The sequence below is a fragment of the Eleutherodactylus coqui genome, chromosome 10 (genome assembly GCF_035609145.1).
Source record: "Eleutherodactylus coqui strain aEleCoq1 chromosome 10, aEleCoq1.hap1, whole genome shotgun sequence".
Lineage (NCBI taxonomy): Eukaryota > Metazoa > Chordata > Amphibia > Anura > Eleutherodactylidae > Eleutherodactylus > Eleutherodactylus coqui.
Genome location: NC_089846.1, coordinates 133859275 through 134003453, shown reverse-complemented (window position 1 = coordinate 134003453; position 144179 = coordinate 133859275). Strand labels below are relative to the sequence as shown.

General features: G+C 46.7%; 1 protein-coding gene across 1 annotated transcript; it reads left to right on the top strand.

Annotated features, from left to right (window-relative positions):
* The first annotated feature begins 36919 nt into the window (after positions 1 to 36919).
* PLS3 (plastin 3) lies at positions 36920 to 124797 on the top strand. The gene is made up of 17 exons (XM_066581879.1): positions 36920 to 37041; positions 75885 to 75935; positions 80037 to 80122; positions 89655 to 89818; positions 101453 to 101582; positions 102501 to 102633; positions 105292 to 105373; positions 105732 to 105897; positions 106943 to 107085; positions 107776 to 107871; positions 108240 to 108435; positions 113264 to 113342; positions 118839 to 118953; positions 119043 to 119176; positions 120715 to 120838; positions 121991 to 122115; positions 123633 to 124797. Exons 3-17 carry the CDS (start codon positions 80056 to 80058, stop codon positions 123763 to 123765), a joined length of 1887 nt encoding a protein of 628 aa, XP_066437976.1. The 5' UTR covers positions 36920 to 37041; positions 75885 to 75935; positions 80037 to 80055; the 3' UTR covers positions 123766 to 124797.
* The last annotated feature ends 19382 nt before the right edge of the window (positions 124798 to 144179 follow it).

Here is a 144179-nt window from a genome sequence, read left to right as displayed (position 1 = left end):
GGCCATGTAGTTTGTTTGAGCAACATGTTCGGAGGGACTGTTTAAAGGAAATCTGTCACTAGGTTCGTGGTGCCCGGACAATGGGCAACATGAACACAGGACAGGTATGCTCAGCTAGTAACAATGTGGGTGGCTGAATCCCGCATTGGAGATAGTGACAGCTAATGGATACCAAATTATCGCTTTTGAGACAGTGATTGTTATTCTCTTTCCTCTAAATCTGTATACCCGGGTAGCTGAGTAAGGCTACTCCTCCTCCCTGGTTATTGTGAGCATGAAATGGAAATGCTGAGGATGTATTTTCAACATGTGTTATTTCTCTTGCCTATTGTGGAGCTTGGCACTTAGATTAGGTTCTTCATCCCAATCCCTACCCTAACCTAATAGTCACCGTAGTGCACCTTCTATAGGTATCGGCAGTGCCCGCGTCGACCATCTTTTTTCTTCTTCCTCTCTTCTGTTTAACTGGTAGAACTCCGCATTTGGCCCAACTCAGCCTTTTTTCCTCCACACTGCATGACTCTCCCTGCTGTGCGTCTTGCTCCTCGAGCCACTCTCCGCTCTTTTTCCTTCCCCAGAGTTGCAGACTACCGGGACTCTGCTCTGAACACACCTACTGCTCTTAATGTATACCATGCAATATAGGCTTTTTTGGCATACGGTTCTATTGAAAAGTGTAGCTGATTATGCTAACCCTCACTGATCTGAATGCTATGGACTGCCTCGACAAACACAGTCTTTTAAATGGAATTATCAGAGTCAAGTTCCTAATGACTAGTGTGGTATTATGGACACTGAACTGAGAAGCAAGCTGGGTAAAAGAAGGCGTAGGAGGGCGTGAACGCCTTTCCTCTCACTGTCATATACCAAAAATGGTGCAAGAAATAAAACACATCCAGTTAATAACATTCCTGTGGTTGAAAACCTCATTGATGCACAACCTTGAGCAGAAAGACAAGGAAGGACAAGTGAGCCAACTGAGTCAAGCAGGAATTACACAGCAAAAATGTTTTAGTGCTGCAATGATTCTGGTTCAAATAGATGTTTTTTCATTGCATTGCACTTTTCACCCATGCAATTCTCTTTATCTTAGACTTTGGTTATGGCCAGCAGTACTCTGACGGCCCATATCTTAGGTGCAAAACAATTTTATAAGAGCTTACCCCCAAATAACTTGGTCTGGATGTTAGCCTGCTACCCTTGTTTGCTGCCCTCTTGCTGTTCTGGGCAGACTCGGCAGTCACTCTGCTCCTTCTGTATAAATGCACTTGTTTGTTCTACTTTCTACCAGCACTGAAGGAGTTAACCAGTTACCTTGTTTTCAGCCCAGCTGCAGGGTTAATTGGCATTAGTCTACTATTTAGGCTGGGCTGATGCACTTCCCCTTTGACTTAGTATTGATGTGTGTTTGTCTCAGACTCTCAGCATATCTAGGTCGCCTGTCTCAGGCCTGTTTTGTCTGTTTGATCCTGTTCCTGTATCTGTTTATTCTGTTCTTTGCCTTGTGCTTTTGCCTGTGTGAGTTTGTCCATTTCCTTCCAGCCTGTGCATCATTCCCATCTCTGTCGTAAGTCAGTCCTGTTCTGTGTGCCCTATTTTCAGTACTTCATCCCTGTGTCCTTTCAGGGATAGTTAGCCCTGAGCTTTCAGCGTGGGGACATTCTTATCAGGACACCATCCCTGCTTTCAGGCAGGGGTCTTCCCATCTTCCTGATTTGCTAAGGGCAAGATTCTCCATCTGACTTTGCCTTGCAGCTGGGTCAGCTGCCTGCCACATCAGGTCTGGTCCAAAAGCCAGGCTACGTTGGTTAGCACAATGGGTCCACACTCAGAGTCCCTAACACCAGAGACCAAAGTGAAAATTCCACTTACATGAGTAAGTGGCTGCCCAAAGCTAAAGGTACTATCAACTGGTCACCAACAAAATAGACTTGCTGTGTCCTCGAATACGGCATTAATACCAGATCGTTGGGGGTCTGACTTTCAGCACTCCCACCAATCAGCTGGTTAAAGATGCAACACACCAGCAAACATCACATCTCCTTCATTGTTTAACAGGGACAACTACATACCTTTGAAACAGCTGTGTCTGGCAATTCCTCTCAGTCCCATTCACTCCCACACAGACTGCCGATATAAATTGCGCCACACAGTGACCACATCAATGTTACTATCATGGGCTGGCTGGAAAATTTTAGCATAAATACAATGTAAGACCCAAGCACATAATGTACATACAGCACCACAACCAAGGTCACAGCATAAATACAGTATCAGAACTAAGCTCATAACATTAATACAGCACCAGAACCAAGCTCATAAAGTAAATATAGCACCGGAACCAGGAACTGTTTCTTCTCTATATGGGCAGTTTCACACAAGCATAATAAATCTACACATAGATAGTGATTACAGTGCAGTTACCACCAGTGATCATAGGTGACGCTGTCTCTGTTTGGAGCTCTCAATATTCAGTTTTCTTCTCTCTGAATCCAGATCAACATTGAGAATCTTCCAGGCATGACTTGCTTACACACTTTTCCCATCCTGCTTCTGTAAAGTCTCAGTTCCACCTTATAATAATAGTGGTCCCACTATGTAATAGTGCCCCCTGTGTTGTCCCACTAGTAGTGCCCCCACTGTTGTCCCAAAAGTAATAGTGCCTCTGTTGTGGTCCCACTAAGTAATAGAACCTCTTTGTGGCCCCAATCAGTAAAAGGGCCCCCACTGTGGCCCCAATTGGTAACAGTGACCCCCTCTGTAGCCCCAATCCATACTAATATTATAAATGTGGAAGTAACTCTGTCTGTCTGTTTGATACCTTTTCATGGCTAAACTGTTGAAGTGATTGTGATTAAATTTGACGGGGAGATAGCTTGCATCTTGAGGAAGGACATAGGTTATGTTTTATCACGAAAATTTATAGAGTTCTCTAGGGAGCGCAACAAGACGGATTTATTTGGTGATGCACAGGCGCGCCTCTGCCTTGCATCATCAGGGGGTGCACATCATAAGCTATGCCTACACAAACAGGCAGACACATGAGGGCAGACGTTGTTGCCACATGTAAGTGATTATTAAGCTATCAGGGATACCCGGCGTTGCCCTGGATTAAAACTTGAACAAAAGACACATTAACATGGATTGAGATTTTAAAGAAAAACTGTGTTGCCCATAGCAACCAATCACAGCGCAGCCTTAAAGGGGTTGTCCCGCGAAAGCAAGTGGGTCTATACACTTCTGTATGGCCATAATAATGCACTTTGTAATGTACATTGTGCATTAATTATGAGCCATACAGAAGTTATCAGAAGTTATTCACTTACCTGTTCCGTTGCTGGCGTCCTCGTCTCCATGGTGCCGTCTAATTTTCAGCGTCTAATCGCCAGATTAGACGCGCTTGCGCAGTCCGGGTCTTCTTCTTTTCTGAATGGGGCCGCTCGTGCAGGAGAGCGGCTCCGTGTAGCTCCGCCCCGTCACGTGCCGATTCCAGCCAATCAGGAGGCTGGAATCGGCAATGGACCGCACAGAAGACCTGCGGTCCACCGAGGGAGAAGATCCCGGCGGCCATCTTCAACCGGTAAGTAAGAAGTCACCGGAGCGCGGGGATTCAGGTAAGCGCTGTGCGGATTTTTTTTTAGGTCCCTGCATCGGGTTTGTCTCGCGCCGAACAGGGGGGCTGTTGAAAAAAAAAAAACCTGTTTCGGCGCGGGACAACCCCTTTAATTTTACCTTAGCAGTATAACAAATGAAAGCTTGGCTGTGTCATGGATGGGACAGGGGGGACCCCGACCGATCCTGCCCTTATCACCGATTTATTGCAGATCAACTGTTCTAAGTGCCTTGCTGCTTTAACCGCTTGTCACGGCAGAGCCTCAATTGATCACTCTAGCAGCATTGCAAGTGTGCAGTGGTTAGAATACAGTTGGATCTGAACCCAGCTTTTGGTAAGGGAAGCTGGGACCCAGACTATTAATTATGAACACAATCTTCGGAGTTTATGGTTCGCTTTAAAATGGACAAGGCTGACTAATAAATTGCAGATTTATTCTAAAAAAAACTAGCAGTGCAGATATATATATATATATATATATATACAAAGGATATACAAAAAAGGTTGTTACATGGGAGTATGTTTATACAGGTATACACAACAAGACATTATTTTAAACTACAACATGGGAAAAAATAAACATAAGATATGAGATTTGGGATGTCTGTCTCAAGCTTCTGATTGGTGGAGTTACTGGAAACAAAACTGGGCAGTCCATATGCTGCAGCATACCTCTGTGGTCTGGCAACCGGGGTCTGTGGAGCCCCGAATTATAAAGAATCCCTCAGGACACTCCTTTTCCTGCCCCCTCTGATGTCATTCATGAGGGTTTGGGTTGAGCCATGCATCCCTTGTGGAAAAATCATAATTCCCCATTTTCCCCATATCGTAGCGGGAGGCCCTCTGATCGGGAATACAGGCCCTGCATAGTCCTTTCATGATTTTATCTATTCAGCAACGTCAAGCATGACACGTAAATTATAACCAGGTACGCGGATACACCGTATGGGGTGTTCTGGGCTTCAGACCTCAAGGTGTCTAGATGCGTTTCATTCAGCTGGCCCGCCCGATTCTAAAAATATAACTCATATTGGGATAGGACCTTTGCACGACTAAAAACCTTTATTGAATGATTCTCCATTAATCTGGCTTTCGGTGACATGAAGTCTGCGGGAATTACCCAAGCTGTTAAGCCTCACTGGCAGGGGGTCAATTAACATCTACCTGTCACTGGCTAAACTTATTGCCATTATGATCAAAAGACTTTCTGCATATCAGAGGCATCTCAGATGTGAGGGTGAAAGAGGAGATTACAACATTGAATTCATCTTTCCCAGTATCCTGAGCGGCAAGCTGCTATGGATAGTTGAGGGACACTTTATCAATACCTCTATGTCACATGCTGTACAAAACAAAAAAAATATTTTGCCTTTACAACTTGAAAGAAAGACACATTAACATGGATTTAGATTTTAAAGAAAATCTGTTTTGCCCATAGCAACCAAATACAGAACAGCTTCAATTTTACTTTAGCGGTATAAGGAATAACAACCAATCACAGCACAGCTCTGATAAGCAAGGTTTATTCTCAACTGCAACCTAATATGGGGAAAAAAGAACGGTTGTGTCAAGGGGCAATTTTGGCACCAACTTATAGGACAGATGAATGGAAAAATTATTTCACAATTCGAAGGAGAAATTATGGTGTATCTGTCAGTGGATAATGTTATGGACACCGAACAAGTCACCTCATACCCTGTAGAGTTCCCTAACTCTTTGGAATTGTCTGGAGTGCCTTCCCATAGGCTGAGGTTAAAAGTTGGTGTTCCAGTCCTATTTATGCGTAATCTTGATGCGCCAAAACTGCCCAATGGCACACGATTACAAATTACACACCTGGGTCAAAATATTGTAAGAGCCATTATTAGGCCTTAGTCAGACGGGCGTTTTTTCGCGCGATTTGCGGATCGCATGACGGATGCGCATCCGTAAATCGCGTGACCGGTGCGCGCAAGTCGCCCGCAAATCGCCCGAAAATCTGCTCCTAGCCGCGTTTCATTAGAAACGGGCCGGAGCTGTCCAGCGCATTGCATTCAATGGAGACGGCAATACAGCCGTCTCCATTGAAAGCAATGCGCTGCGGGCGAGCCCGGGATGAATTGTCGGTAAGGGCTTAAATATATAAGCCCTTACCTGCAATTCATCCTAAAATGTGTAAAAATAAAAAAAAATTGTATACTCACCTTCTGCCGGCAGCCGGAGCTCCGCGCGGCCGTCCTGCAGTGGGTGTGAAGGGGGTGTGAGTCAGACCTGCCCCCTGATTGGCTCAGCGCTAAGCCAATCAGAGGCATGCCTCACTCACACCTATTCATGAATTCATGAATGGATGTGAGTCAGACCTGCCCCTGATTGGCTCAGCGCTGAGAGGCAGCAGTCACTCACCCATTCATGAATTCATGAATGGGTGTGTGAGTGTTTTCAGCCTCTGATTGGTCAGGGCTGTGACCAATCAGAGGCAGATCATTCAACAGGCGGGGATTTTAAAGCCCCGCCGGCTGAATAGTGCCAAGAAGCAGTTCAGGAGAACTGACAGCGGCCGCGGCTGGACTCCGGCTGCAGCGGAAAGGTGAGTATACAATTTTTTTTTATTTTAACACATTTTAGGATGAATTGCAGGGAAGGGCTTATATATTTAACCCCTTCCCAACAATTCACCCCGCGCACGCCGGCAGCCCATTGCTTTCAATGGAGCGGCTGTATTGCCGGCTCCATTGAATTCAATGGGCAAACATCGTTCTTCTCTGCTACAGCTGTTACAGCTGTGGCAGAGAAGAATGATTTGTCTTCTATATGTTCTCAATGGGGTCGGCGCTGCTGCCGCCGGCCCCATTGAGCGCATATACAGAAGAGAACAGGAATCGCAGATCGCAGATAGGTGCGATCTGCGATTTTTTGTTCTATAATTTATCGGACGAGCGCATAAACAGCGCTCATGTGTCCGATACCATTGCAAAGCAATGGTTTTAAAAAATCGCCGGACGCATGCGCATGCGCAAATCGCGGCTAAAAACGCCCGTCTGACTAAGGCCTTATGACTGGAATAGCAAAAGGAGAAAGTGTTTTAATTCCACGCATTCTAATAATACAGACATATTTGCCTTTTCAATTCAAAAGGCTGCAATTACCTCTAAAAATAGCATTTGTGATGACGATCAATAAAGCTTAACGATAGAGATGAGCGAGTATACTCTCTAAGGCACATTACTTGAGCGAGTAGTGCCTTAGCCGAGTATCTCCCCGCTCGTCTCTAAAGATTCAAGGGCGGCAGTGGGCGGGGAGCGGCGGGGAGAGCGGGTAGGAACGGAGGGGAGATCTCTCTCTCCCTCTCTCCCCCCACTCCCCGCCGCAACTCACCTGTCACCCGCGCCGGCCCCCGAATCTTTGGAGACGAGCGGGGAGATACTCGGCTAAGGCACTACTCGCTCGAGTAATGTGCCTTAGTGAGTACACTCACTCATCTCTACTTAAGGGCAAACACTGGATGTAGCAGGTGTACATTTAGAAAAAAACATGGTTTTCTCAATTGTATACAGCCCCCAAAACCTTAATATCCTAGCAAAAGATGACAAGACCAAAAACATAGTGTACAGAATGGTGCTGACAGCCGATTGCAGTTACATTCCTTTCACTATTTCAACTTTTTACATTTCAATATACAGAAAAACACAGATTAGATTAAAAAAATACAAATTCCACACAGACGAAGTCACGGGAAACAAGCTATTTAGTAATAAGACCCATCTGTGGCCTGAATTAGTGGTAGCAATTAGCACTTCTCACCTGTCATGGATGACCGAGATGCTGGCAAACCCAAGCAGGGTCCTAAACATGACTATGCCAGCTGTATATTACTTCCTCACTTGCATTTTAACTTTTCAAGAAAAGTTTCACTGAAAAAAAAACTTTCCGCTTTTATCTGTCTAGTACACGTTAGATCAGTGACAAAAGTACTATTAGCGTGGGAAATTTAATTTTATGCTACATTTGCCCTAATTTTTTGCCTCTGTGAAGCACTTTGGTGAAGCTCTGGTTCTTTTATAATATGATTAAAATGGGTGCGAATATAGTAAATCCTGAAGATTATATAGAATGTACAGGATTAAAGTACTATTACTCAAAAGATGAAACTTCCAGAAAAGTTTTTACTTCATAAATTCTTCAGTGTTAACCTACGATTTTACTCATTCTCTTAAAAAATGTTACCTTCTCACTTCAAACAGCTAAAGCTCAATCTGGCCAAAAAGCTGAAAAAGCTGTAATTTGTGTTCTTATGACATTATTAATCCTGCTTCTGAAAAGTGAGTTAAGTAAGCTGCAACAAAAATTCTTCAAGACAAGTCTGCAACCTCCATGTTGATTTAGAGTGCTACCCCCTCCCTATTACCACATGCTGAGGAGTGCAAAAAGACCATCACTGATGTGTTTGGTAAAAGTTTCGTCTGAGATAAAGTTGATCCCTTACCTCCCAAAATGTTACTAAGAGCTAATGCACATCTTTGATATGTAAAATTAAGGCCTTGGTCAGACGAGCGTGTTTTGTACGCACCTATAGACGTGTAAAAGAATTGCGCCATTCGCATGTGCTGCAAATGGAGAGACTTTGCAGGGCGAAGGGTTACTCCCCCATTGCTCTGCTCTTGGTCCCTTGCTCTGGGGAAATCCCTGGAGGTGCGCTCACACTCCCAGCTCTGGGGAGATCCCCCATAGCTCTGCTAAATCTTTCTGCTATGGGAAAATCCAGAGGGATATCCCCATAGTGTAGAATGAGTGGGCGGGGCTATGTGGATTCTCACAGAGAATCCCTATAGCAAACCATAGGAGGCGGGACTAGAGGGCATTAGCAGGATTAGCGTCCGCATGCGGATTTGCCGCGGTGAAATTCCGCACGGAAACTCCGCTGCAAATCCGCCCCGTGTGAACCCAGCCTTAGAGTGACAATGCGTATGGAAACAATGTATTGTGTATGGGCAGCGTATCATACAAGTGTACGGGGCTCACGTTGCGTGGTACGCAGATAAAGAGAGCATGCTGGGATTTATTTCTTTTGCATATCTACACGCAGTCCATTGGCTTTCACTGACTCCATTCACTGCACACCACGTGTGTGCGCACAACGCACGCATAATACGTGGTGAAAACCTGGTCGTGGACATAAGCCCTAACATGTTATAAAAGTTAGCTTATGCTGTCTCTATTGTATATATTGATATTATGCTGTCTCCAATGAATGTGTGTGTGCCTGTATATATATATATATATATATATATATATATATATATATATATATAATATAAATTACTGTTTTCTTTCTTGGGGAAGCAAAGCATACCTTGAGGCTTGTGTTCTGGATGTTTTAAAAATCTGCTAAAACCCCTGATTACTAATGATCCATTGATGGGTCATTAAAAAAAACCCAGTAATATAGCTAAAAAGCTAAAAGTGATATACAAGGAGTAGCGGTGAAAAGGAGTGGCAGTTGGACGGGTCTGAAAGGGGGCCCCAAGCTAAACTTTTGCACCCGGGCCCATGAGCCTCTAGCTACGCCCCTGATCAGTGGCAAAAGAAGACCTGGCCACCAAAGAACACGATGGCTGATACTGTCAAAGCTGATGCTGGCATGGATATCACACAACTGAAAGAAGCAGTGCAAAACCAAAAACCATGGAGGAACATGATGAACGACTATCAATGGATCCATAATATGGCTATCTTCGAAGTCTATAAAGACTTCGGCCACAATCAGGAAGTGGAGCCATGGTGATGTCACGGCGGTTAATGTGCTCGGTCAAGCTGGGTGTCTATTAGTGCCTCTTCTTTAGATATATTGCAGGTTATTTATCCTCTTTTCCAACCTATGCTTTGGAGTGAATGCAATAAACAGTGGCATACATATCACTAGTCGATGTACTGCACTTCACTGTAGGGAAGACTCACATGAACTTACAGATGAGAGACATTTGTACTGCCATTAAAGAATATTATCCTAAATTATACAAGGTAGATGGCTACCTATTATTCATTGGGGTCGACAAGCTATAAGTTATGTCTCAGTGAATAAAAGGGTCAACTGATCTCTGCAATCTTGTAACAATACTGGCTGGACACTAAATGTCAAAACTCGGCTTTACCTTTAGCAGTCACCTTTTCTGGGTACTAACTGTATATCCCAGTATTCAGCTACCCCCAGCAGAGCTGAACAGTGTAACAACCGGATGTCACAAGAAACATAAATATGAAGCATGTATCAACAAGTAAAAACACAAAGGAAACTTGGTACTCACCGCTGGATGACAAGGGCAGAAGGTGATTGTAACTGGATGATGAGGATAACAATGATGAATGTGATGAAACAGGCAGTGCAGACTACAACAGATGGTATAGAACTGAAATAATGACCAGAGAAAAGTTGTCCCTACATTACTTCTCCTGACATCATTACCTAATCTCTTTCTAACACTGTCCCTCACTACCAGACACCACTGTCCCTAAATAACTCTCAGTTGTCTCTACTGGTGGCCCTGCCTGAAACACTATTCCTGAGAACAAGAGGGCACTAGGGCTCAGACAAGAAACCTAACAGGATGGCACTGTAGAACTTCAAGCAGGAACTGAGCACCAGATACTGGAGGAGATCCCTTCACCCTTTCATGTAAAAATGACTGGACTTGCTGGCTTACTTTGGGGACCCCTGACTGGGTTCCAAGGAATCCTTGTTGGGAAGCAATGCTCTAATCTCTCAAATAAGGCATTGGAAAGGCGTATAGCTAAAATCTATCAACCAAAACTTCTCTGCCAACTGAAGTTCTATGAACATGTTATCTACTGTATATTCCTGCAATAGCATACATGGCAGGATGTGATTGTAAAGCTGTTTTTACATTTGGCTATAATGCACATTATTATCATACAAAAAAATATATACCCATTTATACCTACATGTTAGGTGCCCTGTAGAGGGAAACTGATTTTCTAAAGTCTTATGCACTGTAAAGGGAAGCTGTCACTGGATTTAACACATTCTAAACACTCTGTGTCACTATATTGATAATTAATAAAGCTTTAATCCAACTCTGATAACCTGTGCCAGTCACTACACTGATACCTCCACCCTGTGCCAGTCACTACACTGATACCTCCACCCTGTGCCAGCCACTACACTGATACCTCCACCCTGTGCCAGTCACTACACCGATACTTCCACCCTGTGCCAGTCATTACACTGATATCTCCACCCTGTGCCAGTCACTACACTGATACCTCCACCCTGTGCCAGTCACTACACTGATACCTCACCCTGTGCCAGTCACTACACCGATACCTCCACCCTGTGCCAGTCACTACACCGATACCTCCACCCTGTGCCAGTCACTACACTGATACCTCCACCCTGTGCCAGTCACTACACTGATACTTCCACCCTGTGCCAGTCACTACACCGATACCTCCACCCTGTGCCAGTCACTACACCGATAGCTCTACCCTGTGCCAGTCACTACACTTATAGCTCCACCCTGTGCCAGTCACTACACTGATACCTCCACCCTGTGCCAGTCACTACACTTATAGCTCCACCCTGTGCCAGTCACTACACTGATACCTTCACCCTGTGCCAGTCACTACACTTATACCTCCACCCTGTGCCAGTCACTACACTGATACCTCCACCCTGTGCCAGTCACTACACTGATACCTCCACCCTGTGCCAGTCACTACACCGATACCTCCACCCTGTGCCAGTCACTACACCGATACCTCCACCCTGTGCCAGTCACTACACCGATACTTCCACCCCTTGCTAGTCACTACACTGATACCTCCACCCTGTGCCAGTCACTACACCGATACCTCCACCCTCTGCCAGTCACTACGCCGATACTTCCACCCTGTGCCAGTCACTACACCGATACCTCCACCCTGTGCCAGTCACTACACCGATACCTCCACCCTGTGCCAGTCACTACACTGATACCTCCACCCTGTGCCAGTCACTACACTGATACCTTCACCCTGTGCCAGTCACTACACTGATACCTCCACCCAGTGCCAGTCACTACACTGATAGCTCCACCCTGTGCCAGTCACTACACTGATACTTCCACCCTGTGCCAGTCACTACACTGATACTTCCACCCTGTGCCAGTCACTACACTGATACTTCCACCCCTTGCCAGTCACTACACTGATACCTCCACCCTGTGCCAGTCACTACACCGATACCTCCACCCTGTGCCAGTCACTACACGATACCTCCACCCTGTGCCAGTCACTACACCGATACTTCCACCCCTTGCTAGTCACTACACTGATACCTCCACCCTGTGCCAGTCACTACACCGATACCTCCACCCTCTGCCAGTCACTACGCCGATACTTCCACCCTGTGCCAGTCACTACACTGATACCTCCACCCTGTGCCAGTCACTACACTTATACCTCCACCCTGTGCCAGTCACTACACTGATACCTCCACCCTGTGCCAGTCACTACACTGATACTTCCACCCTGTGCCAGTCACTACACCGATACCTCCACCCTGTGCCAGTCACTACACCGATAGCTCCACCCTGTGCCAGTCACTACACTGATACCTCCACCCTTTGCCAGTCACTACACTGATACCTCCACCCTGTGCCAGTCACTACACTTATAGCTCCACCCTGTGCCAGTCACTACACTGATACCTTCACCCTGTGCCAGTCACTACACTTATACCTCCACCCTGTGCCAGTCACTACACTGATACCTCCACCCTGTGCCAGTCACTACACTGATACCTCCACCCTGTGCCAGTCACTACACCGATACCTCCACCCTGTGCCAGTCACTACACCGATACCTCCACCCTGTGCCAGTCACTACACCGATACTTCCACCCCTTGCTAGTCACTACACTGATACCTCCACCCTGTGCCAGTCACTACACCGATACCTCCACCCTCTGCCAGTCACTACGCCGATACTTCCACCCTGTGCCAGTCACTACACCGATACCTCCACCCTGTGCCAGTCACTACACCGATACCTCCACCCTGTGCCAGTCACTACACTGATACCTCCACCCTGTGCCAGTCACTACACTGATACCTTCACCCTGTGCCAGTCACTACACTGATACCTCCACCCAGTGCCAGTCACTACACTGATAGCTCCACCCTGTGCCAGTCACTACACTGATACCTCCACCCTTTGCCAGTCACTACACTGATACCTCCACCCTGTGCCAGTCACTACACTTATAGCTCCACCCTGTGCCAGTCACTACACTGATACCTCCACCCTGTGCCAGTCACTACACTTATACCTCCACCCTGTGCCAGTCACTACACTGATACCTCCACCCTGTGCCAGTCACTACACCGATACCTCCACCCTGTGCCAGTCACTACACCGATACTTCCACCCCTTGCTAGTCACTACACTGATACCTCCACCCTGTGCCAGTCACTACACCGATACCTCCACCCTCTGCCAGTCACTACGCCGATACTTCCACCCTGTGCCAGTCACTACACCGATACCTCCACCCTGTGCCAGTCACTACACCGATACCTCCACCCTGTGCCAGTCACTACACTGATACCTCCACCCTGTGCCAGTCACTACACTGATACCTTCACCCTGTGCCAGTCACTACACTGATACCTCCACCCAGTGCCAGTCACTACACTGATAGCTCCACCCTGTGCCAGTCACTACACTGATACCTCCACCCTTTGCCAGTCACTACACTGATACCTCCACCCTGTGCCAGTCACTACACTTATAGCTCCACCCTGTGCCAGTCACTACACTGATACCTCCACCCTGTGCCAGTCACTACACTTATACCTCCACCCTGTGCCAGTCACTACACTGATACCTCCACCCTGTGCCAGTCACTACACTTATACCTCCACCCTGTGCTAGTCACTACACTGGCTGCCTGTCTGCTATAGATAACAATTCAAACTCATCCCACTTGTCCGTAATGTTCTCCACAGTGCTGCACCATCCTCCTATATCTCCTCCCTCATCTCTGTCTACCATCCTACCCTTGTTCTCCTTTCTGCTAATGACCTTACACTAAGTTCTTCTTTAATCTGAACCTTCCACTCCCGTTTCCAGGATTTTCCCCAAGCTCTAGCAGTTCTCTAAAATGTGCTACTTCGAACAATCAGGTTAATCACCGATATGCACAGTTTAAGCATATTCTAAGATCTCTTTAATGAGGCCTATCACATTCTAAGAGCCCATGACCGTATTGTTACGGACATGATACTGACAGCGTACAGCAGCTTTGATTTGCATTAGTGAATTCAGATGTGCGTTTTTTACGTGACGGGCTATTTTATTCCGGGCCGAAATCACTGGGTAAATAAAGTCTATGGGATTGTGTGAAGATGTAACAAATGCGCAGTTGCACGCATATTCACTGCATTTTTAATGCCTGTTTTCAGGAGACAATGGGGGAAAAAGTTACATCAATCGGGCCTTACTGCATTTTTTTTTCTGCTTGTGAGAAATGCAGTGAATAAAAAAAACAGGCGTACACATAAAGAAACGCACCAAATATGGACCTAGCATGCACATATACATGCAGTGCAAACGGCGCGCTTTCATGGATCAAAATTCCATATGCCTGTGGGAACGAGGCCTAACGTTACTATGTTTACCCCTCTTCTACTATCCCTATAAGAATCCGATCCCTTCATACTACTGTATCCCTCACACCCCTAATGGCCGCTTTCACACAGATGAGAAAATCTTGCGAGATTTGTGCGCTGCGAGATGCACGAATCCCATTCTTTCGCGTGTCCTTTATTTTGGGTGTTTCAGCACATACAAGACCCTTTCTCTTGCATAAAAATGCAAGTAATAAAGACATTTATACTGCAGTGTAACTTACATTAAGGTAAGTCCTCTACTTTTTACACCTTTTACACCTATGCGCATACTTTATTCCGAGGCATTAGGTTACTACAAGGCGCTGTCCAGGTTTTATAGGACTAGAGTGTGACAGCTGAAGGGTAAGTTCATGGAGATAAATGGCAAGTAGGATAAAGGGGTCAGCAGCACCTGCCCTCGGCTGGAGACGGAAGAATGATGACATCTGGGTTATATGATCACCACCCTCCTACAGCTGTTGTATGTCACTAGATATGCTGGAGATTCTGGAAGTGATAGCATTGCATTGACAGAGGCTACTCTATGCCCGTCTTCCAGTATGGTTATTACATGGAGATATACATATAGAAATGAATGTCTGTTTTCTGTTCTCTATGCCGGACCAACCGATTAGACCAATCTGCACCAAATTTGCTACATAAGTAAATAAGACGCTTCGGAACGTTTCAACTCTCTAGGACCTGCTGTTTTCGACTTATTATTGAAAAATCGGATTACCAACGCAATGGCCAAATGACTGGACCAATCTACACCAAATTTGCCACATAGGTAAATCATAAGCTTTGGAAGGTTTTAGACCAGTTTCAGCTCTCTAGGTCTTATCATTCTAGTTATATTCTCAAACAAAATCAGAATATAAACGCAAGTATTAAAGAGGTTGTCTGATAAGTGAATAACCCCATTTCAATAGGATCCCCTGTATTAAAAAAACAAAGTGAACTATACTTAGCCCTCTGTAGCTGATGGGATCAAGCACTGCAGCACTGTGATCCCGGTGATTGCTGTGACTAATGATGTCACTTGAAATCAGATAACCGTTGCAGCCAATGAGAGGCTGCAGGTCACATTCCTGAACTCCTGACAACATAGGGCTCAGGATGTGAGCACCGCTGCTAGGTGAACGAGTGGTTACACTGCAGACTCTCATAGGCTACAGCGGTCCCCTGATTTCCTGTGACATCATCTGTCACAACAATCACCGGGACCACAGCGGGGCTGCAGCACTGGATAACTGCAGACACAGAGGGGTAATTATAGTTCACTATTTTTTTAATACAGGAGGTCCTATTGAAGTATTTGACAAAGTATCTCATATCATACTTATTGAAAAAAATGACCAAATATGGGATTGACAAGGCAACTGTTAGTGGATTCAAAACTGGCTGAGTGATCATACTCAAAGAGTGGTCATAAATGGCTGCACATCCAAGTGGAAGAATGTATCAAGTGGGGAACCACAAGGCTCTGTCCTGGGCCCGGTGTTGGTCAACATTGTTATAAATGGAATTGATGGGAAACTGATCAAATTTGCTGATGACACAAAGCTAGGAGGGATAGCTAACACTAGAGAACAGAGAGTATTCAAAAAGATCTAGAAAAGTTTGAACAGTGGGCAGCGACCAGCAGAATGGTATTTAACAAGGAGAAATGCAAAGTCCTACATCTGGGAAAGAAAAATGAAAAAAAGCACACACAGAATGGGAGGAATTGGGCTAAGCAGCAGCACTTGTGAAAAAGACTTGGATGTACTAATAGATCATAGACTGAACATGAGTCAACAATGTGATGCGGCAGCCAAAAAGGCAAACACAATTCTGGGATGTATTAAGAGAAGCATAGAGCCTAGATCATGTGAGGTCATTATCCTCCTCTACTCCTCCTTAGTCAGACCTCATCTGGAGTACTGTGTCCAGTTCTGGGCATCCCACTTTAAAAAAGACATAGACAAACTGGAGCAAGTTCAGAGAAGAGTTACCAAGATGGTGAGCGGTCTGCAAATCATGTCCTATGAGGAACGGGTAAAGGATCTGGGAATGTTTAGCCTGCAAAAAAGAAGGCTGAGAGGAGACTTAATAGCTGTCTACAAATATCTGAAGGGCTGTCACAGTGCAGAGGGATCAGCCCTATTCTCATCTGCACAAGGAAAGACTAGAAGCAATGGGATGAAACTGGAAGGGAGGAGACACAGATTAGATATTAGACAGTGAGGGGGATCAATGAGTGGAACAGGTTACCAGAGGAGGTGGGGAGTTCTCCCTCAATGGAAGTCTTCAAACAAAGGCTGGACAGACATCTGTCTGGGATGATTTAGTGAATCCGGCATTGAGCAGGGGTTTGGACCCGATGACCCTGGAGGTCCCTTCTAACTCTACCATTCTATGTTTCTATGAAGTGTGGTTGTCCAGAAATCGGACAACTCCTTTAATTAAATCTCTTCAGGATGCCACTGACAAGACGACAATTTTCTGCACATAACAACCCGACCATTTTTCTTTAAGGCTCATTTACACAACCGTATCCGTAAAACGCTACAGCAGTCCCGCAGCAATTTACTGGTCTATTCAGGGCACACTCTAAGGCTGAATGCACACAGGTATGCACAGATTCCGCATGGGGAATCCCACACAGAACCCAACCGTGCCCGCGGCCGTGCCTTCTTTCATCTGTACTGCAGATATGCCGGTCGCCGTGTCGGCGGATGTGCGCAGTACAGATTTCACCATGCCATAGCTAGGCGATGACTTGGAATCTGCAACCTTTCAGGTATTGTCATTCCAGATAGGCCGTGGATCAAATGGCTTCCATTGACTTCAATGAAAGTCATCCATGCAGAAAACACACCGAAATAGAGCATGCTGCGATTTCTCCTCCGCTAGCGAGAATCGCAGTTGATTTCCCTTTGTGTGCGCGGAACAATCACTTTTGCAATGCATCTTATAGACGTACATTGGTGCGGAACCAGCGGACAGGCGTTCACGGTGGATCCGCCCTTGTGCATTGGGCCTAATGTGGTTCGTTTCAGGGGTGGAACGCATAGTCCTTCCAGTGTACTGTAGCTGACTTGTTTGCAATAGAAATGATAATGGGGGGGATGTACATTCTAACGGTGGAGCGCATGCTACACTTCGGCACAATCTTTGCTCGGCTAGGTGCTAAAACTGGCTCCCGGTGATGATGCTGGAGCACTACAGAGAGGAACGATTACGGATTTGGTCTTCTATAGGTGAGAAATGCTTATAACAGTTCAACCTGTTTTGTCTGCCCATACTCCTGAGCAGTGTTGAGCAAACTGAAGCAGTAGAACTCTGTTTTGGGTCGAACTTTGCTAAAAGTTTGGTTTGGCATGAACCGGAACCGAGCTTTTAGCAAAGTTATACCCAAAACAGGGCTCTACTGATTTAGTTTGTGCAACACTAATCCTGAACACTATATACACAGGGCTTTTACAGCTCCTAGGGCTTAAACACATGGGGGTATATGCAAATACGTTTACCGCAATGAAGCGTATTTGTGCATGAACCAGTGAATAGTCTTTTTTTTTAACTTTTCAAACTCTGCGTTATTGTACGTGAAAAAAAAAAGCTGCCGGATAGGGCAAGTCCTGGCTTTTCTCATGCGTAGTAGTTTTGAGAAATGAAATCAATGGGTTTTCTTTAACGCTGTTTGCAGCAGTGATTTTCACGGCTGCACAAAACGCTGCAAACACAGTAAACCCTTAGGCAGTGTTGGACAGCAATTTTAGGGGGGTTTGCTGAACTTCCTTTTTAGTTTAAACTCATTGAGTTCAATGCCAACTTTTTGGTAAAGTTTGGCCAACCAGCCAAATAGAGCATTTCAGTGGTTCGCTCATCACTTATGCTAAGGAAGGGGATATAACCCCCAAAATGCATTGAGGTCTGTGTGTCAATTCTACTACCTGTCTTTCCTTGGCATTAAGCAGCCTTCTTTCCCCTCCTCATGTAAGTGATAATATCTACCATGTTTTATTATTCGATGACCCTCGATGCCTGATCCATGAGCACCGGTTTCCCCCTTTTTTTTCTCCTTACTATTGGACTTTTGTTTGATCTGGCAGTTTGGATAAGGCGGCTCACCAGTGCAGGAAGGAATAATGGTCACTAACAAAGGGATCACCTACCTGAGTTCATTTGCCATGCTAGATTCTTGTGCAGCACCATTGTTGCCACATACCCGGGGGGTGGGGGGGGGGGGTGGCCTATATTCCCCCTCCTCTTTAAGAAATTACAGGTCGTTTATGTTTGGCACCTTAGACAATTTCCTCTAACTGTGGTTGACAACATTATGGCACTGTACAATCCGGTATGTTAAACGTATCTAACTATAGGACTTCTTGATGGTTATTTATCCCCATACTGTGTATGTAAAGCCACAAGTTTCCAATAGTTGTATCCCCTTTTCATCTTACTATATGGTAAACAAGGTTTTCCCTAAGGTATCAGCATTGATTCATTCCTGCTATAGTCAACTGGAAAAACTTGTGATAAGTGTCACTTACAGAGGGCCGTGGATACTTACCTAATCATATGGAATAGTACATTGCTGCCGCAGTCTTCCAATGTTTTTCTGAAGGGGTTTTAATGCAATAGGAATATGAATGGGATGTTAAATTACGATCTGTTTCTAATTACTGCAGCTATTTCCAATGAAGCGATAGCTGCTCCCTCTCCTCAAGACACAAAAGTTTTCTGAAAAATGTCCAAGTGATTCTTTGTGTAAGACTTTCCATATGTGCTGAGCCTTATTCCCAGGATCTTTGATGTGCAATAGCTCTTATAATGCCATCAACTATTGGCTGGTCACTCTCAGGGTTAGCGGGATACTAACCGGCATCAGCAGTGCGTTACATTGCAGAGGTTGCTGAGCTAGCAATGACCACCAGATATGGCCAGGGCTGCCAATGTACCTCTCCTCATGGTTGTGGCACATGTCCCGGTCCTTCCTTGCTCTGGTGTCTGCCCAATCTTTGATGGAGGGTGCCTAAATTTATGGTCATTTGGTCCAGCTTAAGGTAGTATCTTCTAATTCTCTACTTCCTGACTTCAGCTATTCCTGACTTTGTTGCTTTCTCCACTCTGACCCCCGACTTGTTATACTGACCATGCTATTGTTTGCCGCCTGCCCGACTTCTGGTCTGTAGTACCATCCTAAACCCATCCTGCGTGGCATGAATTAAAGGATAATAGCCTGGGGACCCAGGAGTAAAACCCACAGTCCAATTGGTAGGGTTAAAGGATGAAGACTGGGGTTCCTCAGGTGTCACTTCTGGTTTGTCCCTAAGCCAAACCAGTGCAGTACAGTGGATCTGACAACGCTAAACCTGACAACGAGGAAAGAGCTACCTCAATGACCGAATGAATAGATCTTATGTAATGTGATATCACTATATATGACACTAGTCATAGGCAGCTATAGATTTTGTTACAGAGCCTTCTATCAGGGGGCTTTACTTCCTTTTTATATATTCATGGCAATCCATACACTTTGCTTGTATGCAATCCCTTGAACCGGCCACAAATTCATGCTTTCCCGGCATTCTAATGACTGCTGCTTTGTCTGTCTGCACCGACCACTTACTACAACCTAAGCAGCTGTACAAACAGCACATGTAGTAGTATATGGTTTCAATAGAAACATAGTAAGTCAACCTATTAAGGTTAAGAAGGTTATTCGAGGGACCAGTAATGTATAAAACAGTAGAAGATCCGATATTGCTCAGGTTTTCACACTACTCAAAATACCTAATTTCTCAGTTACCCTGCTCCTGTTTTCAATTTACTGGTGCAGTCCTCTTAGTTCTTTCCAAGATCTAATGTTAATTGGTGATCAGGGGTCGCTTCATTGTACCCACAATCCCCAACAGAGCGGCACTCTCCATCATACAGTTGTGTATAGTATATGCTTTTAAGGTTCTAGTTTGAAAATGTAAAGTGTGGATGTTGATATGAAAATCTTAATGTTATGGGTGTAAGGCTCATGCTATATTGGGCATATCAGCTCCAGAGATGTGAAGCTGATAGATGAAATTAAAATTCTGTATCGGTCAAGGTGCTCTCATCACCATAGACATTGCCAAACTTCATTCCTGAAACACAAAACCTGTCCTTTGTAGGACAAAATAGCGAAGTGACCCTAGTACCAGGTCCCCGGTTGCTTGTTAACTGCACTTAATGCCAAATGTCATGGGACAGGAACTAATATCATGTAGGACTCCCTCTATTCTGGCAAAGTGCAGCAACTCCACGTAGCATCGATTCTACAAGTAAGTGGATTGAAGATGTCGGGAGGGATGTTGAGTCATTGCCATCTGTAAAGCCACCCACAGTTTTGTGATATTTGTAGGTTCGGGATCTCAAATGCAAATGGACCTCTCCACCACATCTCATAAATCCTCAATATGGCTCATGTTGGGTGAAGCTGCAGGACGCAGATTTCATATGAACGTCTGAAAATGCTCCTCAGACCATTTCTGGGTAACTTGGGCCTGATGGCATGGAGCATTATCCTGCTGAAATATTCCATTATTGTGGGAGAAGATGAAGTCTATGAAGGGTTGCAAATAGTTAGCAGGCAGTGAAACATTTCAGGCACCGGTCAATGACGTTTTTAGGTGGACCAGTGAACCCAGCCCATGCCATGAAAACATCATTTAACATGAATAGGCAGAGTGATGGATGTAGAATACGTCAGGCAGCATGTGTGCCATGGGGAAGCAGATCGAAATGAGCAGTCAAGGTTGATTGATATTATAATCAGTAACAAACTTTCTACTGTATCTAGATGCAGACAGCTGTGTTCATTACAGTCACGGGATAGAAGTGCAATATGAAGGGATCCTTATACAATCTTACAAGTTATATTCCATCTTGTAACGTTTCAATCCGGATTTCATGGGTAATGAAAACCACTCAGATGGCACGTCAGCATCAAAGAGTGCTGGGACGTTCATCTCATGACCATGGCAGGAACATGTGTTCTGCGGCTCTCACTAAGCGGCTGCTCTACTACAGCTGAGAAGGGAAGTCAAACACAACGGCTCCGGTCTGACGTTATCCAGCCTGTAATAGCTAAATAAATTATGTGGATCAACCTGAGCTGAGAGCCATGAAATGGGGAGGAACAGGATATATTGAGTAAGCAGGACAGTCATTCATCTGGCACACTGGAAAGGTGTATCCTTCTGACCATCTTAGGCCCAATGTCCACGTGCGAATTTTCTTTATGAAATCCGCGTGTCTTCTGCGTGGGTGATCCGCAGCTCTAGAAGCTCATAGGGATGCATTGGCATCTGCAGGGCAATTGAAAGCATGCAGATGTGATTTTTTTTCCCCGGCGTGCGGATTGCACATGCGGGAGGAAATCGCAGCATGCTCCATTTTGTCTGCGGATCCCGCCGGACGGCTTTCATTGAAGGCAACGGAAGCCGTCATATCCGCGGCACAGCCACAGCTGTCAATGTCATGCCCAGCACCGAAATTTAGGGATTATAAAAATCTTTATGTAAAATAGAGTATGGCCAGATTCACATGGGCATAACAGCGATCAGTGCCCGGGGACTGGTCACTGCGGTCCCCGGTGACATCTCCAGCCTCATGGCTACCTTCAGTAGCCGGGAGCCAAGAGATTTCAAATTTCGACCTTCTGCGCGTGACGCATTACGTCTAGTGCGCATATGTGTACAAGGTGGCGTCAGGTCTTGAAAGGGCCAGAACGCCACGGGACATTGTGGAGGACGGAGGTGAGTAGTTAAAGCTCCCCTTATGGATCCGATCTATGAGTGGAGCTGAAACTTCACCTTTTTTTCATGCGATTGCCGTTATTCATTGGATAATGTCGATCCCATGATCGGGGGGTCGGATGTCCCGGCCCCCTGTCACTGCTCGAAATTGTCGTCTACCTCCAGCAGCCGACAGTAGGGAGTTGTCACGTCCACAGTCCACATGGCTTTAATCCCCAAAGCATGTTTTTACGGCCCTGGGAATTAAAGCCCACTTAGGCAGGACGTAAAACCACTATGGGGTGGTCACTAAGGGGTTAAAATACTTTTATTGCTAACTCATGAAAATCTCTGACCCCAAAAGGTAATAAATGATTAAATCAACCAATAGATAGTTGAGCCACATAGATCACTTCCCAAAAGACACCTGCTCCATCGAGCTATGTAGTTATGTGAACCTGGATGGCACGTTGCGTTCCACGTGATGATCCCGTGAGTAACGCTCCACATAGCGGTAAACTCCTCCCCATAGATGATGTCAAGGCAGACAGCCCGGCTTCTAACGCGGACCCTCTGAAGTAAGTCTACTTGTACATATATATATATATTTGTTAAATGTACTTGTGTTTTATGCTTGAAAAAGGCGCCTGCCAACGGCGAAACGCGTTGCAGAGATTTGCATACATTATGGTTCTGATAACCATCTGAATATTGGGGCATTCTCTACTATAACCCCGACCCGGGGAGCGCAAAGGTTCTCTTGTATATGGCTTTGTGGATTGCCTAGAGCCCCTGGGATCCAGTGAGGTTCTTCCTCCGAGACATCTCTCCAGGTTTCCTGGATTATGGATGGGGATCTTTCTGACGAGAACTTGGACACAGGGTGCTGGTAGGTTTTCCCTAACTCGGGTTCTCACACAATGCACCAGGTGAATGCAGAATTATCTACACTTTGTACTTAATACAACTACCTTACTCAAGGCGCTGTTCATATGTTTATTTGTTCTAGTGAAGAAACGTCACAAACTTTTGTGGAAGTCCTGTTTGTAAAAAACATTTTATGACTTTTCGTGTTTCTGAGCTGGTCTCATCACTTTTCTGAAAAGTGGGCGGAGCTTTGGTAGAGGGCATGGCCACCCATGACCAACAGAATTATTTAGAATTTAGGCCAGGAGCTGGCATAAATGATGCCAGAAATTCACTTCAGGAGGGACCGGTGTACATTTGCATATAGGCGCATGGAGATGTCGAAGTAAGCCTAATACATGAAGAGGCACAGACCTTGTAATCCTGGTACAACCCCTTTAAATACAGTAGCACTGACAATCACAGCAGTGGTGTCTCCTGATCGCATAATGATCCTCTATGGTGGGCAGAGCATGTAGGTACTGTTGTATCTTGTCACCACCGGAAGCTAGGGGCTGACCTGACTTTGCAGGAGTTAAAGCCCCCTGTCAAGCCCCTAGCTTCCGATTGGCTCTTTGCTTCCGATAGGCTGTTTGTGTCTCTGTTGTCCCGTCACCCCATCAGGGGCAGTACTTTTAGCACACTTGCCTAGTGTGTGTAGATGTAGTATATTTTTTACTTGACAGCAGGAAGGCTAGTTGCAAATGGTGACAAGACTGAAAAATTTTGTTGCCATTTGAAAATTCTTTGCCATATTGACAACCATTTTGGCCGCTACCTTGAACCATGCCTCTATGATATCTATATGTCTTAATAATGGACAAGGGGATAGGTGATAAAAGTCTGATTGGTGGGATCTCACGACTGAGACCCCCTTCAATGTGAAGAACAAAAGTCCAACGTCCCTCTCTCCTCCTCACTGCAGGCTCAGGGCATCACACCAGTGAGGAGGAGACTGAATAGACCAGGGACGGCACATGCGCGATTCTGTACCATTCATTCTATATGGGACTGCTGAATGGGTGATAAAAGCCAAATGTGATAAACTACTTTAAATATTTTTCTGGAGTATCTTTCAATGCAGCCTGTTTGTAGCAACACCCTCCAGGCTGAAATGTCAGTGAGGGCAAGGAAGAAACAATGTGGATTCAGATAAAGAAAAAAGCCGGCACTAATGGGCATAAAAATCTTATTTTTTCCTTGTTACATAAATCAATAAAGACCACATATAATGTAGTATACAGCACAGCCGCAGATTAATGGCGTCCACGCTGCAGAGATGCTTCTCTACCCATAGCCAAGAGCAAGGAGGCCCGGGACGGCTCCTGTCATGTTCAGTCTTGTAGGTAATTAAACTAAGGTTTTCGTAAAGATAAAGTTAAAGCATGGACAAGTGTTCATAAACAGGCTCTAAGCATAGGAAGGCAGGCGCGGCAGAGGATGGTGCTCTCTGTGCTAACAAGACAAGTATCAGAGAGAGCATGAAGTGGAATGCTCACCCGAAGGAGCGTGCCAACTCCTCAGTAGGCATACTGGGTGCAGCAAATTTCCTTCCTACACATTGCTATTTCTTATGAGGACAAGGTTACACCCAACCAAAATGAGCAAAAATAGTCAAGTCTAACAAGGATCATTTATCGGAAGTCTGTATTGTACATCCCTCTGTTATTCCTCCTGGAAACGTATGAATAAATCGGCAATTGGGTATAAATATCCCCTATTTGAGTGAGACATATTATCCTACATATTCTGACACTGGCCAGCCAATGCTGATAATATTGTACTGTGTAGAGACATACTCTGATAACAAAGAAAATGATTGTCTACACTATTCTACCAAAAGTAATTGGACACCTGAGCAAGAATCAAAAGTAGTATTTATTTCTATATGTTAATGTGGCCCTCTTTGGCCCTAGTGACATCAGATACTCTATGTGACATACACTCCACTAAGGTTCTATAGACTTCCCTCGATTCATCCTGCAAATGTCTGGCAGGTTCTCTCAAAGAAGATGGACGTGGTCAAGTTTCCTGCCTGTTTGTCCTAAAGATGCTCAGTAGGGTTCAAGTTGGGACTCTGTGCAGCCAGTTCAATCGTGGAACATCCACATCATCAAACCAATGTAAAACAGAGTTAGATTTGTGACAAGGCTCATTGTCTTGTTGGAAGTATGGCTGACTATTTCCAGAGTATTGCCACATGGTCAGCAAGACATTATTGTCTAAAATGTCAAGGGTTCAAGGGAACTAAGTGACATGATAGACAGACCGCTATTTCTTAGATTTAGGGGCTCTACTGGGACCGGGGTTGTACCACTGGATTGGTGCATTTGCCAATGTGGTTCCAATATACAAAAAGGGGTCAAGAAGGAAGATTATACAAAATTATACAAGATAATTAATACAACAGAGGACAATGTGCGGCTACAAACGGACCGAGATAAGCTGGGGGCTTGGGCAGAAAAATGGCAAATGAAGTTCAACATCGATAAATATAAGGTTCTGCACATGGGCAGGAGAAATGGATGTCACCAATATACACTAAATGGGGTACAGCTAGGGAAAAGTGACCTGGGGGTACTGGTGGATTGTAGACTTAACTGGAGCAACCAATGCCAGCCAGCTGCTACAAAAGCAAATAAAGTCTTGGGGTGCATTAAAAGAGGTATAGGGGCGAGGGACGAGAACATTATCCTTCCATTATATAAGGCACTTGTCAGGCCTCACATGGAATACTGCGCACAGTTCTGGTCACCGGTGCTCAGGAGGGATGTTACAGTGCTGGAGAGGGTTCAAAGAAGGGAAACTAAACTAATACATGGAATGACGGGACTGGAATACCCAGAGAGGCACCAAAACTGGGATTATTCACCCTGGAAAAAAGATGGCTAAGGGCCGATCAAATAACCATGTATAAATACATTAAGGGATAATACAAGGATCTCTCCTATGATCTGCTTATACCCAGGACTGCGACGGTAACAAGAGGGCATCCGCTACGTCTAGAAGAAAGCAGGTTTCAACACCAACACAGAAGGGGGTTCTTTACTGTAAGAGCAGTGAGAATGTGGAACTCTCTGCCTGAGGAAGTGGTGATGGCAAAATCCATAGAGGAGTTTAAGATGGACTAGATGTCTTTCTAGAGTGCTATGATATTAAAGGATATAGACATTAATAACCAGTTGAGTTGGTAATCCTGGTCTTGGAGTCAGGTAAGAACTTTCAAAACGTTGATCCTGGGATTATTCTGACTGCCATTAGGGAGTCAGGAATGAATTTTTTTCTATATTAAACAAATCAATAGAACAATCTTTGGCCCAAACATGTCAGCTGCACCTCAAGAACATTGCAAGAATCCGCTTTTTTCTCACCGCCGACACGCTCACTGATCTCTCTGTGTCTCCCCCTCCCCCCCCCCCCCCGCCGCCCCCGCTTTTGCTCGGACGAGAATGCAGTTACTCGAGAAGAGCGATGCTCACTCGAGTAACTGCCTTATCCAAACATGCTCGCTCATCTCTAGTCACCATCATGTGATCAGTTACCTGTGTGGGAGGAGTCTGGGGTCACATGACTAGGGGGTGATCAGTGTGTGCAGGACTCTGTTGCTCTGCTTGTTATGCCTGTTGTATTGGATAAAAAATGTATGTCACAGAGCTGTATGTAATGTGCATGTAGCAGAGCTGTGTGTGTGACGTGCATGTATCAGAGCTGTGTGTGAGTGACGTGTGTGTAGTTGAGCTGTGAGTGTGTGTGACGTGCATGTAGCAGAGTTGTGTGTGCATGTGACGTGCATGTAGCAGAGTTGTGTGTGCATGTGACGTGCATGTAGCAGAGCTGTGAGTGTGTGTGACGTGCATGTAGCAGAGTTGTGTGTGCATGTGACGTGCATGTAGCAGAGCTGTGTGGCGCATTGCGGCACCAGAAACATTGGGGCTATAATTTCCTAACACTTACTAGTCATTATAAAAAGCAGAACATCTCATGATAATAAAAACGTACCCTTGAGAACTAGTGATTTTTTTTATTATTTGCAGACATAAACAACTCGGTATTTCCCTATTGAAAAGGGAAGTGGAAAACAATCATTAATTCTTCAAATAACAAACGTAAAAATCACATATTAAAAATTAACCCTCGTTAGTAATATTAGGGAACGGCAGTATCAGCAATCCCCTCTATTACCTGAACCACTCATTGAAGTGAATGGGGCTTGTATTAGTAATCCGGACCGCTGCACAGTTGATGAAGCTGCGGCAGTTCCAGCAGGCAACGACTCCAGGAAACAACTAATCGGCGGTGCAGCTGAGAAGTGATGAGCGATTAGTGGAATATTCGTTTCAGGTTGGGATCGAGACGATTCCACCTAAATCATTGTGAATCAAGGTGGCCAATTCAGACTCCCATTAAAGACAGATAGGCCCTTGGTGGCTGCTGGGGCTTATAAATAAGGGTTCTGAATAAGGGAGCTTCCTCTATAAAATCCCTAAGAAGTATTTGGATGGGATTTTTCCAGCCCAACCAAGCAATTCACTCCTGATTCCATGTAAGTAGTGGCTGAGGTTCCAAAAATGTTGAACTGTTGTAGGCCTCTCCTCGCTAAATCTTGACAACTTTTAGCACCACTTTTCAAAAGCGGAGAGTGCAGAAAAAAGCCAGACATTTTAGCACAGAGAATTCCCGCAGCAGGACCCGACCCGAGCCCCTGCAGAGAGCAGCGCGTACTCACCTGCTCCCGCGGCCCCGGCTGTTTGATGTGCCGGCTGCCGGGGAGTGACATTTCTGTGCCGGGCTCTGTGAGCCCCGCACAGAAATAAGGCAGGCCGCGATTTGTTTGCCACACGGGATTTTGCGCAGACAAATCGCGGCCGTCTGCCTAGGATTGCGTTTGTTAACGCAATCCTATGGCAGCTTCCACTGGCGGAAATCCTGCGGGAAATCCTGCCGCGGAATTTCCGCCCGTCTGCAGGCGGCCATAATGTATCCAAATGCACTGGACTTCTCTGAAGACAAATAAACCTATTTCCAAGTGAAGAGCTGTTGCACAAGCAAAGGTCTTGCCTGGATAATGCATGATGTTTATTGACGAGCCCCCCTCCTGGTATATACCGGAAGTCAGCAATCCAGATAATACGCCAGCTGCGCTCATTGATATTTCCTGGAACAATAAAACATGGCTGCGACATAAATCAATATACAAAGACCCTGATCTTTAGATGTGCTGCAAAATGCAGTGACATGAAATGAGTATATGCACCAAGAAATCCAGGTTTGAGACACAGATGTGTGACCTGGGGGGATATTACTGAATCTAGGGGTACATCATTGCATCACAGTAAAGGGGCATCGGGAGCTACAATACAATGTGCAATAAGATGTGTGTCACGGATTCGGATGACAGAGGGTTTAGTATAGCAGACACAGGTCAGGAGGGGTACAATTTCTCCTTGTGGAGACGGCCTGGTTGATGTGAGGAGACTTAAAAGGCCATTCACTGCTCCTCTGGGACATTTGGTATACAAGTTACCAGTTATGTTACAAGGCTTGTTAAAAGGTCAGACATTGGCTTGTAGGAGAGGCTTGTAATAGGTGGCAGAGGCATCGTGTTATCTGCAATTTGCATACTTTGAAGATACAAAAAGAGCAGTAAATATATATATACTGTGTGTGTAAAAATATATATATATTCGTTTTTGTAGGAGTGACTCTTTCATTGCACTTCTGCACCTCGTTGCTTCTCTTCTTCGCTGGTTGATAATATCCATGAGCATAATTCTCAATCAACTGTGTTATCCCTTCAAGCTGGGAGTCGGGGCTTACTGAATGACTATTAATTAGCTCGACTTAATTAGATGCCATAACCTCCTATTTTGATCCTGTTTAGAATTAGACGTGCAGCGATATAGTAAAGTATAAGCCCCTCATCCTGCTGCCAGCTATCAGAGGATGTCACAATCTGTGAAGTTAAAATATAAAGAAGCCTCTCTAGACCTCGGTGTGGGGATCTCAGACAATGTCATTAAAGATGCACAAAATCTAAGACTTAGGCCGCCTGCAGACGGGCGGGACTTCTGCCGCTGGAAGCCTGCATAGGATTGTGTTAACAAACGCAATCCTATGCAGACGGCCGCGGTTTGGCCACGCAAAATCTTGCGCGGCAAACAACCCGCGCATGTTCTATTTCTGAGCCCCGCACAGAAACGTCACTCACCCGGCTCCGGTCTGCGCATGCGCCGGCACATGAAAGATCCGGAGCCGCTGGGCGCGGGTGAGTACACGCTGCTCTCTGCAGGCGTTCGGGTTGGGTCCCGCGGCGAGAATTCTCGCTGCCGGATCTGACCCGGCCGTCTGCAGGTGGCCTTAGGGCTTTTTTTGACAACTTCAGCACAACGAGGTAGAATTTGCACAAATATTAGGGTATAGTACTCTATGTTTTTCTCACGCAGATCATGGGGTGCGCAAAACACCCCTGCCCTAATAATGAATAAATAAATAAATCTTGTTATTTGTATAGCACCAACTTATTCCGCAGCGCTTTCAGGTAATTATTATTTACTAGAGATGAGCGAGTAGTGCCTTAGCCGAGTATCTGCCCGCTCGTGTCTAAAGATTCGGCTGCCGGCGCGGGTGACAGGTGAGCTGCAGCGGTGAGCAGGGGGGAGCGGGGGGGAGAGAGGGAGAGAGAGATCTCCCCTCCGTTCCTCCCCGCTCTCCCCCACCGCTCCCCGCTGGCACCCGAATCTTTACACACAAGCGGGCAGATACTCGACTAAGGCACTACTCGCTCGAGTAGTTAGCCTTAGCGAGTATACTCGCTCATCTCTATTTATTACCCCCCCACCAAGCTGGGTTCTCATTTTACCGACCTTGGAAGAATGGAAGCCTGAGTCAATCTTGAACCGGCTACCTGAATCATGCGGGAATTGAACTTGCAACCTTCAGGTTGTAGGCTTTTGCGCACCTTCCATAGACTTGTATGGGGGTGCCGTTGCTGCGCAATATGCAGAAAAATACAACAGGTCCTATTTTTTGTGCGCACACACAAAATGCACACGCAGAACACGTTCTAGCGAACAACCCATTGCCATCAAGTATGGTCGTCTCAAGAAGCCCTTAACGCTGCTTTCACACGGGCAACAAGATCACGTGATTGTTCTGACGATGCGACGGCGCTACAAATCGCATGTATGTGACGCCCATGCTTCCCTACGGGTTCCTTCGCATTAGTGATGTTTTGTAGGCTGCTACATTGTGAGGAAAAAAATTGCGGCATGCTGCATATTGCCCTGATTTGTGATGTTTTGTAGCCCATGTTTCCCTATGGAGCCTTCCATTGTGTTGCATCACATCGCACGAAATCACAGTTTTTGTTTGGTGCGATGCAATTTTTTACAGTAGGAAGTCCCACTGTTTGTCCCGTAAACAAGTCCTAGCTACATAAAAAAACAAACAAAAAAAACCCAATACATTACCCAAAAGGTGCTGTCCGCTCCGCCACACTTCTTCAGCAGTTCCGCCACACTTGTTTGCAGACTTCAGCGAGCGCTTACTGGTTAAGGGGTTCAAAATTCCCCAGTCACTGCAGCGCTCGATGAACCAATCACAGCCATTCAATGCGATACTTGGAATTGGCTCATCGAGTGCTGCAGTGATTGGTGGAGCCGCATCACTTGAGAACCAATCAGAGCCAGCACTTCCAGGAGGCATGATTTTTGAACCCCCTGACCAGGAAGAGCTGGCTGAAGACTACAAACAAGTGCCGCGGAGTTTCAAAACGAGAAGTGCGGCGGAGCAGACAGTGCCTGTTAGGTCCTGTATTGCTTTTTTTTATAAATGCAGCAAGGGCTTAATTTCAGGGTAGGGCTTATATTTCAAGGCCAACAAAAGAGCTCTACAAAGTCTCGATATCGCCACAAGAAAATGCAGTAATATTGCACAGAACACAGCTACGATATCGCTGTGATTTTCTCGCAGCGATATTGCTGTTGCCCACGTTGGAGAGGCCTTAAAACTACATTTTGTAGACAGGAAGGCTTCTTTCACAGGTTTTTCACTACTTTATGCTATTTTCAGATGGATCCCAGAGCAGAACTATAGTGCTTCACGAATCATATGGAGATCATTTTGGTCTTTGTTTGACAAGATTTCCATTCTTTTCTGTTTATTTTGGACAGCAGAATAGTCTAGTTGAATACACTAATCCGTCCTTCAAAAATGGGTGGAATCCACTGATTAGTTAGCATGCTGGCAATTTTTACTCAGATATGACTGAGCATAGATTTATATCACTATGCCCTCAAGGTGCTGCAGCTGCTGCTGTCCTTCTCCTGCCTTCACCATGTTTCTTCTTTCTACTTCCCCTCAAATGAAATATATGTCAATATGGGTATTTGGAGGTACAGCACTCATGTGTCCACAAACAGCACACTCTGCCCTCAAGGTGCTGTTGTTGCTGGTGGTGGTGGAACTACTGCTGCTCTTCTCCAGCTTCCACCATGCTTCTCTTCCTTCTCCCAAAAATGAAGATTTTTTTAAGTCCAAGAAGCAGCTGTAATTCTATAGCTTTTCCTTGGAGGAGGTCCGTGCTTGGCTGCTCTGTTCACCTGGTAGAATTTGTCCTTGGCAAATCTTATGACAATACTTCCAAAACACGCAGCCCACCTGCTGCCTTGAGTAGCAATGTTTTTGATCGATCTCCAGCTGTTCCTTGGAGCAGGCCCGTGCTTGAGCTTTGTGTTCATTTGCAAAATCTCTCCTTGTAAAATTTATGACATTGCTTTTAAAATACACAGCACACCTGCTGTCTTCCTTGGTGCAGGCTTTGATCTAGGTAACCCCTTTTTTTTGTTTTCAGTGACACCCCTGTGGTACAATTAACCCCTAGCCCATTGTACACTGTTTTGACCAATTGTTGGGAAGAGTACAGTGTTCCCCAGATGAGTTGCTGTATTTTCATGCAATTTTCATGCTTTGGCTGCATTGGGAACCTTTCTGGAGGACAAATTAGTGAACCTGATTTTTACTCCCATTGACTTGAATGGAAGTCGGAATCCGGCGTTCTGATTCAAGATGATTTTTACAGATATGAACCAATTGTTCCACTTATTGCTCATCACTATTCATAAACAAATGCCTTTATATAGTAATAGTACATTAGACATTGATTAACAATGCATGAATTATGGTTTTCTTGACTCATTTCCTGACTATTGTATTGTTCTCCTCTGTAACATGGAAAAATGTAATCTGTGTGGAAAAGAAAATAATTAAGATGTCTCGTGACTTTACCCTGCCATAGATCAATAAATAAGGGAGATGGAATAATACCACCAGTGCCAACTATTGGAAGGCAGCATTCCTTCAAGTCAAAGTCAGACTCTTTATACAAGCCTTGTAACAATGACTGGGAATTAGAAGCAAAGCCAGACTCCATGTATAGACAGCTGTTTCAGGGTATTTGCCCTTCATCTGTGTGCAATAGTTCCAATAGTTGGCACCGTGGAGGTATTATTCCATCTCCCTTATTTGCATATTACCCAGAGAGTATGAATGGCCTTTTGAGTCTCCTCAAGTTGACCACAGGTTCCTGACCTGAACTTAAGCATCATACATTCAGCGGTGTTCGGGTCAGTAGACACATGATCAGGCTGGGACACTCAGCTGTACTACGGATGTGTAAGTATGGCCAGAAGAAGCTGGTGTGTCATCGGCCTTAAAGGGGTTGTCCAAGGTTTAACATCTTAGGACAAACCTTTCCCCTAACATGACAAATAGTGATATATACACCTCTACCTGCTCCCGTTTCCATGCTTCGGTCTGTGTTTATAGCTGCAGTCCCGCACGGTTTACGGGATGTCACAGGGGCTACAACTTGGACAACCCCATTAATGTGCAGCAACATTCTGAGTCCCCAATGCTGATGACAGTAGAGGGTCACTTAAGGGGTTAAACCCCCCACCACCACTATACTCACCTCATATGAAACTCAATGAAAAGTAAATAAAAGTTAAAGATTTAGCTGAAAGTACTCATCCCCATCCAGTGGCGTTCTGGCCTCCCGGTCCTGATGGCGCCTTCTGCGTATGCATGGCGGAGGTTTTACGTCGGGCGTGTGCACAGGTGGGTGCACGGCCTGGGAAATTTAAAAGCTCCCTGGCTCACAGCTAACATGTGCAGCTCCAGGAGAGAGATATCACAGGAGGCTGCTGTATGCGACTCACGGTCACATGATCGCTGCTATCCAATGGATAACAGCGATCATGTAAAGTAAAAAAAAAGTCGAAAAAAAAGTTTAAGTTTCATCTCCCCTCACGGATTATATCTGTGAGGGCAGATGAAATTATGTACTTAAGGCTCCCGGATTTATCCGCAGACCTCACCTTGGCTTCTGCAAACGCGCCCGCCGCCGAAATGGCGGACACATGTGCAAAAGCTGCGGATTGCCATGGTAATTTTAAATCTCCCTGCTCCTGGCTACGAAGCCAAGAGCCTGGAGATTTCAGGGGGGGGCGTGATACGAGTTCCCAGGTCACGTGAAAAAAGTTAAAGTTTCACCTCCCCTCACAGATCCGATCCGTGGGGGGAGGTGAAGTTATTTACCTAAGGCCTCCAGCAATGTCCCCTGATGGGATCTTTATCCACCGACCTTTCTCCGACTTGGCGGAAGCAAGTGCAGAAGCTGAGGAGGGCTCGGGAAATTTGAAGTCTCCTTGCTCCCAGGTACTACAGGTAGCCGAGAGCCTGGAACACTGACCGAAGGCCGCGGTGAGCCATCCCCAGTCATGTGATCTCTGTTATCCAATAGATAATGGCGAAAACTGTTGAAGTTTAATGCTCCTTTCGGTTAGGGCCCTGTTGCGCATAGAGACATAATTTTAGTGCCACAATGGGTATGTTTCTGAACACGGGACAAACAGGGGCATCCATTTGGGGGTGAAAGTCTTCATTCATATGTACACTGTACAAAAAAACTGTTTTAAAAAATACACAATTGCCAAAAAAATGAAAATCGCAATTTTTTCCTTCTGCTTTGCTCAGATTAATTCAAAAACTGTGGGGTAAAAATATGCAGTACACCCCTGGATGAATTCATTAAGGGGTCTAGTTTCCAAAATGGGGTCATTTGTGGGGGGTTTCTGTCGTTTGGCCGCTCAAGGGCTCTACAAGTGGGCAATGGGGCATAAAACACCTTCCAGCAAAAATTTCTGTTCTAAAAGCCACCGGCTGCTCCTTTCATTTTGGGCCCCGTTATGCCTATAGACATAATATTAGGGCCACAATAGGTATGGTTCTGAACACAGGGCAAACAGGAGTATCCATCTTGGGGTGAAATCCTCATTTTCATGTGCACTACTCAGCTAATTAGGTATGTAAATGAAGCCTTCCCTGAATGCAGTTAATAGCCCCATGGCTCTTATCTGCACTCAGCTCCTTTGTTCTCCAGCGGGAAACAATGTTATCAGCACTCCCCATGGTAAACTCCTGATAAGACCACATGATGATTTTTAAGGCCCATTTACACAGAGTGCTGATCGCTCAAAAATTGCTAAAAAGCGATTGTTTGAGCAATAATCGTTGCATCTAAACGCGTGGCCATCGTGCACTTTTCGCTAGCTGATCGTTAAATTCAGGCCTACCTAAAAATCGTCTTTCAGCCTTATCAGCAGTTCTCCATGGGTAGTGCTGATAGCATTGTTTCCCGTCGGAGAACAAAGGAGCTGAATGCAGATAGGAGCCCTCTGGCTATTAACTGCTTTCAGCTAAGGCTTCATTTGCACCCTAATAAGCTATTAAGTAGCTTAGTAGCTACTTAATATTTTATGCATAATGATCGCTCAAAGCTGTCACTCAGACTGTCGCTTGAGCGATCATCGGCCCGTGTAAATGGGCCTTTATTCTATGTTAAAGTGACACATGTCAGATTTCCCAAATTTGGCTCCGTCACTAAGGCGCACACAGGTTTGGTCACTAAGGGGTTAATATTAGAAACTTTGGCGCAAAACAATCGTGGGCGTCAGCAGCAATGTGCCGCAAGATTTTTCTCAGGAAAAAGCATCGCCAACACTTAAAAATCGCAGGAACAAAGATGCGCGATTTTCTCATGGCAAAATCGCGATTGCCAGTGTGCAGACCCCCTTACGCTACATTCATCTCAGCACGATATCGCGCTCGCCAACGTGCAACACGAAGCGTTTTTATTTCAAAAATCGCATCGCATCTGATCGTACTCACCTGCATACCGCCCGCCATGCGAACACCATGCGGTGACTTTCAGGGTCTGATTGAAAACAATGGGCGGGGTGCCCCAAGAGAGAACATGCTGTGATTTTACCTCCTCAAGGGGCGTCACACGGCCGCGTGTGCATGCGCCAAATCTGTGCATACTAAGCCCAAAAAGTAGAGCCCATTGATTTCAATGGGTTTAATCCTATAGGCCCCCTGCACACGAGCGGAAATTCCGCGGCTGGAAGCCTGCATAGGATTGCGTTAACAAACGCAATCCTATGCAGACAGCCGCGATTTGGCCACGCGAAATATCGCGTGGCAAACAAATCGCGGCATGCTCTATTTCTGTGCGGGGCTGTCACTCACCTGCCGCCGGCTCCGGTCTGCGCATGCGCCGGCCGCCTGGCAAGCTGGCACATCAAACAGCCGGAGCCGGCGGGCACAGGTGAGTACGCACTGGTCCCTTTAGGAGCTCAGGTCGGGTCCCGCGGCGAGAATTCTCGCCGCCGGATCCGACCTGCCCGTCTGCAGGCGGCCATAAGCACATTTTGTGTGCGCCAAAAAATAGGACCTGCTATATTTTCCTACGTGTCGCACAACAAAAGTCCCATTAGAAGTCTATGGGAAGTGCGAAAATACGCAGGCGGCAGGGTGCGACGCTGCGCTAAACACTGGAAGAAGAGGACATCTGACCTAAGTAGGCTTAAATAGCCATTCAATACCGCGGAGAGGGTGCGTCATGCGTGTGCGAAAACCACACTAATATGTGCAGGCATGGGCACAACACGCTGATGATGGTCCTCTTCAAACCTCGCTCATGGACTCACACGCTGCGGCGGGCGTACTTGGGCATACGTCTGTGTGACGCCGCCCTCACGGTGGTGCTGTGAGGAAAAAAATCGCTTGGGTGCTTAAGGCCTAATGCCCACGGACGCATTTCTGTCACGTGAAACGCGGCGTTATCCCGCAACAATCAGGGTCTACTGAACCTAATAGCTCAATGTTTACGCTGCGGAATTCTACCGCGGAACGCCGCAGCATGAAAGCAACCGCGGCATGTTCTAATTGCCACGGTAAAGCGTGCGGCCGGCTTCCATTTTAGTCAATGGAAGACGTCCGTCACACGATACTTCCGCTGTGAGCGCAGCAGTATCTCGTCATTACGCCTCACCGCCCACCGTGTTATTCGCCGTACTGCGCATGTGCTCCGGCTCGCCAGATGGGGTACGCACGGCGAATCCGGAGGTGAGTATGGTCTCTTTGGGGGGCACCGTGGCGGACTCCACAGCGACATTCCACTGGCGGAGTCTGACACGGCCGTGGGCATGAGGCCCGTTCAAAGGTAAGGAGGTCATATTTGTGGCGGTTTTATCGCAGCGCACAAAACGCACGCTATTCCCCGCCGTGTGAACAAGCCCGTACCCCACCATTGCTGTGGACTGACTTCTGTGAGGGGACCCTCAACCCAAACTGGTTCCCCTATCATTTTAATGGGCTACTAGGAGGCCAGAAGATGTGTGAGTGTAGCGCACATGTATGTTCACACGTGTGAGGCGCCGGCTCGCCCCACCTCGGCTCATCATACTACTTGTTACTTCAGACATGTCTCACACAATACGAGAAATATGCCGCTCGCAGCCGCCACCCTAAGCAGCCTGCGGAAACGGTCCAATCAGCGAGCGCAGACAAACTGAAGGACAGCTGAAGCGACCAATGAGAGCGCAGGGATGAGTGGGTCAGCAGCCAATAGTGAGAGTGAGTGGGCGGGCCTGCCAGTGCTGGGATCCTGCTGGAGCTGTGCAGGGCTGTGTGTGCAGTGAGCTGTGGGGAGAGGAGGCAGGCTGCAGGCTGGAGCTCGGCACCGGGGACTGGCTGCACGGGGAGGAGGACCACACTTTCTGTAAGTCACAGCTTCTTTGTATTACTTGCACGTCTGGGAGGGAGCTGCTTCTTCCCCCCACCTCCCCCATCAGAGTGGATCTGCATGGAGTCCTCAGTCATGCAGATCCCTATAGGTGCAATGCATCACAGTAGGTGAGCAGTCATGTGCTTCCCAAAAATGAGCTCAAGTTGTGCTGAGTAAGTAGTCTGCACCGCCCTGCTGTGATTGGCCACTGGATGGACACATAGTAGCGCTATCGTGTCTGTGATCGCCGTGCTTTACGTTATTTATCGTGCGGATGGCGTGCCCAATAATTCTCTGGCTCCTCGATGCCGTGAGCAACGAACAAAGTTATAGAATTGTACAGAAAAAAGTTTTATTTCCGATCCTGGGTTATTCTATATAGCACGGAGGAAGCCGGCGGGTCTACAAACTCTTCATCAGCACCAAACTTGCTTATCCCTCTGATAGTTCTTATTGGCAGGCTGTGGGCTTGGACAGTCCGGCTCCTGTAGTCGTTCATCCGTCGCTCTATTATACTGTATATTGTGTAATAGCTCTTATGTCTGAGATATTAGCAAACTTTTTAAGTGTAAGGAAACTTTTTTTAAGTAGCGCTCCCTTTGTCTGGCTGCGCCCGCTCTGGAGCGCACATGACTCTGCAGTTTATGTCCCCGGCGTCTGTCAAAACTGTGGTTGAAGATTAATAAATCCCAAATGTCCCATTAGCACCAGTAGCTGTGACCCCGCTGGAACACCCACGGCTCGCTTGTGGACAGATCGGCGTTTTTGCAGCTAGTGGCCCTAAATGGAACTCCTCTGTCCATCGGTGCCTGATGAGTATGTACTAGGAGTAAGGGGGGGAGGGGGGGGGGGGGGGGGGAGGTCTGGTAAGGCAGCGCAATATTGGGGTTGTACCGGATGCCTTGATTTATTTTGTGCACCCGTTGCATCACCAAAGAAGCCGATGGGAATTGTTGTCCTCTCTGGAGAGTCTGGTGGCCGTGACGCAACTTTCCTTCTTGGGCGTGACATAAAGGACCCCTTTTTTTGGCATCTCGTTCCAAATTTCTTTTTGAATGCATGTAATGATGACTGACATCCATGTTTAGCGCTGTTTGGTTCCGCTGTTCGGTTCCATCATAAGACCAGGGGATTCCCCTTTCCTGCTCCCGTAACAGTAGGAAAAGGGAATCCCCGCTGCGGATGTCAAAGCAGCCTAATTGGCATGAACGCTTTTGTGCAGCATAATGAGCATGCAAAACTTGTGCAAGTAACATGCAGTGAATAGAACACACGGACGTCAATGGGTTTGTCCACGTGAGCGAATTTTGCGCAAAAAAACGCAGCGTTTCCTATTTTCGTGTGTAGTTCGCACAAATGGAGCATATTAAATTAAACGTAATTCCCATTTAAGTTAATGGGAGCGTGCTTGCATTTGTTCACGCTTGCGAATACGTACAACATGACCTGCAAAATAGAGTAATACATGCACAAGCGTACACAAAAACAACCATTGCGCAAATGTGCCTATGCCAGTGTGAAGCCGACCTAAAAGGTTCCAAACTGGACAGACCTATCTCTGTAGCGTCATTGTGGATGAGGTTCCTCCTGTAACTTGCTCATTGAACACTTTGTAGAGCTTTGTGGCCGTTTCCATTTCATACTATGAAAAGAATACTTAAGCCCCGTTTACACGCAAAGATGATCATTCAAAATTTGTTCAAAAGCTAGGATGATTGACAGTCTGAGTGACCATTTTGCATATGATACTAATGGGCACTAATGCCTGTTAGTAGCTTATTAGCTTAATTTGCATGTAAATGAGGCACCCTTTGCTGTATGCAGATAATAGCAGATGGTCTGTTCTCTGCATACAGCACCATTGTTCTGCTGCGGGACTGCAGCTGATTACAATGTTATCAGCGCCCCCTTGGAGAATCACAGCGTGCGGTCCCTGCCATTAGCTGCCCAGCCGAATGATGGATTTTAAACTTGACATAAAATCATCGTTCGGCCCAAAAGCAAACAATGGTAGCATTTACATGCAACGATTATCGCTCAAAACACATCGTTTGAGCGAATTTTGAGCTATAGTTGTCCCATGTAAATGGGCCTTTACCGGTAGATACCTTTTTAGAGGAGGCAAAAAAAGTGAAAAAAGTAAAGATGCAAGAATTCATCCCCTCTTCTATAAAAGGGTTTTGCGTTTAGTACATAGACCAGTTGCATATCAAGTTTAATGGTGAAGAGGGGTTGTCCAGTTGATGACCCCTTTTACTAGATGGAGTGTTCCTTTAAGAAGTTGACTTGTTGGTGTGACCTTCTTTCGCTTGGCTTTGGTTAGTATTGGTGTTGAGGAGCCCGCTAGTGTAAGGGCGTTATGGTTTGTTTGCATCTTCCCTTTTATATGGACTGGAGACGTACGAGGACCCCGACACTAGAAGATCCATTGAAGTTCTAAGACTATATTTTGCACCTTCTCAACATAATCTCCCTCTTGCCTACACACTTTCACAACGTCAGCACCATGACTGCATGACCGTGCTTCAGGTCTTTAGGGGTCTGTTTGCCAACTGGAAAATCGCTGAAGCAAAAATGGCACGAGTGGAAGATGTGCAACCATGGAGAGCGTCCTTGAAAAATAGCGTCCACGCCTCATCCATTGTGATAATTGATGGAATGAAGACACCATTCATGCCATCATCATGTGTTAAGATCATCTGACACATTGCCGCACACACAGACTTGTGATTGGCAGTCAACATTCGCGGCACCCACCTGAAGGAAACTTTCCGCATCTTCAGGTCTTCACACAGGAGGGTATAGATCTTGCGGTAATGCCGACTTTGCAGACAACCGGTGGTCCTCGTAAGCATTTTCTACACTCGGGTAGTCCTGTTGCTGAACCAACTGGTGCGTGTGTCCGAGGCTCCTTTGGTTTGTTCACACGTTTGGCCTTGTTTGAACGAATGCACGTTTTTTTTTATGTCCATGACACCTTCACCGCATCTTACTGAACTGGTGAAGAATATCAATGGGCAAATGAAGGAAACGCAAATGAAGGAAACGGATTACACGCTCATCTTGGAAGGTGAATGTTGCCATCTTAAGTCTCTAGCTGCTCACATGGGTTCTGCGAGTTGGACCTTGGTGGTTCAGTTAGGACATTGGTAATACCTGAATCCTGTCTGCCATCTTCCTATATACAGTCTTCTCCTCCAATCCAACCATCTGATGTACTTCTACCTTCTGTAAAACATTGGCGTATAAAGGGCAGGCTCACAATTTGCAGGGTTGTTCATAAATCTACTTTTTGCCATTATTACACTTATAGGCAGGAGTAACAAGGAATTCCTATTCTAGTCGGTGACCTATCAGCAGATGTACGCTCTATTGTGGCAGCCTGTATTCTGCCGGAGGCGGAGTACCGGCTGCTGTCAGGTTGAAGGATTGTGAAGACCTTGTTTCCTCTGTTATTGGAGCAAACTGACTTGTACGTAGAGCCACTGTAACACATTTATAGCAGCTTTCTTGATACTTTGTGTCCTCATGGGTAGCCTCGTTGAACATGCACCTTGAAACGTGTGTGTGTGTGTGTGTATAGGAGTCCTCATGGCAGGTATTGCTAGGCTATGCCATCGGGTCTGATGGTTGGCTCTCTGAGAGCGATCACCCTTGTCGATCACTAGGATGAAGGCATCCTATCGGCTCGACTTGTGTTTTCCCCCGACCATATAGTAGCAGCGCTGTATGTATGTCCTATAAATGTCCTCCTCATCAGACATTGCTAACTAGGATGTAGCTTGAGTGTTCCATCATAATGGTGATGAAACGTCGGATGTCACCATGTTAATACAGTAGATGTATCCCTTAATCAGGAGTCTTGTATGAAGAAGCCAGAGTCGGAGGCTTGGTTTACCGACTCCGCAGCCCTGTATAGTAAGTAGGTCATTGACTCTAATGTAACCGATGTTAAAGACGAGCCGAGCCCTCGGGCGAAGCAGGATCCGCTTCTTCTAAGGCTTTTACACGGAGCAAGAAATTGTTCGCATGAGCGCCCGATGACGGCTCGTTCACTTCTACAGGCAGATGCATTGTTTAAATCTTTCTTTCGCGCAATCGTTCAGGGCGCCGTGTGCTGATGAATATGAATGATCGCCGTTTACACATAACGGCTTGCGAATTTTTTTTTTTTTTTTTTTTCTCCATCATTCGATTGTTGGCTAAGCGATTATCCCTCAAATTTGCATGATTCAACTTTTTTTTGACTAATAGTTTGTACAAGGGCCCCCAGTGCCGCTGCCACACTTTTCTAGCTTTTGGCTGGGATCACGTGGATTAGGTCCCCATTGATTGGACACTGATGAACTCTTACGATATACCATCAATGTCATGAGCAATCCTCGATCACTAGACACTGGCAGGGATTGGCGCATGCCGTATCGGACGTGGTGGACACCTTGTTCCCTGTAGAACTTCATTAGCTCTTTTATTACAAGAGGCTTTTGTGAGATTAACGGGACGCTGATCACCGTATATTACACGCATCCTATTCCCTATTCTTCAACCTCGCTTGGGTCACGTTTAATATTGAGCAACCAGAGCTGAGTGTTTATCGTCTAATATCTTTACTCTTGGCGTCTACAATCTATATCCGCCCGTGGAGCGATGGCTTCATGTGAGCGAGAGGTAAGATTGTGTCGGCTCTGCATTCCTGTCTTGTCACTGACAGGTTTAATACCTTATGGTTTAAAATGTTTAGTCCTTTGCCTTGTTTTGTTAATCAGTAACTACAACCATAGGCATCTCTTCATTCACTAACGTAGTACTCGGTGGGTTGCCTCATGGATAACAGTTGTGACTCGTCAGTCAAGTCCATTCAATGGATCTTGCAGCCAACTTGACCACCATCCTCGAAAGAAGCTGGTCCTAATGGTGGTCGTTGTCCATGTACGTTGCCATAAAGAGCTTTTGTGATATTAACCAGCTAGGTAATGGTGGTCACACATATTAGATGTAGATTTGGTCAGGAGTGGCCATTCGCCTATACCGTGCCAGGTGTTAGTGCATTGGCTTCTTCTCCACATTCACAATGCATGTGTAGAAGTGTCCAGTGAGATGGCCAACAACTTAAACACTAGTTCAGACAATGGCTATGTAAGATGTATTGGCAACCTGAGTAGTCATGTGCGTGGTCATAATAGGTACACATGAAGGTACTTTAACCATTTTCCATAATATGGTTCAGATTTACTAATCTTGTCTAATAGTGTAGACTTGGACCGAGCAGTCTGAAGATGTGCTATGATTTATCATGGTGGCTCATGTTTTATGGCCAATTTGGTCCATCTTGCTAGACATGGAGACTTTTTTTTTTTTTTTTTCCCCCCTCCCTTTTACTTTGTCTATTGGTTGGCTTACAGTGTTGCTTCCAAGTGTTGCATTTTGGGCTTCACAACTTTCCTCTAAGCTTGTGCCCCTTGTCTAGTAAGAAGCAAAAAGTGTCTAAAATGTGTAATAAATGTGGTGCAGGCATGGAGATAAAATCCTGTTGCATTTCTCTTCTATCTTCCCCTCTGTTTAACACATGGTAAATGGCATTGAACTCATTCCAACAGTAGGGTTCACTGAACTTGACCAGCATTACACATGAACATTGCTCGGTACGCATAGTGGATTGTGAACGGAGCCTTCACTAATTCCATTCAGTAGTTAGTTTTCGGAAGAATGCTCAAGGGAATCGTCAGCTCGCTCGGCATACTATTCTTCCATCTGGTCCGTGTATATGTATACCTACAGAATGGTCAGTATGGTCGGTCAGGGATTACCCCTGTTGTAGTTCTGCACTGGAGTCTTAGACTTGAATGTGACCATGTTGACCATCAGAATGGAGCTTGTGTTCTCTCTATCCTCTGGTGTTCCTCCTTGTACTCCGGGTTTTCCCACATGCCAAAGAACGTGTTTATACCACTAATTTCATAGCTTTCTCATTGAACTCCAATGAAACACTGCACAGACAGAACAAAGCTGAAAATGGATAAATCCTATGACCACATTCTTGGATGATGCCAACAAAATGACAACTTGTATTAGCCTCCTAATGAAGACACGTTGATACTAGGGAAGAGTCTTTTCTAGACATTCTCTTCTGGCACAAGGTGGAATTGCTGTCAGAACAGAAATGAATGTTTTACGTTGCATCCTCATGGCGAAGGTGCGCATACCTCATCAGTAGGAGGCCATGTGGATGTTGGGTTGGTCTTGGACAGATCTTCGGAGTCACTTCAGTGAGCATAACGTGATGTTTCACTCTTTGGATACTCCAGACAGCTGTCCCTTACCAAGTTTTAAATGGTTTTTCAACAAAGGGGAAACAAAGTAAAATTTGTTAGTCTCTTCCCCCCCCCCCTTTTTTTTCTTTTTTCTTTTTTTTTAATTCGTGGGTGGCTTGCTGGAGAACTTAAGAATGAAGAGTTCCATGGTTGCCCAATTATAAATTCATCTTGCTTCAAATCCCTCCCCGATCCAAAACTTGGATATAATCAAGATCAGATTTGACCTAGAAATAAGTGTTTGCGTGTATCTGTGCAAATACACCATAAATTTAATGTGTCACAAGGACAAATGGTCGGGGCGAATGTAAGCGTGAAGGATTCTTCATGGATAGAGCGCTGTCTGAAGGGATGCATCATCAAATATGAGAATTTCCTGTAATTGATACTTCAAACTGTTTTTCACATAAGTTTTGATGTTACAAATACTTCCAAAAGTTCCCCAAAGGTCCCGTTTCTTTTTTTTTTTCTCCTATTCATATCGTTTACTCTTCAATGGGTTTTCATGGTTTCTCGTGGACAATTGGAGGATGACCGCCTGCTTATTTGTTTAATCAACATTCACATCCGACTCGAAAAAAGGGGAAGAATCCAAACATGAAAAGGCTTTTTTTTTTTTTATGATTTCTGATGGTTTTGCGCACAAATATCCAAGCGGCTGTATGACTCTCATAGCTGCACACGTGGCCCCCAGTAAGGCACCTTGGTAGAGAAGAACTATGAGAGCCTCTCCGGGGGATTTGGCTGGAACTCTTTATCCTCTGATCTTCTTCCTCACCTTCAGTGACTTTACCTTCTCCCAGGCCTCTAGTTAACGGGAATATGTACAATGTGCAGACAGTATCTTCAGTATATATTGTAAATGGGCAATACTGTACGTCTGTTTCCAATGTGGAGGAAATGGAATTCCACGGAAAGTGCTATGCTACATCAGATGCTGTAATGGAGGTATTCTCCACTGAATGCATCATCTACCAGTGGTGGCCCTATAAAGCACTGTATGTACCCATTACATGTGTGGTCAATCCCTACTGCGACATGTAAAATGTCAGCTGGAGGGGGTGCTGAGGGTAGCCCTGGGCCTAATGAAGGTTCACAGGGCTGCCCATGTATTTAAATATATTAAGCCCTGTCTATGGCAGGGTTTAAAGGGGTTTCCCATGACTAAAAATTGCTTCACAACCACTCTGTCCTTCCTGGTTGTTTCTGATTGGGGCCTGTGATTGCTGCAACCAATCAATGACCTTCTATAGCCAGTGATTGGCTGCAGCCGTTGCATGTCCTGATCAGCAGCAACCAGAAGGACAATGTGGCTGTGAAGCAATTTTAAAGGGTTGTACCAGTATAACAAGTTATCCCCTACCCACAGGATGGGGGATACCTTGCTGATCGCTGGGGTCTGGCCTATCACTGTGGTGGCTGCTGCTTCCCCGCAGTGACCTCACTCTAGATGGAGCGCTGACTAAGCATGCACAGTCAGCACTCTGTTCATTTCAATAGGAGAGATGGACATACCCAATCAGGGTGACTCGGCAGTCCCATAGAAAGTGAATAGTGTTAAGGTGCTTGCATGGCTAGCACTTCACTCAGTCTCCTCCTCACTGCGGGGAATGCAGGAACCCCAGAGTGAGCAGGATGGGGAACATGGGACCGAGGATGGGGAACATGGGACCCAGCCTTTCTCAAGCTTGCTTGTCTCACCACCTCTGGATAAGGCCTTCTGTCCACGGGCGATATCATTGCGTTATCCACAGCGATAATCCACATGCAGGTCATCAATGAACGCGTTCCATAGGATAAGTATGGAGAGCGCGGCCCGATGTACGCGAGGGGAAAATCGCCGTGATTTTCTGCTCTTGTATAAAAATTGTGGCATGCTGCGATTTAGCTGCGACTTTCCTATCAATGATGGGTTCATCGTGGAAAATCGCGGTCTCTTTAGCGTTCTGCGGTGGAAATCCGCTGCAGGAAAATGCTACGGCTGTGAACAAGCGGCCTTATGGATATCCTGGAATTCTGGTACAACCCTCCTAATTTGAAGGAAACCCTTCTTTAATATGTCTATGTTAAATACAATATACTGCAATACTGAATTGTTGCAGTATATTCTAGAGGCGATGAAACGATCGCAAGTTCAAGTCCCCCCCCCCCCCCCCCCACTATTAAAATATTTTTAAAAATGTATCACCGTGTACGAAAAAGCCAGAACTAGCAAAGTATATCTTGCATGGTGAATGATGTTAAAAAATATGGAATTCATTTATTTTTTTGTTTACTGCACTGTTAACGCTGCAAAGCCTCATAACAATGTCGTATCTTTTTTTTTCATTGGTCGCATTCAATTTTAAAAATAGTTTTCCAATACATTATATGGTACATTAACTGGTACTATTAAAAATACGGCTCTTCCTGCAAAAAACAACCACCTATACAGCTATGTCGATGGAGAAATGCAAATTATTATAGCTCTTGGAACTTGGGGATGAAAAACAAAAAGCCTGAAAAATGTCTGTTAGTTGAAGGGTTAACGAGCGCTGAGTATCCGGTTGGCTCTTGGTGTCCGCTGCCCTGGTACCGTCACTTATATGTGCTAACAATAATCCATGTCTGCTAATGCCGTTCTGTAAGGGGTGTTACATAATCCCCCTGGAATGTGAGCCGGGCTTCCTGTTTGCTGCTTGAGGAAGGCAGAGCCGTCTGGGACTTGGGCTATGGGGAGAGCCGAGGTGTTGGCTGCACTCTGGAACCACTTAGCTGCCGGGTCTGGACGGGCACAAAAATGGGAGTCAGTTGCCCTCTGGATTTTAATAATCCTCGTTCTCTTACAATGGGGCTGTAGCCTGGCTTGGCATTTACAGTGGAGTACTCCAGATGTGCTGATCCTTGCTGGCAGGTTTGAGTAGTTACACCGCATACAATGTATCCACCCATTCGTGCTGCTGCTACAATGTGTTACATTATGGACGGATCTCTTCATATCCAGGCTTTACGGAGCCCTTACATCAGTTTAAAAGCTAAAGGTTTGTTCATCCGACGGCCATTTCTTCCTACTTCCTGTTTCTCTCCATAAGAGGAAAAAAAGTCCTATAGAAAAGATCCCTTTTTTTTAAATGGCCAACAAAAGTAAATATTACAGCAAGCTTTCAAGGCTATTTAGACTACATCAAGCTGGCATAACGGAGTATATCTGAAGAAACCTACATATACAGAAGAGCAGAGTGTTTCTTCAGATACCTTTTTGTTAGGCCTCTTAGGCCCAATGTCCATGGGCGGATTCGATATGCAGGTGCCCATAGGGAGGCATGGGCGTCCGCACTTCAATTTACACACGTGGATTTGTTTTCCGGATTCCACATGCGGGAAACAAGTTGCTCGATGCTCCATTTTAGTGCAGTTCCCGCACGGCTTCCATTGAAGTCAGTGAAAGCGGTCTGATCTGTGGCCCATCGCAGTTGACTCTGCGGATGGGTGGTGAATTTGCGGGAAGAGCAGGAGAGTAAAAAAAAAATGTGCTGCACACGTGTGCCGGCTGTAGAGAAGAAAAGACACGGACAGCTAGGCAGAGTTAGAATCTGCCACGGGCTCCCGCTCGTAGACATGAGGCCCTAATCGGGCATATATATCGATCGCCTGCTCTTTTGTTAAGATATTTTGGAACAGCAGCCTGATGAAGAAACCTGTGTAGTCTTGAAAGCTTGCTGTTACATCATTTTTCTGTTAGACATGATACCTTTTTAATGACTATGGTTTTCTCTTACTGAAGACCATATAATGTTCTTCCAGTGAACTATACCAAACTTTTTTTTTTTTTTTTCCTTTCTCTTCCTTTGTATCCATGAATGCTTGGTATGGTGGAGCGTTCATGTGTTTTCTAAAAGGAGAGTGGAGAAAACTGAAACCATTCTCCTATGGCGGTGGCTTATCTCCAGTGAGCACAAAAAAGATTGGGTATTGAAATTCAATGTCTTCCCCTGCCCCCTTTCCCACTACATCATATGTAGGAAATGGTTGGGTGACCCCCATGCACATATGATGGCCAATTTTCCACTAATATGTGGGGCCTTTACAGTGTGTGGGCCCATTTAGACACACCGATTATTGCTCAAAAGATGTCGCTCAAGCGACTTTTGAGCAATCGTTGTTGTCATTTGTCCAAGATGATCCCTCAAGATGAGCGATCACCTTGCGCTACCAGCAGAGGATGCAGAAGACAAGTGGGGTGTCCCTGCTTGTCTTCTGCATCCAGCTGTTTTCTGCACGGAGCACCCGGCTGTTATACAGCCGAGCGCTCTGTGACGGCTATGGAAAACAGAGCTGGACCACTCTGTTCTTTATACCCCACCTGTTATCAGGGAGCGGGATACAGCTGAAACAATAGTCAGCTGTATCCTGCTGTGAATCCCTGATGAGGCTCATCGTCAGCACACTGAAAGTCTACTATGAGCAACGGAATAACGAAAACTGCACAATGTCAGTGCAGTAACGCTACAATTATCTCTCAAACGGCTTTTGAGTGAATTTTGAGCGATAATCGTTGTTTAAATAGTACTTAAGTAAAGAAGTTGCATCATAATTTGTGTCCGCTTCCCTTGGCCCATGACTCATGAAAAAAAACTTGTGGTGTAATATGGACCCATGGGAGCCTCCATGCAGTACCATATTCTCACTGAGAATCCTTCTGTAATACGCTGTGTGATGGAATATGCCACAGTAATTGAAAAATCGAACAGAACTCATATGACATACACATGGAGGTATACAGTTGGGGCCTATAGACTTCTGTGGGTTCCATATTAAGGATCCCTATGTAGTTGTATGAGTGAGGGTTTGCACTAGGTCCTATTACACTAGATTGGTTTACTGAAAGTCAAGTAACAGATTCTCTGCAGCCTTGGAGCCGCAGACGGTGTGTACAGACCTTCTCTTGGAGTTCTGTGTAGTACTGGGGTGTGAACTTTTGGCAAGTTTGAAGTTAACAAAATTCTTCTGGCTTTGCATGTGCCTCGGGCTGTTCTCCGCTTCTAACTATGTGCTACCTTTACTGCCTCTACATGATCAGGTTACAACATGGTGTTTGGTTTCTAATGTTGCCGCATTTTTGTAATTCCTGTTTCGGTAAAGACTATTCAGACCTCTCTTCCTCCTGGAATCAAGTCCTTGCCCGTGGCGAAGAATGGTGGAAAATTACTGTCATCTTGCAGGTTTATAACTTGTTCTCTTTCAATGGGAAGGTTAAACATTGACGATCTGTTTACAAACCATGAGATAGTTTTACTGCGCTTCCACACATGGTGCAGGAAGCATGATACGTTTTGGAGATGAGGCTAGATAATGGATATTTGCTCTCCAGAGAACTGGTAGGGTATTCTTCCAAGGCACGTATTGGTGCAGTAAGTCTCCACCGGAAGTATGTGTGGAGACATAGGTTGGCGGGGTGGAACGCCAACAGCTGCTGATTGACTGCCAGACACACACTTTCACAGAGCCACGCCCACACCAGCTCCTGAGGTTGGAAACGTGACTGGGACAACGCACTGGCCATCACCACCCAGGAGCTGACATGGGATGAGCACGTCCACAGTAGCCGCTGCTGGCTCAGCACTCCCTCCCTCCAAGCGGCAGCAGGGCGGCTGCCCTGACGCCTGAGTCACAGGCACCATCTGCGGCTTCCTGAGTGCTCAGTGATGGCAGCCATTTGCCAACAGCTGCTTCTCCGTTGGCTGAGAGGGTCCTCCAGTCAAGTGTGAGGAATGCCGGGAACACACTGCTAGTCAGTGACTCCTGGAGCTGCGGAGGGCGCGCTACACCGAGCTGCTGCTGTCGCCAGGATGAGTAAGGGCGATGCCTATAGCAGCCGGCCCAGAGTACACCCTCACTGCAGTAGACCTGTCCTCACAGGGGTAAGTAAGCGGATAGCTGAAGTAGTGGAGCGGTCAGGATGCTGTGAAGATGTGTGTCCAGCCAATCAGCAGCTGTGGGCGTTCCCGATAACTCACTCGTGCCAACCCATGTCTCCATATATACTTGCGGTGGAGGCATACTACTACGGCACATGTCCTATTAATTCCCTTTTAGACGAATGCAGAAACTAAGGCGACTTGGGTGACTGCTGTTGGTAACAGTTGGCCATATTGTCCTGGCATGAAGCTTGCTGTATTCAGATATTTGAATTATACAAACTTTTTAGAAAGGTTCAGTACAGCTTTCCAGGTCCTTGTTTCTAGAACGCCATTTGTTGGAGATACATTTAAGGTATAATAAATTCTCAGAGCGCGATATTCCAGATCTATATGATCCAGGTCTTGTATACAGCCCTACGCATGGAGTAATGTATGGAAGGATGGCATTTCCAGTGTAGTAATGATGGCTTTATTTACTATTTCCTGGTATCATGTCATCTTGTTGCAAAAGGCTCCCATAAAAGCTCATTAAGAGGGTGAAATACTAAAGTATGTTCATTGTTTGGCACCTAAATGGGCCATCCGTCTCTAGTCGTCTCGAAGAGTTTTCTTTCTATAGGCTGGCTGTGCTGAATACAGCATAATGTCACCGCTCTGCAGTCCCTGTCACTTTAGTTTCCTTCCTCTTAATTAACTGCTGCTTGGTTCTTGGGGTAAATTAAAATTGTGTATTCTTTTTCCCTTTGTGTCTAGTTAAGTGAATAACCTGAAGATCACTGTACATTCTGAAGGGGCTTTCCTGTCTTGAAAAGTGATGGCATGTCTTGGCAATATGCCATCCCTTAATGATCAGTGGGGCTCCGACCTCTGAGATCTCGCTAATCTTGAGAATGGTTAGGGTTTGGGCTCTTATGCAGTGCTGCATTCTGATCGTGGTTTCTCAAGTGCGTACGACCATGCTTTAAGTTTTCTGCACAGCCTAATGGTTAGGAATGGCGCTGTGCTGAGAAAGCAAAGGAGGCTTAATGCTAAACCCGTGCTGTGGACCCCTCCAGTTTCAGAATCTGTGAGGATCCCCAAAGTTGGACTCTTACAAATCATAGTGGCGTGTATTAGCGGTATGCCATCCCTTTATAGGATGGGGTTGACCTGACCCTCTTAACGTAGTGATATCACATAATAGAATGGCACAGTGGGAGTGCTACTTCAGTTGCTTATAAAGTACAAGTATATTTCACAGCACTGTACAGATATATATCATCACTAATAGTTTTTGCCCCAAATGGGAAACAAGACTGAAAGCCCATGTCATACACACTGGGGACAATCATCCCTTAGCCTGTAAAGGATGTATCGCCAACATAAAGAGTGACACTTCGGTTGTCAAGATCTCATGAACTGTATTGCAGCTTTTAGTTGTGGTCTTGTTTTAAAGCTAAACCTCTTGATATAAAAGAACACCAAAGTCAATGCTCTATCAGCAATACAGCCTGAGACACAAGTTTTAAGTGGAAATGTATGTTACTGTTACATAGATGTCAGCAGCTGTCAAGATGATGGCAATTAGCAGGTTGTCTATTTTCAGAAAGTATATGGGTGTTTAATGTGGTTTCGTTTTTTTTTTTTGCGTAATTTAGGATTTTGAAGTGTAGTGTGTCCAAAACCCCCTAGCAGCGAAAAGGTTTAATCTATCAGTACGTTCTTGGAGAGTGAAAGGAAACTGGAGTAACAATAGGAAAACCACATAAACACGGGGAGAACTTACAAACCCCATACAGAAACGTAAACCAATGCAATCTTCAACCCGAGCCTAAGCAGCAAAGTGGAACCTAGCCTTAGTGTTGCAACATATTAGACAGATGTATCGGCACCTGTGACACTTGACAGTCATCGTCTTGATACAAAGCAGCACTGTGCCGCCTTGGCACATGTTGGGCGCAGGTGGCTAATGCTAGATATTGTGGTGTCACACGAGAAAGTAAGACCAGGTTCTTTACCAGTGCCGTCAGAGTATCTGGATTCTTCGTCTTGCTGAGTTTCCTAGCGAGGTCCACGCGTGCATTAATCTCTATTGCATTATATAGATACCTTCAGCTTTACAGCTGTGTGCCAGAACATAATTATACTGCTGTACACGATTAGCAGTCAGATGTGATGAGCGCACAAGTGGGAGCAAATCAATGACTGTCAGATGTGCCGTATAGAATGTATCCTGCATCGGAGGAATTGAGGATGAATTGGCGCGACTATCTCTAAGGATGTGTGAGCTGTTGTTCTCCCCCCCCCCCCCCCCCTACTAGTGTGCAAACTGGTTAAACTACAGGCCAAGGAGATGGGGTGAGGAGTCACATAGCCTGTGTGTCTAGATTTTGCTACAAGGTACCAGATTTCCTTCCCCCAATGATGGCTGTAGGAGTTCTTCTCGTCTGGCTACTCAGCAGCTCCTGATGTCTGCGGTCAGTTTTTTTTTTTTTTCTTCCCATCCATATGCAAAGTTGACAAGCGTGGAAAGGTGACAGGTGAAGGGAGGGGGTTGTACCGGCGTTACTATGGGGCATGTTTATAGTATGAGCAATCTAGTGATGAAACGTGGTTCTCTGCAGGTTCCGAAATGTAGACTGACTGACTGTAGACAGACTTCTGTCTCGGTAGGAAGATCAGCTCTTGGGCACAAGCCTCTGCTAAAGCAATAGATTCTGAGACTTGGAACAGATCATGCATGTTTGTGACTGTACCTGGCGCTCGCCCGGGGATAGGCGCTTTTGTTATGATTGTATGACTGACTGTTTGCATGCTCACTGTTAGTGTTTCCACCCGGTGGATTTGCACAGCTGTCGTCACCTTGATGAACTTCCCTAAATGAGTGTCATGATATCACAGGAAGAACTTTAGATAGTAGGTTGATGGATTAGTGTAGAATGTAGGTGGGGGGCTGCTAATCATTAACTTGTGTTACACTTTGAGAGTGTTTGTTTTTGGCAATCCCCCCTATGAGTGTACAGCACAGGACTTCTCATCCACCAAACCTGGGCGGAACAGAAGTTCACATGAGGTGGCCGAGGCTTTCAGGAACACCCAGGAAGACAATCTGTGAACCGTCGAGACACTGATTCAGAAGTTCAGGGAAACTGGTAGTGTCAGGGCAAACTGAAAGCTGGTTGTCGGAGTAGTGTTTCTGATCCTCGGGTGTCGACATCTGTGCTTGATGTCTTCATGAAACAGTCCACAGAAAAGCACTAGAAGACCGATACTGCAACGTGGTGAGAGTCAAGTTCTTCAGTTCTCGGTTTGTCCTGGACACTTGCAGTTTCTCGTTCGTATACCCCTTGGCTGTCTTCATGGGTCTTCTTAACTGAAGGCCTCAGGTTGACCAAGTCTGTCCCAAATTGTTGACCTCTTCTAGTCCCTGCAAAGACATAATAGTGTGTTCCATGCCACATAATTCAACATAACTTGATTTACTCAACCTGACATAACTTCAAAATGGCTGCAAGTATTGGGAAAGACCGTTCCTTCCAATCACTGATTAAATTCTACCCTTAAATCATGTATCTCATGAGCTTCTTTCCATTGATGTTTCAAGAGTTTGAATCCAGTATGGCTGATGGGCAACACCATAGTGCCGAAAAAGGGTTTCCTCACCCATCTAAGTATTCTACAGTCTTGGGTGTAACTTTTTGTTTAGAAGATATTCTGGGTGGCCCTGACTTTTGAATCGCACTGTAGTCGCTGGCATGGAAGCAGACGTGTTGGCAAGGAACTAGCGCTTCTGCAGTATGTACTTGACTTCTGCCCCGTCCAGGCCTTCCTGTGCCGGTTCTGTATGACTGAGCATTCATTATGCATCTCTTTGATCGCAGACAGCTGCCTCCCTGCAGACATATGCAGTGGCGTCTGCTGCCTGTCCTGGAGGGAACAATATGCTCCCTTTTATTTGGCTACTACACTCTATACAATGCAAATTAAGTCATTGGAGTAACTCAACTCGTCATCTCGAAAATCACATTTTCTGTAGTAAGCATGTTTGCAGCATGCAGCGTAACTAACAGATCTCTGTAGGCTGCAGATGAAGGCGCTCGGGCATAAAGCTGCCCTGCCAACTCACTGTTACACCCTGCTCCTGCCCCATAATGGCTTTGCTGCTTCAATTTGGATTGGGCATTAGGGCCCATACCCATGGTGGCTCCCAGAGTACATGCCCTGTATAGCCAGGTAGCCCGATTCCATACAGCTTATATACACTGCCATGGTCATCTGACTTTGTGGGAATGTTCCATGGAACCCAATGGAGAGAAGACCATGTACCTTTTATATAAAATTGTTGGCAAGTGTAGGTGCAGTAGAGGTCGGCCGCGCTTCTATGGCCGCTCCATCACTAATGGAAGTTGCAATTCAGTTGCATGCACAAGCTCTGGAGCAACGAGACTAAGGCCGCCTGTCCACAGGTGGGGCGCGTTCTCGCGGGCAGACTTTCGCCGCAACAGATCATCTAAAGTCACCACGATGAACCTATTATGAAAGGTCCTTCGTGGAAAATCGCAGCATGCCGCAGTTATTAGACGCAAGCAGAAAATTGTGATTTCCTGCTCGTGTGCATCGGGCTGCGCTTTCCATAGTTATCCTATGGAAAGTGTTTCAAGCGTGATCCACGTGCGATTTATTGCCGCAGATCACGCTATGAACTATCGCCCGTGGACAGCCAATCTAAATGTGGAATAAGCTTCCCTTTTTTTTTTTTTAACCCCCAATGATCATCTAAACTAGAAATATAGATTTGACTTTTTTTTTCTTCCTTAGGTTGATTTTAAAGGGGTTGTAAATAGAGATGAGCGAACCTACTCGGCCACGCCCCTTTTTCTCCCGAGTGCCGCGGTTTTCGAGTACTTCGGTACTCGGGCGAAAAGATTCGGGGGGGGGCGCCGTGGGTGAGTGGGGGGGTTGCAGCGGGGGGAGAGAGGGCGCCCCGCAAAGCTTTTCACCCGACTATTGAAGTACTCAAATCGCGGTGCTCGATCGAGTAATTACTCGAAACGAGTAGGTTCGCTCGTCTCTAGTTGTAAACTATTAATGGCCTGTTTGCAGGATGGGTCGCTGATGCTAGGTGGACAGGGGTTCATCACTAGGAATCGCCACTGATCAACTGTTTGCCAGGCTGATATGCTCATGTGCTGAGCTGATGATTTATACAGGAAGCAGACAGCTCCATTTCCACTGCAGAGGCCAGCCTCGGTATTGCAGATATTTACTTCATTGGAAACGTTGCCTATAATGTCAATCCTGGGCACTGCAGTGGGAACGGAGCTGTCGGCTTGGTGCACAAGTACACCAGCTTGGTAAACGGCTGATCTTTGGGTATCCCAAGTGGCAGAACCCTGCTGACTGTCCAAATCCTTTGTGATTTTTCAACTGGTCAATCCCTTTTAACTCGTTTTTATTAGGCTTTTGCCCCCATGAAGGAGGGGGATGCAGAATATTACTAAAGGGTTTTCCCAGTTATTTCACTTATAGTTTTGGGCTCCCTATGACTGCTGCAGCATAGGGTACTGTATGGGGTGCGGGTTCCCCCAATTAACATCACTGTTTGGGGTGCTCAGAAAATGCCTTTAAAATAACCACTTCAGTGCCATTTGTGAAGTGCTTTTTGAGAACACACAATAGCAGATTAAACATTTCGGTCCGTCATAGAAAACTTGTCCAAAGTTTTGGCACATAGGGACTTAAAGGGGTTGTCCTGCGCCGAAACGGGTTTTTTTTTTTTTAACCCCCCCCCCGTTCGGCGCGAGACAACCCCGATGCAGGGAATAAAAAAACAAACCGCTCAGCGCTTACCTGAATCCCGGCAGTCCGGCATCTTCATACTTACCTGCTGAAGATGGCCGCCGGGGTCTGCTCCCTCCGTGGACCGCAGCTCTTCTGTGCGGTCCATTGCCGATTCCAGCCTCCTGATTGGCTGGAATCGGCACGTGACGGGCGGCATTCTGCACGAGCGGCTCCATTGAAGAGAGCAGAAGACCCGGACTGCGCAAGCGCGGCTAATTTGGCCATCGGAGGGCGAAAATTAGTCGGCTCCATGGGAACGAGGACGCTGGCAACGGAGCAGGTAAGTAAAAAACTTTTTATAACTTCTGTATGGCTCATAATTAATGCACAATGTACATTACAAAGTGCATTAATATGGCCATACAGAAGTGTATAGACCCACTTGCTGCCGCGGGACAACCCCTTTAATTACTACTGCTGTCTAACAGTAAGACACGAGCGGGTTTGGCCATGGTAAAACGCGGGCATTTAAAGGCATGCATCTTTGACTTTTCGTTCCCTCGCTTGTATAGAATTGTGTATTCTGTGAGCGCAAAAAAAATCGCAGCATGCTCTAATTTGCCACGGAATACGCGCTGGTGTCCGCCATTGATGACCTGTTAGTTTACGTCAAATTGTGCACAGGTTTTATGCTTTTTATTTATTTTTTTTACACCATTTGTGCTGCTTTCCCTTTTTATGAAGGAATGCCCATCTGTCTGACGAAGTGTCTACAACACACAGTAAGGGGCACAAAGAATGTTTGACAGTTTACTGGTAGAATTTGCAACTGTAAAATAAGCCCCGCTGTCTACAAGCAGATTAAGGAGCCGTGATTCCAACAAGCTGCAGGGCCACCATTATTTCCAGGCAGGGAACAAAGTGGATTTAAGGTTAAAGGGAACCCGTCACCTTCTGTTCCTGCTGCCCAAACCAGCGGCAGCATGAAACTGGGCCAGATACGCTCCGTGCGTCACGCATGTTTTATTATGAAACGTTGCGGTGTTTCAGAATAAACACACTTTGTGGCCGAGGAAGGGAGCGGGCCGGAGCTTCAAAGTGTTTGTTTGTAAATGCAGAATAAGACACGTATGTGCTGTACATATCTGCCCGGGTTCAGGGAGCGCAAACCTGGTGACAAGTTCACTTTAAACATAGGGATGGGCGGAAACCCTACAACTTGTATAAGTGGTCCTGTGTCCCCTGAGGGGTAGAAGAGCTACTCTGAATAGTACCACTTTATACAGCGAGTGATGTCCAATGCAGCTTAAGGCCCATTTAGACGCAACGGTTTACTCAAGTCATCTTTTAAGCGATAATCATTGTGTGCGTTTACACCGTAAGAGATCTCTCAAACGGAAGTTTGAGTGACAGTTTTGAGCGTTCACTTTGTATAAGTGTGTAAATGAAGACTCACACTGTATGCAGAAAGACAAGCGAGACCGCTAACTTCTGCATGCAGCTGTTGTCTTCTAGGAGCACTCAGCTGGTATACAGCTAAGCGCTCTGAGCAGGGTATGCAGAACACAGCTGGAGCGCTGTCTTCTGCATACTCCTGTCGTGTTTTGCATACTCCTACTGTGTTCATGGAGCACACAGCTGGCTTACAGCTGAACGCTCCGAGCGGGTTATGCAGAACACAGCTGCAGCGCTGTCTTCTGCATACTCCTGCTGTGTTCTCCGAGCGGCATACCAGCTGAAACAATAGTATCAGCCGTATCCTGCTGAGAACTTAGCTTGCTGAAAGACGGCAATGAACGACTTGTTGACAAACTGCAAGATGTCCGTGCAGTTAGACCCAACGATTCTTGCTCAAAAGATGGCTTTGAGCGATTTTTGAGCTAGAATCGTTGGGTCTAAATGGGCCCTTAAACCTCATCACTGTACTATTTAAGTAACGTGGCTTTTCCTAAAAAAGTACTTCTGTAAGTCTAGTGTAGAATTAAACGTGCCTCTCCCTGAATACAATGCCTCAAATAGCCCAATGTTACCTTGTACTAGAAATAGCAAGGTGTATTCTGGGCCTTTCCATTTCCGTCTGCTGGTAAACCTGGCAATGGCTTTGGTTTGTTTAGTCTGCCTCTACATTGTTTGGGGGATCTCTGCCTGAACCGTCATGGTTTGTGGAACCCCTCAGACTATACTGGTGTAGCTTACAGCGGAGTGCGGTGACTGCTGTGAGCGCTTCTTGGCTTGAGGCATTTAAAAAGCCATTCTCTAAAGAGTAGCCAACGTTTGACATGTTGCTAAAAACTAGTGAAGATGGCGGAGGGGCGCAGAGCTCAGGTCAGCGCTGCAGCCCCCTCATTGTAGGGATCAGCGGGGGTCTCTGCATCAGGACCCTTAGTGATCAAAACTTTTGACATGTCAAGTTAGCTGACAGTTCAGTTACTCTTTTTAAGACTCTATTGGGATATTGAAAGGGTAAAGAAACTGGCACAAGTCCTGGACAAGTTAAAGGCATGTCTTCCATTCATATTCAGTCCGTATTTTTTACTGACTGATTACGGCGAGCGCACGGACCCCTTATATGAAATTGGTGTATTCAAATGTGTGTTCAATCAGACACACGCCAGAATTGCTCATTAGTCTATGGGTGCGTATTATAAAAAAGTGCATTTTTTGCTGACCAAAATTGCATAGACCCGTGTGAACGAGCCATCAGTCATTTTAAGCTTTGCTGCTTCTGTATACTAAGAATATTAAAGTTACACTATCTACTTTGTTTATCATTCTTACAAAACAGATTTGGGTAGTACTTAGTACACAGGGATAGGTGTAGACTAAAGCGGCCGGCGCACCTGTATGGGGCCTCTGCTCCGTTCTTCAGCTTGTCTCCCTCTCTCCTCCCCGCTTGGTAGAGCTGAGCATACTTCTCTATAGGTAAGAGCTGGTCGGGCTGATGTGTATGGCTCGATATAAGCTGCCCTTGGACAGCGCTCGCGGATGCAGTAGACCATCTTGTATAGTCCGTCACTTAGCCGGCAGCCATACGAGAACGGACCTAATTGCGCGTGAGCTGGCTGACGTTCCTCTTTCTACGACCAGATTGAAATCATTCATTTATTCTAGGAGCCGCTCTGTGGATATAAAGAAGGCTCGCTCTGCCGAAGCAGAACTGGGTGACGCATCTGCTTCCATTAAAAGTCAATTAACACTGTGTATTACTAATTGATTTGTCCATGTAGTAATAAAGCGGGTGATGTGTTTGGGCTGTAACACCAAAGAATCAGACCTTTTATTCACCATTTAAATATTATGTATGCGATGATAAATTATGCCCCATTCTGCACATTTGCGCGTCTCTGTGGTCATGTGACTTGAACGTGACCCTTCCTTAAGATCTTCTGTATTGGCAGGAGGTCAGCACATCCTTCTATGATCCTCTTCTGGTGACGGATTTCTCTGCGTAGTCTTCCTTGCCTTGCCTTGCCCCCCCTTCTGTACATTAAACCCCTCGGCTACAGAGGGGGGTGGGTGCTGTATAATACACTTGGCTTGCAAATGTGAGAACAGCCCATAATTTTTTTTTTGGTGAAAAAATCGGGCAGAGACTTACTGATACAAAGGACGTGCCTTACCGCTCAGATCCGGTGGCTTTGGCTCACAATTCCCAGTCATTGTTACAAGGCTTGTTTAAAAAGTCTGACATTGACTTGAAGGAAAATTGCCTGCCTTCCAATAGGTGGCGCTGCAGAGGTATTGGTCAATCTTTAAATTTGCATATTTCCCAGAGGAGCACGGATGGCCTTCTGTCTTTTCTCATTACCGATGTGCTCTCCCTACGGAGAAACAATAGCCTGCCTGACCCACATCTCACTAGCCAAGCCATAATAGAGAGGAGACCTTAGTCGCATGACGTTTGTCTAAAATAAAGCCATGGTTTTAAGCATTTTTGGTAATATGCTTTCCTTGATTTTTGTATAGAGTCCTACAGGGAAGAAAAAAAAATTAGAAAGTGGGGGGGAGGGTCTTAAAGGGAAACAGTCTTAAAGGGGTTGTCCCGCGTCGAAACAGGGTTTTTTTTTTTTTTTCAACCCCCCCCCCCCCCCCGTTCGGCGCGAGACAACCCCGATGCAGGGGTTAAAAAAGATCACCGGACAGTGCTTACCTGAATCCCCGCGCTCCGGTGACTTCTTACTTACCGGTTGAAGATGGCCGCCGGGATCTTCTCCCTCCGTGGACCGCAGCTCTTCTGTGCGGTCCATTGCCGATTCCAGCCTCCTGATTGGCTGGAATCGGCACGTGATGGGGCGGAGCTACACGGAGCCCCATTGAGAAAAGCAGAAGACCCGGACTGCGCAAGCGCGTCTAATTTGGCCATTAGACGGCGAAAATTAGACGGCAACCATGGAGACGAGGACGCTAGCAACGGAACAGGTAAGTGAAAAACTTTTGATAACTTCTGTATGGCTCATAATTAATGCACAATGTACATTACAAAGTGCATTAATATGGCCATACAGAAGTGTATACCCCCACTTGCTGCCGCGGGACAACCCCTTTAATGTCTTAAATTCTAGTTTTCCTCTTGAATGTAATATTTGGCTGTAGCTTTTGTGGGCAACAAAAAAGCCTATAAGAAATATGGAATTTTTGCTGGAAAAAAAGTAGCGTGTGAAGCCGGCCAACTATTGCTTAACCTCATCCAAGAAAACGAAAATGTTTCTTGGAGTATTGTCTGTGCTAGGTGTGTCTGCCGCTATTAGTCAGACAGGTTTGGTTACACAATAAGGTGGCTCCACTTATCCTCTAATTAAATGTGTCATTCTGTATATTGTCACACAATGGGGAGTATGGAAATGGAGAACATGCACACAACCTATTGAGTAATCGGTAGGAACCAGGCAGGAAGAAATGCTGCATCGGATGCCGTGTGAATGGAGGCAGCGTACGGCGTCCATGCCGCCCCATAGAAGCCCGAAGACTGCGGTTATGTTCTTTCACAATCTACTTGAACCAAATAAGGCGTCCTTGTAAGATGCCTTCTGATTGTGGAGAGACCGTCTGTGTTACTCTTTATATGAAGGCCGTGTTATGTATGGACCACATTGCGTTAGGAATGCGATGAACGGCTTCACTGTTGACATGATGTTCGTTCTTGTGGCAGCCAGTGTAATCGGGCCTTTGTGAGCAAGTTTAACCATTTCGGTTTCTCGCTCGCCTGGCTTGCAATGACTAATAGCACGAATGTCTTGTCAAATAGTCTACACATCTTTATGTACGATGATTAACCACAAAATACACTGTCAAAAAAATCAAGGCCCTGGGAGTTGATGATTTTGCTGCAGAACTCGTCATGCAGTTCCATCTCAGGCAGGTATACAGGTGACTGGAGTTGTTAGATGGACTATCTTGCCAGCTGAGGCCCTGAAAGTGGTTCCACAGTTGTCCTGGAAAGAGGCTCCTTGTGTGTAGTGACCTCTTCTACCACTCTTGTAGAGCTTGTTGACGACTAGACACCTCTACGACGCAGAGAAGAGATCTTGTAGTTGATGGTCTGAGAGGAGGAACATGATTAGAATGTGAGAAGCTGGATGGTCGTATTGACTGGCCATTCTGACCAGACTATTAGGAATCAGTGTTGGAATCAGTGACTGCGCTCACACGAAGCTTCTAGGCTGAGGATATCCTTGACAGACCATCAGTAGAGAAGATAGTCTAATTGTTCAACAAGCACCAGAAGCTCCAACTGTTTCATTGTCCGCCATCCACAGACGGGCATCACCGTCGTTACATCCTTGTCTGTCGGAACCATTTCCAGGCGCTTGGCTGAAGGACGTTTGGGCTCACGGTGCCCATTACATGTACTGCTTTTGAGACCCACTCACTGTCGCCTCAGTTTGCAGTGGTGTGGTGTATGGCAAAACTGGACTGATACGGAGTGGAACTGGGTTGTCTCTAGTGACGAATGAGTAGGTTATTGCATAGCTGCTATTTCCACCACTTGTCCTATTTGTGCCGTAAGTAGTTTGACTTTGTTTTCACTGGAACTCGGCTCTACCCTACCATGGCTCTTGCTGCTAGCTTTTTAAGGGGTTTCATATTTTCTGACCCCCGATGCCCCTAACAGTAGGACCGCAGTCTGTAAAGTCTTAGAAACTGAGGTTTGGTTTCACTCTACTCTAGTTCCGAAACCCATTTGGAGCTCCCAGTAACCAAGTGTTGGGCCCGGTTCACATAGCACTTTAGCTCTCCGCTCCGCCCAGCCGGCTGTTGCGTTTGAATACCTGAAATGGTGGATGTGTTCATTTTGGACTCTATTTGATCTGGTCTCTGTTTTGTTCCGCTGCTATTACCGTGACCTCGTTAAACTCCAAGTTTCATTAAAGGGTTATTCCAATTTAGCTATAAAAATTTTAAGTTTCATTTGAATGTGAAATCTTCATTAGATTCACGTCAAAATCGGCACCAAATGAATGTTTTTGGCTTGGATACACACGGCCTTTGGTTTAGAATATTAGGACCCCTTTCTTCAGGGCTCTGATGTTCCCAGCTTTTGTCATTTCTTTCGATCACTGCTTGGACTGGTTTAAAAGTGGTTTTCTGGGACTTTTGAGACTTATTACTGGTGATTTCTCCTTGGGGTAGGTCATTTATATTTGATCAGCAGGGGTCTGCTGATCAGCTGATTTCTGGATCCGCTGTCATTGCTACAGTGCTGGAAGCAGGTAGTGCCGTTTGTATTGTAACGGCCCATTTGCAGTAGTGCACATTTGGAGCAGTGCCTGTAGTACCAAACTGGGCCACTGCAGTATGAACAGTAGGCGTGTGGATCTCAATACTTCAGACCCATGAACCATTGACTACCTATCCTCCTGGTTAAGGCCCATTTATATGCAAAGAATCACTTTTGCATAAAGTACTAATGAGCACTAATGCCCATTAGTACTTTTTCAGCTTCATTTGTGTGTAAATAAGTTTCCGGAAGCTGCTTGCCGAACTCGGCAGGTGGCCTGAGCTCTGCAATTAGCTCCATTGTTCTGGCATGGGTTGCAGAGGGAATACAATCTTATCTCCTGCTCCTGTGGAGAACACGGCATGTGGTATGAACGATTGTTTTTAAACTTGCCTCAAAATAATTGTTCAGACGTAAAGTACACAATGGTAGTATTTACACGCAACGATTATCTCTCATATGCCATTGGCTTAATGAATTTTGAGCAATAATCACTGCGTGTAAATGGGCCTTTAGGTCATCAATCTGAAAAGGCCTGGACAACCCATCTGATTGGTGACTTAAGCTGGCTCTACGTGGGAAGAGTATTGTCTGAACAATCGCTGGAAAGGGCAAATGATAGTTCCACATAAACATGGCCACCAACAATGTGGCAAGCGATTATTGGCTCACTAGTCATTGTTTTGTTTCAGCGTGCCTAAAGTCGCTGGTTGATCAAGTGTTAGTCAGTCATTCATATTTTGAATGACTTGCGAACAAATGTGCATGAGAATGGCACTGGTGTATTATGTCTGTCGACCAGGTCCAACATGACTCATGGGAATCCCCTCCACGAATGATGGGGCGGTGAACAATTTGTCTAAAAGCTTTCAAACTGCCGTTAGTCGCTCAAAGTCGCTGGAGGTTAGTATCTTGAAGATAGTTGCTCAGTGTAAAGGCATCCTTATCAGTTGCTCAGTGTAAAGGCATTCTTATCAATCTACTTCCAAGAGAGAGTATCCCCAAGAAATATGACAAATAACATCCATCTATTTCCCTGGCGTTTCAGACTGAAGTGCCATTCGGGAGCAATAACCCCCTACTACGGCTGCTCTCGGGGCGCCTGCGTAAACTTGCAACCGCCTTAAATGCAAAGCAATAATCTCCGTCTGGACGAGTGTTATTACAGTGATATTGGGACTCGATGACAGATGCACAGTTTGAGCTTGAATTGAATCATCTGCTTTCCCTAACCACTACACCAGTTGGAGGGCAGCACGGACGCCTGCCAAGGTCTTTACATGCACTGTTGAGGGTCACTGTTATCATGGCCTGTCATACTTGTGTGTTTTGCACACTTCGTGAAGAGTTCTCTGTTGGTCCCGTGTGGACTTCTCGTATGAAAGGGCTACACTATTGGATGCACTTGGGTGAATCGTCGTTGTCTGCAATGCAAAGTGCATGTAAAGCATCCTAGAGTAGAGAAGATGATGCTGTATGTGATATAGGAACGTCTCAAGCAGAGCTGCTACTGCCTCCATATGGTCCTGGTGTAAGCGCTTATACAAACTTTTTATTTTATTTTTTGTCTGTGACATAGTTGTGTCACCATCATCATCAGCCTATCAGAATACCATCTCTCAGCCCCTATACACCTACATTGTCATTGGAAGCACTTGCCTCGGTTTATATGGAGGAGCCAACGCCAGCTGTTCTTGGTGCTGCAGAAGGGTCCTTCTACATTACAAGATAATGCACTAGTTGAGGTCTATGCTTAACTGCCAAGCCTTCGCACAGGCCGATTCACACTTATTACGGAAAGAGCTGTGGTTAATATAATCATTCTCCCCATCGTAGTTCGCTACACCATTCCCTGCAAGTATGGGAGATGTGCAAAAAGACTAACGAGCAAAGCCCTCGTTTGTCCGGAAATGAGTCGGGTGATTGCCTCCAGGTTGGCACCGTCACAATGGTGACCGGATGTATGAACATTAGTTTCTGATCAGTCCATGTAAGTGTCATTTTAATTTTCTCAAACTTCTGATATGCGAGTTTTGATCAGTGGGGGTCCCGCTGCTGAGACCCCCTATTGGTTGCTGAAATGAGGGGGCTGCAGCGATGTGACCCTTTAGCTATCTTGGTTGCTTGTCAGCTCCGCTCGGCCACTGAAGAGACGCCTCCACTTCTATAGGCCTGTATGCATCGGTCTTCTGCAATCAGCGGCTGTCAGCAGATGGACCCGAACTGATCAGAATGTGACATGTCAAAAGTTGGAGGGAAAAAATGCACTTAAAGGGGTTGTCTCGCGGCAGCAAGTGGGTCTATACACTTCTGTATGGCCATATTAATGCACTTTGTAATGTACATCGTGCATTAATTATGAGCCATACAGAAGTTATTCACTTACCTGCTCCGTTGCTGGCGTCCCCGTCTCCATGGTGCCGTCTAATTTCAGCGTCTAATCTCCCGATTAGACGCGCATGCGCAGTCCGGTCGTCTTCCTTCTGAATGGGGCCGCTCGTGCCGGAGAGCTGCTCCTCGTAGCTCCGCCCCATCACGTGTGCCGATTCCAGCCAATCAAAAGGCTGGAATCGGCAATGGAACGCACAGAGCCCACGGTGCACCATGGGAGAAGACCTGCGGTCCACCGTGGGTGAAGATCCCGGCGACCATCTTCGCAAGGTAAGTAAGAAGTCACCGGAGCGCGGGGATTCGGGTAAGTACTATGCGTTTTTTTTTTTTAAACCCCTGCATCGGGTTTGTCTCGCGCCGAACGGGGGGGCTATTGAAAGAAAAAAAAACAACCCGTTTCGGCGCGGGACAACCCCTTTAATCTTTTAGCCTGGGTTCACACACACCGGAATCCCAGCGGAAATCTTGCGGTTTGGCCGCAGCGAAAAACCGTGAGATTTCTGCCGGGAGATGCGCTGCTTCAAAACCCGCGGCACTTAGCCATGGGTTTTGAAGCGGCCCGGCCGCTCGCTCTTCTGCTGCGGCCGGCGGTCCCATAGAGGACAGTGTGGCTGCAGCGGAAGAAAAAGGTGAACATGCTGCGGCCGGCGAATCCATGCCAGCTCCTGCCGGCTTTGCCGTGGCGGATTCGCCGTCCCGTCTTGATGAGATTTCTCAGAAATCTCATCCACACAGCTGGCTAACAGAGATTAGCGTCTGCAGGCGGATTTGCCGCAGCAAAGTACCGGATGGAATTTCCGCGGCAAATCCGCCCAGTGTAAACCCGGCTGTTCTGATTGAATCCTAAAACTTTGAGCACAGCCAGTTATGTTCTCACTTGTGGCATGGTTGGTTTGTATTAATTTATGGTGGTTTTTTGTCTTTTTTTTTTTTTTTCTTTTCTGTAAATATATTTTCTGTAATGTTTTAGCAAAAAGGAAAAAAAGACCCATTGTGTGAAAAGCTAACAGCAACATACTTGGAAAGAGTGGAGCTGGGTTACAACTTGTTCCAAAGCATGTTCTTTGGTTGGGGCCCCCGGCATGAGGGCCGGTCTCGTCGTCTTGTCAAAGTAAACTGCAGCAACTGTCAGAATATTTTAAATGTTTTTGTTAACAATTTTTTTTGGTACCGTGTAACAAATTTGTAGCTCTCCTAACAGAAGTGAAGAGGGGAATGGTCTCCTGATTAAGGTTTTTACAGAATGGCCCGACTGTCCATTGGCCACAGGCCTGATCATCTGGATGAAGGATGTCCTGGGCTTGTGAGGTGTAGCGCTGAGCCTTCACAGTAACACACAGGACTGATTGATTGTAACACACAGGTTACCCGGGCCACATTAATAAGATGCCACGCTTGATTTAGGTTTGGCGCCGGAGGCCTTTGTGTAATCTTTTTAGCAGATCAATCATCTTCGAATAACTCCATGTAATTTAGACAGGAAGACGAGAGGACCTGTTTTATTTTTAATCCTGGGCTTCTAATTAAAAAGCTATATCTGGAATTCTTTGTTCTGCTGTCGTCTTCCTGTTGACTTGAAACCTAACTTGCAGCCTTCAGATAATGAAGAGGTTAAGAAAATGAGATGCTGACAGCGCTAGCTGTGTACCTTAATGAATCTTCATTGTAGTTCTATTAGTGAACCAGAAAGCGTAGGCCGAAATAAAAGCCCTACCCCAAAAATCAGCTGTAGCTGAAAAAGAAAATAAAAAAAACATATCACCTAGACAAGCTGTCCATGACTCCACTGCAGCTTCTCCCTGGGTTCCTGGCACTGATCTGTTCTTCTAGCTGGGGATTGAAAAATCCCCACCTCCTGGAAGTGCTGGCTGTGATTGGCTAAGCGTCAGCCAATCAGAGCCAACAGTCTGTATTTCATTGAGCACTGGCTGTGATTGGCTAAGCATCAGCTAATTAGAGGCAGCGCTTCCAGGAGGCAGGGATTTTTCAATCTCCAGCCAGATGAAAAGACTACAAGTGTCCGGCAGGCTAATAGTGCTTCTTAAATGGTGTGTGTTTATATATTTTTTTAATTTTCTGCAGTTAGGGCTTAGGCTATGGCTTTGACAGTAGCATTTCCTACAGTCAAAGTTGCATCGCACGAAAAACGCTTTTTCATGCGACGCAACAGAGGAAGGCTCCATAGGGAAACGTGGGCTACAAAACCTCACGAGTCGCGGGCATATCGCTGGACCCGTGAGGTTTTTGTGTCGGGTTGTTGCATGCTACAAAACATCGCATGTGTGAAGGAACCCATAGGAAAGCTTGGACATGCGATTTATAGCAATGCTACAAAATCGTGCGACTGTCACCGGTGTAAACGAGGCCGAACCATCATAGTAGTACAGGTTGGTACTGTTATCAGGGGCCTAAGCAAATAAAAGCCCAACCTGGGGGCCTAGGTGAAAAGAAGAAAAATCACATGCTTTCCACCAGTGTAAATGCCTAGGGCCCAACTAACGTTCCTCGCTCCCCATGGAACAACTAGACTTTCATAGTATGGACTTGTTGGGCTGCATAGAGATCATTGTTGCCCACTTCAGTGGGTGGCTGGCTGTGACTTCTCAAGTGGCCACGAATGAAGGGTATAAAAAGGACAGAATGAGTTTAGGAACTGGGTATTTCTGATAGCCACACGAAACCCATTGCTCTTCAACCTTGCTTCTCTGTCCAAGTGAACCTCCTTCCCGGTTTCTCCTTAATTGTGTTGTCCTTGTGCCTCCCACTCCTTCCTTCTTTTTTTTTTATTTATTTTTTTAATGTATTTGCCTAAAAAAGCTTACTAGTAAGTTAGTTAACTTGCCAGGTTCAGAATTGTAAAGTTCCCCTCTTCCGTGTCACATGCTGGGGTCTTGCTCTACAGTGATCATATATGATGCTTGAGTAACTGGCGTTCTTCTGGCTGTACAGTCTACGGTCCGGCTCACAACAGCGATGGGGAACGCCTTGTGCTTCCTGATCTATTTTTAATGACCTCTTCCTCTGCCTATATAGCCCGTTTCAGGGAGGATTATCAGTAACTACAGATGTATCCAGCTCCAGCCCTTACTGAAAGTGCCTTGTTCCTGGAAGTTGTTGCGTTTCGTTGGCCTTCATGTAGCTTTATCCACCTCGTATTAATTATGACGTTTCTCCGACTTGGTCTTCATCGCAGCCGGTCTTGTTCTTAAATAACATTAGGCTTAGTTGGGCTTTTTAGGCTTCAATGGCTTTCCCACCCTTGTCTGGTAACACGATGATATTGGTAAGGTTCTAAGCACAAGGACACAAGGGTCGTTGGAATGAAGTTGCTACAACATTCGGAGGGGCTAGGCGCTCCAACATTTCTCCACCGCTGGACAAAGTAATCAGACATGTTGGTTTCCACTTGAGATAAGTCGCTGACAGAGGGAACTGGCTTATTCCCTTCTTCCCTTAAGGAGCAAAGCGTGCTTATTGGATTGCACGTTTTTGATGGAGTCAGTAGGAAGAGTTGATTTGGCCAACCACTATATGAAAAGGGTTTTCCCAGGGCTAAACGAACGATGAGCTATCCTCCAAGATGGGTCAGTAGTTGATAGTGGTGCGCTGCTCAGCCGCTCAACTATTGATTACCTATCCTGAGCGCTTGTAAATCCCATCCAGGGTACATCCGCATATAACGAAAATGCCATAGAGGTGTGCTTTTTATGTTTTTTTTTCACCCTGTTTTGCTCCAGAATTTTCACTTTACGCTACATGTGAATGTACCTTTTTAAGGGTGGATTCAGACGACCGTATATTGGCTCGGTTTTCACGCCGAGCCGGTATACGGTGTCCTCATCTGCGGGGGGGGGGGGGGGGCTGGAAGAGCCAGGAGCAGGAACTGAGCTCTCGCCCCCTCTCTGCCTCCTCTCCGCCCCTCTGCACTATTTGCAATGAAAGGGGGCGGGGGCTAAGTTCCGATAATTAGCCCCGCCTCTGTCCCACCTCTCCCAATTGCAAATAGTGCAGAGGGGCGTAGAAGAGGCAGAGAGGGGGTGGAAGTTCAGTTCCTGCTCCTGGCTCTTCCAGGCTCGCCCCCCAGCAGAGACACAACCTATATTGGCTGGGCGTGAAAACCAAGCCGCTATACGTTCGTCTGAATCCAGCCTAAAAATGCACCTGTGGTTTCAGAAAACTTATATATTTTTTTTTTTAAGGAGATTCATATCCCCAATCAAACTGTGTTTGCTTGCTGTAGGCAGCAAAGATTTATTGTGAGTCTCATTGTCTTGGTTGCATACACTATTCATGCCTTGTCCCGGCTACATACGATACAGCGTGTTCCTGTTGATCTGCTCTTTAGGAGTAGACTTTATTTAAGAGTGTTTTTTCCTTTTTAATGTTTTTTTTCTAACCCAATCTGAAGGAGTTAATGCCCTATCAATGGCGCCCGTGGCCTCTGGATACACTCTCTAATCTGGATAAGTGAGCGCACAGTAAAGAGCCCTCTTAGCGGGCATGTGCACCGTTTTCCAATGACTACATTCCTGGCACTCGGCGTTGAAAGATCTGATGTTCATTTGCAGATATCTGATAATCCCTTCGCTGCTTGCGAGGGGATGTGATTTCACCGTGTTCTCTGCTTGTTACATGGCCTTGTATAAACGACTGGGAAAAATCAGCTGTCATGATGTAAATTCTGCTGCCAGCGTTTTGTTAATGACTTTGCTGCCGCCACGTTTGTAAAGGCCCATTTACATGTAGATTATCGCTCAAAATTCATTCAAATTATGTCTCTTGAGCGATAATTGTTGCGTGTAAATGCCGCCATTGTTTGCTTTTCTGCCGAATGATTTTTAGTTCAGCATAAAAGCCATTGTTCAGTCAGCCAGCTGATGGCAGAGACCGCTTGCTGTGATTCTCTGCAGGAGTGCTGAAAACATTGTTTTCAGCACTGAAGTGAAGCTGATGAGCTACTAATGGGCATTAGTGCCCATGAGTAGCTATGCAAAATGATCGCTCGGAACTGCCACACAAGCTCTTTTGAATGAATTTTGAGCGTTCAGTGTTCCGTGTAAATGGGGCCCAAGTCAGATTTTTAGGGCTTAGCTGCAACACTTCATAATTTTATGCTTTTCATGGAACCTCTGGCAATTATATACCATGTTAAAGTTCTACCTGAAGCACCCCTCCCAAAAGAATTCATTGTAGGGATGCACACCGTATTGCCTATTTCTTCAGATAATTATATTGGGCATGTTTTTAAGTTAACACATGCTACCTCCAGCGGGAAGTATGCCTGTGGCATTGGGGGCACCGCAGGACATTAAACCTCCATTGGTGACAATGGTGGCAGACAGTGCTGGGTACACTGACAGGGGGGGCAGCAAAGCTGAACACTGTAATAAGCTGGCTGTGAGTGGCACAAGTGTTGACTACCAGGACCTGAGCCTGAGGTGGAGGCATGACTGCAGCCAACAACATACAGGGGGTGTCACCTAGCTGTCAAACAGCCTTCCCCTCTGGCACACCCACCAGTTCCGGTGGTGTCAAGGTACAATACTACCAGCCGGGAGCACCGCTTGACAGGGGACACAGCACTTAAGTCCTGTCCCCTTCATTCTGGGGGTCCTAGAGGTAGGACATTAACCTATCTTAGAGGTGGCACATCCAAGAGATATACCACCACTTTAAAAGGAATCTGTCAGCTTGAACACCCTGTCTAATCTGCAGGCATCATGTCGGAGGAGCTGAGTAGACTGATAGATAGTTTTATGGGGGAAGATTCAGTAGAACTTGAGTATTTAAACTTTTGCAAATTCTGAGCTATGGAGTCCAGTGAGCGGTCCTATCAGGGATTGACCTCCAACCTTGTATGTGTAGTAATAGACAGCTGTCAATCGCTCATAGGACCGCCCATTGGACTGTTTAGCTCTAAGCCCCAGAGTTTTCCCCGCTGTACTCTCCTGGCTCGCAGCACCTTCCACTTACTGTTTGTCCGGTCTGTACACCCCCGAGCACATAACTGTAGCTCGCCCTACTTGAACTTTCACACCCTTATTGCTACCCCAAATCCTCTCTGCTCTTGTTCTCACTCATCACTGGATTTCTGGAGGATTTGGAGTGTGGAGAAATAGGAGTCAGACGCTTCTCGTAGGGACGCCACCGCTACACTTGTATCCTGCCTGACCCCTGGTTCAGATCCAGTGTGCTCACTTGGAAATATCTTACTTTGTACAATCTGTTTTATGTCCCTCTGCTTGAGCCCCCCAGCAATCGGTACAATCTCTGGGGGAAGCATCGAGTGTTTAGTTCCTCTACAGGGGTGCGGCATTAGTGTACATGTAACTTTAAATGATTTCTATGTAATGTACTGACGTCACGTACTCCAGGGCTAACAGATTAGGGTCTGGCTTGGGGGACTCACCCCCCCCCCCCCTTTACCCCATCTTCCTTATAGATCAGCATCTCCCAATGGATTTTAAACTAAACACTTTTAATGAATCCACATATACAGCATGTAGTATCTTGTAATGGGATGCAGGACTGCAGGTAAGTACACCATGTTGCCTACACACCTTTGGGTTGGTATGACTTCCTGTCATTTCAGTGTAGTGATCTGATGGGACACACCCTGTGCTAATCATGTAAGTTTGTGTTATTCCATATGTGAGGTGGAGCAGCAGCAGCTCATGTCATGGCCACCATAGAGGGGCTAGAAGTAGCCTCAGAATGGCAATGGCGTCAGACTTGTCTTTATGTGGCGTGTCCCCTGTAAGGTGTGTTTCTTCTTGTTCCTGGGTTGGTTTATTACGTTCTGTCTTGTCTGGAGAATGTTTTGCTCTAAATGGATGAAGTCTTGCACTAATTTTAATAGATAAAGGTCAGCTCCGACATGCTGTCCGGTCCGCCGGCAGCATCTTGTCGAGCAGCTGAGCAGATTGACAGATTTATGGGGAAATATTCAGTCCAACTTGTATTTTAGTCATTTAAACCTCTGCTCATTCTGAGCCGGACACTTCATAGTTTACTTTTATAGCATTTATGATGGAACAAGCCAATAAAAGTGTGGGCAGAGCCTGAGGGCCCCTTTACACAAGCCGATATATTCATGCAGCCCCGACTGAACGACTAACAGTTCAGTTTATGCTGAATGACAAATTGGCCCGTGTGAACAGGCAGATCTTAATCTATGAAGGACTGCCTGTTCACTATCCATTCACTAGCTATGATGATTCCTGTGTAGAAGCACAGTAACTATCATCACTGGGCGACCCGTCTGACATCTGCAGCTGACGGGTCATCCTGGCTCAGAGCGCTGGAACTTGTAGAGTATCGCCTGATTCCACATGAGGTTGAGCATCCTTTCACCCCGTCCCCCTAATTGGATTGGGGTAATTTGATGGCAGCCATGCTCTCTGGTAGGACACGTTATTACCTGTAAACCAAATGTTTAAGCAGCTGGTTTTGGGTTTTGGTCATCCAAATATTCAAGGAACTTCCTGATGTTCTTTTCTATTTTTCGATCATCAAAACAGCCTAGCACATTTTTATACAGTAAGAAGAAAAACCTTCTAAATCGATGGTGGTAAAATAAGTCCTCCTGACAGAGCCGTCACGTCTGTCTCTGAGATGCAGAGGAAATGGTTAATGTTTTCTCCTCTGGCATCTGAAGGCCAGTTTTGTCTTGCTGATCACCAGTTGGGATCTGTCTCTGGCCCGCACCAGAGTTGCATAACTTTCTGAAAGCTGCCATAATTACCGTATAATTACCCTATAATTATAGTAAAATCTGACAGTCCTGATTGTAGTTCAGCGCAGAGAATGTGCCGCCTGGAGTTCCGAATCTGAAATAGAAAGTTTATAAAATGGGGCAAACGCAGCGATCGGGCTTCACCGTGCCGATGTTGTGTAGTGACTGGTCCTCCATCACAGCCGGCTCTTATCATGGTTGCCTCCTGCTGTTTCTGTTCATCACCCTACAGTGTCTTCATCCGGACTGCGACCTCAACTGCTGGACTTTAACTCCTTAAGGACCCGGCCTTTTCAAAGGCCATAACTTTTTTTTCTTTTTTGCCATCGCATTCAGAGTCCCGTATCTTTTTATCTTTATTTTTCCATTGATGGCCTTCTGAGGACTTGCCTTTTTTTTGTCACCAGCTGTAGTTTTTATTGTTTCTGTGTTGGGGTTCATATGGCTCTTTAATCACCTTTTATTAAATTTATGTTTTTGGGAGGCAGGATTTAAAAACAAAAAGAAAATGCCGGGCCAAAATGCTTTTTGTGCAATGTTTTCTCATGTAGGATAAACAATGTGTTGAAGTTATTGTATAGGGAGTTACTGATACGGTGATGCCAAACGTCCAGGTTCCCCCCCCCCCCCCCCTCTTTATGTCCCTGTAGGGGACTGAAACCGTAATCATATGATTGTTATGATATATTGAAGTACTTCTGTACTGCATTGTAGTATCGCTGTTTTTAGCGCTCATGGGCTATGGCAACCCATCTGCCCTTTGTGATGACATTGTGCTGGGCCAATGATGTCATGGAGAGTGCACTCATCTGTGCCCTTTTGCATACTGCAATCAACAGTGATCGTGGCAGGGGTTGGTCTTCTCCTAGATCTCCGCTAGTGAAGCGGAAGACTGGCTGTCAATCACAACGGTCTGCCACTGTAGATGGCATGGGTTCAGCTTCTAAACCCATGCCATGAAAGGATGTAAGTTTACGTCCTGTTGCCTTAACTACCAGGCAGCCAGGATGTAAACTTGCATCCTGTGGCTTTAACGGGTTTAAGCAAGCCTATTGTTGCGGTCCAAAATTCTGTCCCTGGACCAAAGGGGGACTAGGGTGTCTTACCTGCAGTTGTCTTCTCTTCCGTCCCTCTGATCCCATATTCAGCCATCCAAGATGACCGATGCAACCTTCATACTAGATTATCCCTACAGTGCATTGGTAGTGTTTGTCTACCAATGCGTTATACCTACCCCCTGACCAGGGCTGCTTATGTGATCGGCACTGGCCAATCAAAACACAGTGCACAGAAAATTGCTGCAGCCCTCTTGGACCGCCAAAAATGGGACCTGAAACTGGCAGATCAGAGGGGAAACGGAGAACTACAGATACCCCTCCGGTCCCAGGACAGTTTTGTCATGAAGCCAAAAGGTAGCTTTAAGGGGCAGAGTTTGTGTTTTATACCTCCCCCGGTGAACATGGCTTATGTAGAATATGCCTACCAAGTGGGCACTAAAGACCTAGGGTGCTACTCTAGGGGGTGCTGCACGGAAGGGGAGAAGTAGGGAAGTTTTTAGCCACGCGTCTAACTGATACACATAATCTGGAGACCAAAGGCAGCATTAGACTTCTTCAAAAATGGCCGCCTCTATGAAAGTAGTAGATTACTTGGCTGGGTATACTACAGTTTTTTTCTTTGTTTTTTCTTCCTTTTGAGTATATTTGTGATCTGAGCTCCTAAAATGCCTCTAATACATGCCATGTAAAGCACACCGTGGTGGAAGCTCTGGTATCGGAACATTGTTACTGCCTGCCAAAGGGCAAGTGACATTTTGCCTTCTAGGATCCAATTATTCTTTTAAAGGTCATTAATTTGGCTCTTACGACTTTTGTAACATTTTAAAGGTAATTGGTGAAGTGACTTTTTTACTTACAGTTCTTAACTTGATATGTGGAATGCGGTTATGTAAGTCCAAACCTGAAGATACTTGTTTGCAGGAAGGAGAGGCAGATCGAGCTCCGGAGATCCCCTAATCGGAGATCCTTGGTCCGCGTCCATCACTGCTGTAATCCGGGACTAAACTGATAGTTACTGTGTGGAGTAAGGGCCATAATGGGCCATAATGGGCCATAGGTGTCCAGGGGCCGAAGTGGAGGTTTTATCTTGGTTGCATCTAAATGGTTTGGCGGATACGGTCTTCTCCTCCCTGTAGTAAGTCGGTATTTGTGTGGGTGGATGGGTTTTCTTATGTAGTCTTGAAGATTTTTCTTTCCACCCACTTATTCTCCTAAATCCACAGTGTGGTTTTAGGCATGAATGACTGTTTTTAGACTCTGTGATTTCTATTTGGATGTATACAGGGGTGTGATGTGCCAGAGATGTTAAAGGGGTTGGTTGTCTTTAGTATGAGAACAGCACCGGCTTGTCTCCCGAAAACTCTTATGAATTATTTGGCTTTCCCAGGGAAGAGACGGCCGGCTACCATTACGTGGCAATGACTCGGATGAATGACTGGGAATCCATGTGATGTAGATTGCTCAAGTCTGCTAAAGCGAGTGCTACTGCTTGTTAGCAGCTCTTTAGGCCTTGGAGGGATGTCCAAAACAAAGGGCCACCTTCTATGGACCACCCTTTATATATTCTAATAGCTAATATGGATAGGAGATGTTCTGATGTAGACAACCCGTTTTAAAGCAATCCTCTGGTTTTGGGACTAGATTGTCTCTGGAAAGGAAGGGAAGGGGGTTGATTACCTGCAGTTCTTCTTTCCCTTCGAACCGCTGGTTTAGAGTCCGGTTTTGGACTATCCAAAATGGCCACAGCAATTTTCCAACTACTTAATGCACACTGTGGACTGCTCTTTCATTAACCAGCTCTATTCATGGGAGCAATGCAGACTACTAGCTACCAATGCATTTTACCTGCTTGGATTGAATCATAGAATGGTAGAGTTGGAAGGACCTTCGGGGTCATCGGGTCCAACCCCCTGCTCAGTGCAGGATCACTAAATCATCCCAGACAGATGTCTGTCCAGCCTTTGTTTGAACACTACCAGTGAAGGAGAACTCCCCACCTCCTATGGTAACCAGTTCCACTCATTGATCCCCCTCACTGTCTAATATCTAATCTGTGTCTCCTCCCTTTCAGTTTCATCCCATTGCTTCTAATCTTTCCTTGTGCAGATGAGAATAGGGCTGATCCCTCTGCACTGTGACAGCCCTTCAGATATTTGTAGACTGCTATTAAGTCTCCTCTAAGCCTTTTTTGCAAGCTAAACATTTCCAGATCCTTTAACCGTTCCTCATAGGACATGATTTGCAGACCGCCCAAACACTAGCAATGCTCTATGGGGATTGGGTAGTCTAAAGATTGCCGGCTATCTTGGATGGTTAAGAAAATAATTTTGTACCCGTGCATCAAAGGGACAACTGAGAAGCAAAGACTGCATGCAGCATACACCCCCCCCCCCCCTCCCCTTCTGGTCCTGGGGCAGAATTGTATCCTGAACCCTGAGGCTGGGTTCACACGGGGCATATTTTCGTCGGAAATCTCGCGGTTTGGCCGCAGCAAAAACCGCGAGATTTCCGCCGGGAGAACAGCCGCGGTTTAAGCCGTGGCGGCTTTGAAGCGGTCCGGCCGCATGCTTTTCCGTTGCGGCCGGCTCTCCCATAGAGGAGAGCGCGGCCGTAACATAAATAAACAAAAAACTGAAAGTAAACAGACATGCTGATTCTTTTGAAACCGCGGCGGCCGCAGCCGCGGTTTCAACCGGATTTACCGCAGCGGATTGGCCGTCCCGTGTGGACGAGATTTCTGAGAAATCTCGTCCACATGACTGGCTAATCCCGAGATTAGCGGCCGCGGGCGGATCTGCTGCGGCAAAACCGCCCTGTGTGAATCCAGCCTGAGGGTCACTTTAATTATCTAAGTCCCATTACTATTAATATGATGTAAATGTGCCGCTTGTATGTATGTCAGTTTTATGAAGTTACTTTACATAACTCTTCCTGACGGCTTCTCATATGTTGTCTTCATTCTAGGTGCAGAGCTACTCTGAAGGGATCGTGTTTGGAAGAAGACTTTGCACGCAGGTATTTATTTAATTTTTTCTTTATTAAATGCGTTCTCTCCTCTAGAAAATCCCTACTTGTTATAATCTCTTGACAAGTTTCCCCTGCTGTTACCTCCATCGGCTGGGACTTGGAGTTCTGGCAGGAAGTGTCATTGCTCCGCACCACACGGGGTATTGAGCATTAATCGGCATTCATTGAAAGCGGAGGGGTGTCCGTGTAATACAGGACGGGTCCCCCAGCCAGAAGCCGCCGTAGTGCGTCGCCTCTGTCCGCCGCAGTGCGTCGCCTCTGTCCGCCGCAGTGCGTCGCCTCTGTCCGCCGCAGTGCGTCGCCTCTGTCCGCCGCAGTGCGTCGCCTCTGTCCGCCGCAGTGCGTCGCCTCTGTCCGCCGCAGTGCGTCGCCTCTGTCCGCCGCAGTGCGTCGCCTCTGTCCGCCGCAGTGCGTCGCCTCTGTCCGCCGCAGTGCGTCGCCTCTGTCCGCCGCAGTGCGTCGCCTCTGTCCGCCGCAGTGCGTCGCCTCTGTCCGCCGCAGTGCGTCGCCTCTGTCCGCCGCAGTGCGTCGCCTCTGTCCGCCGCAGTGCGTCGCCTCTGTCCGCCGCAGTGCGTCGCCTCTGTCCGCCGCAGTGCGTCGCCTCTGTCCGCCGCAGTGCGTCGCCTCTGTCCGCCGCAGTGCGTCGCCTCTGTCCGCCGCAGTGCGTCGCCTCTGTCCGCCGCAGTGCGTCGCCTCTGTCCGCCGCAGTGCGTCGCCTCTGTCCGCCGCAGTGCGTCGCCTCTGTCCGCCGCAGTGCGTCGCCTCCATGAGGGTGCTGAACCAAGACATGCCCTTCTCTTCAGAGTCTTGGCTTATTTTCTGATGCGTTTACTCTTTCGGTATGTTCCCCTAGTAATACCCTTGACTCCAGTTGTTACAGCAGGTTGGAAGCCCTTCTGCGTTGCAAAGACTTTGTTCATTGGAAATTCCACGCAATTTTAGACTGCAAACGATGGAAATGAATGGCGTGTAGATCCGATGGCGTTAACTGTTCGCTTGATCAAGAAGTTTATCAAAGTTTGCACAGTGTGCAATGAAGAGTTGTTTTTTTTTTTAATTTTTTGGTCTTCACAATCCTCTCGGGTGCAGGGGTATGCAACGTCCACAGAATGTGCCTAATGTATGACTTTATCTCATGACTTCTGATCTTCAAGGCAAACTGGCCGGCCGCCACTGAGAACGGTCTGTAGCCACGAGCTCTGCTCTCTCCATTGTAATAGGAAGGAGTCGGGGAAAGGGCAGAACCCAAGCGCTCATAAACTACTCCGAACAACCTGCTCGGTGGCAGGTGATGGTCTGCAGCTGCCGTCAATGTGCAAACACAGGTCAAGAATACTGGAAGCAGCCTTCTGTTGGTCTCAAAAGCTTCTCATCGTTGACTTTTCTCAATTCTTTGTACATATGGACGACCGTCAGTAATTTTAACCTCAAATTGAGTGTGGCCTTAATTTACTTAGAACTACGAGGTAGTGATGATACATCTCCTCTATCTTAATGACTTGTGATGTATATTTTCGGGCGGTATCCGCCTGTGAACATAGCAGGAATCTGCGGCTACCTTGCTGATGATCCCCACACAGGTGTAGCCTTGTCAGTGGGCAAAGTCCCAGTACAAAATTCGGATGCATCTGCGCACACACACACACACACACACACACACACACACACACACACACACACACACACACACACCCCTCAAGTGAAATGTCACTTCATAGTGATCAAATGGGGAAACAATACTGGTAGCCGGCGTCGCTCTCCAGTCAATCTCAGCAGGCAGTGGAATAAGATTCATCCACCTTCTTTTTGTCAGTTGACCATCAGATACGCGTTTTGGGGTCGGCCCCTTCATCAGTCAAGCTGGGTTAGACATAACTCGTGGGGCTGGAGAATATACCCATAAGTGCTGGTGTTACCAGAAGGCACTGTGAGCCTAACCAAGTTATGCCAACTTCTCCTGGTGTTCCCTGGTTAGGCTCACAGCGCCTTCTGGTAACATCAGCCTATCTGGGTATATTCTCCGGCCCCAAGAGTTATGTCTATCCCAGCTTGACTGATAAAGGGGCCGACCCTGAAACGCGTATCTGCTGGTTTTAATTGACAGAATAAAGTAGTTGCCTAAATCTTATCCCACTGCCTGTTAAAATCCATTGGGGAGCGGCGCCAGGCTACCAGTATGGTTTCTCAATTTTCTCCATTTTGTCCACCAGTTGGCTCTATCCGGTTGGTAGCGCACAATCCACACTTTTTTTTTCTTCAGCTCCTTGAGTCTTCTGGTCCCCGGACGTCATACCGGACCCTCAGACACGCCGGGTTAGCTCCACCCCTTTTCTATCACTTTAGTGATCAGTGCATAAGTACATCTTGGAGACTGACCGCTAAATTTGCATGTGGATGCACTGCGGCGTAGCTGCGTACTTCTGCTCATGTTTTACAGGGGAATTCTATGCGGAAAATTGTAACCGAAACTCCATGTGAACATCGCTAAGGCCGCCTGCAGACGAGCGGGTCGGATCCGGCAGAGAGAATTCTCGCCGCGGGACCCGACCCGAGAGCCTGCAGAGACGAGCGCGTACTCACCCGCGCCTGGCCGCCCCGGCTCTTTCATTTGCCGCCTGCCGCGCAGCCGGCGCATGCGCAGACCGGAGCCGGCGGCCGGGTGAGTGCGTGCCCCACACAAAAATAGGATATGCCGCGGTTTGTTTGCCGCGCGAGATTTCGCACGGCCAAACCGCTGCCGTCTGCATAGGAGTGCGTATTGTAATGCACTCCTATGCAAACTTTCAGTGGCGGAAATCCCGCGGGAAAAACCGCCGCGGGATTTCCGCCCGTGTGCAGGCGGCCTTAAGAGGCAAAAGAGGAGTTTCATGGAAACTTATTTAACTTGCTAAACAAGCTGCAGGAAGTTACTGCGGGCAAAAAATCAGAAGTTGTATTTGTTTTGTTTTTCGTAGTACGACATAATGGATTAACTTGGTGCGTGTAAACGTGCTGACCCACAGAAGATGGATCATGTCATTACTTCACACTACAACCTGTCCCGCACAAAAGGTCCTCATGTAGCTACGTAAAAGAGTGAAATTTTTTTTTTTAGTGGGGGTGCAAAAATTTTAGTTCCCCCCCCCCCCCCCCCCCCCCTGTTTGCTCATATACAATATAGCATCTACATTCCTTTTAATAACCTGTGTAAAGGCTGTTGTGCCTGTCTTGTGTATACATGTTATAGCTGGCCAGCTCTTAAAGGGTTAACTATCGCTGTCCTCAGATCTGGTTCCCTTAAGGTAGCCTTCACTTCCCGTATTGTCTTCGCAGAGTCATGACCCAGAACAGAGCAAGTGCTGACTGTGGCCCCCCGAAACGACAGCAGATGATGGGGCCGATCAGCTCTCAGTGCAGGGTGTGTTCTTGTGATGCAACGTCCGCCCGTCTCCGCTGCCTCCTGCTGGCGAAGGGTTTCTCCCTGTTGGCTCTTACAAGGAGGAGGCAGGGGAGCTGTGTGAATCTGCATCTCATAGGATACATAGGAGCCCTTGCACACAGTATACAGCGAGCGGTTCATGGCTAATTACTTATTGACTCACCTGCTATATTAATCCTCTACTGACCTCGAAGATGAGGCAGAAATGATATTTTGGCAGCACGCTATATAAATGGGGGAACATGCAGAGGAAAATGGGGCAAAGCTCACTGAGGGGGCTAAAAAACTGTCAAAAGGGATTGAATGGGTGATCCTGTAGTTGACGGGAAGTCCTCTACACAGGAGAGCAGAATGGGGTCAAATGCCTCAAGGGTTCAAAATATATGGCTGGTACTTGGAGGAAACCAGCCGCGCAGCTGGAATATTTGTGGGAGTTGGCACTAGATATATTTATATTTTTTTAATAATTTTTTTCTTGGTCTACTTTTAATTGCAATTCCATTTTTTGTTGCCCGGCTGCACCATACATCCCCCATGGCCAGGAGTTTCACGGTTTCAGGAGAAAAAGACCTTTTTCTAGTCTTATAACTCCGTATAACTTTTTAGACTTTAATACTTATAACTTTAATATCTAGTTTATAGCCTATTTTAAGATTTTCTTTGTTTTGTAGGTAACTGCAGCCTCCTACAATGGCGCACACGACGCAGATCTCCAAAGATGAGCTAGAGGAGTTAAGGGAAGCATTTGCTAAAGTTGGTGAGTACTTCATGTTCCCGTTTTATCGCGTTCTATTGTTGTTGAAGTGTCCTGTTTTCTAGAACCGCTCCTCCTGTGTATTAGAAAGCGGCTTCAAAAGCTCTTCACATCTGATAACATTCTGAAATAATCTGTGACACTGAAGAAAGGATGGCGGGATCCGAACTTCAGGACGCTGTCGGCCTGCTTTGTCCCTGCTACTTTTTAGATAACAATTGTAACTTTTTCTGCTACATTGAATCAATGGTGTCTGGAGGAGCTCGTCTCACCCGCTCCTCAGCCGCCTGCGCTGGATGGGTTTGTACTGGCAGAGTTCCAGATTTAGACCCTTTTAGGACAATTGATACTAATAAAGGATCCGGTATCTGTAATGGAAGAGCTATGAGCTGCCTCCCTGCTGGGCTCCCCGGCTGCTGATGGGTTTTCACCAAATTAGGCACTAATAGAATTGTGTGTATAATTAGGATTTAGAACTACTTGTGCTTCTGACATGAAAGTGAAGAAGCTACATAATGCGCTTGTTTGGACAATATCCTTCAGAACAATTTTTTTTGTGTAGATGCGTCTTTCATTACGTGCCAGCTGTTCTGAGTGGCTCTCTCCCTGGCGGACTGTGCTGCTCAGAGTGGCACTGAATGTAATGACCGCCAGCACTCACTGATTAGGTCACTTGGCGGTAGATTTAAAGGGGTTGATGGGTCATCAATATTTCTCTGGAAACCCCCTTTTAAACCCAGCTCTTCCTTAAGCTGTACCCTTTGCTCTGTTCCTGGTTCCAATTCTCCCCTATTAGGAATCAGAAGTCGGCATCTGAGAAATCACGTTTTCTTGTCTGCTTCCTGGTGCCCCTGCCATCTAACCTTCAGGATGACCGGTGACTGGCTTTGAACTCTCCTTGATTGGTTTTGCCTATCCTGAAGAAGGATCCTGCATAAAAAAAACCATACATGTGTAAGAAGTTTGGGAAGACAAGGTCTCGCTTATACAAGGGAGCACTGATGAGTCCTTGGCTTTGGCCACAAAAAAATGACAGAACAATGACATTTCAGTTATTCTACATAGTTCCTTCAGATATCTATGCACTTCTGATTGCAGTATTGCAACCTCTTCAACTATCAGGACCTCCTTTGGTTGGGTGGCAAAGCAATCGTGACAAATACAGGCAAATTTAGTTCCCTTGAGGTATTTCTTCAAATTAGAAAACGGATAATAGTCTGAGGGTGCCAGATCAGGTGAATGAGGATGATCAAGCTCCTCAAAGTTCTGGTCAGCTAGTTTACTCTTGGTGATGGCCATTATGTGGGATGAGGTATTCAAGAACACGACACCTTTGGTCAACTTTTTGGGCCTTTTTGACTTCAATGCTGCTTTTAATTTATTCAGCAGTGTTGGGTAATACATAGTTATAGTAGACCCCTTTTGGAAGGTAGTCCACAAGCAGTATCTCTTTATCCCAGACGATGGATGCAATCACCTTGGACAATGACTTCTGCACTCTGAACTACTTTGGATGTGTGGAACCACTGTTTCCATACTTTTGTCTACTCTTGTGACAAGGGATGAGAAATGACTTTATATATGACCCCTCCCCAGTCAAGTCAAGACAGGAAAGCATCAGCATCCTGCAGGAGCTGCTCCAGAAGGCTTGCAGTCGGGCATGCTTTTGATCTGCTGGCAAACCTTTCATGACCTGTTGGCAGACGTCCAGATGATGCTGCCTTCTGGACCCAACTCTTTCCCTGGAAATGTTAAAAGCCTTGGCTTTTGTCTTAGCAAAAATTTGCAGGTCTTCCAGAATCGGGTCACGGGGGACGTCTATGGCTCCTGGAAGGATCAGCACAGACAGTGAAGACCATTCCAGGAGACCTGTAGTGCTGAAGTGGCAGGTTTTAAATTTGCCAACCCAATTTTTCCCTGGAGTACGAATGGCAATTGTCTCCTAATGTTGGCACCATATCACCGTGAAGGTCTTTTGGCTGACATTCCTTTCAAAAATGGGGCCTTCACCACTGTTGTGGTGAAATGTGCTAGAGACTCCACTGTGTTGTCTTCAGCCCTTTCTAACTGAAGAATCGCCCATGAAATGATACCAAAACTTGCTCAAAGTATTGCAGAGATCGTGAAGGACTTATCAGCAACCCCTTATGTCGAACCCTAGGTGAGCCTATGGCAGTGCAAATGTGATGGGTTTACTATCCACCTCTGTAACAAGAGGCTTTAAGAATGCACAAAACGTGCAACTCATTAAGATCTAAAGTGCCATTTCAGATCTGCCCAAACCATGCGGGGCGACCGAAGTCCTGGCAGGTTTTGTAGTGTTTCTCGAGGATGTAAAGGCACGGTGGCCTCCTTCAGATTATCCAAACCTTAAACTCTTTACCTTGTATGGGAAATCTAACTTGGTTCTCCGAGGGGAAGTTGTGAGACTCGGTTGCTTTATATGACCATAACTTCTATTTTGAGCAAGTTTGTGCAGCTTCATCCTTTCGGGTGAGTCACTCAATAACCATTCTGTCATTTCCTGCGTCTAAAGTCAATGAACGAATCATCGTGTAGGAAACTCGTATGCTGCACAAACATTACTCAGGCTGCCTCCATTGTCCTCAGACAAAGTAAGGGTGTAATGCGAGCCCAACACAACATAAACGAAAACACATGCAAGCCATTCTTGGTCTGGAGTTCAGCAATAACTGACTAAAAATGAATAAGAAATAGCAAGTATGTGTCGTATCACGGAACCAGACAGTTGGAGGTTCGGCTTAGCAGAATGCTAATTCAGTTCTTACCAGTGGTGTTACTAGTGTTCCTTGCCTTATATAGAAATGTCACGTCTATAGATTTAAAATGCCAGAAAACGATATAAAAAAATCTAAATTTCCATTTTCTGCCCCCCCCCCCCCCCCCCCACACACACACACACACTTCCATTTGAGAGTGGGAGACCCTTTGAAAGTTATCCAGTTAATACAAAGTTTTAGACACTTTGAAAGTTATCCAGTCAATACAAAGTTTTAACTTATTACCCTTAAAGGGGTTGTCCACTTGTAAACTAGTAGTGGCCTATACTCAGGATAGGTTGTCAATAGTAGATTGGTGGGGATCCATCACTAGAGACCTCCACTAGTCAGCTGTTCTCTGAGCCGGTGCACTCATACAACAGCTCTGTTCCCACTCCAGTGGGCCGACTTGGTATTGTAGGCCAATTTTCCGATTCCCTCCTGTCCTTGTGTGAATGGCCCATGAGGCTGCCGTAGAGCAGATCTACTAAATGCTGTAATATGTAGCTCAGGAAAGATGGCCGCCCCAATGTCATGTACAGACAGCAGAATAACAATAAAATTCTGTACAAGATATAAATGTTTTTCGAAAAATAGAAGGTTTGTTTCACTGTCTGGTTTTGATGCACAAAATTGGTGATCGCGTCCCTTTTGTCTTTAAAAACTTGAAGCAGTTTCCCCGATCCACAGGATTAGAGAGATCTTTAAATCTTGGGATAAGTGTCAAGTCTGATTGTTGGGGGACTCAGGCATTGGCACCCTCACCGATCATGAGAATGGGAGTGCAGTGTCCCTTTATATGAATGGAGCATTATACTCTATGGCAGTCCCATACGAGCAACCCCTTTTAAGGTAAGACTGTCTATTTTAGTCTCCTTTTTTTTCTAATATCATAGTGGGGTTTTCTGAGGAAATTTAAGGTAAGGGGTCCCCTTTTCAATTACTTATGCTATTGGCCTACGTGGCTACTCGGGGCTCCTCCCACTGTAGTGAACATCATGCCTACTTTTGTTTTTTCTTGATGGGGTCACTAGATTAGCTACTTGCAGGCGGTCTGTAATCCGTTCTCCTGCAGCGCCTCTACAGGATAAATGAAGCATTGCTCAGTTATTGAAATCCACAGCTTTTCTGTCTCGTGAACCGACACGCTTTTTCCTCCCAAAGATGGAGATGCTTTCCGTAACCCGCTGACTAATTGTTGAGCGTCCTGTCTTAAGTTACCCCATTTCCCCTTTTTATTAACTTAGAACTCCCTAATGGGGTATTTACAAATAAAGGCGTTTCTCCACCAGATTAAGAGTATGAATGAAAATACAGCGGTGAAGCATTGAGACCCCACTTTGTGTTTACTTGGCCATGCTTGGGAAGTATAAATGATAGTGTTACAGTAGTCGCCCTCCCCCCCCCACCCCCCCCTCTAATAACCCCGGTGAATACTCAAGTCTGTGGTTCCCACTTCTCCGAGATCAGGAAGGGTTTGGGAAACTAAGTAACCTTGGTATCCTAATATATAAACATTTTGTTACCTGAACGATGAAGAATTTCAGTGATCCTCCAAGTGCTTCTGTTCAGTTCCAGCCATCTGGATCAGCGCTCAAGTGGTCTGTAAGCAATCCGCAAAATGGCACGGTGCCTTAGAGAAACCGGAGCGTTCCAAGAATGACTGAAGGAAGCAACTCTGTTTGCAGCTGCAGAAATGATACTTTCCTGTTCTATAAATGTGGCATTTAAGGGGCCTTCTTTTTTTTTTTTTTTTTTTTGGTCCCAAATGAGGGGATTTCTGAGACTCAGACCCTGATGACTTGGCTTTAGGATAGGCCCTCAATATCCAATCAGGAAAGGGGTCCACAACTCCTGGCACCCTGACCATTTTGACGAGGCCACAATGCTCAGGCTAGTTGCTGTATACTGTGTAGCAGCTGCGCCTGGTATTGCAGTTTAGTCCCATTCGCTTGAATAGAACTGAGCTGCAGAAAGGCCATGGGAGATTTCCTGATGTATACCTTCAACAGAAGGCTTTGGCATGTGCCATTGTACAGATACACAGACAGGCCCGTTGGCATTATTACTTTTTGTGGTTGCCCACCATATAGGAAAGCACTTTCTGCAGCATTTTTCTATGAAGTTTACGGCCAAAAGGACTATTTCCTTAAGCCTCTGTTGGGTGGATCGTGCCATGGAGAAGAGACTAAACATTTGGACTTTTGTGTAGATTATCTAGAAAATTAACCCCTTCCAAACCAATTTTGGATTCGAGAGGCTCCGATAGGGGAGTGGCTGGCAATAGACGGTAAGAATACCCTGTCTTATGTCTTCTGACATCGGAGCTGTACAAGCTTCAATGAGAATGTAGGAAGACGTCAGACGGTGGATTGGAAAGGGTTAAACATGTTCTAGATTAGGTGCCATCAACTAGCGCCGAACTTGCGGTACAGGGCAGTGACGTAGGGCTCTGACATATATAATCTGCATACAGACATCGCTCCATATGGCACCATTTTTGCATTGAAGCCCATAAATGTTTAATGTGTTGAGTGTTCACAGCCGGATGAGCATTCAGACCTTTTTAATGAGAACATTACCTTAGCTAAATAACAATTTGGTGAAGACATTCGTGCGCCCGATGACTCCGTCCCTGGAAAATACATTACTAGCGCTTCGTGATAATATTTATTTACATAATGTATTCTGCACATTGCTGAATCGGCACACAACCTTTTCTGGAACTTTTTCACATCCTGTTTCAGGCTATTTCAAGTACATATTTGAAGGAAGCCAAGCCATGGCGCAGTTTCCTTATACCACCTGTAACGGTCCCCGCCAGGCTAGGTTGGCGTTTAACCCTGTCTGTTCCAATTGGACTGTGCCCAGCGTTGGACGCTGTAAGAACGGACAGGGGCGCCCAGATTTTCTTTTCTTGAAATCTTTTTGCTGTCAGGAAGGTAGATGGCTGACCCAGTATAAACCCTCCTTCCTCCAAGAGGATCCGAGGTCTCAAGCAGTATTTAGTTACGGAGTATTGTAGCGTTCAGTATAAACAAACTTTCTTGGACCCTTTCGCAGACTTCGGATTAACTTCAGTGCGGTCTATGAATATTAATCTGTGTGTTTATGTTGGGGAGATACTTTAGACCCGTTAGCTCGCTCCGGTTGCCAGATGTTAGTAGTTTAGCAATAACAACTTTAATACACTGGTAGCGGATTTCTCGGTTCCCGTGTGTTCAGCAGTCTGGCTTTTCTTCTGATGCCACAACTGATCCTACGGTTTTCGAAGACAGTTTGCTATTTCGTGCAGAACTGAAAAACGGTGCATTGCAGCACTATTCTGTCCAACTACGGGCACCAAAGTGATATCATGCCAGAGCTGGAAACTGATGGCACTAATCAGACACAACTGATATTTGGGAACCTAGCCTAAAGGCCTCCATACACAAGAACTGTTGGATTAACTCATTGGTCTAACAGCGGTCTTCCACCTCTGCCCCATACACGTGAACGTTCATGCGCTTTGGAAGGTAAGACAGCGCCGGTGTATCTTCTGTGAAATCCGGGCTGTGGAGTCGGTCACTTTTTGTTGGGGTCGGTAGAAATGTACAGATTCTGATTATATATTTTTCAATGCAGAATTGTAGTAAAGTATGGGACACTTCAAAAAAACATGTTCTATTTATCAAAGACCTCGATAACTGGGGTGGGGAAACAGCATAATGGCGAGTAAAGGCAAGAACTGATGTTTCTATTGCTAAGTATCCTTAGACTATTTCTTCCTGGAAAAGTCTGATAAAGTTACTATTTTAATACAGCATATTAATCACTAAAAAAACATGAGTCATTTATGAAGCAGTCGGTCAGTAGTCAGAGACCGGTTTGGGTTATAGACTCCAGTCCTGGTTGAAATTAAGGTGGATCGACTGTCAGAGCGGAAGTAGAGTCCACCCCCCCCCCCCCCCCCCACCTGGTGTAGACCAGACACATCAGTCGTTTGGTCCCAATGTTGGGTTATGCGACTAAAGTTTTTAATGCCTATGGGAGTTCTGAGTCTACAGAGTTGTATCCTGTGTATCACCCCGTTCCAGATCAAGCTATGGTAAACTGATCTACATTGAGACTGGAGAATCCTAAATATTTGGTAGATTTGTCATCCAGCAGGACTCTGTGATGAATCTGGTGCATCTTACGACTTGGTTTGCACTGTCCGAATTAGTAAATGTGCCCCTGAGTGTAGAGCTAGGCAGTGACCTCTAGGTGTAACCTCCACGATGGCTAGACATCCGATGGCCATAGAGATGCATAGTCAAACATGGGTGTGATGTACATGGGATTGTATGCATGAAACCCTCAGGCAGTTTGGAATATCCTCAGTTGCGCTCACTCCTGCTCATTAAATACGAGGGGTGACTGAAAAGTTCTCGGCCCACCCAATAAATGTTGTCAGTAGTCCGAATGTTTACAGCTACTTTTCAACATGGTCCCCTTTTAGGGCTACACACTTTGCCTCCGTTGCTGCAGGCCCATTATACCCTTCTTGTAGAACGTTTCTTCCTGCATGGCAAAGTCCTCCACCGCAATCATAACGTCATCTGATCGAAAAGGGGTTCCAGCTAGGGAAGAGATGAGTCAGAGGGGGCCAAATCGGGTGAATAAAGTGGATGCCGAAGCAGTTCGAAGCCACAGGACTCGATGGCGGCTGTGTGCGCAGGCGCATTGTCCTAATGAGAGAGCACTCGTTTTGTCAACACCCCGACGCGTTTCACTATGATGGCCTCCCTCAACCGCATTAGATGAGTAGCATAATATGCTCCATTCACTGTTTCACCTTTTTTGAGGTGTTCAGCCAGAACCCCCTCAAATCCCAAAAAACAGAGACCATCACCATGCCAGCTGATGGGACTGACTTGAACTTCTTGGGGGTGGGTGAGGAGGGGTGTTTCCACAGTTTCGGTTAAACCTTCGTTTCGGGTTGAAAGCGGTGAACCCATGTTTCATGCGTTGTCACAAAACGTTTGAGAAATGTCACAGGATCTGCCTCAAAAGGGTCAAGTTTTCAGCGGACGTGACGTGTCTCTGGCGTTTGTTTTCTGCTGTCAACATTCTTGGGACCCATCGACGTGAGACCTTGTGCATGTCAAGTGCAAGTCTTATGATGTGTCCAACACGTTCCTGAGATATGCCAACTCTCTCGGCAATGTAGCGCTCTCTCAAACGCCGGTCTGCCCTGATGATATCCTGGATTGCAGTGACGTTTTCCTCCACACTGCTCGTTACCGGTCTTCCACTGCGAGGTGCATCCTGGACAGAGGGGGCGCCCCGCTTGAATTCCGCCACCCACTTTTTCACAGTGGAATAGGAAGGGGAATCCTCCCCTAATGTTTCCATCATGTCATTATGGGTCTCCCCCGCACTCATGCCCTTTTCCAGCAGGTATTGGATGACCGCACGCTTGCTCTTTCCGTTTTTCAGGATGTGTAACACCTCGGACCCCTCAAACTCCAAGATCTGAAACAAGAAAAAATATCAATTAAAAATTTGGCGTGTGACCTGGCAAAGGAATGTACTATTAGTTGCTGAACTGACATTCGGCTAGGACAAGTATTTCATGGGTGGGCCGAGAACTTTTCAGTCACCCCTCGTATACCGCAAACCTGACTTGTACTTATATGTTCTTAGAAATTAATTGAGCTTTGATTACATTAAGGCAGCCCTCCGGTCCTGGACAAGTTCAATTTAAAAAAATCTTGTTGTTTGCATAGTACCAACGTTTTCTGCAGCGCCATCAGGTCATTTTTTTTTTTTTTTTATTCTCCCCCTACGAAGTATGCATTATTAGTTTTTGACACAACCTGCTCTGATTGGCCAGTGCTGTCCATGTGACCTGTACTGGCCATTCAGAGCAGTGTGTATTGTCTTGTACTTCCAATGCATTCTAATGCACAGTGGTCATCAGGTGGGTAAGTGTTGTGGCCGTCCGTTCAGGACCGGAGGATCGCTTAAAATTTTTCTTTCAAACTATCCACCCCTATTGGCGCTCATTGTATTTACGGTATCTATATATTGTATGTGACTCGAAGCATCGTTACTGGCTTGTGATTAAGTCTATCCCATCATACACTTCAACATAAGCTGGCGCATAGAGATGAGCGGGCATACTCGTTAAGGCGATTTACTCAAGAGAGCATCGCCTTTTTCGAGTACCTGCTGGCTCGTCCCTGAAGATTTGGGGGGGGCTGCAGGGTTAGTGAGGGGTTGCGGAGAGAGAGCTCTCACTCTCCACCCTGCTCCCCCCCGCAGCCCCCCAAATTTTCAGGGACGAGCCAGCAGGTACTCGAAAAAGGCGATGCTCTCGGCCCTTAATGAGCCGATCCAGACTGTATAAATGATGGCGCCTCCCTGTACATGTATCATATGTAATGATGGCGCCTCTTGTGTTCCCCATACGTTTGCAAAAATTATTGGCAGCACATCTCTTGTAAAAAAAAAAAAGGGGTGTTCTGCAACAATGATTGGTCAGCAGACAAGCGTTTTCTCCCTCGTCAGCTGATCGGATGCAGCTTTTACATACTTTGGTCCGACAGTCGAGCAGACGAGCCCTCATACGAACTTTCATGCTTTGTTGGCCCATTGAAGGAAGCCTTAAACTGCCTTTGCAGTTGTCATTGGTTTGCTTGTCCTGCAGGGATATCGGCGCCATCGGCTTGTAGGCTTTACTCGCTGTGTTCAGGGTATCTGTCATCTCATATTGTTTGTTCCGCTTGCAGATCTGGACAGCAGTGGATACATATCGGATTATGAGCTCCATGATCTGTTTAAGGAAGCCAACCTTCCTCTTCCTGGGTACAAAGTGCGAGAGATCATCCAGAAACTGATGAACGAAGGCGATAAGAATAAGGATGGGAAGATCTGCTTTGAAGAGTTTGTCTTTGTGAGTATGACGGATCACAGATGTCCTATTCTCCTCCTCGCCCGCTGGCTCTCCCTCAATTCTTAAAAACAAAGTATTGTACAACTTCCTCCTGTTTACTTGGTTGAGGAAGGAGGACCCTGCTGTTCTACCCTTCAGCATTTGTATGTTCCCTAAGGCCTCATGTCCGCGGCTAAGGCCTAATGCCCACTTCCCCCGAGACCCCCTATTTGCCTCCGGATCCGACGTCCCGCAGGACGCTCCGGCGCATGCGCAGTAGAGCGCATGGCGCGCCGTCTGCGTCGTATGACGTGGCTGGCAAAAGATAGCGTGCCGGACGGCTTCCATTGAGGACAATGGAAGCCGTCCGCCTGCAGCAAATAGAACATGCGCATGAGTACGGAAGAATTCACGGGGCGGAATTCCGCACCATGAGCATTGCGCTATTAGGTTCAATAGAACCAAATGGCTGCAGGGCATCGCCGGCGATTTACGCCGCGTAATCCGCCCGTGGGTATTGGCCCTAAAATGCATTTAAAATCCGCAGCGTTTCACCCGCACTTGTGATCCGCGCCCCATTTAGTGCAGGTCTCCCGCGGACTTCTACTGGAGCCTATGGAAGCCGTCTGGAACCACGGCACACCCGCAGCTGAACTCCTGCTCTCCGGCGCGGGAGAGCAGGAGCTCCAATTAAAAAAAAGTGCACGGTGCTGGCGTGCCGCACGCTGCTGGCGTGCCGAGCACATCCGCCGGGCTGAAGAAAGATCTGTCCAACACAAGGCAGATCCGCAGCGTCCGGACAGGTAAGTAATTCTGCTTTTTAGGCCCCATGTCCGCAGGAACGGAGGGACCCGCTGCGGGATTCTGCATGAAGAATCCGTGCCGGGGCTGATTTTCCCTGTGGATATGAGGCCTAAGGGTAGACAGCCATCCATGGTCAACCAGTCATCCCTAACTTCATGTTCTGCAGGTGTATTGTCTGAGTACTGATCTCCGGACTGAGCCTCACCGTTGTCACACGGGGACTCGTCCACTTATGTTGTGGTTACTGTTGGTAATGTGTACTCCAGTAATCTTCTAGTACATTCTGGAGTTTATCTTCTGGGTTAGTATACCTTGCTGGAGATCTGTATCCTGGCCAAGTACTTGGGTTTGAGCTGGGAAAGTGTTCTTACAAAGCTTTAACTCCTTCTGTTCAGACTGGGTTAAAGCTAAGAGCCCGGTTGGCGATGGGAACACCTAATTCCTTCATGGTAGAAATACAGTAGACAGTTTTTTTTTTTTTGGGATCCACTCTTGCCAGTCTAGTTGTTGGGTTGAGTACATGTTTACTACTCGTAGACCGGAGTCTTCCAATACAGCTCTTGACTTCTGCTATATGAAGGCGACGAGTGACCGCACTTTCCTGCTTTTATAAAATACCTAATTGTATTCAATCATGCAAATTACACTAGATTGACATTAAAGCGTACCTGACTGTTGAAAAAGTTTTCAAAAACAGCAAAGCAGCGGTCAGTGATAACTGGGGTTCTATTGGCACTCAGTTTTCTATGTAGATTTAGCCGATTTTCGTGTTTTCCTACTGCCCTATAGTTCGCAACCCCCTTACAGATCCTCCTGCAGTTCATAAGCCAGTCACTCCGCCACACCTTCCATGCAATCCCCCTGTGTTCCTTTGTAGCATTACAAAGCTGAGATCTTCAGATCTAGTTGCAAGGTGCCCATACACATTAGACAAAACTTGCAGGTTCAGTGATGTCGGAGTTTACCTCTAACGTGGGTGTCCCAACTCTTTCCTCGAAGGATTGGGCGAGTTTGACTTCAACATGCACAATCCCTTTGTCCTCAAGGGAGATAAGCCATTGCAAGAGAAGCCTAGCAGCTGCTTATTGCCCTTACCTGTTGAGCACATGCATGTTTGGCAAATCATGTGTATGAAGCATCGAGAGGAACCGCTATCAGCTAAACTAGGTCTTGTCTGACGGCTCTCTAAGGGTACTTTCACACTGGCTGGAATTAGCCCCATTATGCATCAAAACCCGCAGCTTATTCTGTCGATGCAGAATTTGGCCCCGAGGGCCGCAGGTCTAACTGCATATCCTGATGCAGAACTGCGAGCCGATGTAAGCCATTTTCAACTCTGCGTTATAATCCACAGGTAGACCTGTGGCTTTGGTGCGGGATTTACGGGGCGTCCTGTGGCTAATTCTGCTCATGTGAAACGCCTGAAGGTCTCATCCAGACCAGACATTAACGACTTAAAAATGAAGAAAAATGTAAAAAAATGGCAGAAGTGTTTAACCGTGCCGATGACTGTATCCGTGTCTTGTTCTGATCATAGTGTTTAATATTGATTATTAGCCCTGTGTTTGTCTTTTTGCGTTTCTCCTACAGCCTCATAATTGGGCTTTCACTTCCTTTGGATTTATTCTGTTCTCGATCTACTGGGTTTGAGTTCTGGATCACCTTGTAAGTTGGTTCGGTCTCCTGTGTGGCCCGCACTATCACTGTTTGTTCACTGAGCACTTAAAGGGGTTGTGCCGCTGCAGCAAGTGGGTCTATACACTTCTGCATGGCCATAATAATGCACTTTGTAATGTACATTGTGCATTAATTATGAGCCATACAGAAGTTCTAAAAAGTTTTATACTTACCTGCTCCGTTGCTGGCGTCCTCGTTCCCATGGAGCCGACTAATTTTCGCCCTCCGATGGCCAAATTAGCCGCGCTTGCGCAGTCCGGGTATTCTGCAGTCTTCTATGGGGCCGCTCGTGTAGAATGCCGGCTCCGTGTAGCTCCGCCCCGTCACGTGCCGATTCCAGCCAATCAGGAGGCTGGAATCGGCAATGGACCGCACAGAAGCCCTGCGGTCCACGGAGACAGAGGATCCCGGCGGCTATCTTCAGCAGGTAAGTATGAAGACGCCGGACCGCCGGGATTCAGGTAAGCGCTGTGCGGGTTGTTTTTTTTAACCCCTGCATCGGGGTTGTCTCGCGCCGAACGGGGGGGGGGGTTAAAAAAAAAAAAAAAACCCGTTTCGGCGCGGGACAACCCCTTTAATGGGCTATGTTCACACTCAGATGTGTTGCAGAAATTTCTGCTATTGTGCATGCGGAAGTCCATGCGTATGTGGCGGAAGTCCATGCGTATGTGGCGGAAGTCCATGCGTATGTGGCGGAAGGAAAGCCAGATGCACAGCACAGATTCTTCAGCCACAGAAATCTGACAAAACTGCTGCGTGTGACCATACCTTCATACCCTCTACTGTTGCGCATGGTGTCTGTCCTTTAGGGATATATTGGCCGCAGTGGGTGTAACTGCAAATTCCGTTCTATTTAGGCTTCTGAAAATAGCAATATTTTTATTTGGTTTTCAAATCCTGCCAGGTCAGTGATTCCGTTTTATACCTGTTGTGCCAAACTGAAGTACAGCAAAGCCTTTGGAAGACTTCTAGACATCACTCACTTCCAACACATACAGATCAATGTCACTCCACATTGTTCTCTTTAAAGTTTTCTTTTTAAGAAAGCCCTTTAAAAAGTTAAAGGGACGACCCCACGAAATGAAGTTATTCTCCACTACGAGAACGGGTCCCCTGATGAAGCATTTATTATTACTCTTATTTTTAGTGCCCTTTGGGAACTTTAACTTTTGTTTTAACTGCTTATACCATATACTGCAATACTTAAGTATTGCAGTATATGGAATTTCCGCCACCGTTCTATTAGTTGAGCTACAGGACCATTTTAATAGGCAGAGATGCATGGTGGCCCTCGGCTGCCATGAGTAACGAATGGCACCTTGTGTTCTCATCACAGGACGAGGACCATTCAGGACCTTCCTACGCAGATCGGGGCATTTAAACTACAATATCAAAATTAACAGCAGCGTTTAAAGAGTGAACAGATGTGATCAGCATGGACACTGACTGTTGGGCTGGGTGTCGGCTGTCAAAGCTTATACAGGCTGTGTATGGAGCAGGCTCCGCTTCTGATCTCTCTCCACACACCCAGGATGTACATTTATGTCCTGGGGCACTAAGGGGTTAATTTTCTCAAAACGACAAACTACACTTGGGACTGCTGGAGACGGCAGCTTATGGCGTGCTCTATTGGAGGGATGAACATGTGTGATCACCCTTCTAGTCATTAGGGGACCTTTGTGACCCCCGATCGGTGAGGGCAGAAGCATTCAGACTCCCATCAATCAGATACTTAACCCCTATTGTGTCAATATACTATACAGATATAGCAAACCTTAACATGACTGACGCGTCATGATAACTATATACAGCATTGTAGAACACTGTAGTTAAGGTATCCCGATCCATTAAATGTCATGGGAACTGTTGCTACACTTTGTAACTTTATTTTGTGGGACAATTCCCTTTTAATGTATGTAGCTGGATGGGAGCCCCCCAGTGGGGAAGGCAGTAACTGCATGCCCTGTGTACAGTACCTGGGCAAAGGGGGTTACAACGCAGTAACCGGATGGATATCATCAAGGCCATCCTAACCATACCGAGCCATTGATGAGGCACCGTGGAGAAGCGCTGTCCTGTTCATGTACTAGTCAGATTGTCATTACGATAGTGTAGTGGATGCCGTAACCAATACAGTCCACTTGTAACACTTAATGCTCCAGTAAACTGTGTTCTGGGTGTCATTTAATAGCTGCAGTCGTCCTCTTTCATAATCATGAATGTTTGTTCTCTTGCCTGCTGTTGGCATCACATAGTGGTAATACAATACAATGTATAATCTGGTCCTGGCCTGCAACAATAGATGCCTAATATAACAATTTTTTTTCCCTAAGAGCATTTCTACCCAGAATGGCGAGAATGCCATATTAAGCCTTTGAAAAATTAGTAGAATCCTAACTTGATCGATCATTCATTCATTCATTCATTCATACATTGCGCGATTTAATTTTTTCCCCCCGTGCAATAATGTATGGCAACCCCTGGGGCTGCAATACATCCACATTTGCATCAGTATTGATCCATTGCTGTCCTGGGCCTCCACTGGTAGGGTACAAACCAGCCATGTATATTAGAAAAAAAAACAAAGTGAGGGGGATCAATGAGTGGAACAGGTTGCCACTGGAGGTGGGGAGTTCTCCTTCAATGGAAGTGTTCAAACAAAGGCTGGACAAATATCTGTCTGGGATGATTTAGTGAATCCTGCACTGAGCAGGGGGTTGGACCCGATGACCCTGGAGGTCCTGATGACCCTGGAGGTCCCTTCCAACTCTACCAGTCTATGATTCAATCCAAGCAGGTAAAATGCATTGGTAGCTAGTAGTCTGCATTGCTCCCATGAATAGAGCTGGTTAATGAAAGAGCAGTCCACAGTGTGCATTAAGTAGTTGGAAAATTGCTGTGGCCATTTTGGATAGTCCAAAACCGGACTCTAAACCAGCGGTTCGAAGAGAAAGAAGAACTGCAGGTAATCAACCCCCTTCCCTTCCTTTCCCAAGACAATCTAGTCCCAAAACCAGAGGATTGCTTTAAAACTGGTTGTCTACATCAGAACATCTCCTATCCATATTAGCTATTAGAATAGCTATTAGTGAGGGTACCCTTGTACCTTGACTCCACCGGAAGTGGTGGGTGTACACCACTGTTAGGCTGTGTGACAGCCAGGTGACGCCCCACCTCCTGATTGGCTGAAAAGCTCCTGCCTGCTGCAAGGTCCTGGAAGCGTGGAAGGACTTTTGTCATAGATGGAGGGTTAGGGGTAGTTTAACAGTTAAACGTAGATTATTCACATGAACAGCTCATAATTTACACCTAACTGTAAAACAAATCCTAACCCTCCATCCATTACGAACCTCGTTTCACGCTTCTAGCCCACGAAGCTACGGAGTTAGGTGCCCGTGTGTTAACCTCTTCCCCCCCCCACCTTGCCAGCAGTGCCCAATGCCTGCATCACAAACCCGATGCACAGCATTACAGGTGATTGCTGGAAATGTCCCCTGTTAATCCACTGCTTTCCGGCGGCGCTCTCCATCCCTGCTGGAACGTCCGCTGTTGGCCCGCTGCTGTGCCCTCTTTCCTGCTCCGGCGCTCTTGGTCCTCCGCTCTCAAGGTCTCCAGCGCCATGCTGCCGTGCCTTCTCCTCTGTGCCTCTCCGTCCCCCCTCCTGCTCCTCCAGCCTTCTCGGGGGCGCCTTCTCGGTGCCCCCGCTCTCAAAGTCCCCGGCGCACCGCTGCTGTGCCTTCTCCCCTGTGCCCCTCCGGCGCCCAGCCAATCAGGAAGTGGGAGCGTTACCTGACTGTGAAGCAGCCTAACAGTGGTGTACATCCACCACTTCCAGTGGCGTCAAGGTACAACAGTACTGGTGGGGAGTTCTCCTTCAATAGAAGTGTTCAAACAAAGGCTGGACAGACATCTGTCTGGGATGATTTAGTGAATCCTGCACTGAGCAGGGGGTTGGACCCGATGACCCTGGAGGTCCCTTCCAACTCTACCGTTCTAGGATTTAGGCACACAGGTCAGCAGAGGAGCTGTAGAGACAACAATAGGTTTTACAGAACGTGGCCTACAGGAAATATTAGTCTTACTATATACATCTTCCCCATATTTAGCTCTAGGTGGATCTTACCTTTGCATTCATGTGAACCTACCTAGGCCATGAGACAAACCACCCATCCTGCAGATACATCCATCATATAGTATGGAGCACTTGTGAGTTTTATCACTGTCTGATGTGAAGAACGCCTTGCAGACAGTTGGTGACTGAAGGAGGGCTTGTCTGCCGCACGGTCGTCACTAGTGTGTCACAATGGATTTCTTCACGGCTTTGCACGGTTTTTGCATGCGCTCAGGTTGAAGTGGTGCTTTAAGGAGGCATGCCAGATGAAAATGCAAAAAGGACATGGGTTTATATTTAATGTATACTACAGACATTCTGAGATATGCTTGCTTAGACCCAAAGCCTGAGGCTGCACTACTAGTAAGCCTTCTGCCATTCTGACTTCATTGTGGTGTAGTCATGAGGCAACGTGTAGACTCAGGTAGCCCAAATACAGCTGCCCATACAACCTACCTGGCGTGGTGGCTACACGGGTAGTACAGTTGAAAAAAGGATGGGTGGGAGTGACTGCAGCTAAAACGGAATAGAAACGTCAAATCTTGGCATTGGTCTGGATGAAGAAATGTGAGCTAATCTACCCTTTAACAGGAAAAAACTGCTTCCTGATCCTAAATGGCGATCACATCGGATCATTGGATGGTGACCGTTGGGTCATGATTTGGAGAGGACTGTTGTCAAGACCTCCCATTTACCGGATCTGTAGGACATATTGCCGTTCGCTAACAGTCTAAGGGATTAATAAAATAACATGACGGCTACATCTGTACCCAAAGTGGCATCCAGATGTGGTTGTCAGGACGGGCACCTTGGGCTAGGCCATCAATATTTGGACCCCAACTGATCGGCACAATGGAGTGAACAGATGACCGGCTCTACCAAGCAGTCCCTCTTATGTGAGCGCTAGTAGCCGATTCCGGGATGGCGACTGCTATATAGGGATAGTGAGATGAATTGGGAATAATCGTTAGAATGGAAAGGTGTCGGCTCATTCTACACTAAATACTAAACCAACATGGCGGTCCCTTTGCGTGTCGCCCCGCTGGCCGACTTTTGCAGACACTAGCGGAACTTTTCAAAATCCTCCACAGATTTTTCATAGCACAATTCCTGTTAAGCCTTGCAGTGAAGTTGGTTATAACCTGATGGCCACGGAGAAGTTAGCCCAGCGCCACTCTTATGGAAGAAGTCTAAAAGAAAATCTTAGTTGCCCATAGCAACCAATCACAGCGCAATTTTCGTTTTACCTCAAGAAATGAAAGCTGTGCTGTGATTGGCTGCTATGGGCAACAAAGATTTTCTTTTAGCCCACTTCCATAGAGTGCGGTTCTAGCCTGTATATAGTGATGCGTGTAGGGTGTAGTTACATAGTGCGTACACATGAGGGCAGAGTTGTTTTGATAAGATGTATATTAAATGGCGGCTAATCCATAGAAGGAGATGCGGGGCTCCTTCTGTGAACCCTGCTGGTCAGACATAGACGGCCTTTACTAAAGATTTCTCAGGGTTTGTGGTTCTTCATATTCCCCTAAACACAGGATGGCTGAACGGATGCGGCTTTATGCGGGTGGGGGTGGGCTGCTCTTCTGAGGCGTATTTGCCGCCCATAGAAATGAATGGAGCTTCTGCGCTGGATTTTAGGTCCGCGGATTTGATGTTATGGTATGTATTTACTATCCGTGCGGATTTAAAGCCGCAGCATGCTCTGTTTTCATCGCGGATTCCGCGTGGATCTTGCTCCATTGAAGTCTATGGGAGTCGCGGACCCGCAGCAAACCGCAAATGCATTTAAATTATATTTGCGGCTCTGCTGTGGATTTGAAGGTTAGAAGTAATTAAGGAGGTGGGAAAAGGCTTGGAAGGGGGTTGGTTTCTTTTACCCTTTTTTTTTTTTTTTTTAAACCATTTAATTTCCGCGTGGAATCCGCAATCCAAATCCGCGTACACCAGTGCGGGAAAAACACAGAATCCGCGACCACCCGCAATTATTAAACAATCATTTTTAACACGATCTGCAGTGCACCCGCTGCGGGTCTGAAGCTTAGATCAGAATGGGTGGGTGCCCTGCGTGCCGTGGACATTAGGACTTACAGTGCAGCGGCGTTCCAAAGTAATATGTTGAGTCGCAACACTTGACAGTGTAGAGTGATAAATGCCTGTAGACTGTATATACTGAGCCTCAGATACGCTGGGATGTGCAGTCAGCGCGGTCACCATAAAGCCTGCAGTGCCTTTGTGTGACGCTTATAGATAATGACATGGGTCACGTCTGTAAGTCATGTAACCCGTGGGAGTCGCTGCACACACGGCCGCTGCAGTAATCCGTGTTCAGCCACCTGTAATGGGAGGCCTTAAACAGGCACTCGGAGGGTTTGTCCCCTCCGCAGCCAGCAGGGCCGGTGTTGTATCTGCTGACTGTATCAGCGGCTCTTTGCTGCTCGGTTTGTGGAATATTCCATGGAATGAGCAGCTTTTGTCTCTCGTTAAGCCTCGGCTGAAAACAAACAGAACATGATTGGTTCTTGCAGAGTATATGGCTGACTACTTTATCTGTATGTGAAGGAGCAGAAGTGGGGAAATCACCATCTAATTAATAAAGTAATCCGCATCTATCCTAACGATCTAGAAGTCTCAGTACAATAAAACTAGAGGTCTAATATTCCTTCTCAATTGTTCTCTAAAGGGTTGTCGTCTTTAGATCTAGACTGTCAAATACCCCATTAGCAAATTCTGGGTGGTGGCGGGTCCTTCATTCAAGTCATCTATCCATTAGCCACACCACATGATGGCTCTAGTCTCCCTGGAGGACCCAGCATGCTCCTGCACTACTGGGAGTGCACACGGACTTCATTGAACACCATGTCATGTTGCAGTTCTCCTGTGGAGGCACTGCAGGGGGATTAAACACTTGCTGCTGGTTGCCCTGTGGATTACAGCTGAGGGTACCATGATAGAGACCCCGCGTAATGAGCTGCTTTTCACAAAATCCTATCAAAGTACTATAGAAGAAAAAAAAACCACAACCCTTTTTTAAATGTGTTTAACCCCAGCCCTCCCCGTTTTATTTTTATTTTTTAAACCTGCTGATGGTGGTGGAAAAACCCGATCTGATCATACTGCCTGCATTCTGCCTGAGCCCGGGCAATCCGCCCCACTACTCTGCACTTCCTTCTGCAGCAGTGATGTCACCAACACCCCTGACATGTGATATCCCTTCTGCAGCAGTGATGTCACCAACACCCCTGACATGTGATATCCCTTCTGCAGCAGTGATGTCACCAACACCCCTGACATGTGATATCCCTTCTGCAGCAGTGATGTCACCAACACCCCTGACGTGTGACATCACTTCTGCAGCAGTGATGTCACCAACACCCCTGACGTGTGACATCACTTCTGCAGCAGTGATGTCACCAACACCCCTGACGTGTGACATCACTTCTGCAGCAGTGATGTCACCAACACCCCTGACGTGTGACATCACTTCTGCAGCAGTGATGTCACCAACACCCCTGACGTGTGACATCACTTCTGCAGCAGTGATGTCACCAACACCCCTGACGTGTGACATCACTTCTGCAGCAGTGATGTCACCAACACCCCTGACGTGTGACATCACTTCTGCAGCAGTGATGTCACCAACACCCCTGACGTGTGACATCACTTCTGCAGCAGTGATGTCACCAACACCCCTGACATGTGACATCACTTCTGCAGCAGTGATGTCACCAACACCCCGGACATGTGACATCCCTTCTGCAGCAGTGATGTCACCAACACCCCGGACATGTGACATCCCTTCTGCAGCAGTGATGTCACCAACACCCCGGACATGTGACATCCCTTCTGCAGCAGTGATGTCACCAACACCCCGGACATGTGACATCCCTTCTGCAGCAGTGATGTCACCAACACCCCGGACATGTGACATCCCTTCTGCAGCAGTGATGTCACCAACACCCCGGACATGTGACATCCCTTCTGCAGCAGTGATGTCACCAACACCCCGGACATGTGACATCCCTTCTGCAGCAGTGATGTCACCAACACCCCGGACATGTGACATCCCTTCTGCAGCAGTGATGTCACCAACACCCCGGACATGTGACATCCCTTCTGCAGCAGTGATGTCACCAACACCCCGGACATGTGACATCCCTTCTGCAGCAGTGATGTCACCAACACCCCGGACATGTGACATCCCTTCTGCAGCAGTGATGTCACCAACACCCCGGACATGTGACATCCCTTCTGCAGCAGGCAGAGGTGGCAGATTGAGGATAATGTGATCAACTACAGATTTAAGAAACAGTTTCTTGGAGAACGCCTCATGTTGTGCATAGAGGCAGAGTTAAAGCCTGCAGAATGAGCTGCGCTGTTTTTACATGCACATCCGTGTATAGTTCGCTGTTTCTTTCACGCACGTGTGCACTGAGTGCCAAAGGGGAAAAAACGATCCCCCGAGTCATTGAAATGGCTAAGGAGTTCAAGATGTTGTTTATCCTGTACAACTATGCAGTGCTTTTTTTACACCTCTAGCATATTGTGTGCGTATTTGCACATTCCCATTGACTTCCATGGGGATTTGTAGTCTGTAGGCAAATAAAGCGTGCTGTGGTGTTTTTTCCCCCCTCTTTTCTGTGACTGAAATGCGCGCATGTGAACCAAACCATTGAAATCAATCAGTTCTATTCACAGCATATTGCATGTGCAGATATGCCCAGGTGAAGCCGGCCTTAGATATGTGCGGGATGCAAAAGATAGTAATATCTGTGTGTTATATATGTGTATGTATATAAATTATTTTTTTTCCGGATTTTGGGGCATTTTTTCTTCCTTCCCTCTATTTGGTCATCTACAAAAACATTCCATTCTATAGATTTTTGGCTCTGGGCCCTCACTCCGACCCAAATGGAATTGCTGTCTGCATGAACTGCTGTGCAGTAAGCAGTGGAGCCATAAGTCAGCGAGGGGTTAATGTAGAATCCATTAGTTCCCACTCCGCGGCTTTCCTCTTTTGTACTTAAAGTTCAGTCCTTTCATCCATTATTTTTTCCCTGCAGCTTGTACAAGAGTTGAAAAGTAGCGACATCGCCAAAACCTTTCGGAAAGCAATCAACCGTAAAGAGGGAATCTGCGCCATCGGAGGCACCTCGGAGCTGTCCAGCGAGGGCACCCAGCACTCCTACTCAGGTAGGTTAGTGGAAGGTAATGGCCTACATGGCAAGGAGGAGGCTCTCTGGATGGCCGCTGAAGTATTTAGACTCGGAAGGTTAATTGGCTCCTCTACCCTCAAGCTGAACCCATTAATCCGTCCGGGTCTATAGCAATGTACAGAGCTCTGCCGCAGAGGATCGGCTCACGTATTAGAAAGTCCTTCCAAAATGATGTTGGAGGTTTGTAGACGCCTAAGGATGTGCCCCGCTGTCGGTGGGGATGACCGTGTGCCCCGCTGTCGGCGGGGGTGACCGTGTGCCCAGAGGTCACGCAGTGCAGCCTGTTATGGGGTGCAACAGCGTTTATGGAGACGCACGCACACACACGGTAGAGCCCTATAGATAGAGCCCGTACGGCATTACAGATGGGCTGTACCGATCCTCAGGAATTTCGGTGTGGATGCCTGTTCCTATAACAGTTTGAATACTGGGCATGCATTATTGTTGAAGGTGTCTGACTGGTACAAAATGGGCCCCAAGGTAGGCATTGCTATAAAGAACAAAGCTTACTCGATAAGGCAAACTTCTCGAGCGAGTAGTGCCTTATTCGAGTACCTGCCCGCTCGTCTCTAAAGATTCGGGTGCCGGCGCGGGTGAGAGGTGAGTTGCACCGTGCCAGCACCCGACTTTAGAGACGAGCGGGCAGGTACTCGAATAAGGCACTACTCGCTCATCTCTAGTATTGATCCCACAGGGCAAAAACAGAAATGCTGCAGCTACGGGTGCTGGACAACAAAGTGGCCAGGCCATGGAAAATGGGTACAGAGACGTGGCTGGGAAAAAGGGTATTTGTAATGCTTGGTGTTACTCTGCTGGGGAGGAGAAAAACTTTGGAGTGAAACCTCTTTAAATAGATTTCAACCATAATTCTTTTTCACTTTTTTTTTTTTTTAAGAGGAAGAAAAGTATGCCTTTGTCAACTGGATAAATAAGGCGTTGGAGAACGACCCGGACTGCAAGCATGTGCTGCCCATGAACCCGAACACCAATGACTTATTCCGGGCCCTCGGAGATGGCATTGTACTGTGGTAAGTAGTGCTGAAGATCCAACCACTTGGGCACGCGACAGTCATGAGGGCAATAGGATGCCTTGTAGTCCTGTCCCTGGCAGATAAGGCGGCACAACCTGCCTAATGGGTTCAGTATCCCTACTAGACCAGACCAAGTCACCCCCCTTATCTTTCGTATATTGGTGCAAAAGTACTTTAAACTGGACCTGGTAAAGGTGGTTGAACATACTAGCGGGATGTACTTGCACGGGTCGGCAAACGTACTAGCGGGATGTACTTGCACGGGTCATCAGACGTACTAGTGGCGTGGACTTGCACACGTCATCAGACGTACTAGTGGCATGGCCTTGCACACGTCATCAGACGTACTAGTGGCGTGGCCTTGCACACGTCATCAGACGTACTAGTGGCGTGGCCTTGCACACGTCATCAGACGTACTAGTGGCGTGGACTTGCACACGTCATCAGACGTACTAGTGGCGTGGACTTGCACACGTCATCAGACGTACTAGTGGCGTGGACTTGCACACGTCATCAGACGTACTAGTGGCGTGGACTTGCACACGTCATCAGACGTACTAGTGGCGTGGCCTTGCACACGTCATCAGACGTACTAGTGGCGTGGCCTTGCACACGTCATCAGACGTACTAGTGGCGTGGCCTTGCACACGTCATCAGACGTACTAGTGGCGTGGCCTTGCACACGTCATCAGACGTACTAGTGGCGTGGCCTTGCACACGTCATCAGACGTACTAGTGGCGTGGCCTTGCACACGTCATCAGACGTACTAGTGGCGTGGCCTTGCACACGTCATCAGACGTACTAGTGGCGTGGCCTTGCACACGTCATCAGACGTACTAGTGGCGTGGCCTTGCACACGTCATCAGACGTACTAGTGGCGTGGCCTTGCACACGTCATCAGACGTACTAGTGGCGTGGCCTTGCACACGTCATCAGACGTACTAGTGGCGTGGCCTTGCACACGTCATCAGACGTACTAGTGGCGTGGCCTTGCACACGTCATCAGACGTACTAGTGGCGTGGCCTTGCACACGTCATCAGACGTACTAGTGGCGTGGCCTTGCACACGTCATCAGACGTACTAGTGGCGTGGCCTTGCACACGTCATCAGACGTACTAGTGGCGTGGCCTTGCACACGTCATCAGACGTACTAGTGGCGTGGCCTTGCACACGTCATCAGACGTACTAGTGGCGTGGCCTTGCACACGTCATCAGACGTACTAGTGGCGTGGCCTTGCACACGTCATCAGACGTACTAGTGGCGTGGCCTTGCACACGTCATCAGACGTACTAGTGGCGTGGCCTTGCACACGTCATCAGACGTACTAGTGGCGTGGCCTTGCACACGTCATCAGACGTACTAGTGGCGTGGCCTTGCACACGTCATCAGACGTACTAGTGGCGTGGCCTTGCACACGTCATCAGACGTACTAGTGGCGTGGCCTTGCACACGTCATCAGACGTACTAGTGGCGTGGCCTTGCACACGTCATCAGACGTACTAGTGGCGTGGCCTTGCACACGTCATCAGACGTACTAGTGGCGTGGCCTTGCACACGTCATCAGACGTACTAGTGGCGTGGCCTTGCACACGTCATCAGACGTACTAGTGGCGTGGCCTTGCACACGTCATCAGACGTACTAGTGGCGTGGCCTTGCACACGTCATCAGACGTACTAGTGGCGTGGCCTTGCACACGTCATCAGACGTACTAGTGGCGTGGCCTTGCACACGTCATCAGACGTACTAGTGGCGTGGCCTTGCACACGTCATCAGACGTACTAGTGGCGTGGCCTTGCACACGTCATCAGACGTACTAGTGGCGTGGCCTTGCACACGTCATCAGACGTACTAGTGGCGTGGCCTTGCACACGTCATCAGACGTACTAGTGGCGTGGCCTTGCACACGTCATCAGACGTACTAGTGGCGTGGCCTTGCACACGTCATCAGACGTACTAGTGGCGTGGCCTTGCACACGTCATCAGACGTACTAGTGGCGTGGCCTTGCACACGTCATCAGACGTACTAGTGGCGTGGCCTTGCACACGTCATCAGACGTACTAGTGGCGTGGCCTTGCACACGTCATCAGACGTACTAGTGGCGTGGCCTTGCACACGTCATCAGACGTACTAGTGGCGTGGCCTTGCACACGTCATCAGACGTACTAGTGGCGTGTGCATTTGCTGATTGGACCATGTAAAAGAAGCCACCGATCACACGACCACTCAGGGGAAAAGTTTCCCGATCTTCAGGCCAGGTGGATGGTTACTACTTGGAATGTCTCCGAATAGCTTTAAAGGGGTTGTCCAGTTGTGAACTATTGATGGCCTATCCTCACGATAAGTTATCAATAGTAGGCCCCCGTGGGCCCAGCTTGGCATAAGTAACGTTACCACTGATATGAATGAGACCTTAGTCTGTAATACCAATTCTAGCCACACCAGTGGGAATAGAGCTGTCTTGTTTCCTGCAGAAATCCATTTGGTGCATAAACGCACCATCCCAGTGACTATCTGAAACGTGCCGATCCCGGGTGACAGGCTCCTGCCAATCTACTATTGATGGACCATCCTGTGGATAAGCCATCAGTAGTTTACATCTGCACAGCCAACTTTAAGACTTCATCATATAATTAGTGTTTTTTATTTCCAGTAAAATGATTAACCTGTCTGTACCGGACACCATCGATGAAAGGGCGATAAACAAGAAGAAACTGACTCCCTTCACCATTCAGGTGAGTCAGAGGATTTAGTATGTTCATACGAGCCCCGGGGGCATATTGAAAGGCGCTTAGTGCATTGTAAATACTTGTATCACACTGAGTCAGAAGCTTCCTGTACTGATGGCGGCACGTCCCACAAGTCTTCACCCTCGGCAGCATAAATCAATGGGCTCTGGATTAAAGTTCTATCTATGTTTACTGTAGTTTTATGTGCGTCTTGCGGTTGAGTTGGGATGCCTACAGGCTGTAACTAGAATGTCCAAAAACGATCAGACCCTTTTACCACCTCTTCAGACTATGGAATAACAGGGAGGAGGGTAAGGATTTCATATTATCTCGTTGCACTAATATTCCCTTACTGTGTCTTTAGGAAAATCTGAATTTGGCATTGAACTCTGCCTCTGCCATCGGCTGCCATGTGGTCAACATTGGCGCAGAAGATCTTAAGGCAGGAAAGCCTCACCTGGTGTTGGGGCTCCTCTGGCAGATCATAAAGATTGGCTTGTTTGCAGACATTGAGCTCAGCAGGAATGAAGGTAAGACATGCCAACTGAAAAAGAATTAAACCTTTATTTTAACCACTTAGCACAATCTGATGCATGTATGATGGATCTGTGCGGGAAGGGGGGGGGGAGGGGAAGCGGGATGGCTTGTCCTTGACAGCTAAAACCCATCTGCATTGGACAGGACTGGAGATGGCTCCAATCCCGGCCATAAACAATTTGGATGCCACTGTCAGTACTGACTGACAGACAGAATAAGGGCGCTCCCTTGTGGCTAGATTGCAAAGCACTGTTTTTTCCATGGCAGCCCAGGGGTCTTGTGAAGGCCCCCTAGGGCTGCCATGGATTCTTGCCTGTTAAGCCCTGTCTGTGGCAGGGCTTAATAGAATGCCTGCAAAAGTACAATACACTTCAATACAAATATTGCAGTATATTGTTTTAAGCAATCAAGAGTTACAATTTCACGTCCCCTTTAATGTCTAACGATGGGGTGAATATTTAAAAAAAAAAAAAAGTTTAAACCCTTTTTTCCCGTTCGAGGGGATTTTCCATGACTTAAAATTGCTTCACATTTACTTTGCTCATCCTGATTGCTGCTGACCAGGACATGTGACTGCTGCAACCAATCACAAGCCAAGCCGTGATCTTCTGTAGCTGGTGATTTGCTGCAGCAGTCACATGTCCTGATCAGCAACAACCAGGATGAGCAAAGCAGTTGTGAAGCCATTTAACGTAATCGGAAATCCCTTCAATGTAAAATGAAAACAAATAATAAGCATTTGGTGACTCGGCTGTAAAATGTGTTTTTTGCCCTGCATGGTAAACGGTGCTAGAAATGCGCTTTTTGGTTACCTCCCTTTAACCAGAAAAAAATGTAATAAGCAATCCAAAAGTGTACCCTTAAATGGTACCAATAGAAATGATCGCTCACCCCAGAAAAAGTAACCCTTCACTGCCCCATTGCAGGAAGAAAATAGCTCTTTAGTAAATGTGGATCTTTAAATGGTTGAATCTTTGCAAAAACCCTAAAAGTAAACCTTGGTGAGTCCGTTCAGCTCTGACTTTGTGTTCCGTCCAGCCTTGGCTGCATTACTTCGTGATGGAGAGACGCTGGAAGATCTGATGAAGTTGTCTCCAGAAGAGCTGCTCCTCCGATGGGCCAACTACCACCTGGAGAGCGCTGGCTGGCAGAAGATCAATAACTTCAGCTCCGATATTAAGGTACTCGTGTACGGCAGCGGCCGGCATCAATAACGGACACTGCATAAAGAATGACGCCCCTTTAATGTATCGTGTGTCCCCTTCGGTCTACTGGGGAATGTCAGGAGTACACAAGATGGTTAATGATCTTTCATCCAAGGCCTCTAGACCTTCTCAGCCTTTTTTGTAACTAGTTTTAATGACCAAACCTCAATCTAGTTGGGGTCCAAATTAAAGTGACCCTGTTGGACAAACAAAGATGGCCGCGCTGCTTCTCTGACTACCTGATGCACACTGTACATAGTATGTATTGGTAGTCTAAGACACTACATCGTTCCATGTAAACCCCTCCCCGGTCTGCACTCCTCGGTAGTCGTGTCTGAATGTAGAGTTGTAGTGATGTACTAACATACTAGAGCCCCCCCCCTCTATTGACGGTGCACAGGCTTTGTAAGTGGCGCTGATACTTACCTGCCGATGGGGATCTGGATGCCCCTGTGGCTGCTCTCCCCAGTCGCCTGATTGGCTTTTCAGGTAAGTATAAATATTGAGGCATTTCTGCAGGATTTAATGTAAATCCCTAATCTCACAGATGTGGCGTCTGCAGGCTGAACCTCTAATGACTCATGTCTTAAAGATGCGTCGTTTTTTCTTGCACTTTATCACACTGTGGATTTGTTGAAATGACTAAGATTTGTTTTTGATCTGCAGGACTCCAGGGCCTATTTCCATCTGCTCAACCAGATTGCACCCAAAGGGCAGAAGGAAGGTGAAGAGCGAATAGACATTAACATGTCCGGCTTCAGTGTAAGTTTGCTCCTACTGGGTCTGCGGCGCACGCCGGGGATACTTTATGTACGTAGTAGGGAATGAGGAATCCCGTTCTGGTCCCGGAGGTGGATCTGCACCGATCGGACATCTGGCATATCTGCTGGATGTACCACAAATGTCTTGGGTGGGGATATCACTAAGTTCTGGGACCTTTAGTGGTCCCATAGAAATGGCATGTGGGACTCTTAGTGGCATTTGGGTTCTCCATATACGCATCATATATATGAAGTAGTTCCTGAGCCTTTAGCCTCTGAACTCCCTTTTATGGCCGTTCACTCATGATGACTTTTTTTGTATTCGCACGCTTTGACATTGCACGTTTTTTGTCACGCTTACTCCAACAGGAGAAGGACGATCTGAAGCGGGCCGAGTACATGCTCCAGCAAGCAGATAGACTAGGCTGCAGGCAGTTCGTCACTCCTGCTGATGTTGTGAGCGGAAATCCTAAATTAAACTTGGCTTTTGTGGCAAACCTGTTCAATAAATACCCAGCCCTTACAAAGCCTGAGAACCAAGACATCGACTGGTCACTCCTCGAAGGTGAGAAATCGGTTGTAGAATGAAAAACATTGGTGGTAATACCACCCCAGACTATTCTCAGTGCTTGCATATGTGAAAAGACTTTCAACTTTCCCTCAAAAAAATTCAACTACTCCACCCCCACTTTTCAGGAGTTGGCCCAAGATTTTAACTTCCGTCACATATGCCTCCATTTTGGCATTTGAGCATGTGTGGTCCGTGGCCCCGGACTCATGGCATACATTGAGGAGCTGAGAGGGCAAGATGCTGGCTTGTCACGGGTGACGCCACCATTCCGTTTTCCCCACCGGAATGAACCTAATCGGGGAAATAAATGAGCCGCAGACAGTAGTATAGTACCTCAGGTCCCTAGGAATGGTCAGGGCCTGGAAATAACTTGACTGAGTAACTCAAGTGATACAAGGCACAATCGGTATTCCAAGTGCAGATAAACTTAGAAGTATGTTCAGATGGACTTGAAGAGGAGTACCTCCACCCAGCGATCCCAGACTTCAGGACACCTGTGTGTCTGACCATTGTAATCGTTTACCTCCACCCAGCGATCCCAGACTTCAGGACGCTTGGGCGTGAACCATTGAAAAGATAAGAGTACCTCTGCACCAGCCCTCGAGTAGAAAAGACTTTAGGACTGGCTCACGCTCTCTCTCTGGAGTGGGCTCACTCACTATTTATGCAGATCCTTGCGCTCGGGAAACATCTCCTCTACAATCTTCAAAACCAGAGGGCTGAAGGTGCCCGTGCCCTCATGTGACTCTGTGCTTTAGGTGGAAGTCAAGATGGAAGACCACCTTTTCCTGCTCTCAAGCACTCATGTTTATAGCCTCTCTCATACCATGTGACAGGACATAAATGGATACATTTACAGACAGTCAGCTCACACTTTGCAGACATTAACCTCATTTGCTGCAGCTGTGCAATACAGATAACAGAATGATAAGACACTTTGCACAGTGCATCACGACAAGATATTACGTGTATGACATTATGGAGGGGCCAGGAAAGCGCGTACTGGGCTGTTACAGTGCTACTCCATTCATCTTCATGGGCTACTGGAGATTGCTGAGCCCTGTAGAGGTGAATGGAGTGGCAGCGTGCACTTGGCTAGCAGCTCATTCATATAGAGGACCATGAAATGCCTATTCTTTCACTGGGGATCTAAGCAATCAGACAGACCCTCCCACCAATTGGCGTATTAGAATCACGAAAGACCTTTTAATAGCCAATCCTTAAGCTAGACCATTGATGTATGATTAGTTGGGGTCCGACTCCTGGACCCACATTGGTCAGCGGAACAGAGATGCCCTTGGACCCTCACTGCAGTACCTGGCAGAGCTTTGCCAGTGCAGACATCGCTGTGCCTGGTACTTTTAGTACTGGAATGAAGGCGGCGTACGCTCCAGCAACTGCTACCGCCCCCCCTGTTCTGCTGATTGGTGGGGTTGCCTATCCTGGGGTTGGCCTCATTAATCTACCCTGGGAAACCTCTCTAACGTTAAGTATGCGCACCCTCCACACTAGGCTGCTGGCTCGTTATAGTTTTCCCACAGCAATAAACCAAAGGGAATCGGTCCCATACCTGCATAGACAGTTACAGTGCTGTTGGGGGTATGACAGGTAGCCAGCAGATGTATTTTTCATAATCGCTCACACTCATGATCACATGTCTGTGGGAGAACGGGACTCTGAAAGTAATTTTCATGCATCATGCAGACTTCACTGCGTGGCAGCGCTGGGTCACAGGAGTTCCCTGACACGTCCCCTAACAGTATCATCACTTAGTTTATGGGGGGATGTGACAAGTGTTTTTGTTTTTTGCTTTTTTAAAAAATTGATATGCTGCTTCAGAATGACTTGTCTTCTAGTGCCATCTGTTGGCAGCTCGTTGTATTGCACAGTACTCATTTTGAACAACTTGTGTACTTTATACTGGAGCTTAGAATTAAGTAGTTATAGAATGATACAATTAAATGTTGCCACGAGTTTTAACCCTTAGCTCACTACTGCTTTCACAACTAACTTTGCCGGGTTGAGAGACTGCAGTTCTGAGTAGATTTGTGATCGACTATTTATTTATTTTTTCACTTAAACGGAATACAATTTTGACAGTCGTCGACTTTTCGACTATTTTAATAAATAATGAAGTCTGAAGTCCAGCACATCACATTTTGTTTTACTTTTTCTTTTTAAGGCATTGCACTTTTGGTATATAGAAAAGCCAAAACAATATATATAAAGCTGCACAAGACGGCTTTTTATCTAAGACAATAACTGGAACTTGTAAGAATCAGCCTAAGACCCACGGACGGGTTATCACTGCAGTATTCGTGGCCCTACGCCCGCCATGTCCGTCCATAGACCTGTTGTGTTAAAGGATTCTCCCCTGTCCACGAGCAGAAATCAACTGTAGTTTTCCGCTCACGGGGAAGAACCGCCGCATGTTCTATTCTGTGTGGAAAATCGCACGGACAGCTTCCATTGCAATCCATCCCGCGGCGAGTCGCCACAGATCCACATAATCGCCGGCAGCGTCATGCCCTGCACTGCGCATACACGCCGGCCGAGACGCTCGCCGCAGATCCGGACAGGTGAGTGTAGGGTCGCTGGCCAGCATCGGGTCAGATTCTGCTACGAGATTTCGCAGTCAGAGTCCAAACCGGCAACGGGCATGAAGCCTTATTTGGTAGTGCCAGGGATCTAATTGACATGTTTGTATGTTTTTCCGCAATCATCATTGTATACACTGAGTGTATATAGTATATAGTTGTCTTGTGCCCTCGTAGTGTATATAGCATATAGTTGTCTTGTGCCCTCGTAGTGTATATAGCATATAGTTGTCTTGTGCCCTCGTAGTGTATATAGCATATAGTTGTCTTGTGCCCTCGTAGTGTATATAGTATATAGTTGTCTTGTGCCCTCGTAGTGTATATAGTATATAGTTGTCTTGTGCCCTCGTAGTGTATATAGTATATAGTTGTCTTGTGCCCTCGTAGTGTATATAGTATATAGTTGTCTTGTGCCCTCGTAGTGTATATAGTATATAGGTGTCTTGTGCCCTCGTAGTGTATATAGTATATAGGTGTCTTCTGCCCTCGTAGTGTGTATATAGCATATAGGTGTCTTGTGCCCTCGTAGTGTGTATATAGCATATAGGTGTCTTGTGCCCTCGTAGTGTGTATATAGCATATAGGTGTCTTGTGCCCTCGTAGTGTGTATATAGCATATAGGTGTCTTGTGCCCTCGTAGTGTGTATATAGCATATAGGTGTCTTGTGCCCTCGTAGTGTGTATATAGCATGTAGGTGTCTTGTGCCCTCGTAGTGTGTATATAGCCTGTAGGTGTCTTGTGCCCTCGTAGTGTGTATATAGCATGTAGGTGTCTTGTGCCCTCGTAGTGTATATAGTATATAGTTGTCTTGTGCCCTCGTAGTGTATATAGTTGTCTTGTGCCCTCGTAGTGTATATAGTTGTCTTGTGCCCTCGTAGTGTATATAGTTGTCTTGTGCCCTCGTAGTGTATATAGTATATAGTTGTCTTGTGCCCTCGTAGTGTATATAGCATATAGTTGTCTTGTGCCCTCATAGTGTATATAGCATATAGTTGTCTTGTGCCCTCGTAGTGTATATAGTATATAGTTGTCTTGTGCCCTCGTAGTGTATATAGTATATAGTTGTCTTGTGCCCTCGTAGTGTATATAGTATATAGGTGTCTTGTGCCCTCGTAGTGTATATAGTATATAGGTGTCTTCTGCCCTCGTAGTGTGTATATAGCATATAGGTGTCTTGTGCCCTCGTAGTGTGTATATAGCATATAGGTGTCTTGTGCCCTCGTAGTGTGTATATAGCATATAGGTGTCTTGTGCCCTCGTAGTGTGTATATAGCATATAGGTGTCTTGTGCCCTCGTAGTGTGTATATAGCATATAGGTGTCTTGTGCCCTCGTAGTGTGTATATAGCATGTAGGTGTCTTGTGCCCTCGTAGTGTGTATATAGCCTGTAGGTGTCTTGTGCCCTCGTAGTGTGTATATAGCATGTAGGTGTCTTGTGCCCTCGTAGTGTGTATATAGCATGTAGGTGTCTTGTGCCCTCGTAGTGTGTATATAGCATGTAGGTGTCTTGTGCCCTCGTAGTGTGTATATAGCATGTAGGTGTCTTCTGCCCTCCTGCTTTTCATGTTGGGTAATCCAATATTTCTCAATAGTTCAACATTTTCATTATTTTTGTAAGCCTGGCACCTTTCCAAAGAACCAAAGCATTAGTGGCAGCCGCATTGATGGCTTCAAATACAGCGCAAAGCCAATGTGAGGATCAGAAATTCGCAAATTACTCCTTAAAATTGAGAACTCCTGTCCGCGTCTCCTTTGGTCGAATTATTACAGAACTCTATGATTTCAAGCAAATTTCTCTTCATTGATGACTCGATGACATGAGGTCTGACTCTTCTTAGGCCACGTTTCTTTTGTTTCGTGTCCCTATTTGCCACCTAAAACAAAAAGAGAAACCTTCTAATTAATATGCAAACTAAAACAAAAAATAATTATTTAGTGGAGTCAAATGTGACCCTCATACTAGGTATTTACACTGCAACTCGGCCACGGACATATGCGACTCACCGACCACAACCCACGGCGAGTTGGAACCAGTCAGATTGCTTGGTTTAATAGTTACACCCAGAGTTAGAGATGGTAGGGCGCCCCCCCCCCCCCCCCCCCCCCCGACACCGTAAGTGTGTTAAGAATTAACTGAACTACTTTATATTCAACATCTGCACTATTCCTTTTACTGTTGCGCTCCGTGATGTGGGACTGATGCCTTCTATAATCCTTTTTTCAGGAGAAACGAGAGAAGAAAGGACATTCCGTAACTGGATGAACTCGCTTGGTGTGAACCCCCATGTCAACCATATCTACAAGTACGTATCTGCTGCCAAGTCCAAATGTTCCTTAAGTTTTAATAGCTGGAAACCTTGAGCTGAGAGAGAAGTTAGTAATCGGCAATGCTTGATGTCATGGTCTGCCCGCCAGGTTATGCTTGGCTCGCACATCTGTCAACTCAGCGGTATACACCATCCTACTGAAAGTAATTGGACACCTGAACAAAAATAAAATAGTATTTCTGTACATATGTTAATACTTACTGGGGCTCCTTTGGCCATAATGACATTGAATACACTTCATGGCATACTTTCTACCAACGTCTGATGCACTGCAGCTGGTATTTCCCTCTATTCATCCTGCAAATGTCTGGTAAGTTCTGTCAAAGATGCATTGGCCCATCTGCAGTGATGCAAGGAGCGCCATCAGTGGACAGTTGAGCAATGGAAGAGCTTACTATGGAACGACCAATTCCAATCCGATAGTCATCTGGGTGTGGAGGCAAACCCTATTGAAAGGCTATGATAACACAATGTAACACACTTTTTGTCCTTGGCAAGTGAGTGTTATTTCCTGCTTTCTTATGTCTAAAAAGCTTAGAAAACGGCCGTTATACCTTCCAAAGTTTGCTTTTGTGCTCAGGAGAATGAGTTTTATGTTTTGCATATCCCCAGATACGTAAAGGGTTAACAAATAGTTATTGTTATAAACAGACAACATCTAGATCAGAAGTAACCTTTATTATTCAACACAAAGACGATATTTAGAAATGTGTTTGTTTTTTGTTTTTTTTTTGTTTAGATTTACAATTGTACCGCGCACCACTTTCCCGAATCAGTCCCCATCTGTCGTCTCCCATCATGCCCTCATTGTACTGTTCTTGGTATCGACGTTCAAAGGCCAAAGGTGGAAGTCTTCGCCGCGCTCCTCTGCGTTTTCTTCCATGTTCTGCTTGAAGTGATCCAAGTGAGCATCAAGGATATGGAGTTTTAGTGACCTCCTGCGACCCCTCATGGTGTTTTCATTGGACCGCAGGTAAAGAACCTCATCAAGTGCACTGAATTCCCAAAGAGGCTGACCAGAAAGGACAATGCAGCTTGGAGGAGCTCTGTAGCAGTAGGTAAAGGTTTCCTTGGGGATCACAAGGCCCACAACTATGTGAAGCTGATTAAGAACTATGGCAAGATGGGTTGCAGGATGTCTCTAAAACTCCATCTCCTTGATGCTCACTTGGATCACTTCAAGCAGAACATGGGAGAATCCTCCGAGGAGCGCGGCGAAGGCTTCCATTTTTGGCCTTTGAACACCGATACCAAACGCAGTACAATGAGGGCCTGATGGGAGACTACAGATGGGGACTGATTCAGGTAAAGTGGTGCGCAGTACATCGTAAATCTAGGAAAACCCACACACTTCTAAATCTTGTCTTTGTGTTGAAGTATAACTAAACGTTACTTCTGATCTAGATGTCTGTTTATAAAAAAAGTGTCGCCCATTTACGTATCTGGGGATATGCAAAATATAAAACTCATTCTCCTGAGCACAAAAGCAAACTTTGGAAGGTATAATGGCCGTTTTCTGTACTTTATAGTCATGGGGAAACTGGAAAACACAATTAATGCCCAAGGACAGAAAAAAGTTACAATTTGTTACATGGTGTAATGCCCCATTGTCTATTCCAGGAGGAGTTACAGTAACACAATGTAGAGTGTAAAGAGAAGAGGTTCCAGAATTAGGCCAGTTTACACTAATGTTATGGGTGTCCTTGCTGAGTTCGGGGTGGTAGACCAGCGGTTGGCCAAGACCGTTCATATTGTGAGCCCATAAATCTGTCCGTAATGTGTTGGTGTGAGCCGGCCTTATATCTCGAGGAGCTCCTAGTAGTTACTAAAGCAGACGTGTCCAGAGAGCCGACTCATTAACCCCTTAACGCAATCTGATGTAAATGTGCTTGGTTTGTACGGAGTAGGCTCTGGAGCCAAACCAGCTCCACATGTAGTGGGTGTCTTAGGCTGCCGGGATCGGAGGGACAGATGGAGGGAGCTACTACCCCGTCACCTGAGCGGCTTACTTGCCATGAGATCACCAGCAGTTTTTTTTTTTGTGCTATTGCTGCTACTGTAACGTCTGATCTATTAGGAGAACGTATGTATTCTATATGATGAATGCTGTTAGATAATATACACAGCAGGTCACCCTGGCTCCAACAAACTTTAGCAAAGGTGATCAAAAAGTTTAAAAGTACCCCAAAATGTAAGCCTTCACGCATCCCATCAACAGAAAATAGGTTATTGTGGTCAGAAGATGGCGACAGAGCAATTAAAAGAAATGGTATACATTTTTACAGGGTCTTTGTCCCCCACCCCCCACCTTTCTTTTTATTTCACTGACCTATCCTCTCGACTCCCGTCCGTCAGCTGATCGTCTGGCCTGGATGTGGTCATGATTGACGGAGGTGCAGTGGGCTGGCGCCAGCTTGACTCCCGTTGAAGTGAATTGGAGCATCGGGCTGCTGCTCTCCTGATTATGGCAGATAGGTCATCAGTGGGGAAAAAATAGGCTGACAACCCCTTTAATAGTAAACAAAAAAGCCTAAATGTAGCATTGCCGTAACTGGACTGACCTGCAAAATGTCTGCCATTTTTGCTGTACAAATGTGGCACAATAGCTTTTTTTCTCTATTTCACCCCACTCTGTATATTATATGATATATTAAATACTATTCAAAATACACCTATAAGTTGTCGTTTTGCTGCAAAACGTGTCCTGCGGTTCCATCTCAAACAGATCTGTGAATGATGAGTTGTGCTGATTAGATGGACGGTCTGGTCACCGGAGGCCCTAAACTTCGTTCCCCTCCCCCCTTGGCCTATAAGACGCTCTCGGAGGCTCCTTGTGTGTAGTGATCTCTTCTTCAGCTTGTGTGGAGCTTGTTGACCACAGACATGGCTCTACGACGTAGAGAAGAGATGTCACCCCGTTACCAGAGTCTGAGAGGGGGGCATTATTGGGATATGAGAAGCTGGATGGTCGTATTGATGAATTGCCCACCATCTGGGCCGTTCTGACCAGACTATCAGGGGCTGTTGGGACCAGTGGATGCGTGAGGACGCACAAGGTGACTGGGCTCAGGACCCCCTTGACAGACCACCAGGAGAGGATCATCAGACAAGCAGCTCCAACTGTTTTGTTGGCCGCCATCTAGTGACAGGCGGCCCCATCATTGCAGGCGGCCCCATCATTGCAGGCGGCCCCATCATTGCAGGCGGCCCCATCATTGCAGGCGGCCCCATCATTGCAGGCGGCCCCATCATTGCAGGCGGCCCCATCATTGCAGGCGGCCCCATCATTGCAGGCGGCCCCATCATTGCAGGCGGCCCCATCATTGCAGGCGGCCCCATCATTGCAGGCGGCCCCATCATTGCAGGCGGCCCCATCATTGCAGGCGGCCCCATCATTGCAGGCGGCCCCATCATTGCAGGCGGCCCCATCATTGCAGGCGGCCCCATCATTGCAGGCGGCCCCATCATTGCAGGCGGCCCCATCATTGCAGGCGGCCCCATCATTGCAGGCGGCCCCATCATTGCAGGCGGCCCCATCATTGCAGGCGGCCCCATCATTGCAGGCGGCCCCATCATTGCAGGCGGCCCCATCATTGCAGGCGGCCCCATCATTGCAGGCGGCCCCATCATTGCAGGCGGCCCCATCATTGCAGGCGGCCCCATCATTGCAGGCGGCCCCATCATTGCAGGCGGCCCCATCATTGCAGGCGGCCCCATCATTGCAGGCGGCCCCATCATTGCAGACTCCTGTGTCTGTCAGAACCATTTCCAGGCACTTGGCTGAAGCACATTTGGTCTCACAGGGCCCGGGTGACCTAGGGGTGAGCGCCTCAGTCCTGCCTTTGCAGTGAAGCGGCACACTACTCCCACTACTGGTGTGGTCGAGGACCCTTTGGCATACGACAGTCGGTCATGCCTAGTAGTGGTAAGGGGACAATGACAGCATAGCTATATGTTCAGGCCGTCCTGCAGCCATGAGAGGCTTTTCCAGCAGTATAATGCTTGGCCGCACACAAGAAGGGCCCCAGGGAGCCGCCTCAATATTGCCCCACATTCATGGTCTGCCCAGTCGCCAGATGTATCATCAATAGATCATGTATGGGACCATCTGGGACACCAACTTCGACAGCCTTCTAGTTTGCACAATTTCAGATTCAGTCACAGCAAATGTGGAGCAATATGCTGCAGGGTATCAAATGGAACCTGTATATCTCCATGCCCTCCAGTATCACATCTTGTATCCAAGCTAGAGGCAGTACAACAGGGTACTAGAGCCTCCATGCCCTCCAGTATCACATCTTGTATCCAAGCTAGAGGCGGTACAACAGGGTACTAGAGCCTCCATGCCCTCCAGTATCACATCTTGTATCCAAGCTAGAGGCGGTACAACAGGGTACTAGAGCCTCCATGCCCTCCAGTATCACATCTTGTATCCAAGCTAGAGGCGGTACAACAGGGTACTAGAGCCTCCATGCCCTCCAGTATCACATCTTGTATCCAAGCTAGAGGCGGTACAACAGAGTACTAGAGCCTCCATGTTCAACAGTATCACATCTTGTATCCAAGCTAGAGGTGGTACAACAGGGTACTACAGCCTCCATGCCCGCCCGTATCACATCTTGTATCCCAGCTAGAGGTGGTACAACAGAGTACTAGAGCCTCCATGCCCACCTGTATCACATCTTGTATCCAAGCTAGAGGCGGTACAACAGGGTACTAGAGCCTCTATGCCTGCCTGTATCACATCTTGTATCCAAGCTAGAGGCGGTACAACAGGGTACTACAGCCTCCATGCCCGCCCGTATCACATCTTGTATCCCAGCTAGAGGTGGTACAACAGGGTACTAGAGCCTCCATGCCCACCTGTATCACATCTTGTATCCAAGCTAGAGGCGGTACAACAGGGTACTAGAGCCTCCATGCTCGCCTATATCTCATCCTGCATCCAAGCTAGAGGCGGTACAACAGGGTACTAGAGCCTCCATGCCCACCTGTATCACATCTTGTATCCAAGCTACAGGTGGTACAGCAGGGTACTAGAGCCTCCATGCCAGACTGTATCACATCTTGTATCCAAGCTAGAGGCGGTACAACAGGGTACTAGAGCCTCTATGCCTGCCTGTATCACATCTTGTATCCAAGCTAGAGGCGGTACAACAGGGTACTAGAGCCTCCATGCCTGCCTGTATCACATCTTGTATCCAAGCTAGAGGCGGTACAACAGGGTACTAGAGCCTCCATGCCCACCTGTATCACATCTTGTATCCAAGCTAGAGGCGGTACAACAGGGTACTAGAGCCTCCCTACAAGGGGTCAGTTTTCTCCCTCATACAACTTTTTTTTTTTTTTTTTTTTAAAGCAAGAAAGTAGATGCCTGACACACAAGCTGGCTATTGGGAGATAAGCCTATTAGGTATACAACGAAGATCAGTAATGCTATAATTTTATTTCTTTCTGTCTAACCTGTTTCAGTGACCTACAAGATGCTCTGGTAATTCTGCAGCTATATGAGAGGATTAAAGTGCCCGTTGACTGGAGCAAAGTGAACAAGCCCCCATACCCTAAACTTGGTGCAAATATGAAAAAGGTAAGTAGACGGTAGGGTGTGAGACTTCTACGGAGAGGTGGCAGCCAATACTAGTTCATCTCTTATGTAACTGGTTTCTCTTTCTCCAGCTTGAGAACTGTAATTATGCAGTGGACTTGGGAAAACACACTGCCAAGTTCTCCTTGGTGGGCATCGGTGGGCAAGACCTGAACGATGGCAATTCCACGCTGACTCTGGCATTAGTTTGGCAGACAATGAGAAGGTGAGTGAGACGCTTATTTAGGTGATTGTAAATCGATTTTCTAAACCAGCAAGTACTCAAAGAATAGTTAACTGATAGAAGGGGTTTCCTGCTCAGGATACACAGGGGTTACCTCTGCAGAGGTGCTTCCACACAGATGAAACCAGCTCGCAAGACGAACCGCAACACGATGCATTCAGCACCAAAATCTGTAGGGTTGCAGGTTTTGATGCAAAATTGAAAATTTGCTTAAAGGGGTTGTCCTGTGCCGAAACGGGTCTTTTTTTTTTTTTTCAATAGCCCCCCCCCTCCCCTCCCCCCCCCCCCCGTTCGGCGCGAGACAAACCCGATGCAGACGTTTAAAAAAAAGAAACGGATAGTACTTACCCGAATCCCCGCGCTCCGGTGACTTCTTACTTACCTTGCGAAGATGGCCGCCGGGATCTTCACCCTCGGTGGACCGCAGGTCTTCTGTGCGGTCCATTGCCGATTCCAGCCTCCTGATTGGCTGGAATCGGCACACGTGACGGGGCGGAGCTACGAGGAGCCGCTCTCCGGCATGAGCGGCCCCATTCAGAAGGGAGAAGACCGGACTGCGCAAGCGTGTCTAATCGGGCGATTAGACGCTGAAATTAGACGGCTCCATGGAGACGGGGATGCTAGCAACGGAACAGGTAAGTGAATAACTTCTGTATGGCTCATAATTAATGCACGATGTACATTACAAAGTGCATTAATATGGCCATACAGAAGTGTATACCCCCACTTTGTTTCGCGGGACAACCCCTTTAAATCTGCATCAAACCCCATTGTTGGAACGGTCAGTGTAAGCTGCGACTTGTGGTAAAGCCTGGCCGCTGTGAACGGCCCATAAGGGGGCGCACTCGGACGAATGATTTCCAAATTTAGCATCTGCAGGTTAGGTGGCATCTTGTGGAAATACTCTACTCACCTGAACGCCCCAATTCGTGGACATGGCCGGTCCCTCAGTACAGGATGTCACGGACTGTGTAGTGTTTAGCTTCTCCTGTGGTGGCGCTGCAGGAAAATTGAAGATGAGCCGCCATGTTTCCTGGTAGTTTATAGCTGATCACCCTGTGATCCTAATGTCAGGTGAACCTTCAAGCACATTGTAACTGCTGATTCTATCGGTGTTATCCCAAACTGTAGAACTTAACACCGTTCAAGAAAAGTATCGGTACATCCGCAGCCGGGTCCGGGTCTAGTCAGGCCTACGTTTGGATGAGCGCCGCTTGTGCTGATGAGCTTTCATCTTGCAAAAGTAAAGAAATGCTGGTTTTTGGTCTTCACGAACCACTTCATAAATGTTTTCTTTTTTTTTTTTTTGTACACCCAAGCCATAAAGGGTCATGGGGTTGGGGGAGGGGGCATCTATTTATGCGGCATCAGTGGAGTTTACGTGGATTTCACAGCCCCATCACATCACTATAGTGCCAATAGGAGACGATCACTTGGGACTGTTCAGTGTTACATAGAATTGGAAGTGTCAGTTTTGGGTCTCGGACAGCCTTTCTTTAAGATTCTCTCGGTTTCACTAGGTATACATTCAATGTCTTGATGGGTCTTGGAGATGGACAGAAAGTTAATGATGAAATTATTGTCAACTGGGTGAACAGAACTTTGGCAGAAGCTGGGAAGTCCTCCTGCATACAGAACTTCAAGGTAACGGCCCCCTATCCCGTGTATTTGGAGGTCTGCGTTCAGATCGCCCCCCCCCCCCCCCTGTCCAGTCATATTGCCTCTTTCAAGATCCACTTTTGGCAGATCTAAGCGAATCGGGTGTCTTCCTTTTGAAAATGTTTTTCTGGTGGGACGAACTCCATTAAAGAGTGAGGTCCCCGGGGCAATCGGCTCTTGGCTCCCACTTCCTGCACCTCTGGCAAACTGCTAATTTTGCCAGGTAAAGCTGTGGGCGATAAGGCCTTGTCCCTGCAGTGTCTGCAGGGGTGAATGTACTGCTATATAGTGGCCATTCAGATGGATGGCTGTCCTTTTATAGTACAGTGAAGGCTTAAAGACTTTATGGATAACTTTGGAGGGCGTTTTTTTTTGTTTGTTTTTCCCCCTTCTCACTTAAAGGCATGAATTTTGGGCTAAAAATCACTTTTTGCACTAGGGTTTCAAAAAAATTTTAATTTTTGTCTTTTTCAGTCACCCTGTTCCCCAGAAAAAATGCAATAAAAAGTGATCAAAGTCGTATGTATTCCAAAATGATACCAACGTAAACTACAGGACGTCCCGCAAAAAATGAGCCCTCGCACAACAACATCGACGGAAAAATAAGTTATTGCGAGCAGAAGATGGCGGCCTAAACTAATTAGGAAAAAAAAAATGTCTTTTTGAAAAAAAATAGTACAGCAAAAAAAAAACATACAAGTTTTGGTATTGTAGTAATCGTACCGACCCAGAGAATAAAGTCATGTCGTCTTTGTTGCAGTTTCTGCGCCGTAGAAACAAGATGCATTGCAAGATGGTGCAATGGCGTCTTTTTTTTTTTTTTTTTCAGTGCGTTAAATGGTACTTTAAATAGCATCATTAAAAAATACAACTCGTCCCACAAAAAAACAAGCCCCCATACAGCGAGGTTTATGGATAAATAAAGGAGTTAGGATTTTTTTTTTTTTAAAAGGGGGGAGGAAAAAACGAAGGGGGGGCTGTGCCATCTAGGGGTTAATGGGATATATGAATGGGTGTCGGACCTGGAAAAAATAAAACCCGTGTGTCGGAGGCCTTAACTGTAAGGATGCATGGCCTAAACACTGAGTTACTGTGCTAATCGCCAGATGCTTATCACGTATCGCTTGCGTTCCGCAGGACAAGTCGATCAGCACCTGCCTCCCTGTAGTGGATCTAATTGATGCCATCCAGCCTGGCAGTGTTAATTATGACCTGGTGAAGACGGGCACACTGTCTGACGAGGACAAGCATGAGAATGCCACGTGAGTATCTGCTCCAATGTATCAAAGTACTAGGAGTAAAAGAAAACCACTACTACCGGCTCCATACCAAAATATTGGGCCCCAGTCTCCATGCTTACTGAGGCTGGCAGGGGTGGCACAATCAACAGTAGCCAGAAATTAAATGCAGAGAGGGTCAAAAAATGCCAGTGGTCTTTCCTGCATTTCTGATATGCAGTGATATACTAGTTTTTTTGGTCCCCCTGGTCTTTTACAGTTTTCCCAAGCGAGTGACATCTGATTGCCATATTGGCAGAACTCATGTAGGAAAATAACCCGTGGATTTCAATGGGTTCAGTTGCAAGCTGGGATTCTTCAATCTTACACTCTGAAAATTGCCCATGTCCTGTTTTTGGGCAATTCTGTTCAAGAATCACCCACAGGAAACAACGGGCGTGTGCCAATCGCATTTGCATGCCAGAATTTAGAATAAGCAAAAAAAAAAAAAAAAAGCCACCGCACTTGCATGCGAATCGTCTATTTTGGCATGCAATATATTTTCTCACGTGTGACTACTGCATGGACAGCGATGGGCTCACTTCTCTCACAGCATCGCAGGTGCAGGAAACAATTCCCAGGTTTGAGTGCAATATTAGTCTGACTCTTCTCACTGATGTGGGGCTGCATCTACATGAACAAGTGATGTTTTTATATATTTCTTAAAGGGGTATTCCCGAAATGGACTTATTGCCTGTTTATAGTATAGGTGATAAGTCTGATCAGTCAGGGACTCTCCACTGAGACCTCGAATGAACCAGACACCGGGGTCTCTTGTCCCCTTCTCTTCCTGACTGCGGGCTCACAGGGATGTGGAGCTTGAACTGGCAACCAACCAAGCATGCGTGGTGCCACTCCCATTCGTTTCAGTGGGGCTGAATGAAATGGCGAAATACAAACCCTCGACTATCTCTGGCAGTCCCATTAAAATGAATGAAGACATGCTGCGCATGAACGACCGCCGCTCCATTCAGTAGTCTCCTCGCTGCAACTGGTGCATTAAGGGGGACACGGGACGTCCGTTCTCAGGGTCAGCGAAGGTCTTAGTGGTGAGACCTCACCATTCAGGCTTGGATAGAGAAGTTCATTTTGGGTATACCACTTTAACCCTTTGCAATCCAATTTTGGATTCAGGGTTTCTTAGGGGGCTTTCTCTTTCTGCCATTATACAACAGCACCATCTGCTGGCTAGAGCCAGTACTGCAGTATGGGCCATGCTGGAGAGGCCCCCAACAACAGAGCAGCCAGTATTTATACAGTAAGAATACCCTGCCGGACGTATTCTGACATCGAAGCTGTACAGGCTTCAATCAGAATGTCTTCAGATGTCAGTGGATTGGAAAGGGTTAAAGGATGTAATTGGCTATTTTGTACTGAGCACCAGAATCGGGATAGTACAAGGAGTTCAGCAATATATAGTTTCTACTCCTAACAGTATGCAGCACACTTGTAGAAAACCCCATTCACCAGTTAGGAGTCTACTAATTTTTGTTCTTCTCCAGATATGCCGTCTCAATGGCCAGACGAATCGGAGCAAGAGTATACGCCTTACCGGATGACCTTGTGGAAGTGAAGCCTAAGATGGTTATGACTGTGTTTGCCTGCTTGATGGGTCGAGGACTGAAGAAAGTGTAAATGTCACATGACTGTGGAGGAGCGTGACATCCACCGAGGGTGTATGGCTTACCAATCCTGACAGTTCGCGGCCTTTTCGCACGGTTGAGAACTTTTTTTGACGGCGGCAAGATTTGCTTTGCAACATTTAGAAACCTCCCAGTACTCAGGAAGAAGCGCTGTACGCCTCAAGTGCTCTCTTTCCAAGCTGAACTGTCAAGATCACACCAAAATGCATTCATACGTTGGACCACTCGTGACCTCCTCGTCCTCCTTGACCCTCCTTCATAGTAATTCCAAGCGATCCGAGTTTTCCTTCCTAGTACATAATGCAGTCTTAGCTACGTACCCTATAATAAACATCACCTATGATGTGTGCCGCTAGAGGGCATGTCTACTGAAGTATAGAAGACCAATGCCAGCTGCGGCGGTCATATTGTGCCCAATGGGCATGACTTCATTCCATACCAAAAACTGCACAGATCCCACCTGTCATGCTTGAGACTTCATGTCAGACGTCCTACCTGGCCCTAAAAGCCGTTTCATCGTTCGCACCTGGCGAACACACCTGACCCGCCTGCGGTTGTAGTAGGGGGTTTTCATTTCCACCATCATCTCATTCTGCCATGCCCGGTTAATAGTGAATGCATTTTTGTCTGCATCTTGGTTCACTCTTCAAGCATTACCATAAAGAATATTTTTTCCTTTTTCTATAAGGCCTGCATGAACATTTATTTTTTGTAACAATTTTTATTTAAAATTCTATCTGTTCTAAAAAAAAAAAAAAAGCGACTTGTTTTATCTGGAAATGCCGGGTTCATTTGTGCCGGAGACCACGGGCCGCACAGAAGCGGTATGTGAAGACAGGTTGGCATCCAGGGAAGTGGACCGCAGGGCCAAAGAATTAACATCCGCATTAACATCCGTGTCTCAGTATATTTATAATATGGCTTTGGCAACCTGTTGGCTAGACTTAAGATCATGCTGCTGTTTGATGCTGTTGATCATGATGTGGAGGTAAAGCAGAACTCGAATAAAGAAAATGTTTCAGCATCTTCTGTATTTATTTCTTAATCGGCAACTCTATTGGTGCCAACCCTCCCCTTCACAGTGCAGTAAGTCCTAGCAGAGCTTGGTGTGAACGAGGCAGACGTAATGTGTAAGGCCTCACTCACACAGGTGTTTTTGTACAGCGATTAGTGTTGCGTCTTAAGCGCAGCGCTAAACGCCGTACAACGCACCCATTCATTTCAGTAGGGCTGCTCACACAAGGCTGAAAACGCAGAGTCTTCAACGCGGCACTTTGACAGCGATGCATGCTCTATCTTTGGGCGTTTTCAGCCCTGCTTCGCCCATTGAAGTGAATGGGCAGCGGTTTCAACAGTGCTGAAAACGTGGCAAAACTTGGTGCTGCGTTTTTGGCAGCGTTAATGGTGCACCAATTTTCGGGGGGGGGGGGGGGGGGGGCTTCCAATAATCTCTACCCCGAAAATCGGTATAAGACGGTATTAGACAAAAAAACACCCACCTAGCCGCTGCCGTCCAGATTGCGTCCACTGGTCTCTGCCGCTGCTTCGGGTTTCTTCCCCTGCACAGACAAATTATTGCCGTAGGCCAGGTTTGAGAACCCCGCCTCCAGCAATAGATTGCTGTGATTTAGTTCTCTGCGCAGGCTTGATGCCCAATTACAGCCCTTGATTGACCATCTCAGCCAATCCGAGCCGGCAAGCTCTAATTGGCTGAGGGAGTCACTGAAGGGCTTTGATTGGTTCTCCGCGCAGGCTCGATGCCCAATCACGGCAATCTATTGCTGGAGGCAGGGTTCTCAAACCTGGCCTACGGCAATAGATTTGCTCATGCAGGGGAAGGCCGGAGCAGCGGCAGAGATCAGCAGCCACAATCTGGACAGCAGCGGCTAGGTGAGTGTGTGTGTGTGTGTGTGTGTGTGTGTGTATATATATATATATATGTATATGTATATGTGTGTATGTGTGTATGTGTGTATGTGTGTATATTTTTTTTTTTTTTTTTTCAGCATCCTTGGCTGCGTTTTCAGCTGTGCTGAAAACACAGCCAAAATGCTGGCATAAAGAATGCCAGTGCTGCTGAAAACGGGCTGAATCTACAGTAAACGCCCTGTGTGAGAGGCCTAAAAAACAATTCCAACACTCATCGTCCCATATAGAACAGGCTATTGGAAAAAAAAACCTGTTTCGGCGCGGGACAACCCCTTTAAAATTGTTATCTAAGACACAAACTAAACTAATGGCGCACAGTTGTACTGGTGATGTCTTTTATTGAGTGAACTTCTGTCTTAATTTCTAAGAGCTAACTGGCAAAAAAAAAGGTTTCAAGTAAAGAGATGTGATTGGAAGTATGGAGTTGACAAGTGCTTTGCCCATTAAATAAAGACACACGAAGCCTGGATACTGACAAATCTTTCAAGAAAGATTGATTAGTGTGGCAATCCTTTTGTAGTGTCATCCTTCATGCATCTCTAGAAAGTGGTTTGCATCAAGGCATGACTCAAAGACCCAGGTGTAAATCAATTCATGATCCACAAATTATTTCCAGGCTCATGACTGTTGCTGCACTCCCTAGGAGACTCCTGTTTGGATCATTCCAAGAACACAATCCTGAAAGATGAGAGAGAACCCAAGGGGAACAGCAAGAGATCCTGATGGACTACAGTCTAAAAGACTAATATAGGACACCAGCATTGAGATATAGTTCTGGGTCAAATGAACAGTAGCGTACTTAATTGGAAAGGCATGGATGCACTACATCAGTGGTGGCGAACCTATGGCACGCGTCGCCATCAGCCACTCATCACCAACTTAGTGAATGCCTGCAGGGGCCGCGGCTCCCCTGCTGACATTCACTCAGCGCTGCTTTCTGTGCTGATCCCGGCGCACACTGAGTCAGTGTGCAGCTAGGATCCTTCTCCCCCCTCTTTCGACGTCTCCTACTTTGGTTCCGCAAGAGCAGGGGGAGAAGGCATCCAACAGCAGCACACTGCCTTCAGTGAGCACCTGGGATCAGGCAGGAGAGGAGCGGCACTCCCGCGAGGAGGGGTACGTATGTGGGGGAGGGGATGGGCATTCTGACAGCTGGGAGAATCGCGGAGGGGAGGGGGGGGCATTCTGACAGCTGGGAGAATCGCTGGGGGGGAGGGGGAGCATTCTGACTGCTGGGAAAATCGCTGGGGGGGAGAGGGGGGGCATTCTGACAGCTGGGAGAATCGCTGGGGGGGGGGAGGGGGAGCATTCTGACAGCTGGGAGAATCGCTGGGGGGGAGGGGGGGGGCATTCTGACTGCTGGGAAAATCGCTGGGGGGGCATTCTGACAGCTGGGAGAATCGCTGGGGGGGGGCATTGTGACTGCTGGTGGACCACGGGGGGGGGGGGGCATTGTGACTGCTGGTGGTCCACGGGGGGGGGGGGCATTGTGACTGCTGGTGGTCCACGGGGGGGGGGGGGGGCATTGTGACTGCTGGTGGACCACGGGGGGGGGGCATTGTGACTGCTGGTGGACCACGGGGGGGGGGGCATTGTGACTGCTGGTGGACCACTGGGGGGGGCATTGTGACTGCTGGTGGACCACTGGGGGGGGGGGGGCATTGTGACTGCTGGTGGACCACTGGGGGGGGGGGGGCATTGTGACTGCTGGTGGACCACTGGGGGGGGGGGCATTGTGACTGCTGGTGGACCACTGGGGGGGGGGGCATTGTGACTGCTGGTGGACCACTGGGGGGGGGGCATTGTGACTGCTGGTGGACCACTGGGGGGGGGGGCATTGTGACTGCTGGTGGACCACTGGGGGGGGGGGCATTGTGACTGCTGGTGGACCACTGGGGGGGGGGCATTGTGACTGCTGGTGGACCACTGGGGGGGGGGGCATTGTGACTGCTGGTGGACCACTGGGGGGGGGGGGCATTGTGACTGCTGGTGGACCACTGGGGGGGGGGGGGCATTGTGACTGCTGGTGGACCACTGGGGGGGGGGGGGCATTGTGACTGCTGGTGGACCACTGGGGGGGGGGGGGCATTGTGACTGCTGGTGGACCACTGGGGGGGGGGGGGCATTGTGACTGCTGGTGGACCACTGGGGGGGGGGGGGCATTGTGACTGCTGGTGGACCACTGGGGGGGGGGGGGCATTGTGACTGCTGGTGGACCACTGGGGGGGGGGGGGGCATTGTGACTGCTGGTGGACCACTGGGGGGGGGGGGGCATTGTGACTGCTGGTGGACCACTGGGGGGGGGGGGGCATTGTGACTGCTGGTGGACCACTGGGGGGGGGGGGCATTGTGACTGCTGGTGGACCACTGGGGGGGGGGGCATTGTGACTGCTGGTGGACCACTGGGGGGGGGGGCATTGTGACTGCTGGTGGACCACTGGGGGGGGGGGGCATTGTGACTGCTGGTGGACCACTGGGGGGGGGGGGTAATATGACTGCTGTGTGGACCACTGGGGGGGGGGGTAATATGACTGCTGTGGGAACCGCTGGGGGGGAAGCGGGCATTATTACTGCTGTGGGAACCGCTGGGGGGGAAGCGGGCATTATTACTGCTGTGGGAACCGCTGGGGGGGAAGCGGGCATTATTACTGCTGGGGGACCGCTGGGGGGGAAGCGGGCATTATTACTGCTGGGGGACCGCTGGGGGGGAAGCGGGCATTATTACTGCTGGGGGACCGCTGGGGTATGTCACTATTACCACTGGGGGGGGGGGGGGGTGTCACTTATCGCTAGGAGGGCCACTATTACCACTGGGGTATGTTTACATGCGGCAGAAACTGGCAGGGCTGTTTCAAAATAGACAGGGTGCAGATTTTGACTGCTTTTTGGATGCAGAAATGCTGCAGAATTTTCCACATCCAAAAAGCAGTCAGAATCTGCACCCTGTCTATTTTTAAGCAGCCCTGTCCTTTTTAGAATGATGGGGGTAAAATCATGTTGTGATAAGCCCCGCCCCCTGACATGTTGGCACTTTGCGATACATAAGTTGGTTTTGGGTTGCAGTTTGGGCACTCGGTCTCTGAAAGGTTCGCCATCACTGCACTACATGATTGTATGGCACATGGGCCTTTTGAGGTCTTCAGATCATGGATTTCAACTTTTCCTTGTTACCCCTGTAAGAGCAAAATCCAGTTGCAGAATTGAAGATAGATGTGGAAAGTGAATTTCGGCTTCTCACATTAAAGTCTTTTGTGACCGCTACTATGACTGAAGTAAGGGAAGTCTACTCGGTGGCCTCCTTTCTGCTATGATAGGGGTAGATCATCCAGGAAGCCATCCACACATCTGCAGGTGTTTCGGGTACCACTTGTAGGGCCTCAGGTGACAAGACCGTTCATCTAATCACCCAACAACTCCAGTCATCTGCATACCCACCTGAGATGGAACTGCGTGCCAAGCTTTGCAGCAAAACTTCAACTCCCAGGGTTGGTTATAAGATTTGCCTCATAACTTGACTTTGTGCTTGAGAAAGGGGGATGTTACCTAGAAACGTGTGTCACAGGTCTTGTTACTCTGCTCTAAGTTCCGTGTTCTGGAGCCCTGATACAATATACCTTGGTTTGTTGGATAGTGTTAATAGTGACCTCTTCCTCAAGAATTCTGAGCATTGCCATCTATTTCACACTTATGATTCTGGATTAGGTTCCAGTATAAGATCAGCCACCATCATTCCTTCTGGTTCCCCTTTTGTCCACAAATGTGAAGCATGATGGAGGGGTCTTTATGGTTTGGCGCTGCCTCAGGGTCTGGACACCTTGCAGTTAATGGAGGAGCCATGGGGAAGGTTTACTATTGAAATGCACTAGTTTTAGGCTGTAGTTACACTGGCGAGAACACCTGAGTTCTTTGATAGTAAGGCCCACGGCCGAGGCGGAATATCGCTAGCAATAGAGAGGAGGGGGAAGCGCTAACGGGTCTCTGCGGTGAGCCTATCAGGCTCACTGCGGAGAATCACAGCGATCGTGGTGTGCCACGACTTAAATCCCACAAGCTGAGAATCGCTATGATTCTCTGCTCGTGGATGTCGGCGCTGCGGTTTCCATAGCGAAACTATGGAAGGCTTTGTAGAGCGTGATCGCCCGCGGATCATTGCCCGTGGACAGGCAGCTTAAGGCGCACACAACTTGCGTGTTGTAATCCTTTTCAATTGGTAAGTATTGATAGAACATGCTGTGAATTATCAGTCTTGCATTATTTTTGGGCGATTCCACTATAAGACTCCCATTTTTTTTTCCTATGGGAGTGTGAACTCTCAATCACATACAAATTGTCTTCAGATGCCAGAACCTTTTTTTTTTTTAAACCTTTTGGCGATCTGATTTAGAAGTCTCACTGTACAGGCCTAAAAAAAAAAAAAAATAAAAATATTCCATGGACCTGACAAGTTCTCAAGTGTTGAGTTAAAGAATAAAGTGCAGAGAAGAGCCATAATATAGCGTAAATCCAAGGTTTTATTCATTCTAGGCTAAATGAATAATAGTGTTAGTGAATCCGCCATATAGCCCTGATGGAAGGCTTTGACATGAACCTCCGTGGGAAGACTTGCTTTCATTCTGTTAAAGGGGTTGTCCTGCGCCGAAATGGGTTTTTTTTTTTTTTTTTCCACTAGCCCCCCCTGTTCGGCGCGAGACAAACCCACTGCAGGCATAAAAAAAACAAACCGTCCGGTACTTACCCAAATCCCCGCGCTCTGGCGACTTCTGACTTACCTTGTGAAGATGGCCGCCGGGATCTTCACCCTCGGTGGACCGCAGGTCTTCTGTGCGGTCCATTGCCGATTCCAGCCTCCTGATTGGCTGAAATCGGCACACGTGACGGGGCGGAGCTACGAGGAGCCGCTCTCCGGCACGAGCGGCCCCATTCAGAAGGGAGAAGACCGGACTGCGCAAGCGCGTCTAATCGGGCGATTAGACGGCACCATGGAGACGGGGACGCTAGCAACGGAACAGGTAAGTGAATAACTTCTGTATGGCTCATAATTAATGCACAATGTATATTACAAAGTGCATTAATATGGCCATACAGAAGTGTATAACCCCAACTTTGTTTCGCGGGACAACTCCTTTAACTTTTGTAGCTTCATGTCACTTATTAAAGGGGTTGTTTCATCGGATGTGGCACCTAGGGCAAACGGCTGGTTGTACCAGAAGAAGCTGCAGCCACTCCAGCAGTGACTACAGGGAAGTCCTACTACATATGAAGAGCCGTCCCGTAATGCAAGGACAGCACATGGTCCGCCGGAGCTGCTCTTACAGGTTGGCTCTCCATTCCAGATCATAGAGGTGAACCCCGCGACATGACCTTTATAGGCCCCCACGAGGCATAAGGATGGGGATTTAAAGGGAATCTGTCACCTACTTTTAGTCCTAGAGGCTAAGACCTGGGCTGACAGTAGGTGATCTGTGGAGTCCGATGGAAGTTTTTGGCCTCTTTTACACAGGCGACAGCAATATCGCCATTACAAAATCACGGATATCGCGGCTTTGTACACGCCATTTTCTAGCGCCAGCGGTCCTTTTTTCGTCACTTCTACCGGTGATTTTTCTTGCGCAAAAGCTAACAAGGTTTTCTAGTGTTAAAATCGCATCACACGAAAATCCCAAGTTGGTGCGATGGGATAAACATGGAGGCTCCATACACATGGGCTACAAAACATCGCAGATCGTGGCAGGATAGAGCGGGCCGTGATTGTCTTCTTTTTTTTCTAGCAACATGTCATCAGACAAAACATCACTAATGTGAAGAAACCCGCTGGAAACCCCGTATCGCTACAACATTGCACAATTTTGTAGCCCATGTGAAAGTGGCCCAATGCTTGCCTCCCCAGTTGTTCCCCGGCTGTGGCCGCTGAATGCATGGATCGGCTCTGCTCATTATACAATTAGAACAGGCGGCCTAGCAGCGCTGCTCAATGCATTCAGTGGCAGCGGTCAGCGCTGATCCTGGGGGAAGGTAAGTATAACACCTACCCCTCCGGACTCCACGGATCGCCTACTTTCAGCCCAGGTGCTTAACTTATAGTGCAGAAAGTAGGTGACAGATTCTATATTAAAAAGTACATTTTGGACAAAAGTCCTACTACTCTGCCTGATGCAAGGCCTGAATGAGTGCATGACACCGAATACTTGCGTGTACCGCGCTGAATACTTGCGTGTACCACACCCCAAGGACCGAATGCAGTTTTGGCTGCAGCCTTTTCTTAATTTGGTCTTGTTCAGCTTAGCAACATCTGCCTGAAGTGTTAATAATGCATTCAGTGGTCAGTTGGCTTTTTTTAGGCTATACCTCACTCTGACCAGCAGAGGGCAGCAGATCACAAGTATTTGTTACATTTTTAGGCTGGTTTCATCCTCCATGCAAAAACTACACAGGAATGGAAACCTGGCCGGCGGCAGAGCGCAGAATATGTGCAATGCAGACCTCCTTGGTCTCCGCTTCACTCAGCTTTTGACCTTGTCAGTCTTGCATTGGATAGAAAAGAGCCAAGCGCAGCGCTCCATGTTCTGTCCTGGCTTCCATCCCTACGGAGTCCGTTCACATGTAGTGAAAAGCTGCAAAAAAACACGCAGAACATAGAGTGAAAAGCTGAATATTCGCACCAAAATCCGCTCAAAATTCACACCAATAGTGCGGAGTCCACTGTGGGAAAATCTGCATTACACTCTGACTACGGAGTGATGGGAAGAAGGCGGCACATTGTCATTTGTAAGTTGATAGTGCTACTGGGGGCTTTGGGTCCTTGTAGCTTATGGATCCCACAAGTGCAACTCCTATTGCTATGCCACTGCTCAGGGAGGCTGCCACAACCTGTCTGTACACGTGCACATTGGCACATCCAGTCAATACCTCATCCTGCTAGGGGCCCAGGGAAATTGCTCAGGTTGCTTCCCCCCAACCCAGGCACTGTGTATCACAAACTAGTGTGTAACATAGACCTCAGATACTGTCCACGCCTCCAAGCAGCCAGTATGGTTCACCCCAAAACAAACGGTCATCCTAAGCAACTGGAGACGGTTCCTGTGTCACTTCCTTTTTATATAGTCGTTGTCCTTGAGACATTATACAATGTATACAGATGTAGCAAAGTTTAACCAGACTCTTAAGCCAGGCTCGTATGGATGTATTTGCACAGAGTATTACACACAGAAAAAACTTTGTGCGCGCCATACACTAGTACTGCGGGGGCCGCAAAGGGAGAACTATTATTACTAGGGGCCACACAAAGCAGGGTCTGCCTAACTGAATCTTTGCGGTGGATGCGGGAAATCCTCGGTATGCCTGCACAGAAATCCTGAGAACAGTCTGGTAATGGGATAATGTGTACAATGATGTCACAGAACAGGAATAATGAGCAAAATGATGTCACAGCAGGAAACTAATGATCATGATGATGTCACAGCACGGGGATAATGCTTCTAGTGATGTCCTAGTACAAAACTGTTGTATATAGTAATGCCGCTCTGGAGGGCTTATGCACGTAACCGCTACATACTGTCACCCTGGGGCTCCGCCTCTGCTTACCTCTACATAAACGTCCAGTAGCCTTCCTCAGTATTTGGGCCCCGTAAGAGCTGTTATGTCTGCTATTTGCGGTTACGCCCGTGGCTGTAGATATCTGTCAGTATGTAAATATTTCTGGGGGTCTCAGAACTGGAAACGGCACATTTGTGGGTCAGGGATTTTTCTGAACTTTCTGTCTATAATTCCACTGGATTCTTCCCAGCTTGAAATATTGGATTCCTCTGAACAAGAGCTTCATTCATAAAGTACACGGTCTTAGGGTAAGACCATTTCAGTAAATTTACTTCTATTTATCACTTGAATTGGTCTGAGCTGCAATACCAGACATATCCATTGGGCATGAGTGGCGCTGTTTTAGGAAAGAAAGAAAGAAAACTCTGAAATCTCTGAAAACTCCTTTATGTCCTTGGCAACATGATCCGCTGTACGTGTACAGATGATGTGTGGGGATTGTATGCTGCTGGCTCAGAAGCCAAGCATGCTTCATACATGGGGGTGCTGGTTGCCTCTGACTGCTGGCCGCGGCAGCCCCGGTCTGAGAGAACTCCTAATGCAGCTGGTGACCATGTAAATGTCGCTGTCAGTGGTATTCCAATGTCTCGATAAGCATATAAATGTCCTGGACTGTCCCCTGTGATGATATTGCACAGTGCCAGTCTGGTGTCATGACACCCTGGAGTCTGGTACTTCTGCCTATTAAGACATGCCTGTGGCACATCTTCATAGAATGCCTGCAGAAATGCCCTATTGTATAAGCCATCAAATGACCGTAAGTTCACATTCCCTTAGGCGACGCAAAAGAAAAGTAAAAATGAGTGAAATAAAGTTTTTATTTCTTTAAACATTTTTCATTTTTTGTAATAAAGTATCTTTTTAAACCCTTTACCCAAATTTATGATACAAAAATCACAACAAAAACATATTTTCTAGCATTGTGAATTTATGAAAACTGCACATGATTCATCCCACATGCTGAGCGCCGTCAGAAATAAATACGCAACACCAGAATTATTTGATGACCACAACTCCAAGAAATTTTTTTATAAATTATCAAAAAGTCACATGTAGCCCCAAATGGTACCAATAAAAGTACAAGTTGTCTCGCAAAACAACAAGCCTTCGCAGAGCTGCATCGATGGAAAATAAAAACATTATGCTGGTCCGAAGATGGCGACAGGAAATATACAGGTTTTTATGACATAAATAGATATTTTTAATTAGTACAAGAAAAAGAAACTATTTAAATTTGGTATCATTGTAATCCTAGCAAAGCGCGGAATAGATTTGCCGTCTCATTTTTGCCGGGGTGTGCGCTGTAAAAACAAGCTTCCCCTAAAAAAAAAAAAAAAAAAAAAATAGGACAGTTGTATTCATTTCCAGTTTACCCCTTAGGCCCCCTCACACAAGTGTGTGCGCATTTTTTGACTATTAGAGATGAGCGAGCGTACTCGGTTCGGGTGTTTTTGCACTCGCGCACCGCTTTTTCCGAGTAACTGACTACTCGGATGAAAAGATTCGGGGGGCGGGGGAGAGAGAGCTCCCCCCTGTTCCCCACTGCTACCCCCCGCTTCACCAGGCCGCCCCCCCGAATCTTTTCGTCTGAGTAGTGAGTTACTCAGAAAAAGCGGTGCTCAAGTGCAAAAACACCCGAACCGAGTACGCTCGCTCATCTCTAATGACTATTGTTCTTTTCCCGTGTAATTAAGCAGCGTATTACTCATCTCATTGTGTGCGTGCTCTTCCCCCCTCCCCCCCCATTGACTTCTATGGGGACCTTTGGTGTGCAATTGCAAGAAAAGTAGAGCATGTTGCGGTTTTTGTTTTTTCTGTGTGCAACCAAATAGTGCATGCAAAATCCAGGAATGTGAAGGAACTCATTGGGGTCAATGTTCTCTTCTCTGCATATTGTGTGCTTGTGAAGGGAGCCTTGGGATTTGTAAAGAGTTTTTCAGTATATTATATGGTGGATTAAATAAACCAAAACACAAGATTCCTCCCCGCACTCATATATGAGAAGAACAAAACTTTTCATTACAGCATCTTCAAAACATCTCCATATTAGCGGAAAAGTAGGAACAGGGAACGCTTTCAAGGATTCTATAAAAAAAAAACTGTATCCTATATGAGTGCTGGAGGAAATCTTGTGTTTTGGAATTGGATCCACCCGTGGCCGAGGCGGGATTCCAGGATCGTGTCTGCTTCGGGTGAGCTGCTTCAAAACTTTTTATATTAAATAGGACCATTGAAAAATACAACTCGTCCTGCAGAAAACAAGCCGCACAGCCACATGGATGGGAAAACAAGAAAAAGTTGTTTAAAAGTGGGGAGAAGGAAACAAAAAAAGAAAAAAAATTGCTGTTTTTCAGGGGTTAACAGGCATCTATAGAAAGGGAATGTTTGCAAAATAATGGCCATTCCTGCGTTACAACTTGTACAATAAGCAATAAGACTTCATCTCCCATGTGAACCACTTATACTGTGATTCATCTCGGCCGGCTCCTAACCTCGCGCCATCTGGGGATGTTCTGTAATCCGCACTATGTTTAGTATTCTCCCCCTGTTTACTGCACATAATGTTCTCTGTCGGCTCTCATCAGTGCGGTCGCTCGGCATTGTCTTGCCCACTAGAGAGTTCTTCTAAAGAGAAGCTTGCTAGTAGCATTCCTCGAGTCCGCTGGTGCAGAACTTGGAAAAGGCTCTGAAGGAGTCAGTAAGACAGTGAACACGTCCCAAGTACAGTCACTGCTGTCTTCATGTAAATATCTACTATCAGTACTATTGTACTATCTGAGTCCACCCTCTGGCTGAGAGCCGGAGCCTCTTATTTTCCTTTTACACACCGACACAAGATAAGAGAAATGGACAAAATTGTAGAAATCTTAAAAGGAAAATTTCATTTATACTTCAAGGTGGGTTTAAAATTCCCAATGCGAAGTGCAGCCTCTGTGTAGAGTCTCTATAATATTACTACGCCTCTTCCTTTAAAGGGGTTTCCCTGGACTTTACTATTGATGACCTAAACAGAAAACAGCTGCTGCCCCCTCCGTTGGGAACGGTGAACTCACAATGAGGGAAAGAAAAGGAGTATAGGAAAGGGTGTAACAAAGGTTTGTTGTAACAGTTAGGTAACACGTTTCAGCACTGGAGTGGCACCTTCCTCAGGCCGGTTACAAAACAGTTGCACCGAGTAACATCTTCCTCTCACATGATCACTTACAATAGAGCTTTGTTATGGCCTTTTCTGGACTTCCTAACTTCCGCAGCGCTGTTCTCCCTTTCTCTTCTGCACATGGAATACAATGCCTGTCAGCGTTACACTGACAGGTATAATACACTGCAATACGGATGTATTGCAGTGTATTATACAGTCAATCAAGTAATCCATTGGTTGAATCTTCTAGTGGTACCAAAAATAAAGCATGTTTAACAAAATGTTCAAATAAGGGAGATGGAATATTACCCAGAGGAGCGTGCGTGCCCATTTGAGTCTCCTCACTTAGTTTATAGTATATAGTTGCTCTCCCTAAGGAGAAAACAGCGTTTCTAACAAAATGTTAAAATGAATGAATAAAAAAATTGTTTTTGCTTTCTTAAATAAAGGAAATAAAATAAATAACTGATTCCAGGTCACTTACCGGGGAAGCTTCTTAAAAACAAATACCCAAATTGTTGTTTTTGTTTATCCCTCCTCCGGAAAATAGAATAAAAAGAAACAGAAAAGTTCTCTGCACACCAAAATCATCCCGAAATCGTCAGTTCATCCTGCAAAAAAAACACAAAAAACACAAAAAAACAACCTTCAGACAGCTTCTTCAACAGAAGAATAAAAATGTTCTGAATCTTTAAATGTGGGGAAACAAAGTGTTTTAATTAAAGTGTTTTTATTGTGCAAAAGTAGAACATTTCAAAAAACTAAATACATTTTGCTCAGTAAATGCCATAAAAACATGCAATAAAAAAAGTGACCAAAAATATCCTATGTACCTGAAAATGAGAGCAATGAAAATGACAACTCGGCCCGCAACAAAAGATGCCGTCAGCCAGCCTGCAGCACGGGAAAAAGAAAGAAAAAACTGAAAAGAACAAAAAAGTTACACTGTTTTTTTCCCGCCTCTTTCCTGGAATAATGGGAAAATAAAAATGTTCTAGTTCTCGAAAGCTGGGGAAAACAAATTTAAAAAAATTGACTTTTGCAGCAAAGGGTTGAAGAGCAGCTTTCATAATCATTCATTATGATAGGGGGCGTCCTATCATAATGCCAATTGGAAATGATTCTTAGGGGGTTAAAACTAGGGCCAAGAAACTGTTGCCATGGCAATCAGATTGCAGCCTTCATTTTCAGAGGCCATTGGGATAGTGATTGGCTGTTCTACACTCCGCCACCTTTTCTTGCACTAGTTATCATAAATCACTCTCTGTACACAGAATGTAAGAATGAATATCCCTTTAATAAACTGGCGGGTCGCAAGTTTTTGACCCAAAGCCAGAAGTAGATCCGGCGGATGGAGACGTCGTTCCATTATCGTTCTCGTTCTTTCTAATCCACTTCTGGCTTTTGGCTCAAAAAACTGCTTCAAAATGCGTTTTCCAAAAGCTGCTGTGTGATGCCGCCCGATGGGTGCTGGCTAGAGATGATCGAACGTGTCCGTTACGGACACTTACGCACCCGGACACCGGCTTTCCCGAACACTTCAGTGTTCGGGTGTAAATGTTCGGGGGCCACCGGGGGGCGGGGGTCGCCGTGGCAGCGCGGGCGGCAGTAGCGGGGAACAGGGGGGAGCCCTCTCTCTCTCCCTCTCCCCCCCACTCCCCGCCGCACCCCCCCGCGCTGCCACGGCGACCGCCGAACATTTTTCGCCCGAACACGGAAGTACTCGCAAAGTTCGGTGTTCGGGCGAAAAGGGGCGGAGCCGAACATGTTCGATCATCTCTAGTGCTGGCGCATGGCACGGAATGTTCCACAACGTTGCAGAATATCCCATTCTGGAGTTCAACCCCAAAGTCAATGTGGAGAAATGCAGATTTCAATGTGGAATTGCCTGCAGAATTCTGCCATTTTCAAGTCTGTATAAAAATCCACAGAACAGCGCTGCAGGTGTTGGTGCTGAATATTCCACCAGAGGGCGTATTCTGGAATGTTGTTGTGGAATACTCCGTCCCATCTGAAAGCCCCTTAAGTCTGCTTTTAGTGTAAATCTAGTATAAATAAGCCTCCATGCTTTTCCTTGCCCCGCACTTTGCTGTAACTTTGGTGTATGATGTTGGGGTCATTAGATGACGCACGCTCACCGCTGCCGGAATATCATCACATGTGAGTGTAATACATTCAGGGACTGTCAGGTGGGGTGGAAGTTACGATGTTAAATCTATGGGCGGCGCTGCTGAGCTTCAGGCATGTGCTGGAATGAGTGAAGCGTTGCTAAGCAACACAGCAAACACTGCTAAGCTGCACCATACACTGCCCAACCAAGAGTGATAGAGACAGATGGAGAACGACAGATAGAGAGATAGGAAGAGAGCAATAGAGAGACACAGTGAGAGACAGTGATAGAGAGCGATAGAAACACTGAGAGAGAGCGCGATAGACAGAGAGAGATATATAGTGAGACAGACAGAGAGAGATAGGGAGAGAGCAATAGAGAGACAGATTGAGAGACAGTGAGAGTGATAGAGACAATGATAGAGAGAGAGAGCGATGAAGAGACAGTGATAGAAAGAGCGATAGAAACACAGAGAGAGAGTGCGATAGACAGAAAGAGATATATAGTGAGACAGAACAATAGAGAAACAGAGAGAAATAGAAAGAGAACGAAAATGACAGAAAGACAGACAGAGAGAAACCTGTAGGCTTTTTTATATTAGATATCTGCTCCAAATACAAAGTGACCCTCTAAATATTCCCCTAACCAGTAGATTTAGGGCTCAGTCAGACAAGCGTATTTATGTGCGCAAACACATATGCATAAAAAATTTGTGTGACCAAAGTGGGCGACATGCAGAAAAAAATGCACTTTGCCACGTTTTTGCACACATAAAGTGCGCTGCCCGCTGTCCCCTGCCGCGGCTGTGACAGCTGCAGCAGGGGATTCCTTGGATGTAAAACCCCTGGATGCTGTCACATGCAGGGGTTTCACCTGTAGTCAGTGGGGCCGGCGGCAGCAGCGGCAGTCCCATTGACATACAGAGAACATCGCGCTCCTCTGCCACAGAACGGTGCTTGATAAAGTCGCCCTGCATAGCGACGAAATGCGTTGCACAAGTATCGTTAATAAATCGATGACCAGAAGAAGACGTCTTCTGTTCCTGGTGGAATGCTGAGAGCGTGGGCGGATTCTTTTTCTCTACCTTGATTCCGATTGACCCAGTGGGTCCAACTACACAGTGGGACACAGAAGCCCTGCTGCCAATCCTGTACACCAGAAGGATCACCAAGAACCACGGCTAGATCCACTGTGATCTGATAAGCTGACTTGGACTTGGAGGTCTTAGTGAGGCTCCTAACAAGGGGCTCTCACTTAACACCGGGTGAGCCCCATTACTACCTTTACTATCATAATTTTTTTCATGTTTCCATCTGTTCTTTCCTAACTACTCCGATTTACTATTGGATGCGCCTCCCTGACGCCATTTATCTGATTTATTATTGGCAATTTTTCCGACACAAATTGCACGAAAAAACGGTCACTTACTTTGCACCACATTTGGGATGTGTTTTAGAGACTCTCATGTGATTGTCCTCAGCAAGAGGAACCAAGTGATCTTGTGGATATGAGACTTCTTAATGCCTAACAAATAAACCTGGTGTTATAGCGAGCTTTCCAATCTCTCAGGGTTCTTCCTCAGGCTTAATGGAATAGATCAGAAGAGTATATATATATATATACACACACACATACAAATGAAGAGGCACATACTTGATGCGGTTAATTTGCACTTAAAACAATACCAAAACAGGATGAGTAGAGGAGTAAATACTTTATTAGTCCACTAATAAGGGATGTGAAAGTTTTATGGTCTCTGAATTTGTGTTAGGCCCCCTGTCCACGGCCGTTGGGGAATATCGCCAGCAGGGGATGAGGGGGAAGCGCTGCTAGGTCTCAGCGGAGAGCCTATCTAACAGATAGGCTCACTGCAGAGAATCATGGCAAATTGCGGCATGCCGTGATTTAGATCCAGGGAGCGGAGAATCGCTATTATAGCAACGCTATGGAAAGCGTTCACTGCGCTACCTGTGTCCGGATTATCGCCGTGATTAACGCAATGAACAATTGCCTATGGACAGGCAGCCTTAGGGGGTCACCAGGCCAGCAGTGTTATTTCTCATTCTCCACTGATGCAAGAAGCCCCCTCCGAGGTTCATTCCATTCTGGAGAGTGACATATCTTCTAGGTCGTGTCTGTGACTAGTAACGGGCTCGGCCACAAGTAATTTTCTCTTTCTCTGTTTAGTTGTGTGGCGATGAGACCTCATTATGGCTTTCAGTTTCCGTCCTGTTTCTCCAACATAAAGCCCTCCAACAGGACAGGTACTGCACATGATCAGGTCCACAACATCAGACATGGACCATGTGAATGTCCCAGGCATCTTATAGTCCTGCTGTGTGTTGGGGTTATGTATCCTGTCCGCGGTCCGTACATGTCAGCAGGTCTTACAGTTCCTTACATTACAGGGATCTTATAGTCCTGCTGTGTGTTGGGGTTATGTATCCTGTCTGCGGTTCGTACATGTCAGCAGGTCTTACAGCTCCTTACATTACAAGGATCTTATAGTCCTGCTGTGTGTTGTGGTTATGTATCCTATCTGTGGTCCGTACATGTCAGCAGGTCTTACAGCTCCTTACCTTACAGGGATCTTATAGTCCTGCTGTGTGTTGGGGTTATGTATCCTGTCCGCGGTCCGTACATGTCAGCAGGTCTTACATCCCCTTACATTACAGGGATCTTATAGTCCTGCTGTGTGTTGGAGTTATGTATCCTGTCTGCGGTCCGTACATGTCAGCAGGTCTTACAGCTCCTTACATTACAGGGATCTTATAGTCCTGCTGTGTGTTGGAGTTATGTATCCTGTCTGCGGTCCGTACATGTCAGCAGGTCTTACAGCTCCTTACATTACAGGGATCTTATAGTCCTGCTGTGTGTTGGGGTTATGTATCCTGTCTGCGGTCCGTACATGTCAGCAGGTCTTACAGCTTCTTACATTACAGGGATCTTATAGTCCTGCTGTGTGTTGGGGTTATGTATCCTGTCTGCGGTCCGTACATGTCAGCAGGTCTTACAGCTCCTTACCTTACAGGGATCTTATAGTCCTGCTGTGTGGGGGTTATGTATCCTGTCCGCGGTCCGTACATGTCAGCAGGTCTTACAGCTCCTAACATTACAGGGATCTTATAGTCCTGCTGTGTGTTGGGGTTATGTATCCTGTCTGCGGTCCGTACATGTCAGCAGGTCTTGCAGCTCCTTACATTACAGGGATCTTATAGTCCTGCTGTGTGTTGGGGTTATGTATCCTGTCTGCGGTCCGTACATGTCAGCAGGTCTTGTAGCTCCTTACATTACAGGGATCTTATAGTCCTGCTGTGTGTTGGGGTTATGTATCCTGTCTGCGGTCCGTACATGTCAGCAGGTCTTGCAGCTCCTTACATTACAGGGATCTTATAGTCCTGCTGTGTGTTGGGGTTATGTATCCTGTCTGCGGTCCGTACATGTCAGCAGGTCTTGCAGCTCCTTACATTACAGGGATCTGTTCCTTTTTGTGTGTCGGAGGTCAATGCACTCCTGATTATAAAGTTCCTCATATTTTGGGGTTGCCCATAACATAAAATGTATTATATCTACAGGATTACTTGGTTTCTCTTGATGGGAACAACCCCATTTTGCTCTACTGACTGACACGGTACCAAACTTTTATCTTTTTAGAGACTTTCAGACATGTTTTCAGGATGCTGGACAAAGTCGTGTGGCTTTATAAAATAGGGCTGTAGCCTAAATGGGCCAAAAATTGCATCAAACGTTTGGCATACATTTTTGCGCAAGCTGTGCCAGCTAATGAGTGGTATAAAGTTAAACCAGACAGTCTAAAAAATCCAACAGATTATTCAGCAGTCCCATGTAAAGACTGTCTAATCTCAGTTTGCACTATTAGTAAACGTGCCTTATTGTGTGATGTTACATTGATGAAGTTGTCCTCACGTATTTGATTATGAAACCTTATTTACAAAAAGTAGTGTCGAGGAAACAAACAAGTTTTCATGTTCAATCATTCATGAAGAAAATGCAAGAACTGCAGTGCAGACTGACACATACAGGAAGGGTCATAGCTGCAGAAGGGAATGTAACTCTGCATAATTAACCATATAAATATATTCGTCATTTAGGATTCATGGAAAGCTGGATGATGCCCACCATGGCCCCCTCACTGACTTTCATCAAGCATCTCTTGCCCACAGAGGAGGGGTCCAGGGGCTTCTATTCTCTAGTAGGTTTATTATAGGGGGGGCTGTTTTTCGGCTGTTGGTTTCCACTGCTCCTTCGTCCGTCTTCTATCTAGTGCTGTGTATTCTTGAGTACAGATGTCTCTCCTCAGGGTGTCTCCGGACTTTCTTGGATCGTAGAACAACACAGAACAGTTCAGCCAACACTTATTTCACAATCACAAGGGGGCAGAGGTGTAGCCAAACTACGCCTGCAACTTAGTGTCAGAAGTGCGAAGCAGCAATTAGGAGGAGGATGCGCTCCAACATGTCAGCGGCTCAGCTCCAGGTTTATGAGAAAGAGTAAACTGGGTCATTACACGGTAATCCCCGTCCCTTGTGGAGCTTTAATATCGTCATCTGATCCTTAATTATTACCCCCCGATTACTTACTGGGGATCTGAAGAAGCTTCCTTCATTTGTATGGCTCGCATGCATATGTTATCTTCTACAATTATTGCTCGTAGGGATTTCCAGCCAGAATCCTCAATAATGACCTATAAATCAGTATTATTATGCAGTTACTGCGCATCTTCCCCTCTTTTTTTCTACTGCTTTGTCTAAGTGTCAGTCTTCACTGCAGTTTTGGCATTCTATTCATACACAACCAAGATTAGGATCAAGAATGCTATAGTTCCCCACCATATATAAGAATTAGACAGTTCTGCACTGCGTGGCATTGTGAGAAAAAGAGACAAAAATATCATCTAGATTGCATAATAATCATCATTGTCAGTAGGGTTGTCCAGTTGTAATCTATGGATGGCCTATGTTTAGGCAGGACATGATTAGTAATTATTAATCATCTGCCACAGGGGCCCCTGCTGATCAGCTATTTGCTGGACTGCTGCGCTAATACACTGAGCTAAGGAAGCAGACAGCTCCCTTCCCACTGCAGTGGCCAGACGTGGTATTGCAGACCAGATATTCATTTTAGTGGGAACGTTGCCTGCAATACCAAGTTTGGCCACCGCAGTGGAGACGGGGCTATCTGCTTCCTGAAGAAATAATCTCTGCACAAGCACACTGATCGGCAGGAGTCCCAAGTGGCAGACCTCCATTCCTTTTTGGCACATCCTTTGACATCAATGGATCTTTACATTAACGGAGGCCTCCTTTTTTTAAAATTTAATTCATTTTTGTCTTTTACGTGCATTGCATAAAAAATTGATGACCCTCAAATAACGCTTGCACATTAAAAACACAAAAATGCTAAAAAATATTGATGCAAATCGCACACACTTGCAATTAAACTGGTCCGTTTTTCACTGACTGACATCGCAGACGCGGCTGGGGGTCCGCCTCCGGACTCCGCAGCAAATACCGCCCCATAGCATGCTATGGCAAATCGCAATTTCATCTCCACAAGCGGAAATTGATTACGATTATGTGCGGGCTACGCACAGACTGCTTCCATTGAAGTCAAT

Excerpts from the sequence above, each read along its gene's own strand:
- PLS3 (XM_066581879.1), top strand. The coding sequence starts at position 80,056 with ATGGCGCACACGACGCAGATCTCCAAAGATGAGCTAGAGGAGTTAAGG. Across the intron at positions 105,374-105,731 it reads TGACTCCCTTCACCATTCAG|GAAAATCTGAATTTGGCATT; the intron begins GTGAGTCAGAGG and ends CTGTGTCTTTAG. Across the intron at positions 120,839-121,990 it reads CCTGCATACAGAACTTCAAG|GACAAGTCGATCAGCACCTG; the intron begins GTAACGGCCCCC and ends TGCGTTCCGCAG.